Source organism: Balaenoptera borealis (assembly GCF_965194805.1).
Source record: "Balaenoptera borealis genome assembly, chromosome: X".
In the NCBI taxonomy this organism is placed as follows: Eukaryota; Metazoa; Chordata; class Mammalia; order Artiodactyla; family Balaenopteridae; genus Balaenoptera; species Balaenoptera borealis.
In genome coordinates, this window is record NC_138881.1 from 45,514,636 (window position 1) to 45,658,814 (window position 144,179).

At 38.5% G+C, this 144,179-nt stretch overlaps 1 protein-coding gene across 5 annotated transcripts; it reads right to left on the reverse strand.

Annotated features, from left to right (window-relative positions):
* Window positions 1-32,257: 32,257 nt before the first annotated feature.
* On the reverse strand, window positions 32,258-103,205 carry MAGED1 (MAGE family member D1). 5 transcript variants are annotated; one of them, XM_082376018.1, is made up of 15 exons: window positions 103,109-103,150; window positions 70,427-70,530; window positions 70,228-70,315; window positions 38,310-38,383; window positions 36,884-37,612; window positions 35,570-36,238; window positions 35,373-35,436; window positions 35,077-35,156; window positions 34,758-34,849; window positions 34,452-34,531; window positions 34,318-34,360; window positions 33,983-34,045; window positions 33,295-33,409; window positions 32,675-33,060; window positions 32,258-32,468 (listed from the first exon to the last, which is right to left on the reverse strand). In XM_082376018.1, exons 4-14 carry the CDS (start codon window positions 38,352-38,354, stop codon window positions 32,683-32,685), a joined length of 2,358 nt encoding a protein of 785 aa, XP_082232144.1. In that variant the 5' UTR covers window positions 38,355-38,383; window positions 70,228-70,315; window positions 70,427-70,530; window positions 103,109-103,150; the 3' UTR covers window positions 32,258-32,468; window positions 32,675-32,682. The 5 variants fall into 5 exon arrangements, with proteins under 5 accessions (XP_082232144.1, XP_082232145.1, XP_082232146.1 ...); XM_082376019.1 differs by lacking the exons at window positions 70,228-70,315; window positions 70,427-70,530 and adding an exon at window positions 91,042-91,116 and having other exon boundaries at window positions 103,109-103,205; XM_082376020.1 differs by lacking the exons at window positions 70,228-70,315; window positions 70,427-70,530 and having other exon boundaries at window positions 103,109-103,187.
* Between the last annotated feature and the right edge of the window lie 40,974 nt (window positions 103,206-144,179).

Consider the following 144,179-nt stretch of genomic DNA (forward strand, 5'->3'; position numbering starts at 1 on the left):
ATGAAGAGTGGCCCCCGCTTGCCACAACTAGAGGAAGCCCTCGCACAGAAACGAAGACCCAACACAGCCATAAATAAATAAATAAAATTTAAAAAAAAATGTGTGTATCAAACAAAGCTTCAAAATATATGAAGGAAAAACTGATATAAATGAAAAGAGCAGTAGACAAATCCAAAAATATAATACTATAAAACTTCAACAGCACACTCTCAGCAATTGATAAAACTATGAGACAGAATATCTGTAAGGATATAGAAGAACTGAATAATATAATCAACAAAAATAATGTAATTGATGTATATACAGAGAACTTTCCACTTAACAGCAGCAGAAAACACATTCTTTTCAAGTACCCGTGGAATTTTCAACAAGATGGCTTATACCTTGGAGACAAACCTCAACAACATTAAAAGAATTGACTTTATACAGAGTATGTTCACCAACCATAAAGGAATAAAATAATAATCAATAAAAGAAAAAGCAACAGAAAATGTATGCATACTTAGAAATCAAACAATATACTTCTACATAATCTGTGGATCAAAGAAGTCTCAAAGGAAAAATTTTGAATACATAGATGTGAAAGAAAATAAAAATGCAACATATCAACATTATGTGGGATACAACTAAAGTGATGATGAGAGGGAAATTTATAGCACTAAATGCTTACATTAGAAAGAGTGAAGGTCTAAAATCAGTGACCTATGTTTCTATCTCCAGAAACTAGGAAAAGAAGAACAAAGTTAACACAAATAAGTGGAAGGAAGGAAATAATAAAGAAGAAAGTAGAAAATAGTAACAGTGAAAAGAGGGAAATTATACAGAAAATCAATGCAACAAGAAGTTGATTCATTGAGAATATCAATAAAATTGACAAAACTTTAGCAAAAGTGACACATATAAAAGGAGAGAAGATATGAATTTCTTATATCAAGAATAAAATAAGGGATAACACTATAGATCCTGCAAGCTTTATAAGGATAACAGGGAATGTGACAACTTAACACTCATAAAATCCACAACTTAGAAGAAATAGATCAATTCCTCAAAACTACAAGATGTCAAAATTAAACCAAGATTAAAGAGATATATAACTATTAAAGAACATTATTTGTAATGTAAAAGCTCCTGAAGAAGAAAACTATAAGCCCAGAGGGCTTCACATAAGAACATAACCAAATATTTAAACAATTAGTATTGATTTTATACAATCTCTCACAGAAAATGGAAGAAACAGTTCCAAACTAATTTTATGAGGCCAGTATTACTCTGGTACTAAATTCAGGCAAAAATAGTACAAAAACAGAAAACTCTACATAAATAACTTTCATGAGAGTAGAGGCAAAAATTCTCCATGAAATAGTAGCAAATCAATTTCAGAGATGTATAAAGAGAATTCTACATTATAACCAAGTAGGATTTATTTCAAGTATTCAAAGTTGGTGCAGCATTCTGAAATCAATCAATAAAATCCACCATATCAAAAGCCTAAAGAAGAGAGAGTGATGTCAGCAAGAAGATTAACTAAGAAGCTCTAAGCATTCAGTCTTCCACAGAAACACTGAGTAAACCAAAATATATGAACCAAAATAACTTTGAGAACTCTAGAAACCAGGTGAGAAGCAGCAGCAACCAAACAAACATCTAAATAAGGAAAAGCCACAATTAAGATGGTAAGAAATTTCATGACATTTTGTTCACTCTTGCCTCACCTCCTCCTTAGCTCAGCACAGCATGAATTGGGAAGAAACTTCCCAATTCCCAGTTCCTCCCTCAGGAGGGAAGGAAAAGAGGTGTAACTTGCTTGCAGCGGTCTCTGTTCAGAGATGTCGAAGAGACTAGTTTTTGTGTCCTGTGACTGAGGGCACTAATATGTATTATGACATGGTTTGGAAAGTAATTTGGGAGACAGAGAGTAGTGATGTATGCAACAGAGCTTAGGGGACCCGCAGAACCACAGGCACCAGGGGGTAGATGTTATGAGCAGAGGAATACAATAGAAAACCAAGGACTCTGAAAAGAAGCAGGGGTGAAACTCTTAAGGAAATCAAGCCATTTAAAAGCAGCTGTATACACTGAGAACTGGAATAAAAGTAAAACATAAGCCCAGTGTAGAAACATATCAAAAAAGACTTATCCCGGACTTCAGACTATACTACAAAGCTACAGTAATCAAGACAGTATGGTACTGGCACAAAAACAGAAATAGAGATCAATGGAACAGGATAGAAAGCCCAGAGATAAGCCCACGCACATACGGTCACCTTATCTTTGATAAAGGAGGCAAGAATATACAATAGAGAAAAGACAGCCTCTTCAATAAGTGGTGCTGGGAAAACTGGACAGCTACATGTAAAAGAATGAAATTAGAATACTCCCTAACACCATACACAAAAATAAACTCAAAATGGATTAAAGACCTAAATGTAAGACCAGACACTATCAAACTCTTGGAGGAAAATATAGGCACAACACTCTATGACATAAATCACAGCAAGATCCTTTTTGACCCACCTCCTAGAGAAATGGAAATAAAAACAAAAATAAACAAACGGGACCTAATGAAACTTAAAAGCTTTTGCACAGCAAAGGAAACCATAAACAAGATGAAAAGACAACCCTCAGAATGGGAGAAAATATTTGCAAATGAAGCAACTGACAAAGGATTAATCTCCAAAATTTACAAGCAACTCATGCAGCTCAATATCAAAAAAACAAAAAACCCAATCCAAAAATGGGCAGAAGACCTAAATAGACATTTCTCCAAAGAAGATATACAGATTGCCCACAGACACATGAAAGAATGCTCAACATCATTAATCATTAGAGAAATGCAAATCAAAACTACAATGTGATATCATCTCACACCGGTCAGAATGGCCATCATCAAAAAATCTACAAACTGTAAATGCTGGAGAGGGTGTGGAGAAAATGGAGCCCTCTTGCACTGTGGGTAAGAATGTAAATTGATACAGCCACTATGGAGAACAGTATGGAGGTTCCTTAAAAAACTAAAAATAGAACTACCATACGACCCAGCAATCCCACTACTGGGCATATATGTTGAGAGAACCATAATTCAATAAGAGTCAAGTACCAAAATGTTCATTGCAGCTCTATTTACAATAGCCAGGACATGGGAGCAACCTAAATGTCCATCACCAGATGAATGGATAAAGAAGATGTGGCACATATATACAATGGAATATTACTCAGCCATAAAAAGAAACGAAATGGAGTTACTTGTAGTGAGGTGGATGGAGTTAGAGTCTGTCATACAGAGTGAAGTAAGTCAGAAAGAGAAAAACAAATACAGTATGCTAACACATATATATGGAATCTAAGGGGAAAAAAAAGGTCATGAAGAACCTAGTGGCAAGACGGGAATAAAGACACAGACCTACTTGAGAATGGACTTGAGGATATGGGGAGGGGGAGAGGTGAGATGTGACAGGTTGAGATAGTGTCATGGACATATATACACTACCAAACGTAAAATAGATAGCTAGTGGGAAGCAGCCGCATAGCACAGGGAGATCAGCTCGGTGCTTTGTGACCACCTAGAGGGGTGGGATAGGAGGGTGGGAGGGAGGGAGATGCAAGAGGGAAGAGGTATGGGAACATATGTATATGTATAGCTGATTCATTTTGTTATAAAGCAGAAACTAACACACCATTGTAAAGCAATTATACTGCAATAAAGATGTTTAAAAAAAATCTACAAACAATAAACGCTGGAGAGGGTGTGGAGAAAAGGGAACCCTCTTGCACTGTTGGTGAGAATGTAAATTGATACAGCCACTATGGAGAACAGTATGGAGGTTCCTTAAGAAACTAAAAATAGAACTACCATATGACCCAGCAATCCCACTACTGGGCATATACCTTGAGAAAACCATAATTCAAAAAGAGTCATGTACCACAATGTTCATTGCAGCACTATTTACAATAGCCAGGACATGAAAGCAACCTAAGTGTCCATCGACAGATGAATGAATAAAGAAGATGTGGCACATATATACAATGGAATATTACTCAGCCATACAAAGAAACGAAACTGAGTTATTTGTAGTGAGGTGGATGGACCTAGAGTCTCTCATACAGAGTGAAGTAAGTCAGAAAGAGAAAAACAAATACCATATGCTAACATATATATACGGAATCTAAAAAAAAAAAAAAAAAGTTCATGAAGAACCTAAGGGCAAGATGGGAATAAAGGCGCAGACCTACTAGAGAATGGACTTGAGGACAGAGGGAGGGGGAAGGGTAAGCTGGGACAAAGTGAGAGAGTGGTAGTGCATATATGGACATATATACACTACCAAATGTAAAATAGATAGCTAGTGGGAAGCAGTCACATAGCACAGGGAGATCAGCTCAGTGCTTTGTGACCAGCTAGAATGGTGGGATAGGGAGGGTGGGAGGGAGGGAGATGCAAGAGGCAAGAAATATGGGGATGTATGTATATGTATAACTGATTCACTTTGTTATAAAGCAGAAAATAACACACCATTGTAAAGCAATTATACTCCAATAAAAATGTTTTTTAAAAAAAGGCTTAAAAGAACATTGAGCCTTTAAGATGGACTGGTCAGTGAAGCTCTTCCCTTCCACAAAACTAGTCCATAAAGGTTTGGAGAGGTGGCAATTTTTTCAAGTGCCAAAATCTCAACAAAATATCACAAAGCATTCAAAGAAACAGAAAAAGATGGCCCATTCAAAGGAACAAAGTCTCTAGAAATCAGCCTAAAGAAATGTAGGCCTCTGACTTACTTGACAAAAAATTTAAAACAACTGTTTAAAAAATACTCAGTGAGGTAAAAGAGAACTCAGACAGATAACTAAACAAAATCAGGAAAATGACACCAACAAAATGAGAATATCTATAAGGAGGTTAAAATTATTAAGAACGAAACAGAAAATTTAGAAAAGAAGAATACAATAACTGAGTTGAAAAATCCACTAGAGGGGTTCAACAGCAGATTTGATCAGGTAGAAAAAAAATCAGTGAAGACAGGTCATTTGAAATTATTGAGTCAGAAGAGCAAAAGAAAAAAGAATGAAGAAAAGCAAATAGAGCCTAAAAAACTTATAAGAAACTATTGAATGGATCAGTATATGCTTTATGTGAATCCCAGCAGGAGAAGAGAGAGAAAAAGGAGCTGAGAGCTTTTTTAAAAAAAATAATTGGTTTAAAACTTTCCAAATCTCAGGAAGGAAAAGGATATCCAAATACAAGAAGCTAAGTGAACTCTAAGTAGGATAAACTCAAAAAGACCCAATTGAGGCATATTATAATTAAACAGTCAAAATTCAAAAACAAAGAGAGAATCTTAAAAACAGCAAGAAAAAACTGACTCATCACATACAATGAAGCCTCTGTAAGATTATCAATGCAAATCTCAGCAGAAGCCTTGCAGACTAGAAGGAAGTGAGTTAATACATTCAAAGTGCTGAAAGGAAAAAACTATCAACCAAGAATACTATATACAGGGCTTCCTGGTGGCGCAGTGGTTGAGAGTCTGCCTGCCAATGCAGGGGACACGGGTTCGAGCCCTGGTCTGGGAGGATCCCACATGCCGCAGAGCAGCTGGGCCCGTGAGCCACAATTACTGAGCCTGCGCGTCTGGAGCCTGTGCTCCACAGCAAGAGAGGCCGCGATAGTGAGAGGCCCGCGCACCGCGATGAAGAGAGGCCCCCGCTTGCCACAACTAGAGAAAGCCCTCGCACAGAAACGAAGACCCAACACAGCCATAAATAAATAAATTAATTAAAACAGTTGTTTAAAAAAAAAAGAATACTGTATACAGCAAATCCGTCCTTCAAAAATGAAGGACTAATTAAGACTTTCTCACATAAACAAAAACTGAGGGATTTCATTACCACTAGAAATGACCTACAAGAAATGCCAAAAGGAGTCCTTTAAAGTAGAAATGAAAGGAGGCTAGACAGTAACCTGAAGCCATACAAAAACATAAAGTGCTCCATCAAGGATATATATATATATATATATATATATATACACACACACACACACAAATACAAAAATGCATATATATGCAAATATAAAAATCTGTAATGCTGTAATTTTGGTTCATAAATCCAGTATTAATTCTTTTATAAGATTTAAAAGATTAAAGTATAAAAAGCAACTATATATCTATGTTATGGGTTCCCAACATGTACAGATGTAAATTTTGACATGAATAACATAAAGTGGGGGTGGAGTTGAAAAGGAGTAGAGTTTTTTATACCACTGAAGTTAAGTTGTTATCAGCTTAGATAGTTATAACTTTAAGATGTTTATATAATCCCTACGGTAATCACAAAGAAAATATCTATAGAATATACACAAAAGGAAATGAAGGTAATGCAAGCATGTCACTACAAAAACAGAAACTAGTCAAGTGGTTGCCAGGGTACAAAGGAAAGGGGGAATGGGAAATGACTGCTGATGGCTTTCTTTTTGGGGTGATGAAAATTTTTTGGAAAAGTTAGTGGTGATGAATACATAACTTTGTGAATATACTAAAAACTACTCAACTGTACACTATAAAATGATGAAATCTATTATATGTGAGTATAACTCAGTGAAATATATCTAAATCTGCAACTATCATATGACTCAGAAATTCCACTCTTGGGCATTTATCCAAGGGAATTGGAAATTTAGGATAATGCAAAAACCTGTACATGCATGTTCATAGAACCTTTATTCATAGTAGCTAAAAATTGGACATGACTCTGATGTCCTTCAATGGGTGAATGGGTAAACAAATGGTGGTACATCCATACCATGCAATACTACTCAGCAATAAAAACGAGCTAACAATTTATAAGCAACGACATGTATGAATCTTAAAAGCATTATGCTGAAAGAAAAAAAAAGCATTATGCTGAATTTTTAAAAAGCAAATCTAAAAATCTTACTTTATGAGCATCTACAGTCACCTCAAAATTAAAAGTTTAATTTAAAAAATTCACTGATACATATTTCTTTTCACGTGTGAAATAAAAGTATAGATTAATATGTGGATAGCTAGAAAGAAAGATAACTTGACAGAAATGAATTTGACAACAATAGGCTTATAGCCTACATAGCCTACATTCTCTTTAGAATCAAATGTATTAAAGTAACATTTTAAGACTATAATAAAATAAATGGAAGTGAAACAAGAAAGAGAAGAAATTTGTTTAAATATTTTTTAACTTGGGAGATATTAGATCCTGAAAGAGCCCTCTAAGTTTTTAAAACAATAGATTTTCAGAAACATTATGGGTTTAGAGTCATTGGATATGAATTTGTATGCTAGCGTTCAAAGTTTCTCAACTTATTGTGCATAAAAATCTTGGACTTGGGCTATAGAACATTGTGCATACTTTGACAGCATTTTGCACCTTCTGGTTTGCCCCTCTGATTATTGTTATTATATATTTAGACCAGTATTGAATAGCTCCCATCTGCTTTATTTGGGGCTATAACTCAGGTGGTATAACATTTTTAATTTATTTTATTTTAAAAATTGTCATACATTGAAATTGATCTCTTCCCTTTGTCCTATGAATTTTAAAACACGCACTCATTTACGTAACCACTGCCACAGTCAGAATAGACAACTGTGCCATCATTTCCAAAACTTCCTTGTGCCATTTCTTCATAGCAGAATTTCTCAATCTTGGCACTATTGATATATTGGGCTGGATACTTCTTTGTTGTGGAGAGTTTTTCTGTGCACTGTAGGATGCTTAGAAGTATCCTTGGCCTATGCCCACGAAGTGCGAGTAGCAGCCACCACCTCCCCCCTGCACCGGGTTGTGACAATCAAAATTGTCTGGAGTCATTGCCAAATAAATGTTCCCTTTCCATCACCACAGAAATCTCTATCATACAGTGTATGAGAGAACCATTTTCTCCACATCCTTGACATTCAGGCAAGTAGTAGTAGTTCATCGCGGTTTTAATTTGCATTTACCTAATGATGTTGTATATCTTTTCACATTCTTATTTGTCTTTGTTGACGTGTCTGTTCAAGTCTCTTGCCCATTTTCAAATGTTCTTGTTTGTTTTAGTATTGAATTTTGAGGGTTTTATCTGGATACAAGCTCTTTGTTAAATATGTGATTTGTATATTTTCTCTCAGTTTGTAGCCTGTGTTTTAACTCTCTTAACAGTGGCTTTTGCAAAGCATAATTTTAAAATTGTAATGAAGTTCAATTTATCAAATGATGCTTTTGCTGTTATATCTAAGAACTCTTTGCCTAATTCAAGCAACAATTTATTCTATGTTCTCTCCTTTTTATAATATTACATTGATATTTAGATTTATAATCTATATTAACTTAAATATTGTATAAGGTGAGTGGTTTAATTCAAGGTTCAATTTTTTTTTTGCACATGGATGTCTAATTGCTCCAACAACATTTTTTGAAAACACTGTCCTCTCTTATTTATTTGTTTTGCACTGTTGTTAAAATCAAATGCCCATATTTGTGTGGATCTGTTTCTCAGCTTATCAAATCTCTATTCTCTTCCATTGGTCTATATGTCTATATATTTGCCAATACCACACTGTCTTTATTACTATACTAAGTGGTTCTTGATGAGAGATAATATTGCTCCTAAGAGACATTTAGCAATAGCTGGAGATATTTTGGTTGTCACAATTGGAGGTGGTGGTGGGGTTGCTAAACGTCAGTTGGCCTAAATGTCAATGGTACTGAGATTGAGAAACACTTCATAGTCATTCTTAAAATCAGATTGTCTTATTCCTCAAACTTTATTCTTTGTTCAAAATTATTTTTGATATTCTAATGCCTTTCCATATTAATTTAGAATCTGCTTGTCTATATCTACAAAATATCCTGCTGAGGTTTTTATAGGAATTGCATTAAACCTATAGACCGACATGAGAAGAAATGCTATCTTTATCATATTGAGTCTTTGTTGGCATATAACTGTTCATAGTATTCTCTTATGATTTTTTGTATCTCTGTAGTATCAGTTGTTATTTCTTCTCTTTCCTTTCTTATTTTGTTTATTTGGGTGCTCTCTTTTCTTCTTGGTGATCCTGGCTAGAAGTTTGTTGATTTTGTTTATCCTTTCAAAAAAATACCTCTTTGCAGGTGGGGTGGTGGTGGTGTGATGAACTGGGAGATTGGGATTGACATATATACACTAATATGTATAAAATGGATAACTAATAAGAACCTGCTGTATAAAAAAATAAATTAAATTAAATTTAAAAAACCCCTTAAATCCATTGTAGTTGAAGAACCCCTCCTGTTCAATATCAACCTTTGGAAATTTGTTGAAATTTTTCTAATAGACAAGTTGTTTGCAATTGTTATGTATATGCATCATGGAAGAATATGTGTTTTGCGTTTGTTGGATGCAAGATTTAGAGACATCTATTAGTACAAAATTTAAAACAAATTTATAAAATGTTTATTAAAAATATCTCTTGGTTTCATCAATCTTTTCTGTTTTTTAAATTTCTATTGTATTTATTTTCTCTCTGAGCTTTATTATTTCCTTCCTTCTGCTGACTTTGGGGTTTGTTTGTTCTTCTTTTTCTAATTCTTTTAGGTGGTAGTTTAGGTTGTTTATTTGAGATTTTTCTTGTTTCTTGAGGAAGGCCTATATCTCTATGAACTTCCCTCCTAGAACTGCTTTTGCTGCATTCCAGAAATTTTGGAAAGTTGTGTTTCAATTTTCATTTGTCTTGAGGTATTTTCTGATTTCTTCTTTCATTTCATCATTGACTGTTGGTTTTTTTAGTAGCATGTATTTTAGTCTCCACATGTTTGTTCTTTTCCCATTTTTCTTTCTGTAATTGATTTCTAGTTTTATACTGTCATGGTCAGAAATAATGCTTGATATAATTTCTATCCTCTTAAATTTGTTGAGGCTTGTTTTGAGACCTAGTATGTGATCTATCTTGGAGAACATTCCATGTGCGTTTGAAAAGATTATGTATTCTGCTTTTTGTTTTTAGATGTAATGTCTTGATATAAATTAAGTCCAAATGGTCTACTGTGTCATTTAAGACCACTGTTGCCTTATGGATTTTCTGTCTGGGCGATCTGTCCACTAGTGTCAGTGGGATGTTCAATTTTCCTACTATTATTGTATTATTGTCAGTTTCTCCCTTTACGTCTGTTAGTATTTGCTTTATATATTTAGGTGCTCCTGTATTGGGTGTGTATATGTTAACAAGTGTAATATTCTCTTCTTGTATTTATCCCTTTATCATTATATAATGCCCTTCTTTGTCTTTCATTATAGCCTTTGTTTTAAAGTCTATTTTGTCTGAGTATTGCTACCTCTGCTTGCTTCATTTGTTTGCATAAAATATGTTTTTCCATCCCCTTTTAGTCTGTGTGTCTTTCACCTTGAAGTGAGTTTCTTGTAGGCAGCATATTGAAGGGTCTAGTTTTCTTATCCAATCAGCCCACTCTATGTCTTTTGATCAGAGTATTTAGTCCACTGACATTTAAAGTAATTATTGATAGTTACGTACTTATTGCCATTTTATTACTTGTTTTCCAGTTGTTTTTGTAGTTCCTCTCTTCATTTCTTCATCTTTTTCTCCTCCCATTGTGGTTTAATGCTTTTCTTTTGTAGTATGATTGAGTTTCTTTCTTTGTGGTTATTGTGTATCTATTGTAAGTTTCTGATTTGTGGTTACCATGGGGTTCACATATGTTGACCCATAATTATAGGTACTTGCTTTAAACTGATAGTATTTAAGTTCAAACACAGTCTAAAAGATCTACACTTTTTACTCCCCTCCACCACATTTTGTGTTTTTGATGTCATATTTTACATCTTCATGCTTATACCTTTACTTTTTGTTATAGTTATATTTGCTTTTGCAATTTTTTTGTCTTTTAATCTATGTTCTGGTTTAAGTGATCTTCTATTCTTACTATATATTTGCCTTTCCTACTGGGATTTTCCCTTTTCTATAGATTCTTACTTCTTTTCCATTTAGAGAAGATCCTGCAATATTTATTTTAGGGTAGATTTAGTATTGCTGAATTCTTTAATTGTTGCTTGTCTGAGAAGTTCTTTCTCTCTCCTTCTATTCTAACTGATCATCTTGCTAAGTAGGGTATCCTAGGTTGTAAGTTTTTCCATTTCAGGACTTTGAATATATCATGCCACTCCCTTCTGCTCTGCAAAGTTTCTGCAGAGAAATCAGCTGATAGCCTTATGGGGATTCCCTTGTATATGACTCTTTGTTCTTCTCTTGCTACCTTCAGAACCTCTCTTTATCTTTAAATTTTGCCATTCTAATTATGATATGACTTGGTGTAGGTTTGTTTGGGTTCACCTTTTTTTGGAACCCTCTGTGCTTCCTGTATCTGGGTATCTGTTTCCTTCTTTAAGTTTGGGAAGTTTTCAGCCATAATTTCTTCAAATACATTTTGATCCCCTTCTCTCTTCTCCTTTGGAACTCTTATGATGCAAACGTTGGCACGTTTTATGTTATCCCATAGATGTCATATGTTGCTTTCATTTTTTAAAATTTGTCTTTCTGTCTGCTGTTCTGATTGGGTGATTCCCATTATTCTATCTTCCAGATCACTTATGCATTCTTCTGTGTCATTTAGTCTGCCATTCATTGCTTCTAGTGTGCTTTTTATCTCAGAAATTTAATTACCTATTTTTGATTGGGTCTTCTTTATAGTTTCTAGTTGTTTGTTAAAATGACCTGTGCTCAGATCAATTCTCTTTTTTAATTCACTTAGCATTTTTATTATCAGTGTTTTCAATATATTGTCTGGTAGACAGATTATCTCTATTTCACTATTTATTTTTTCAAGGATTTTCTCTTGCTCTTTCAATTGAGAGTAGTTCCTCTGACTTTTTATTCTACTTAACTTTCTCTGTCTCTAAGAATTTAGCTGAAAGAGTTATCTATTGTGGTCTTGAAGGGTTGTTCTTAGGTGGACATGTCCCTATGTAGACTGTATATGCCCAATGCCCCTGGTGTGAGGGATGGATTTGATGTGGACACCAGTCATGTCTTTCCTCATCATGTCCTGGCCACCACCACTTTGGTAGGGGGTGTGGCTTTTGATGGAGGAGCTAGAGTCTGTGCAGGGTGTGAGGCAGGATTTCCTCTCTGCCCAGTGGCCATTACCACCCTGTCAGGGGCAGGGTCTGCTCCCAAATTGCTAGAGTGGAAGCCTTGAGGATCAGGCTCAAACTGGCTCTGTTTCCTTTGTGTGTTTTTCCTTCTTCCTGCACTGTGGCCTTTGCCCCAAAGGAGGGGAGTGCTTACTGAGGTCTGATGGTCTGCCTGTATAGGCATCTGTAGCTATGCTCAGACACAGCCTTCTCCCCTGTTGTGGTCATCCTAGCTCTAGTGTTATGTTGCAGCATGGAGTGGCCTTGACTGGAGCACTTGCTTGGCTGGGGCTGGGGAACGGGCATGGTGATTGTGGGAATTCAAGTGGCAGTCAGAAGTCTGGGCTGCTTCTGTAATGCTGTCTGAGCTAGTGTCAACAATGGCCACTGATGCCTCACTTGGACCACACCTTGGTCCCCCAGGTTACCTCTGTTCCTAGACGAGTATTTTCCCAGGTCCTGGCCACCATAGATTCAGTTCCAACCTATGGCATGGAGTGAGTGTTCGCTCAGTTTGGATTGAGGAGTGCAGTGAGGTGGCAGCCACTAGGACACACCTTTCTCCATCCTGTCTGGTGGCAAGCCAGCACCTACACACTCCTCATAAGTGGAGTCTACGCATCTCCAGCTTTTCTACCTATCCCAGTGATTCTACAAGCAGCCAAGAGGGCTTGTCTCCTATGCATAGGTCCCCAGGACTGGGACACCCAGTCTGTGGCTTAACCCACTCACTCTCCAGGGTGAGTGTCCACCTGTGCAATCTCCCTTTTCCTCTTAGCCCCCTCCCAGGGACATAGGTCCTGACCCAATGTTTTTCTTTTCATCCTACCCAATTACGTGTGTATCTTTCTTATAGCCTTGGTTGTATAAGAGTTACTTTTCCAGTTTCCAGTTAGTTTCTCATAAGAATTGTTACACATGTAAATGTATTTTTGATGTGTTCGTGGAGGGAGTTGAGTCCCACATCCTCTTACTCTGCCATCTTAATCCCCCTCTTAGTGTCCAGTTTTTAAGTCTGCCACTCAAATCACCTAGCTCTGAGATCCAATAGGGCTCAGCATTTATGAGTCTCATAGGATCATAGCAAAGAAAAAAGCAGTTGTTAAATGGGCATATGAACACATCCTGCAGCTATCGCCTCCCCAAACTCAGTGCAGATGGAGCAGGAAAAAAATGCCAATCTCCTAGTTTTTCCCTGGAAGAGTTATGACTGCGTCTTTTCCCAGCTGCAGCCTGAGGATCCAGCTTCTTCTCAGCCTGTATCTGAGAGCTGACTGAGATCCTCCCTGAAGCCTGAAAGAGCTGGTGAGCATATCCGCTACCTTCTCTCTCCAGTTCATTCCAACAAAACTAAGTCACTAGCTTTTTCCTGGAAGGAGCTTGTGCACACAGCAAGCATCCCCACTTTTACAGCTTCCACCCAATGGATGAGTCTTCTTAGCTTTGATAGCCAATGGGGCTTGGCACTCACTAGTGCCACAGGACCATATTAATCATATTAAACAAAGAATCAGTTTTTAAGTGGGTGCATAAGCACTTCCTGAAGCTATATCCCCAGGCTCAGCACAGAGGGAACAACAAAAACACCCATTTCCCAAGTTCTCCCTGGAAGAAGTTTGACTGCATGCTCTCCCAGCTGTTGCCTGAAGGTCTGGCTTCTCATCAGCCTGCATGTGAGAGCTGATTGTGATCCTCCCAGGAGCCAGAAAGAGCTGGTGGCCATGTTCCCCACCTTCTCCCACTGGCTCACTCCAACAGTACAATCAAATATCCAGCTTCTTTTTGGAAGGAATTTTCCCATAAATCTAGCACCCTAACTGTTATGGCTGCCACCTGGGGAATGAGCTCCCAAATTACTTATTTCTGGGAGATGATGGGGCTTGGCATTCACGAATCCCCTAGGAATACACACAAAAAGAGGTGGTTCTATAAGAGTGCATAAGCACTCCAATGTCTATTCCCTCTGGCTCAAGACTAAGTGAGTAGGTACAAACACCCAGCTCTTGGTTTCTCCCTGACAGAGGCCAAACTGCATATCTAAGTTTCTGACATTCCCACATGCATCCTAAAAGTTGAACTTCTAATTAATCTGCATCAGGAAGCTGAAGGGGTAGTCAATTAGTAGTCCTTTAGGAGCCTGAACAAGAATGTAGGCATTCCCAAGCATTTGGGACCCTGAAAGGTCTTGGTAATCTTAATCTACTGGGAGCCACTAAGAACAAAGATGGCAGCTTGGACAAACAGAAAGGTTTGAAAAGCAACCAGGAGCTCAGGCTGGGCTGATTGATGAAGTTCATCACCTACATGAGGCCAGTCTGTCAAAATTAGGAGATATCGCTGTGTCACCTAATGTGCAAAACCCAACACAGTCAAGGAAAATAAAGAAGTGGGAGAGTATGTTCCAAACAAAAGAACAAGATAAATCTCCAGAAACCAACCTTAATGAAATAGAAATAAGTGATTTACTTGACAGAGAGTTCAAAATAATGGTCATAAATATACTCACCAGGTCAGGAGAACAATGCATGAACAAAGTGAGAATTTCAACAAAGAGAAAATATTTAAAAGTACCAAACAGAAATCATAGAGTTGAAAACAGTAACTAAACTGAAAATTTCAATTGAAGGATTCAAAATCAGATTAGATCAAGTGGAAGAAAAGATCAGAGAACTAAAAGACAGGCCAGGAGAAATCTTCCAATCAGAGGAGCAAAAAGAAAAAAGAATGAAAATAGTGAAGATAGTTTAAGGGACTTATGAGACACTATCAAGTGGATCAATATATGAATTATAAGTGTCTCAGAAGAGAAGAGAGAGACAGAAAGGGTTATGAAGCTTATTCAATCCTGGGGAAAGAAACAAAAATCCAGATGCAGGAAACCCAAATGATAACAAAAATATAAATCAAACGAGACCCATGCTGAGACATATTGAAATTGTCCAAAGTTAAAGACACAGGTAATCTTAGAAGCAACAAGAGAAAACTGACTTGTTATATACAAGGGAACCCCCTTAAGGACATCAGTGGATTTTTCAGCAGAAATCTTGCAGGTCAAAAGGGAGTACTGAAAGAAACAAAAAGCCAAACAAGAATACTTTACCCGGCAAAGCTGTCTTTGGAATTGAAGAAGAGATACAAATTTTGCCAAACAAAGGATGAAAGAGTTCACCATAACTAAACCAGCCTTATAAGAAAGGTTAAAGGGAGTTTTTCCAGCTGAAATGAAAGGAAGTTAATAAGTGTCATGAAAATATATGAAAGTATAAACTCACTGGTAAAGGTAGATGTATAGTTAAATTCAGAATACTCTAATATTCTAATGGTGGTGTGTAAATTAGTTATAATTGTAGTATAAAACTTATAAGGCAAAAGTATTCAATACAGCTTTAATAACTTCTTAATGAATATACTATATTAAAGATGTAAATGGTGACATCAAATGCAGAAAATGTGGGGAGGGAGAGTAAAATGTAGAACTTTAGGGTGTGTTCAAATTTAAGTTTTTTGTTTTGTTTTGTTTTTCTGTTCTTTTTAACATCTTTATTGGAGTATAATTGTTTTAAAATGGTGTGTTAGTTCCTGCTTTATAACAAAGTGAATCAGCTATACATATACATATATTCCCATATCTCGTGCCTCTTGCATCTCCCTCCCACTCTCCTTATCCCACCCCTCTATGTGATCACAAAGCCCTGAGCTGATCTCCCTGTGCTATCCGGCTGCTTCCCACTAGCTGGCTATTTTATAATTAAAAAGTAGTAGTACATATAAGTAGTACATATAAGTCCATGCCACTCTCTCACTTCGTCCCAGCTTACCCTTCCCCCTCCCTGTGTCCACAGCCCATTCTCTAGGTCTGCATCGTTATTCCTATCCTTCCCCTAGGTTCTTCAGAAACTTTTATTTTTTTTTAAGATTCCATATATATGTGTTAGCATACGGTATTTGATTTTCTCTTTCTGACTTACTTCACTCTGTATGACAGACTCTAGGTCCATCCACATCACTACAAATAACTCAATTTCGTTTCATTGTATGGCTGGGTAATATTCCATTGTATATATGTGCCACATCTTCTTTATCCATTCATCTGATGATGGACACTTAGGTTGCTTCCATGTCCTGGCTATTGTAAATAGAGCTGCAGAGAACATTGTGGTACATGACTCTTTTTGAATTATGCTTTTCTCAGGGTATATGCCCAGTAGTGGGATTGCTGGGTGGTATGGTAGTTCTATTTTTAGTTTTTAAGGAACCTCCATACTGTTCTCCATAGTGGCTGTATCAATTTACATTCCCACCAACAGTGCAAGAGGGTTCCCTTTTCTCCACACCCTCTCCAGCATTTATTGTTTGTAGATATTTTGAGGATGGCCATTCTGACTGGTGTGAGGTCATACCTCACTGTTGTTTTGATTTGCATTTCTCTAATGATTAGGGATGTTGAGCATCCTTTCATGTGTTTGCTGGCAATCTGTATGTCTTCTTTGGAGAAATGTCTATTTAGGTCTTTTGCCCATTTTTGGATTGGGTTGTTTGTTTGTTTGTTTGATTTTTAAACTTCTTTATTGGAGTATAATTGCTTTACAATGGTGTGTTAGTTTCTGCTTTATAACAAAGTGAATCAGTTATACATACACATATGTCCCCATATCTCTTCTCTCTTAAATCTCCCTCCTTCCCACTCTCCCTATCCCACCCCTCCAGGTGGTCACAAGGAACCGAGCTGATCTCCCTGTGCTATCCGGCTGTTTCCCACTAGCTATCTATTTTACGTTTGGTAGTGTATGTATGTCCATGCCACTCTCTCACTTTGTCCCAGCTTACCCTTCCCCCTCCACGTATCCTCAAGTCCATTCTCTAGTAGGTCTGGGTCTTTACTCCCATCTTGCCCCTAGGTTCTTCACGACCATTTTTTTTTCTAGATTCCATATATATGTGTTAGCATACGATATTTTTTTTCTCTTTCTGACTTACTTCACTCTGGATGACAAACTCTAGGTCCATCCACCTCACTACAAATAACTCAATTTCGTTTCTTTGCATGGCTGAGTAATATTCCATTGTACATATGTGCCACATCTTCTTTATCCATTCATCTGTCGATGGACACTTAGGTTGCTTCCATATCCTGGCTACTGTAAATAGAGCTGCAGTGAACATTGTGGTATGCGACTCTTTTTGAATTATGGTTTTCTCAAGGTATATGCCCAGTAGTGGGATTCCTGGGTCATATAGTAGTTCTATTTTTAACTTTTTAAGGAATCTCCATACTGTTCTCCATAGTGGCTGTATCAATTTACATTCCCACCAACAGTGCAAGAGGGTTCCCTTTTCTCCACACCCTCTCCAGCATTTATTGTTTGTAGATTTTTTGATGATGGCCATTCTGACCGGTGTGACATGATATCTCATTGTAGTTTTGATTTTCATTTCTCTAATGATTAATGATGTTGAGCATTCTTTCATGTGTTTGTTGGCAATCTGTATATCTTCTTTGGAGAAATGTCTATTTAGGTCTTCTGCCCATTTTTGGATTGGGTTGTTTGTTTATTTGATATTGAGCTGCATGAGCTGCTTGTATATTTTGGAGATTAATCCTTTGTCAGTTGCTTCATTTGCAAATATTTTCTCCCATTCTGAGGGTTGTCTTTTCATCTTGTTTATGGTTTCCTTTGCTATGCAAAAGTTTTGAAGTTTCATTAGGTCCCATTTGTTTATTTTTGGTTTTATTTCCATTTCTCTAGGAGATGGGTCAAAAAGGATCTTGCTGTGATTTATGTCATAGAGTGTTCTGCCTATGTTTTCCTCTAAGACTTTTATAGTGTCTGGCCTTACATTTATGTTTTTAATCCATTTTGAGTTTATTTTCTGTATGGTGTTAGGGAGTGTTCTAATTTCATTCTTTTCCATGTAGCTGTGCAGTTTTCCTGGCAACAATTATTGAAGAGACTGTCTTTTCTCCATTGTATTTTCTTGCCTCCTTTATCAAACATAAGGTGACCATATGTGCGTGGGTTTATCTCTGGGCTTTCTATCCTGTTCCTTTGATCTCTATTTCTGTTTTTGTGCCAGTACCATACTGTGTTGATTATTGCAGCTTTGCGGCATAGTCTGAAGTCTGGGAGCCTGATTCTTCCAGCTCCGTTTCTCATTCTCAAGATTGCTTTGGCTATTCAGATTCTTTTGTGCTTCCATACAAATTGTGAACTTTTTTGTTCTAGTTCTGTGAAAAATGCCATTGGTAGTTTGATAGGGATTTCATTGCATCCATAGATTGCTTTGGGTAGTATAGTCATTTTCACAATGTTGATTCTTCCAATCCATGAACATGGTAAATCTCTGCATCTGTTTGTTTCATCTTTAATTTCTTTAATCAGTGTATTATACTTTTCTGCATACAGTTCTTTCGTCTCCTTAGGTAGGTTTATTCCTAGGTATTTTATTTTTTTTGTTGCAATGGTAAATGGGAGTGTTTCCTTCATATCTGTTTCAGATTTTTCATCATTAAGGTATAGGAATGCAAGAGATTTCTGTGCATTAATTTTGTATCCTGCAACTTTACCAAACTCATTGATTAGTTCTAGCAGTTTTCTGGTAGCATCTTTAGGATTCTCTACGTATAGTATCATGACATCCACAAACAGTGACAGCTTTACTCCTTCTTTTCTGATTTGGATTACTTTTATTTCTGTTTTTTCTCTGATTGCTGCAGCTAAAACTTCCAAGACTATGTTGAATAATAGTGGTGAGAGTGGGCAATCCTGTCTTGTTCCTGATCTTAGTGGAAATGGTTTCAGTTTTTCACCATTGAGAACAATGTGGGCTCTGGGTTTGTCATATATGGCCTTTATTATGTTGAGGTTAGTTCCCTGTATCCCTGCTTTCTGGAGGTTTTTTTTCGTAAATTGGTGTTGAATATTGTCCAAAGCTTTTTCTGCATCTTTTGAGAAGATCATATGGTTTTTATCCTTCAACTTGTTAATATGGTGTATCACATTGATTGATTTGCGTATATTGAAGATTCCTTGCATTCCTGGGATAAACCCCACGTGATCATGGTGCATAATCCTTTTAATGTGTTATTGGATTGTGTTTGCAAGTATTTTGTTGAGGATTTCTGCATCTATGTTCATCAGTGATATTGGCCTGTAGTTTTCTTTCTTTGTGACATCTTTGTCTGGTTTTGGTATCAGGGTGATGGAAGCCTCGTAAAATGCGTTTGGGAGTGTTCCTCCCTCTGCTATATTTCGGAAGAGATTAAGAAGGATAGGTGTTAGCTCTTTTCTAAATGATTGATAGAATTCAACTGTGAAGCCATCTGGTCCTGGGCTTTTGTTTGTTGGAAGATTTTAAATCACAGTCTCAATTTCAGTGCTTGTGATTGGTCTGTTTATTTTTTCTATTTCTTCCTGGTTCAGTCTCGGAAGGTTGTGGTTTTCTAAGAATTTGTCCATTTCCTCCATGTTGTCCATTTTACTGGCATATAGTTGCTTGTAGTAAACTCTCATGATTCTTTGTATTTCTGCAGTGTCAGTTGTTACATCTCTCTTTTCATTTCTACTTCTATTGATCTGTGTCTCCTCCCTTTTTTTCCTGATGAGGCTGGTTAATGGTTTATCAATTTTGTTTATCTTCTCAAAGAATCACCTTTTAGTGTTACTGATCTTTGTTATTGTTTCCTTCATTTCTTTTTCATTTATTTCTGATCTGATCTTTACTAAAAGAAAACATAGGTAAAAACCTCCTTGAAACTGGTCTTAGCAATGATTTTTTTGGATATGACAACAAAAGCACAAGTAAGAAAAGCAAAAGTAAACAAGTGGCATTGCATGGAACAAAAAAAGCTTCTGCACAGAAAAAGAAGCAATCCATACAATAAAAAGGTACACTACAGACTGGGAGAAAATACTTACAAACCATCTATCTGATAAGAGGTTAATATCCAAACGTATGAAGAATGCATACAACTGAATAGCGAAAAAATAAACAACCCTATTAAAAAATGGGCAAAGGACTTGAACAGACATTTCCCCAAAGACATACAAATGGCCTGCAGGCAGATGAAAAGATGCTCAACTTCACTAATTATCTAGGAAATACAAATCAAAACTACAATGTGCTATCACCTCACACCTGTTTGAATGGCTATTATCAAAAAGACAAGCAACAACAAGTGTTGGAGAGACTGTGAAGAAAAGGGAACTTTTATGCACTCTTGGTGGGAAAGTAAACTGGTACAGCCACTATGGAAAACAGTATGAACATTCCTCAAGAAACTAAAAATAGAATTAACATATGATTCAGCAATCCCACTTCTAGGTATATATCTGAAGAAAATGCAATCAACTATCTCAAAGAGGTCAGCACCCCCATGTTCATTACAGCATTATTCACAATAGCCAATTATATATGATGGAATATTACTCAGTCATAAAAAGAAGGTAATCCTGCCATTTGTGACAATATGGATGGACCTTAAGGGCATTATGCTAAGTGAAATAAGTCAGAGAAAGACAAATACTACATGATTTCACTTATATGTAGAATATAATAAAAACAAACAAACAAAAAACCTGAACTTGTAGTAACAAAGAGTAGAGCGGTGGTTACCAGAGGCTGGGTCATGTGGAGTTATCATTTAATGGTACAGAGTTTCAGTTTTGCAAGATGAAGAATTCTGGAGATGGATGGTGGTGGTTGCACAATATGGATGTACTTAATACCACTGAACTGTACACTTTAAAATGCTTAAGATAGTAAGTTTTATGTTATGTGTATTTTGCCATAATAAAAAAAATTGAACTAAGATATTTAAAACACAAATTGAGTTTTACTATGATGAGTGATTTCATATTGAAATTTGGAAATTTGGTGTATTTTGTGATGGGACTCGATATCTTATTTAAATTTATGTTTTAGCAAGCATCTTCTGACACTGCTCCAGCTGTTGAAAGGTGGCATTGCCTCATTCCTGTTAGGTAGGAGTTGAAGTTCAGGTTCTCCACTTGGCCTCTGTTGATACCCAGAGTGCAAGAGGTACTCCTTATTACCACTGTGCAGGGGCAGGCATTCAGGCTCCTCTTTAGGCTTCTGCTGATATCACCCTGGCTGGTAGAGGCAGAAGTGTTTTGTTACTGCACCCCATGTGGTTTCTACTGACACAGTGGTATGGTGGCCTTGTTAAGGATAAGGGGTAGTGATAGTCATGGCTCTCTACAGACCTTCTCTGTCACCATCCCAGTGGGGATGGAGGAGTGCTTCATTATTTCTGGGTAGGTGTAGAAGTCCAGGCTCCTCACATTGCCTTCACTGACGCTTCCAGAGACGATGGTAGACTCCTTACCCTAGAGGTGGTGAAATTTCTGACTCTCTACTTAGGTATTCTCTGACATCACCACAATCAGAAGGGGGAAGGACTACTCATTACTGCTGCACATGGTCTTGACATCTGAGGTGAGGAGTGGAACTAGTTGCCACCCAGACAGGGCAAAAGTTCTGGATCCCCATTTACCTTTCTCTGACACCATCCTGGCAAGGTCAGAGTCTGGAGTGCCTGTCTACACCCATGCGAGGGTAGACATCTAGGCTCTCCATTTGACCTTCACTGGGGGTGAGGGTGTTGGAGTGCACTGCAGTTTTTTCATGATGTTTTGCAGTTACTGTCTAAAGGTTTTATTTCTGGAAGGAATTTTTTTTAAGTACGTCTACTCCATATTTCTGGAAGCAAGAGTCCCCCAAAGTGACTTTTGAAAAGTGCATTGTATGCCTTAGGACTAACAACAAAAACCAACTTAAATATTGACCTCTAAGTATTGGTTTTATTGTCGTTTTTGTTGTTGATTTGATTTTTCTTTAAGAAGTATGGGTTAAAAATTCTGAAACTAAATTTTGTGTAGACTAGCATTGAACAAATAAATAAATTAGTGGATAATGAGAGCCAGGTTTCTCACTGTTGGAGAAGGAGATTACAATTATTGAAAGGGAGAAGGTTGAAATGAATCCTGTGTTGGACTGGAAGTGGGCTAACAGTATGAACTCATTGTTTTTAAAATGGATGTAAAATATCAATAGATTAAAATGTGGATGCACACACACACACACACACACACACACACACACAATTCTCCTAGATCTGTCTTCTGAGATGGTCTGTAGCAATGATACCTCAATAGCAGTGAGCACACTTAGCACACAGGTCTTGGTTTATAAACACCATTTCCCACTGAAGAAAAAAAAGTAAGAGCTCCATGGTGAAATGTATGATGGCTGAGGCAGGAAACATACAAAATGAGTCTGTATTATCTTGCTGTGCCAAATGTAAGAAATGCTCAATAAATGATGGGGATGCATCAAATGAACTGAAGAGTCAGCTAGAAGGGGTTCCTACTGATCAAATCTGTAAGTATTTGCATATCTAAATAAATAATCTTAGTAAAGGTTTATACTGTATTGAATAGAATAATAATGAGTCAACACTGATATACATACACACACACATACATACATACATACGTATATACATTCTTACATGAGAAGAGAAAGAAATTTCTTTATAGCAGAGAATTCAATAGTAGAAATCCAACTTTTAAAAAGTAGAAAAAGTGATGAAAATAGAAAGTCATCTCTGGACAATAAGCATGGTAATAACTGAATGAGGCAAGAATCATCAATGATACTAAAATTAGTGGGTGAAAAAATTGGCATCATGTGCGTGGATGACTAATACCCCAGAAGAGAGTCTAAGCTGGCCAGGGTGGTCTATGGGGATTTTCTTTAATCTGGTCCCAGCTTACACTTGTTCCTCTGTTTCCCTTTGGACTGGGACCCCCCAATCCAGTCTGTCTATGTCATTCACTTGCACCTCTCCATAACAAACCAAATTACTAAAATCAACTACTTCTGCATGTGAACCTTTTTGTACTTCAGTGGTCTGGCAGAGATAGAGAAAGTTGGGGCCAGACCCCGGATTTAGAGGCCACCCCAGTCCTTCCATGTTCTCATTCTACTACTATCAGTCCCACTTCCACCATGACATCCAACTACCCATGTAGGGAACCTCCTCCAGGAGTCTGCTGGTTACACATTATTTCAAAGATATATGGGTTCTTAGGTGTTGTCCTGGAAATGCCCATATTACTTTTATCCATTGGCTAGACATAGTCAGATGATCCCAACAAAATTGCAAAGGTGCCTGGGAAAAGTAAGCACTAAGTGGTTTTGGTGAGTTTTTTTGTTGGTTGGTTTGTTTTTTGCTTTGTTGCCAAATACTGAATTTTCCTCATATACTTTCTTTTTTTTAATTAATTTTTTTATTGGAGTATAGCTGATTTACAGCTGAGTATAGCTGATTTAGTTTCTGCTGTACAGCGAAGTGACTCAGCCATACATATACATATATCCACTCTCTTCTAGACTCCATTCCCATATAGGTCATTACAGAGCACCGAATAGAGTTCCCTGTGCTATGCAGTAGGTTTTAATTAGTTATCTTTTACATATAGTAGCGTCTATATGTCACTATCCCCCCACCCTTTCCCCCTTGGTAACCATAAGTTTGTTTTCTACATCTGTGACTCAATTTCCATTCTGTAAATAAGTTCATTTGTACCATTTTTTTTTAGATTCCATATATAAAGGATATCATATGATACTTGTCTTTCTCTGTCTGACTTACTCCACTCAGTATGACCATCTCTAGGTCCATCCATGTTGCTGTAAATGGCATTATTTCATTCTTTTTATGGCTGAGTAATATTCCATGGTATATATGTACCACATCTTCTTCATCCATTCCTCCATCAATGGACATTTAAGTTGCTTCCATGTCCTGGGTATTGTAAATAGTGCTGCAATGAACATTGGGGTGCATGTATCCTTCCGAATTATGGTTTTCTTTGGGTATATGCCCAGGAGTGGGATTGCTGAATCATATGGTAGCTCTATTTTTACTTTTTAAGGAATCACCATACTGTTCTCCATAGTGGCTGTACCAATTTACATTCCCACCAACTGTATAGGAGGGTTCCCTTTTCCCCACACCCTCTCCAGCATTTCTTGTTTGTAGATATTTTTAAATGATGGCCATTCTAACCAGTGTGAGGTGATACCTCATTGTAGTTTTGATTTGAATTTCTCTAATAATTAGTGATGCTGAACATCTTTTCATGTGCCTCTTGGCCATCTGTATGTCTTCTTTGGAGAAATGTCTATTTAGACCTTCTGCCCATTTTTTTAAATTGGGTTGTTTGTTTTTTTGATATTGAGCTGCATAAGCTGTTTGTATATTTTGGAGATTAATCCCTTGTCGATTGCTTCATTCTCAAATATTTTCTCCCATTCTGTGGGTTTTCTTTTCATTTTTCTGATGGTTTCCTTTGCTGTGCAAAAGCTTTTAAGTGTCATTAGGTCCCATTTGTTTATTTTTGTTTTTATTTTCATTACTCTCAGAGGTGGATCAAAAAATATCAGGCAGAGAGTGTCCTGCCTATGTTTTCCTCTAAGAGTTTTATAGTATCTGGTCTTACATTTAGGTCTTTAATCCATTTTGAGTTTACTTTTGTGTATAGTGTTAGAGAATGTTCTAATTTCATTCTTTACATGTAGCTGTCCAGTTTTCCCAGCACCTCTTATTGAAGAGACTGTCTTTTCTCCATTGTATATTCTTTCCTCCTTTGTCATAGATTAGGTGACCATAGGTATGTGGGTTTATTTGGGCTTTCTATCCTGTTCTATTGATCTATATTTCTGTTTTTGTGCCAGTACCATACTGTCGTGATTACTGTAGCTTTGTAGTATAGTCTGAGGTCAGGGAGCCTGATTCCTCCAGCTCCATTTTTCTTTCTCAAGATTGCCTTGGCTGCAGAAATAGAGACACAGATGTAGAGAGCAAACGTATGGACACGAAGGGGGAAAAGCGTGGAGGGAGGGGGTGGTGGTGGAATGAACTGGGAGGTTGGGATTGACATATATACACTACTATGTATAAAATAGATAACTAATAAGAGCCTGCTGTATAAAAAATAAAATTAAATTTAAAAAATAAACAAAAAAAATCGATTGCCTTGGCTATTCCGGGTCTTTTGCGTTTCCATACAAATTGTAAAAGTTTTTGTTCTAATTCTGTGAAAAATGCTATTGCTAATTTGATAGGGATTGCATCGAATCTGTAGATTACTTTGGGTTGTATAGTCATTTTGACAATATTGATTCTTTCAATGCAAGAACATGGTATATCTCTCCATCTGTTTGTGACATCTTTGATTTCTTTCATCAGTATCTTATAGTTTTCTGAGTTCAGGTCTTTTGCCTCCTTAGGTAGGTTTATTCCTCGGTATTTTATTCTTTTTGATGAGATGGTAAATGGGATTGTTTCCTTGATTTCTCTTTCTGATCTTTCATTGTTAGCATATAGGAATGCAAGAGATTTCTGTGTATTAATTTTGTATCTTAAAATTTTACCAAATTCATTGATTAGCTCTAGTAGTTTTCTGGTAGCATCTTTAGGATTTTCTACATGTAGTGTCATGTCATCTGCAAACAGGGACAGTTTTACTTCTTCTCCAATTTGGACTCCTTTTATTTCTTTTTCTTCTCTGATTGCCGTGGCTAGGACTTCCAAAACTATGTTGAATAAAAGTGGCAAGAGTGGACATCCTTGTCTTGTTCCTGATCTTAGAGGAAATGCTTTCAGTTTTTCATCATTGAAAATGATGTTTGCTGTGGGTTTGTCATATATGGGCTATCTCATATACTTTCATAGATAAGTAAGCTAAAACACAGAGAAGAGAAAATACTTGCCCCAAGTGACACCACTGGGGGAGGCAGAATTAGAAGCTAGGGCTCTCTGATGGCAAAGTCCAAGTTCTTTCTACAACATCCTGCTGTCTCAGCACTCCTAGAGCTCACAGTATCCCAGCCCTTTTCCACGCACTCACATGTTCTATCATTTAAGACTTTTATTGTAAGCAGTGGTATGCTGGTAAATGGTTAACAACTGGTTCTCAAAACAAAACAAAAATATCCCTGATTGGTAGTCTTTGCCACTTTTCATAGAGTACATAATCCCACCATGGTCAACTTCAAGTTACCAGTTTCACTGAATGTAAAGGCAGGATGAAGTGCACACAGGGGCAAGCTGGCCCCAGCACATCATTGCTCATAAGCAATAGGAAGTCTTTCTTGCCAAAGTAAATAAGTAGGCTTTATTAGAAAGGTATCAGAGACTCACAGAACTGGAGGGAGACTGGAGAAAGGAACTTAAGAACTGGATAGGGAGCACAAAGACAGAAATAGTCTGATAAGAATGCTGCCCTGGGGATAAAAATCCCATAAACCATTTTTTTTTACTCTTGTGTCAATCATTTAAGTTTCAAAGTCCAAGGAAAGGACATGTGATTGAGAAGAGTAGGTTGCATGCCGGTCCTTTGACAATACCAGGACAGGGAGAGGAAGAATCTGGCTTATAACATTTCAGTGGGAGGAGGCACACATGTGAACATGTCATCCCACAAAGACTATGTATCAGTTTTCTATTAATGAAAAACAAATGACCACAATTTGAGTGGAAAACAACATCCATTTATTATCTCATAGTACTTGTAGGTCAGAAGTCCAGGCATGGCTTGCCTGGGTTCTCTGTTCAGGCAAGCCCGAAATCAAGGTGTCAGCAGGGCTACATTCCTTTCTGGAACCTCTGGGGAAGAATCCACTTCCACGTACATTCAGATTATTGGCAGAACTCCTGTCTTTGAGCTGTAGGTCTGAGGTCCTCGTTTCTTTGCTGGCTATCAGCTGAAGGCCTTACTTAGTTCATAGAGGCCACCCATTTTCTTTGCCATATAGCCCCTCAATCTTCAAATCCAGGAATGGATAATTTCCATGTATCAAATCCCTCTCAGTCTTCAAATATCTCTTAACAGGAAGAGTGCAGGCCCCATTAAGACCTCACCTGATTAGGTCTGGCCCACCCAGGATGATCGTCCTGTTTTAAGGTCAACTGATTTGGGACCTTATTACATGTGGAAAATCCCTTCACAGCAGTGTCTAGATTAGTGTTTTATTGAATAACGGTGAGAAGGTGTATGTACACCAGGGGTGGGGATCTTGTGAGTCATCCTAGAATTCTTTCTACCACAAAAATGGGGGAACTCTATTATCTTAAAAGGAAATTGAGTGCCATTAGGAAAATGAATGTATACCAACAAGACAGATATTCTCTACAGTCCATTTGTCCAACATCTACACATACTTTTTGCCATCTTATACTTTGGAAAATGGCAACATGCAACTATTCCTCATACAAGAAGAAATGTATTCACTCATCCCCAAAGGGAGCCAAACCTGAACTGTTATCAGTCATAGTATCCATGTGCAAGTTCAGGGTCTTAAGATGGCATCCATTCTTCCTCTAGTTCAATACAATACTGCATCAATATTCTGTAATAAGATGGATAAATAAAAAATAAAACTACCACCAACTCACCATGTATAAAATAGTAAAAAAAGAGAGTAATGGTAAAAAGAAAGTAATAAAAAGGGGCACACTAAAATATATACATATATGCATATTTTTGCAAAGAATCAAATATGGTAACTACTGCAACCTTCATTTCTAAAACTGGTTACAAGGTCAAAGTTGATATAAACTTTCTTTCTTCACTCTTCCTGTTATGTTTCTTTTCATCCAGTCAGCATGGGTTGACTGGGTTGGATGGGTTATCTAGAAGAATGATTCAAACATTTATTTATGTGCAGTCTGAGAGATTGGTAGCCTTGCCTGTATGGGATTGCTGTAGCTGTCTAATAATTTTAACCATGTTGGGACATGATAAGGCACACTAGAAGATCTCCTGGTCTCCAGATACACTCCTTTCTGCGCCCATTATGTAGCAGCAACCCTACTTCCCCTTGAAGATTGAAATCAGTCATCTTAGCACTTGACAGCACCATTTGTCACTAACTTTATCCGGTAATTGGGGTGACCATCTGCGTCAGCTAATTGGCTTTATACAGAGGAAAAGCAAACTTTTCATCTCTTTATGACTGAAGGTAGCTATACAGCTTGGAGCCAGGTGCACACAGAAGTTAGGCTCCTACCCCCACCTCCCAGAAAATGGGAGTTAGGGGTGCTATCTGTCTGGACATTTGCATTTTAAAGAGATGGAGCCCAGTCTTTGAGAAAGGCATTTCTGGGTTGTATAGCTGACAAGACTTATCTAGTTCTCGAAAGGATTTGTCTACATTTCAAAGAGAGGAAAAATTACAACTTTACGGTTTCTAAAGTAAATGAAAAAAAGAAGGGAGGGGAATCTTTTCCTTTACTTTCTACAAGGAGAATTATACCTCTTATTTTAAATAAAATCCTTACACTCTGAAAAAAAAAAAAGAAAGAAAAGAAATCAGTCATCTTAGCCAATTCGAAAGCCCCAATTTTTGCCTATTTGTCTATCGGCATGAGGATTCCAAAATCGCCAGGTGGTCATCTAAACTTCCAAATCAATGGAGTCATTGTTGAATAATCTAATAGGAACATGCCTTCCTTGGATACTAAAAATTCTAAACCAGTAGAGTCCAAAGTTGCAGGGACCAGAAACATTTTGTGAATAGGTCTTTAGGAGCAACTCTAAATTCCATTCTTCAGTTCTTAGACCTAGGAATTCTGGTTGTTGACTAGATGACATTATATATTGTATACTGGTGGCTAGTTCAAGACACATAGTATATATTGTAGGACAGCACCTCTAACACACAAGGTGTTGTCTCTCAACTTGTGGCATAACTGTCTTCAATAGAGTCATTATTCCACTGTATAAGGACAACTTTTTTTTATGAGTAATGGAGTGCATGATAAAACAATGAATTCCATAGGTATAAGCCAATCACCACACTTTTTTGGTTTTAAAATGTCCCTTGATCAGAAGCAAGTCTGCATAAAATTTCACAACTATGGATAAAACATTCTGTAAGATCACAGATGGTGGTACTGACAGAAGTACTGCAGGCAGTGAAGGCAAATCCATGTCTAGAATACTCACTTATTCCAGAGAAATTATAAAGCCAACTAACTCCTCCATGATATAATGGCTCCAAATTAATTAACTTACCCCCAGGTACCTAGCTGTTCCCCTTGAGATTGGTATGTAACAGGAATTCAGTACAGTGTTGACAAGTTGGGCATTCAGCAGCGGGGGTGGTCACATCAGCCTTTGTAAAGTGAAACCATGTTGCTGAGGTCATGTATAGCCTCTGTTCATGCCACCATGACCACTTTCTACAGGTGCCCATTAAGAAAGCACAGGAGTGGCTGAGAAAAGAGGTTTACTGACCTCCACTGAATGGGTCATATTGCCCACCTGATTACTGAAAGCATATTGATGTGAGTGGTCACATCTAACACTAATAGCCTCATGCTCCTGACCGGTCCCAAGAAGTCCATATACCGCTTCCCTAGATCTGTTTTGTGTCCATTTTCCCAAATGTTCTCATTCAAAATCTCTGCTAATTAGGATGAACCATTATCCCTGGACTTAGATCTGGATGCAATATCCTATATATTCATATGATATATACATACATATTTCCAAAGGGTGCAATGGCAAGGAGTGTGTGTAGATGTTGGATAAGTGAACTTCAGTAAATATTAGTTAAAGTAAAAATAATTTTTTAACTTTTTATTCTGATAAGACTTACAAAAAGTTGCAAGGATAGTAAAAAGAATTCCCGTATACACTTAACCTAGATTCTCCAATGTAAATATTTTACTATATTTGTATTATTCTCCTTGTCTCTCACACTCTATACACACATACATGTGGACACAAATTTTAAAATATTTTGAGAATAAGTTACAAACACATTCTTTTATAGAAAACAGTATAATAATCAAAATCAGACCACTAACATTGATACTAACAGACCACTAACTGACCTTATTCAGATTTTGCCAACTGTCCAAATTGCACCAGAATTTCATGAGCAGTGAAGGGAAAGAATTAAATCTCTTCTGGGGTATGAACAGGGCAGATGGTGTACTGAAGCCTGGATTAGGGTTCAATCCACAGGGATGGAGCTAAGGGGGCTTCCATAGGCATTGGGCCTCCTCTGCCAGCTCCAGGCCCCAATGATACCACCCTCCTCTTTCTTCAGGCTCCCTAGAACTCCCTTGTGACCTTCCACACCTCTGATGTTGCCATAACCGCATAGCTCTGGAAATAAACTTTACCTGGGACTGGTCGCCGCAAGGCAGAGGCCCCAGGACTCTTCCACCACTTTAGCACCTAACACAGCTGGGAGGATGCACGGAGCTCCATTGTTATTATTAGGTTTCTGTCTCACAGACAAGAGCTGAGGAGGGGTGCAGAAATCATCTCTTGCCATCTCTCATTCCCACTGACAACTGGGCAAGGGAGGCTCAGAGAAATCTGAGACTATTAGGGGCAGAGCTGGGGGGATGCCCCGTTCCTGTCTCTTAGGCCTAGTGTCTTCCCCTGACATCACACACGTGGTCTAAATTCCCCTCCCTAAAGGGCAGTCACAGTCTGCACACAGCGTGGAGCTGGGGGTGTGGGTGGTGACGGGTGGGGGAGGGAATGACACCTCAGGGAAGACCTGTGCTTACCCGGGTGACTTATGGATGAACGGGTTGTTCTTTTCTGAGGCTGCAAAGTGGAGTCCATCTACCTGAACGTGGAGGCTGTAAACACACATCGGGAGAAGCCTGAGGTAGGTGAGGGACTCTGTGGCCTAAGCTGGCACGTGGTGAAAGCACCCTCCCCTGCAGAAAGGCAGCCCCAGTCCCACAGAGCTTGGGTGTTTCCACCAACAGGTAGAATAACCAGCACCCAGAAATGCAGGAACCGCAGCCCAGACCCGAGGCACCATAGACACGCACAGCTAGAGCAACCCTGCCTAAAAGGCCTCTGGCTGAGGTTCCCCCAGGCTTGCCTGAGAAGAGGGTCAGGATCCAGGCCTGGCTGAAAGAGGGGAGCCTGACAGTGAGGACAAGAGGCAGGGAGGGGCGGGGGCTCCACACTGCTGGCTGCTTCCTGCTAATACTGGGTTCTCTCCTCTCAGAATGTGGACGTCACCCGGGAACCTGAGGAAGCCCTGGACACTGTCCCTGCCCACTACTGAGCCCTTCCCAGGAGGCTAAATTGCCTTTGCTCCTGCTTTCTTCTACCCCAGGAGCTCCTGCGTCTGCCCTTGCCCATATGCTTAGGTAACACTAAACCTCTGAGGAAGTTATGGCCTCTAAGTTGATCCTCCGCGAGAGAGCTCTGCTTCCAGCAAGACCTCAGCAGCTCAAGCCATCCCCGTTCACAGTCACAGCCAAAAGACTGTCTGGCTCTGCATGGAGCTTTGTCTTACTTTCTCAATTCTTGTTCCCTGAGCAACAAAGGTTCCTCTTTCTCCCTGCAGGAGGGGGAGAAGTGGCCATTGTGAGGCCTCCTTCACTATGCATGAGACCTTGTCTCTGTGATGAGGCCCTGTTCCTGTGGGGGTGGGGATTGTGAAGGCTTTCTAGAGGCAGATTCCTGGGCAGCATTTCCAGAGGTAAGGGGCGCCAGTGGGACTGCCCCTTTATGGGCAATGTGACTAGGGGTATGAGATCTTCCTTCTCACACAGGAAACTCTGGCACCTGGCTCATCATGTTCTCTGCTCCTATTCCTGCCCCCATCCTGGGGTCATTTCACTTTCCACATGGATAATACAACCAACACCCTGGAGTCCCCAGAACATTACCTCCAGGAACAGTTATCTTCCCTCACCTTCAACCACCCACTCTCCGAACTTTATTATTATTACCTGGAGTTCTACCTCCTCTGTCTTCTTAAATGCAACTGTCTGACCACCTACACCCTCTCTCATTATTTCATCTTTTAATGTCACTTCAAAACACCTAGCAGCATATCTATCACATATGAGTCACTTCAGTGATATTTAATACCATACTTTTTTTTAGACCTCATTAACATTCGTGTTCATCAATCCCTCCTTTGTTTCCCTATCCATTAGTCAGAAAGCTGATCCGCCCTTCAGGCTAGAACTGAGGCCCCATCTCTCCCATATAAACATGTTGATCTCTCCCTAAACACAAAAAAAACAGGGAGCACATCTAATTCACTTTGCAGTTTCAACGTTTATTTCTGATACCAAAACTTGACAGCACACAAGGGGGGAAGAAAGCAATAGACAAGGAACAGCAAATAAATTTATCTTGCATGCCACTTTCAGTCAACAGGATGTGGCTCTCTAGATAGCTGTGTTTAGAAGGATTCTGAGGCTTCAGCCTCACTCAGGGGAAAGACTATTGCAACTGATTAGCAATATCTGTGAATATAAAAAAGAAAAAAAATGTAAAAATCAATGCTATATACCAAATAGTAAGGAACATAAATAAATACTGCTTCCCCATACTTCCCTCAGCTCCCCACCACGTGTTTCCTAGGACTCCCAGCTAGAGCACATAAATACATTCCCATGGATTCTGTATCTCCCAATGACCTTAAGTGCCCAATCCAAAGTGATATACCTACCCAACATCTCACTCAACCCAGAAGAAACCGATGGCACCAAAGTTGGCAGCAAAGTTGGCACTGGCTGTACCACCAGGGCCAATAATGGGGCCGGCGAAGGTCTGAGGAAATCTGGAGCGAGCATTCTGGTGGTATCTGGCCCAGAAGGTAAATGGGATTCTGGACCAGGGATCTCCAAAATCTCCTTCCTCGTCCCAGGTCAGCAGCTCAAACTCAATGTCATCCCAGCTCCAGGGCCCAGATACGGCCTCATCTCCAATCCCCATGCGGGTTCTTGCCTCAGCCCGGGCCTCAGCCTCAGCTGCAGCAGCATCCAGAGCATCCAAGGCCTCATCTGCGGCCTCCATGAACTGTGCAGTCCAGTCACGAGGGTCTCTCTTCTGAACCTGAGATGAGGAGTAGAAAATAAAACCCATAATAGTATTAGTTAATATTTATGAAGCACCTACTATATATTTAGCATCCTACTTTGTGATACTGTTTATGTAGTAACAACAAATACCACCAATAATGTGGTACCTACCATGTGCGGTACCTAAAATCTCATTCCTGCTCTGGACTTTTCCCAGAAAGTCATAGTTCATCCCTTAACCTATCGAGTCTTGCAGTTCCTCTATTACCTCTGCAATGAATCGCAGCACTTTCATCTTGCTAGTCTCATGGTAGGAACGGAGGCCCCAGAGGAACTCATACTCAGGAGGGTTGCTGTTGGGCACTCGTCTGTAGTCTAGGTACCTTAGAAAGAGGAGAAAGGCCTTTGTTTCTACCCAGGCAGAATGATAGTCCATCAATGCATAATAATCTGAGATTCTGACATCCCAGATTTCAGGTAGCAACTCGCCCCAGTCTCATTCCTAAACACAGATTTACCCTCTAATAATCAGGCCTCTGAATTCCTGTGCCAGTGCTTCTACACAAAGCAGTCACCTAGGCCTGGAGGGTGGCTTGTGTAGGGTCATAGAAAGGACAACACTTAATTTCACCCCCTCTGTTATAACTCTAGCTCCAAGTTCTTATAATCTTGTCATTGAACCACAGATAGGCCCATTGCAAAGCCTCAGCTAAGCCCAGCCTTTGGAATATCTACTGTGGGCGTGGTGGACAGGCTCCACTTGCAAGATCACTATACTGCAGGAAAACCCAACCACAAGGAGTATACTCAATAAATACTCCTGCGTACATACGTGTGTGTATATGCATAGGTATAGGTATAGTTAGTATAAGAAATGAGCATGGAAAGGGCTTTCTGAGGCTGACCAGCACACAGAATTCATGAAGACCATACAAAGCTGCTTAGGCATCACTTACTTTTGCTTTACAAACTCGTAAGTAAGAAGTTTCCTCAGATCTCCAAGGAGAGGATGTCTTACCCTGATAGTAACAAAAAAAAAAAAAAAAAGGGATCCATAATCAGAGACTATGACATTGCAAGGAAAGAAAAGAGTTTTCCAGCACAGAGGTCAGAGACAAGAGAAGAGGCAGAGAGGTCAGGACTATTTCCCCATCCACCCAGGTCACATCCTTGGGCTCTGTACCTCCCCAAACCAATTCCCTTAGACCACCAGGCTGATGCAATCCTGGGACCATCCTCTGTTGCCAAAGGATGATATAAACAGGCAAGAGATGAGAGAGCCCAATCATACCCAGGACGCAGTCCCATCTTGCGTAGTGCCTCCCAGAGGACAGCTGCAATGGGAGGCAAGGGGAGACAAGGGACGGAAAATGAGCGTGGAAATCAGGCGGTAGCCAACCCCCAGCTGCTGGCCCAGCCACTCACCTTCACTGGCACGGTTGCCATTCATGAAGATGACACCCAAAATCACTAAGAGGAGACCCAGCTTGGGTGTGTCTTTGGTCCTAAAGAAGTACAAAAAGAATATATTTTCAGCAGTCATTTGCATGAGACACCCCAGGCAGCTTACCCATCTAGCTTCCCCAGTATTCCTCAGCTAGGGGATAATTCTACCCCAGGTCTGCCCATGACCTGCTATGTGACCCTGAATCCTGGACCCTGACCTACTCGAAACTCCAGGAAAAAAGCATCACTGAGAAAGGCAATGTTCCACCTCCTTTCCCAGCTTACGTTCCCAGTATGCCAGCCAGGGACTCAGGGGTACTGATGAGAATATACAGGTGTTCTTCCTTGTCAATTTCCTTCAGCTGAATTCCAAATTTCTACAGGGACAAGAAAACAGACTATGAAATTACAAAATCTAGCATAAGCTACCCACACTCAGTACTACCCACACTCAGCTACTCCTTCGCCTCCCTGTGAGACTTGCCCTAAACTCCCAGTAGGAATCCCATGAATCTTTTAAATCAAGACTTTCCCGTGATATCTATCAAAAACAAAAACCAGAAACCTTTCCCCATCATTCTGTTCCTCAGGGCTGCCTTCTCACCTTCTCCAGGACAAAGCATGCGCGTTCAATGATTTCTGGATACACATCAGTGTATTCACGGATGATATCCCTCAGCATTTCTGTAGGAGAGAGGAGGGAGCACCTGAGCTGAGCAGGGGTCACAGAGCTGCGACCTCTTTGCCAGACCTGCCCAGGGGAGCACAGTCAGTGAAAAAGGAAGACTCAACCATGGAAGGAGGGGATTGAAGAGGAGGGGACATATAAGCAAAGAGATGTCCACAGAGCACAGGGTGAGGGGAAGAGCAGAGCTCCAGGAGAGGGCACTGGATACCTACCTGAGCGCTTGATGGGCACCTTTGTGTAATCTTTAAGCATCAGGTACTTGACCAACTTATTCGCCTGGGAGGGAAAAAGGAAATCATTAAAGTTATAAGATATTTACAGAACACTTGGTTGAATTATAGATGGAAAGACAACAATGAAAAGAGCAAGGGGTGGGGGGGAGAAGTGACTGGGGAGTTACAGTTCTTACTCTTTCCTGAAGAAGGGCCACATCTCGGGGCTGTGAGGCACCCAGGTTCTGTGAGGCACGCGAGTTGGGAGAGGGGCGCAGGTTTGGTGAGGGGCGCAGGTTCTGCCAGTCAGGTGGAACTGGCCAATCGGTGGGGATCCAGTCAGGTGGGAGCGGCCAGTCAGTGGGAAGCGGCCAATCGGGTGGCAGTGGCCAATCGGGGGGTAGTGGCCAGTCGGGAGGGCCTTGCCAATCTGGAGGACCCTGCCAGCCTGGTGGAGTCTGCCATCCAGGTGGAGTCTGCCATCCAGGTGGATTCTGCCAGGCCAAAGGGTTCGGCCAGACAACTGGACCAGGCCAGACAATGGGGTTCGGCCAGATCACAGGGTTCTGCCAGATCACTGGGTTTGGCCAGATCACTGGGTTCTGCCAAGCAACTGGGTTTTGCCAGGCTGGGGGGGTCTGCCTAGCTGGGGGGCTCTGACGTGCTGGTGGGGTCTGCCTGGCTGGCTGGTTTTGCCAGCCTGATGGGTTCTGCCAAGCCAATGGGGTCTGCCAGAGCACATTGGGGGGTGCGCCAGGTGGGCTCTGAGTGGTAACTGGAACTGGTGCAGACCTCCAGGTCCCTGGAGCCAGTGGGGCCCGCCTCTGATCCCCACTGCTGCTCTCTTCCACATTCAAGTTATTAATCTGCATCATCAGAGAAAAGGAAGGTCAGGGTCACCAACTGTTTCTATGTCCTCACCATATCTATTCCAGGAAGGCCCCCTAAAACCCTCACCTGTAGTGACAGCCTGACCCACTAGCCAATGGTCACCCTGAGTCCTGGGCTTGTCTTTCACTGTCTTCCAGGCAGGAGTTTCATCTCTGAACCAGGCCAGGAGCAACCCAAGGGTGGGGCCTGAGGCTTCTCCTCTTCCCATGTCCACCACTGGCTCTGCTTGTACCACCCTGGACAAATCACTCAAGTCACTTCACCTCTCTGGGACTTAGTTTCCTTCTCATAAAACTGAAACTATGATCCCTAGCTGGTATGAGGTACCTTGAAGATTTAGTGAGTGAGATAACCTGTGTGAATGTGCCTAGGCCAAGACCTAACACATGGTGGCTACCTTCAAAATGTAAAGTGAATTACATACAGGCTGTATATATTATGTGTCCATGTCTCATCTCCCCATTAGTCTGTGGACACTCAGAGAACAGGAATTAACACCTACAACCTGGTCAAATACAGACAGTTATGTATATTCAGTTTTGTTTTGTTTAGAACAAATGAACAACCTCAGAGAAGAAAAGAGAGCCCCCAAAGCAAAGTGGGACTAGCAGGGATCTCACCTTGCGGGTCCTCTTGCCCCGAATTATAGTCCTGGACTCCAGATTCTGAGCCTGGGAACCATCTGCTGATGTCTGTGCAGCTGCACCATCAGATTCACAGATACTTGGGCATGGGTCAGCCTCTATGTCAGCCTGGGAAGTGGCTATCTTGGCTTGGTTAACATTCTGGGTCTGGGTATCAGCTACTGGGGCCTTAGTGGTGTCATTCCAAGCCTTGAAGGCTGTCTTGGGATGAGTGTTGACCATCTCACTGGCACTGAGAGACTGAGAGAAATTGTAGGTGGCATTTGGGCCCACCGTAGTAGTGGTATTCTGGGCCTTAAAGGCCATCTCCGACTTGTTGGCAGTTAACTCACTGGTGGTTGCTGCCTGGGAAAAATCATAGGCAGCATTTGGGCCCTTTGGGGGGGCATTCTGGGACTTAAAGGCTGCTGTAGGCGGCGTGTTGGGAGTCTCCTTGGCATTAAGAGCCTGAGAGAAATCATAGGCAGCATTTGGGCCTTTTGTGGTGGCATTCTGGGCCTTAAAAGCTGTCTTAGGCTTAGTGGCAGCTGCTAAAGCCTGCATATCAGCTATCTCATTGGCTGTTGGGGACTGTGAACTCTGAGGACTAGCATTCGGCGCGCTGGCAGCTGCTGTGGCCTGGTTGGTAGGCGGAGCCTCTGAGATCTGGATGGCCTCCATCAGGGTCTGCATAAGCAAGGTGCTGTCTTCCACGGAGGCCTCAGCCTGCAAATACAGGGGAAAAAAAATTAAATCTCTGGGTCTGCGAAGTGGGGTTGGGAGGATACGGGAGAGAACACGCAGGGGAGGTGCAGGCGAGCGGTTGGTGCAAAAAGAGGAAGGCTGAGGAAGAGATCTAGCGGCCTGCGTGGGTTAAGGGATAACAAACCTTTTGGTAGGGGCTGAGTGGGGCAGGGGCTAAACAAGGGGTGGGGCCAAAGTGGAGGGGGGGTGCTGATCTAGGAGTGAGGTTAGAACAGGGCAATGCAGAGTGAGGTAGGAGCTCAGGAGGAGGAGGCAGAGCAAGAGTGCCGCCTTGAGGAGTTGAGGAGAATAAGGGGGTCGCAGGGGGTGGGGAATGCTGGAGAAAGGGAGGGTGGAGGCGGGAGGTTGGGGGAGGGGGCGGCAGAGAGCTCTACAAGCCTCAGGACTATGGAAAAAAAAGGTTCCTTACCCAACCAGCATTCTCTGGGCAGATTGCCCTGACTACTAACAGGGTCTCCCCTTTCTCTGAGCAGGGACTGATGGCTGAAAAGGGACGACCCCCCCCCACCCCGCGCCCTTAAACCATGGGAATTTGAAAAATGACGGAATCTAGGCACCAAGAAGGCAAAATCGGATCCAGGCGTCTGGACAGCCAAAGGGGCCCGGGGGGGGGAACTGTCGGCTAGGGAAATGGTGGGGAGGGGAGTGGAGATCTCACCTGGAAGCCGAGGAGGCCCGCACCACAGTCCATTTTCTGAGACATGGTTCTTGTCCCTCTGGCAAGAGCAGAGCCTGGGGGGTGTGGAGGAGGAGTTGGGCGTTATACTACAGAGGGCAAATGCGAAGGAACAAATTTGAGGAGATGGTGGTGTTTGAGGTTTGATTGTGGGGGCGGATGAGGTGCTGAATGTGAGGGGAACGGGCCAGATCGGAGTGCGAAAAGTGAATGGGTGTCCGGATGGAGGTTCTGAATCCCGAGAAGCTACGACGGGGAGAAGCTTCAAATCGGGGTTCAGATAAGAGTTCTGAATCCAGGCAGATTGCGTTGGGATTCGCATTTGGGAAATTGAATGGAGTTTTCGAATCAGGAGGAATCGTATAACAGTACAGATCGAGGTCGAGAAATCTGTAGAGATTCTGAACGATGGGAGGGGTTCAGAGAGCGAACAGGGATTCTGAATAAGGGAGGATCAGGTGAGGGGTGTGTGAATCGGGGTTCGGGGAGTGGAAGAGGGATCAGAATCCGGGGTAAAGGGATCGGGATGAAAAATGGGGGGCCCGCACCAGGGGGCAAGATGCCCTGTCTGGGGGCTAATTCTCACCTTGCCTCAGGCCCCAACCCCAACCCCCTCGTTGCCTCCCTTCTTCACGACTCAGAGGATCGGGATTGCAGTGTTCTGCTCTCAGCAGCCGCACCCTCTCCTTGTCCAGGAGAAAATGCCAGCGCGGCAGCTAGGACGACCCCGCCTCTTCGCCTAATATACCTCCCACCGCCTCACATGGTTGTACGCATGCGCAAGAACTGACCGACCAAATAAGAGTCCCTCCCGTTTCCCCAACAAAAGCTTCGCCCTGAAGACTATGCTGCGCATGTGCAGCGGGAAGCAGTCCCGCCCCTTTGCCAACACACCACCCCACCACCAACCAGGTGGACAGTTTACAGCGGTCCCTCCCCTTCCTCTATATCCCCTCCCCCAAACAGATGCGCTGTGCCTCTAGATCCCACCCCTTGCCCCACACACCGGCCCCCTACCTTTTCCGCAATGCGTCTCTGTTCTATCCCTCCCTCTCAAGGCCCCTCCTGTCAGGTGGGCATGCAACTCCACCCTCTAGTCTAGCAGCACTTAGGTCACTATTAAGGCGGTCTCTGTGTGGGGTCTCTAATTGCAACAAGTTCTAGGCTCCTGCTAAAAATAAGCTCATCCACTTAGGGGGCCTAGGAAAAGGAATGGCCAGAGAGGATACATTAATGGAGGTAGAAAAAGTCTGTGCCTGCCACGTGACTCTACATGATCTTCCCCCCCACCCAACAGCTTCCAGACTCATAAACATTAGCTTCTTTCCTGCCCTTTTGCAGCTCCAGCTATTTATTTTGTGTGTGGAGGCGGGGAGGAGGGGAGGGAAGGGCACAGCGTGTACTTCACAGCACGATCTACGCTGGAGCTTGTTTTCCTCTCACAGCAGCCCTGGGAGGTGGATGTCAGCATCTCCATTGTACAGATAAAGACGCTGAGCTACAGACATTACATGAACTAGACAAGGACACTGAGCCAGTAAACAGAAAATGCAAAATGTGGGCCTGGGTCTTCCAGACCCTAAAACCCCTGTTGCACCATCGCTGGCCCGGGGACTGAGGCACCCTCCCTTCTCCAGTTTGAGCAACAGATCCACCCCACCTCCCCTGCTCTGTCAACACCTGTCCCAAACAAGCAAGGGTTCTGTTCCCTGAGACCTAAGCTCACGCTCTGCATCCCGGAGGGCACAGGTGGAAGTCCCCCGCGCCCTCCTCCCCGCCTGCTCTACGTGGGTCCATCCCGGTGTGCAAATTGCTCCTTGGGGTCCACTCCCTGCTCCGTCAGGCCTCTTTGCTATGAGTGGCACAAACGCTGTCCCTGAGGGCTTCCTGGTGCCTGCTGGAGCAGCCAGGACAATCAGGCACCTGTATATATGAGCCATGGCAAGCCTTGATTGAGAGTAAACGTTTGCCCTGCTTACTTCCAGGGCTGGGCCTCAATTCGTGGGATGGAGTGCTGGACCAGTGTGTCACTAGCTGCATGAGCCCACTCAGGCCACTGGAATTCTCTGAGCCCGGCTTCTCAATGGGAAGCACAAGTAGCACTTACTGGGGTCCTACCCAACAACAGACATGCTGCACTTCCAGAATGACTGGAGAGGCTCAAAAAGGCAGAAAATGATATACAGATGTGAAATGATGCAAATTGAATGATACGCTCCAAAAATCCAAGGTAGATCTTTGTACACTTCACATTTGTTCTTGCATCAGCTCCTGCCAGGAGCCAACATATGAAAGGAAGCTAATGCTGGGAAGAACTGCAGCGTTTGGTCCCTAAGGGCCAACATCAATTCTGCCTGGCTGGATGACTTTCCTCATCTGTTGCATAGCAACCTCCCCTGTCAGCTGCCTGTTTTTCCTCAGCACTTCCTCTGTAAAGTGTCTGCAGTGGGACGTGATCAGACTCAGGAAAGGTCTGAAACACCATGTTATATGCTTTCTGCTCCCAAATCTGTATCTCCAGTTCTTGACTTGGCTTATGAGTTCTAGATCTATAATCCAACAGCCTACCTCACTTCTGCAATTGTCTCGGTACTTTTACAATTAACAGGTCCCATATATCCTCCTCCTCAGCACATTGTGTTTCTCCTTTAGTCATGCCCTTCTCTCTCTTTTAGAGAGATGGATTTTTGTTTGTTTTATTCATTGCTGTATCCCTAGCACCTAAAATGATGCCTGGCATATTTTATATGCTCAAAAATGAATGAATGAATCCCACCATCCACCCTACTGCTTACGCAAGAAACCTGACAGGCACTCTTTTTTCTTTCCTGTGATGAATTCACTTACTTTTACTCATTACACAAATAATATTCATATTATTATTCACCATTAAAAATTCAAACATTACCCAAATATTTTAGAAATTAAGTAGCCATCACTCCAAATCTCACCACCTTGAGATAACTGCTATTAAGATTTTGATGCTACCTTTTCATACAACACTTTATGCATATATATTCTTACATAAATAGGATTACATTATATATGCCATACTTTAAATTGCATTCTTTTACTTACTGCCTCCCACTTTCTTTCACCTCTATACCCTCATCTGAGACATGCATTTTTAACAGCCATTTTAATATCCTTTCATGTTCAAACATGTTCCATGTGTTTTGTTTTACAAAAATTAATATCATATTATATACACTTTAATGCATCTGATTTATCTTAGTTAATGCTAATCTACCTCTGATTCATTCTTTTACATTGCTGCATAATATTCCATAATAGGGATGGACCACAATGTATTCAACCATTTCCTCACTGATGGTAATTCATTTTAGTTTCAGGTGTTTTGGCGGAGGGAGGGAGCATATACCAACAACATTGCAATAAAATACTTGTACATATATCCTTATATTTTAATGCTCAATATTTATTCCTATGACATCAGATGCCCAGGAGTAAGACTGATATACTCTACGTTTGGTGTCATAAGACTTTTCCAATTTTTTTCCAATCTTATGTGTATTTTATTGGTATCTTCTTGTGGTTTTAATTTGCATTTCTGATAAGTAAGTAGTGGACCACATATTCATATAAGAATGGACCTACTGGATTTCTTTTGGAAAGTACTTATGCAAGTCTTTTACCTATTTTTCTTGTGTTGTCTTTGTCTTAATTATTTTGGGGACTTCTTTGTACAGTCCTACAGATGCTTATTGAAATCCCTTAGAGCTAGACGTATTGCAAATGTTTTTTTCACATTTTAGTAAGTGTGTATACTCTATACTATGTAACAGTTCCAACTGCAAGAGCCACAAAGGCCAGATATATTCACTTTTGCACATTCCCTTAGCAGCTAAGAGAATGTGATCTAGGATTTACCAGTGTGGTGGGGTCCTGAAGACCACCATCGGGTTCATTGATTCACTAGAAGCACTCACAGAACTCAGGATAGGTGTTACATTCATGGCTATGGTTTATTACAATGAAAGGATACCGATTTAAATCCACAAAGCTAAAAGGTGCATAAGTCAAAGTCCAGGAGAGAACAGGGATGAGCTTACAGTTGTCCTCTCTCAGTGGAGTTGTATGGCCAGTGCTTAATTCTCCCAGCAAGATGTGTGATAACCAGGGAAGCTCACCTGAGCCTTGGCACCTGGGATTTTACTGGAGGTCAGTCACGTAGGCATGGAACACCTGGGTGGCTACCTTAGTTTACTCAGTCTTCAGCCTGTGCAGAGGTCAAACTAATGCCGCAAGGCTCAAGGCCCCACTATAAATCATACTCTTAACATAAACCATCTGTTGGCCCAAAGCCCCGGGTGAACAAAGAGACTCTAATCAGGCACGATATGCCAAAGGCTTAGAGGTTATCTCCCAGGGGTTTGTCAAGAGCTGGACCTTTCTTTGGAATGTGCAGACATTTTTCGGAATGCACAGGGTTTGAACACCCCAGACCTGCCGAGTCAAGTCTTCTACTGCACAGTCATAATTCCAACCTAACACTTGATCTGAAAGGAGTGATTCAAAGATTCAATGATGGAATTCAATGCCATATCTGTGATGGTGGGAGCAGGAACCGCAAGAAAATCCAGTTTCTAGGTGCAGCATTGGTAGCAGGGCCAAGGGCAGCATCCAGTATACAGTATTCAGTGGTGACAGTAATAGTATCCAACCATGCCAATACTTATGGCATGATTTTTGAAATACTGCTGGGCCAGCTGCTCTTAGCAAATTATTTTATTAATTCTACCACTTTAACATACTTAAGAATTTTTAAAAAATTTTAATTAATTATGGATACACTGAAAATTGCAAAGATAGTACAGAGAAGTCTTATGTACCCTTTAGCTGCTTCCCTCAGTGAGCACATCTATATAAGTATAATACAATATCAAAACCAGGAAATTGACATTGGTATCACATGTGTATATAGTTCTATGTCACTTTATCACATGTGGAGGTTTCCACAGTAATCACAACAACCAAGATACAGAACTATTCTGTCACCACAAAGATTTCCCTGCACTACCCCTTTATAGTCACACTTACCTCCATTCCCGCCACTATCCCTAACCCTTGGAAGCCATTAATGTGTTCTCCATCTCTGTAATTTTAACATTTCAAGAAGGTTATAAAATTGGAATCTGGAATTTGAATACTGTAGTATGTCACATTTTGAGTGACTTTTTTCACTCAGCATAATGCCTGTGAGATAGATCCAAGTTGTGTGTTTTTCTCCTTTTTATTGCTGAGTACTATTCAGTGGTATAGATGTGCCACAGTTGGTTTAACCATTCACCCACTGAAGTACATCTGTGTGGTTTCCAGTTTGGGCTAGTAGAATAAAGCTGCTATAAACATTTTTGTACAGTTTTTTCTGTGAACATAAGTTCTCATTTCTCTGGGATAAATGCCCAAGAGGGCAATTGCTGGATTGTGTAATAAGAGCATGTTAGGTTTATAAGAAACTTGCCAAACTTTCCCAGAGTGATTGTATCATTTTACATTCCCACCAACAATATGTGAGTGGATCTATTTTCTCCAAATCCTTGGCAGCATGTGTTGTATTTTTTTAGGAATTCTGATAAATGTGAAATAATAACTCATTGTGGTTATAATTTACATTTCCCTAATGGCTAATGATGTTGAACATTTTTAACATGTGCCTATTTGCCATCAATATATCCTCTTTGGCAAAATGTTTCTTCATGTCTTTTGTCCATTTTTCAATTGATTGTTTGTTTTCTTTCTTTTTTTTTAAGTGTTGAACCTTGAGAATTTATATATTTTATGTATGAGTCCTTTGTCAGATATATGGTTCGCAAACTGGTTTCTCCCAGTTTGTAGCTTGTGTTTTCATCCTCTTAACAGAGTCACATGGCAAACTTTTTAGAAGTCCAATTTATTGATTTTTTTTCCTTTCAAAGACTGTGGTTTTTGTGGCATTTCTAAGAACTCTTCAACAAGCCCTAAGGATCTGAAGATTTTATCCTATATTATATTCTAAAAGTCTTATGGTTTTAACTTTTATATGGGAGTCTATCATCCATTTGTATTTAAATTTTGAATGAGATGTGAGGTCTAGGTCGAGTTTTATTTGGGGGGATGGGAGAGGCAGAGCTACAGAAATCCATCCGATCATTCCAGCACAGTTTGTTTAAAAGATAATCCTTCCATTGAGTTATCTTTGCACCTTTGTCAAAAATCAGTTGGCCATACTTGCATGAGGCTATTTCTGAGTTCTCTATTCTGTTCCATTGGTCTATGTGTCTACTCATCCATCAATACTGCAATAGTCTTGATTACTGTAGTTATACAATAGTCTTGAAGTTGGATAGAATTTTATTCTTCTTTTTCAAAATTATTTTATCTATTATTCTAGTTCTTCTGTCTTTCCATACATTTTGGAATAATTTATATCTACAAAGCATCTTACTGTAATTTGATAGCAACTGCATTCAACTTGTATACCAATTTAGGGAGAATTAACATCTTTCCTATGTTGATTGTTCTAATCCATGAATACAGTATGTCTCTCCTTTTATTTTGATCTTCTTTGATTTTTTCATCAGAGTTTTGTGTATTCTGCTGTTGTTGGGTGGAGTGTTCTATACATATCAATTAGATCCTGTTGGTTGATGATGTTGAGTCTATCTGATTATGCTTTTTTCCAAATTTGGGAAGTTTTCAGCCGCTTTTTCAGCCCTTCCTCCTTCTCTCCTTCTGTGACTATGATGACAACTATGTTAGATCTTTTGCAATAGTCCAACAAATACCTGAAGGCTCTACTTATTTTTGTTTTTCAGTCTATTTTTCTCTGTCAGATATAATTTCTATCATTTCGCCTTCAAGTTCACTAATTCATTCTTCTGTCATCTTATTCTGCTGTTGAGTTCATTTATTGATTAAGTTCATTTATTGGATTTTTCAGTTCCTAAATTTCTTTTTAATTCTTCTTTATATCTTCTATTCTTTTGGAGATTTTCTATTTCTTTGCTGAGACTTTCTACTCTTTCATGTGTCCTATGAACAATTGCTCATTGAAACATTTTTATCAAGGCTGTTTAAAAACCCTTGTAGATGATTCTAATATCTGTCATCTTGGTGTTGGTGTGTGTTGACTGTCTTTTCTCATTCCAGTTGTGATTATCATAGTTCTTGATATGACAATTGATTTTCAATTGTATCCAGGATATTTTGCATCTTATAAGGATCTGAATCTTATTTAAATCTTCTGGTTTACCACATGTGGGTGGAAGTCCACATTCCTACTCAGCCTCAACTGATACCTGGGAGAGAGGGGCTTCTTGTTACTGAGGGCTAAGTGAGAGTTCCAGCTCCATATTAAGCTTTTACTGATACCACCCTGATTGGGAGAGACCGGGTGCCTAATTACATAGCCAGGGAACTCACCACCACGTCATTGCTTGGGATCCAAGTTCCCTAGAGAGCATGCCATCTTATCGCCTACTTTCAGGGTCATCTCATGTTTGGTTTATATATAATGCTCAGGGACAAATAGGGAAGAGTACATCTATACCATTTACCTCTTCCTGCTGGAAGCAGAAGTCCCCAATTCTAGTTGGGGACTTTTAAAAAAATTATAACTATTGAGATTTCTAATGTAAAATCATATTATAAGAAAAAAAATTTGATCACTTAATTAACAATATATATTGTTGCAGTCATTTCGATGTCTTATATGACTTGCTGAAATAACAAAAACAATATTGGGCAATAATCTGAAACATCAAAAACAATATTGGGTAATAATCTCAAAAAGTAACATCCCTTTCTTTTTCTTGAAATGATTTTACCATTTCACCATTTAGAATGTTTGTTGCTTTTTTATAAGTAGCTTTCAAACAACATATTTAGTAGTTTATTTCTCTTCCTATTTTACTTAGTTACTCATGTTTCTTTCTGCCTTGTTCCCAAATCTAATCCATCACCTATTCTTGTTGATTCTACCATTTTAAGTACACCTCGATTCCATTCTATTCTCTCACTTTTCATCATCCTGTTGCTAGAAGGACGCATGAAGAGAGGGAGAAATGGAGAGAAAAAAGTTGAAAAGAGAGGGGATGAAGAGAAAGAGAAGGGAGGAAGGAAAGAAGAAAAAAGAAAATGTTAATAAAAGAAAGAATGAGTGACAATAGCAGTTGCAAGTAAATGGAATTATTAAGATAAGGAGAAATAAGAGAATGGAGAAGGAATGGATACTAAGTTGAAATAGACAAAGCAGGAGGAAAGAGAATGAGGAAGTAGAATGCATAAGGGAGAAGAGATGTAGGATGGAAGAGTGTGAAAGGGAGGTGGAAGAAGATAGAGAGATTAAGGGGTAAATGAAAAAGAAAGGAAAATAAACAAGGGTAAGGAAGAAAAAGAGGAAGGAGAGTGTAGAGGAAATAACTAGGGAGAAAAGAGAAGTGTCTGAAGTAAGAGGGGCAGGGTGGAGGAGGAAGAGGAAGGGGGATGGGGGAGAGGGAGAAGGAGGAATGATGTGGAATCACACCTCACTATTAGCAGATTTCACTCTGCAGAGAGAAGAATGCTTAATGTTAGAACTTCTTTTGTTTTCTCCTCAAATACCTAGTTCCCTTTATATTTGGTACCCATCAAAGTGCCAGAGGTCATTTCTCACAGGACATCACTCTTGCCTGGAGGTAAGACCACTGTGGTTTTCAACCAGTAAGAGCCACGTGCTCCACGTTTTGAATAGATAAATTTGTGTGTGATACTCAGCATTTATCACATACTTTCTGCTGCTCGTTATTCATCAGGTATGGATATTATCGGACAAATTTAGGTATGCAGGAAATGTAAGTTTTCTTTTTCGCTGCAACTCAACTTGAATTCTGTCAAGTTCCCGATCTATTGAGTGGTTGAAACTCAACTCCAGTGGTGTGAAGTTCTCCTCACCCCATTCTTTGGGATTGTGTGTAAGTTATGGTATCTTAGTGGCAAAACATCAGGATGGGTGATATATGTTGAGTATCACATATCCATGCCAGCATGACATGATGTCATATCTGGTTTACCATGTTTGTCCAAGCAGGTAGCTGCTGCTGAGTTGAGCCTCATTCTTTACCACAAAGCCCCTTTTGGGGTCTAACTCTCTCTGAGGGTGTCATATCCCGCTCATATACATGGGAAATATTCTGCTAACTCTTATCATATGCTGAGGCTTGTTCATCTCTGTGAGTCTGTCTTTGATTAACATATTCTTCTTATACTCCCATGATATCCTGAGCTGAGAGAAACTATGTGAGGAAGCCCAAAGCTCAGAAAGCATGTAGATACCACACAACCATTTTTATTTTGTAGTCTTGTCCTTGTCCTCTTCATGGCCTTACCCAAGAAGTGAGGCACAAGGCCACATTGCTAGAGGATCTTACAAACCTATCTTGGGTTTCTTCCCATCCCTGGAACACAGGGTCTAGGTTTCTCCATTTTTCAGTAACCCACAATATCTACTGACTTCTTACTTCTTCTTTGCTTTTCTTCCCAAAAGAATGAATATGAGGCTAGAGATAGTCTTGAAAAGAAGTGCTAACAAGAACAAAAAGCTAGACAAACTAAAAGTCAATGACTTTTCTTGGACTTGAAAGAGAAACAAGGTTCCAGAGCAAGCCACCATCCTGAAATATTGAGGGGCAGGCAAATCAAGAGTCACAGACAAGATCTGCTTACCTAAGGCAGAAGCCACTAGAGCCATAAACTTGTAGGAACTCTTAAATGAAAATTTTGACAAACTGCTAGAGGCTGAATATGGACTAGAATGAGAGTGAGAAACTCCTGGGAGTGGTAGTCTTGTTGAGAAAGCACATTTTCATGGGCTTTATTTCCAGGAATCTCACCAGGTTCTCACAGTAAAGATCCGAGAAAGACACCTTGGCAGCCCCAGCAGGAGGAGGGTAAGAGTCTTTGTGATTATCCTTGTGAAATATGCCCAGAGCCTTATCCATAACAACGTCCTACTTTCCAGGAGGAAGGACTACCAGAGCCCTGTCCCAGAGCCATGAAGGTAGGACATTATTTTTCTCACTCCAGCCCCTCTCTAGCTTTCTTGTCTCACCTAAGGTGTGTGTGTGGCAGAGGGGGAGTTGTGTGGGTGGAGGTGTGGGGACTATACAAGAAGTACTTGTAAGGGTCACAGGCCCACTAAAACACTGAAATTTAATTGGAATATTACAAAACACTCCCTTTCCCCCACACCATACCACCATACCAACAGGGCTCCACTATATTATAGTGGATTATAGCTGAATGAGCTGCAAGACAGAGACTTTCTAAGGAAGCCCAAAGTCAAGAGAGGAGACAATATCAAGGACGCTAGAGGAATATGAAGCCTCTGCCACCTGCTGCTAAAGTAAATTTTAAACAAAGCCCAACTCCTAGCAAGATTAACATAAATCTTCACAATAGAGGCCTCTCTCTCTCTCAGTTCCTATTACTTGTCCAGCTTTCAACAAAAAATTACAAGGCACACCAAAAGGCAGGAAGAAAAAGTCTGAAGAGACAAAGCAAGCATCAGACTCAAATATGACAGAGCTATTGGAATTATTAGGGAATTTAACATACTATAATTAATATGTTAAAGGCTCTAATGAAAAAAGCAAACAACATGCAAGAACAGATGGGTAATGTAAGCAGAGAGATGGAAATCCTAAGAAAGAATCAAAAGGAAATGCTAGAAATAAAAAAATCTCATGACAGAAATAAAGACTGCATTTGATGGGCTCATTAGTAGACTGGACACAGCTGAGGAAAGAATTTGTGAACTTGAAGACAGGGCAAGAGATACTTCCCAAACTGATATAAATAGAAAGAAGAATGAAAAAAAACAGAACAGAACATTGAAGAATTGTGAGACAATTTCAAAGGATACAACTATGTCATAACTGGAACACTAGAAGGAGAAAAGAGAGAGAATGGAACAGAAGAATATTGCAAATAATAATGCCTAAGACTTTTCCAAAATTAATGAAGACAACAAATCACAGGTCCAAGAAACTCAGAGAACACCAAGCAGGTAAATACTAAAAAATTTACACTGAGGAACATCATATTCTAACTGCAGAAAACCAAAAACAAAGAAAAAATATTGAAAGAAGACAGAGGAAAAATAATTCTAAGTATACTTATATCAGAACAAGGATAAGAATTACAGAAGAAAAAAAAAAAAAGAATTACAGAAGACTTCATCAGAAACCATGCATGCAAGAAGAGGGTGGAGTGAAATATTTAAAATGTTAAAAGAATAAAATCCAGTGACCTAGATTTCTATGTCTAGCAAAAGTATCCTTTAAAAGTGAAGGAGATATAAAGACTTTCTCAGACAAACAAAGACTGAAGGAATTCATCATCAGTAGATCTGCCCTGCAAGAAGTGTCAAAAGATTTTTCAGGCACAAGGAAAATGATATAGGGCAGAAGTGTAGAACTACATAAAGACAGGAAAAGCATCAGAGAGGGAATAAATGAAGCTTTCCTTCAAAGAGGAAATCAAAACTACAACTATACATATTCTGGGATGCTTTAATCAAAGGAAATTTATGCAATACATTTTTCCATTATTAAACAACTACATGCAATTCACAATAGAAATATTTCAACCATAAACATATAGCAAGGATAAAATAAAAGGATGAATTAAGTTATGGCACACAATTAATAAACAAAAGAAGATGCATTAATATTAGACATAGTACTTTAAGGCAAAACATTCTAGATTAAAAGTTCACTGCATAATGTAAACAGAATAATATACAAATCATAATTTAATAGATGTGCAAGAAGGAATAATAAAACCAAAATCATATCATGCTATTATAACACCCCTTTCTAAGTGAATGATAGACTAGTCATTCAAAATATGATTCTTAAAACTCTTACAAAGATACTGTTCATTGAGGCCCAAACATAAAACATTATGGTGCCTCAAAATGAGCATTATGGAATTCTTAAATCCCTCTTCCATGTTTTCTGGAATGGAGGTAACTTGATTTCATCTCTTTCATTTACATATGTGTAAGAATGTAGAAAGAAATTTTAAAGTACTGTATGCTTAAGAGGTGCTATGTATTGTGGTAAGTGCTGGGGAAATAATGATGAGCAAAAACACACATATTACCTGCTTTCAAGGACTAATGGATCTCAGTCTAATGTAAACAAACTGAGCCCAGTCACACTCACACAATTTTAAGAAACCTTACTGAGTTTTTCATGCCAATTTGTATCACAGGATCAGCCAAACTGACATCTCGAGGTTACATCAAATGATTTTTTTATAAACTTAAATAGGTTACACCTTCCTTCATACTCCACATTTCCCTTCCAGTTAATTCCTCCCTCCCACCACCTAGCAATTAATATTCCATTAATAAGCAGAAGGTTACCAGAAGAGACAAGAGGAAGAAGCCTGCAAGTAGAACTTCCACACAGTTTGAGGATATTTGATATTTTACCAGATGATCTTGCCATAAGGGCTCTTGGTATCTTGTGACACACAGGCCCTCTATCATTTGCATTGGCAAATCCAGAGGTATATCTGAATGTTCTCATATACCTGGGATATGATTTAGCTCCATATGTGTCTTTTAATGTTCAGCATCAATATAAAACTTCTAAACCGCCTAATTTGAGAATCACAAAGCTTTAATGACAACTATAACAGGGAGCTGGGCTTAGACAAGTCATCACATACTTCAGCTTTATGGCATTTCCTGATTTCATTTTATGAAATAAGGATAATCTGAAAAGCACTGGGATACCATACCAACTCCAACACTGTACACACACACACACACACATGCACAATGGTAAATGATATATTCCACCTGAGACTGTTTTTTAGTATATGATGTTACATCACAATTATTTTGACATAACATTTTCCATGACATTAAAAAGCCTTTGCAAACTTCCTTTATAATAACTATGCAATATCCAATGATATGAATTTACCTATGACTAATTAACAAAAGTATTATTTCTATTTATTTTTGTTCATTAAATTATCATTGTGGTGATTTTTTTCCCCACAAACTTCGGTGCATATTTCAAATTATTTTCTCATGGTATATTATTAGAAATGGAATTACTAGGTCAAAGGTGTATGAACTATTTTAAGGTTGCTATTCAGTAATACCAAAACGCTTTCCAGAAAGATTTTGATCAATACTAGTAATGTAGAAGAGGTCACATGTACCTCTGATAGTGTTGAGTGTTTGCTTGAAAAATATTTTCCAGTTTGATAGACAAAATGATATTTAATTGATTTAAATTGTATTTCTTTCATGATTAATGAAGTGGAACACACTTTCAGTGTTTATTAGACATTTGTACTTCTGCTGTGAGAGTTCTTTAAATATTAAGATTATTAACCTTATATCTAGCTCATTTGCTGCAATTTATTTTTTAGTTTGTGGCTTGCCTCTTAATTTTGTTTATGAATTCTTGATCTAGGAAAAAATGTAAACCATTACTTTCTTTTCCATTGTCATTTACTCTATATTTTTAATGCTACAGATGTCCTTCCCAATCCAAAAGCCAAATAAATATTCATTTTTCTGGAAATTAATTTGGAAATGTGTATTTAGGGCCTAAAAATACTTTCTCAGTAACTTACCTTTCAAGACTATGCTCTAAGTGGGAAATGATAAAAATCTGAATTATTTTGATGATTTTCATGACAGAACCATGAAGTATAAAGTAAGAAAACACAATACAAATTCAGCAGGATATTCACTGGGACTTTTACAGTTGCCTCAGAATTTTGGTTAAAGCCACATAGCTAAAAAAAAAAAAAAAATGCCAAGTATCCCCATATTCTAAAGAGAGCCACCAAGGAGTCCTGAACACAATCCAATAGGGCTTAGGCAGGGGTGGCAGACTACTCATGCTACTGATACTTATTCCATTCTTTCTCAGCCCAAATGTACTTAGAGACTAGAAAGAATTAGAGAACAATTTACAGTGTTGTGAGTCCTTGGCTTGGGAAAGAGTGTCTTTCCCTCCCTTGAGGAAGGGAAGGGCATGTGACTCCCTTGCCAAAGCCATGTGAAGAGGGATCCAAAGAACCACATATAGAGATTGGGGGAATCTGCATGAGATAAGAAGAGAGGGGAGTATTTTATCACATTTTGGAGAGTCAACAGTTTCCCTCCAGACTGGAATTTGCTGATTACTAAGGTTTGACTTGCTCCTAAAGCCCTGTCTACATTGAGTGCATTTCTATGGCTTCTCTTCACCATGTATTCAACTACACTTAATAACTTTTTTTTTATATTGAAGTATAGTTGATTTACAATATTATATTAGTTTAAGGTATACAACATAGTGGTTCAATATTTTTATAGATTATATTCATTTAAAGTTCTTATAAAATAATGGCTATATTTCCCTGTGCTGTAGAATATATCCTTGTGGTTTATTTATTTTATACATGGTAGTTCATACCTCTTAATCCCCTACCCCTCCCTCCTTACCTCTCCCCACTGGTAACCACTAGCTTGTTCTCTGTATCTGGGAGTCTGTTTCTGTTTTGTTATATTCATTCGTTTGTTTTATTTTTTAGATTCCACATATAAGTGATAACATACAGTATTTGTCTTTCTCTGTCTGACATTTCAATAAGCATAATACCTTCTAGGTCCATCCATGTTGTTGCAAATGGCAGACTTTCATTTGTTTTTATGGTTAATATTCCATTGTATTTATATACCACATCTTCTTTATGCATTCATCTGTTGATGAACACTTAGGTTGCTTCCTTATCTTGACTATTGTAAATAATGTTGCTATGAACACTGGGGTGCACATATCTTTTTGAATTAGTGTTTTTGGTTTTTTTTGAATATATACCCAGGAGTAGAATTGCTGGATCACATGGTAGTTCTATTTTTAGTTGTTTTTTTTTTTTAAATTTATTTATGGCTGTGTTGGGTCTTCGTTTCTGTGCGAGGGCTTTCTCTAGTTGTGGCAAGTGGGGGCCACTCTTCATTACGGTGCGCGGGCCTCTCACCATCGTGGCCTCTCCTGTTGCGGAGCACAGGCTCCAGACGCGCAGGCTCAGTAATTGTGGCTCACGGGCCCAGCTGCTCCATGGCACGTGGGATCTTCCCAGACCAGGGTTCGAACCCGTGTCCCCTGCATTGGCAGGCAGACTCTCAACCACTGTGCCACCAGGGAAGCCCTATTTTTAGTTTTTTGAGGAGCCTCCATACTGTTTTCCATAGTGGCTGCACCAACTTACATTCCCACCAACAGTGTAGAGGGTTCCTTCTCCTCCACATCCTTGCCAACATTTGTTATTTGTGTTCTTTCTGATGATAGCCATTCTGTCAGGTGTAAGGTGATACCTCACTGTGTTTTTGATTTGCATTTCTCTGATGATTAGCGATGTTGAGTAACTTGAACTCTGGTTGAAAGATCATCCATGATCACTACATACATAGGGTTTATCTCTGCTGATGAATTTTCTGATGTTAACAAGATCTGAAGCCTGGTTAAAGGCTCTTCAATACTCTTTGCACATGTTTTCTCACCATAATGACCTTCTTGGTGACTTATGATCTCTGAAGTTGGACTGAAGCTATGATCATGTGACCCACATCATGGGCTGTCTGTCCTATGTACAGATTCATCCTAATGTAGGACAGTGTCTAAGATTAGAGCACAGTTACTCTAATACTTACTATAGTCTTGGAAGCTCCCTGGCTGGGAGCCAATTCTGTATCTATCCTAAGGCTTAAACATCTATCCTTTGAAGGGAGGTTAATCTGTCTCTTTAACCTGTCTTTACACTCAGAAGTTTCTTAAACTCAGAGTCATGAAGAGCTATCCTTGGAATATGTGGTCACATTCCCCATGATCCAAAAATCTTCCTCAAATCCTTGATTTTGAATAAATTTCTTGTTCTTTTTCAGGCTCTTTCTCCTCATCTGATAACACAAATTTTTAAAGTACAGCTATCACTTATATCTGATACTTGGCAGTAATGAGGAAACCAACCAGCTCAAAGGAGAGGAGAGGAAGAGTAAAGAAGAAGAGAAAAAGGAAATGGAAACGAAAATGGAAAGAAAAGAAAGGAAAGAATTCTTAAACAAGTCTCCACCATATAGCTTCCTAAGAGGCAAGCTGGAGACTCGATTTACCCTCCAACCTGACAAAAATACTAAAAAAAGGGAGGACAAAAAATGTGAAATAACTGTTTTCAAGACACTGGACATCTGGGAATGAAAACCAGTGATCCCTGAGAGATGAGGGAAAATGAGGTGAACCTTTAAAACTTGGGGGAGTTTCCAGTTTGTGGTGCAATGAGGGAGAATGCAGTCAAAGTCCAGAGGATTCACTCAGTTTAGGTGACAGAGATGAGACCAGAAAGACCAAGGTGGCTGGATTTCAGAGAACAGAATACCAAAAAGGAGAGCACTGCACTTAGGGAGAACTCCAGAGACCTTTGAAGGACTGCCATAAAATATTCAGGAGAGTACTGATTAGTGAATGCATATAAAGAAATTATCCAAGGCTGGGAAAAGAACCACCTGAAAGTGTTAGAGGGAACCAGTGTCAGAAGCTCAGACAGGTCTGGGGATCATGCCTGTTCCCACCATCCAGAGCAGAAAAACTCAATTCCCGAGGCATGGGGTATTCAGATGGACTTGCCTCAGTAGACTGGGATCATTTAGCAGAACAATGCTGTGGTCCTGCCTAATAAATCTTAAAAGCAAGGCCTGAAAAAGATTTAACTGCTTCCAAGTAACTGCTTCTCTCATAATAAAGCTCAAGAAGATGTATAATAATACAATAATAGCACCAAAAGGTAAACCTTTACACCAAAATTTTACCAAAAAGTAAAGTTCATAATGCCTGGCATGCAATTAAAAAAAAAAACAAACTCAGGCATACAAAGAAACAGAAAAATGGGACCCATCGTGAGGAGGAAAAAAAAAGTCAATCAATCCAAACTGACCCAGAACTTACACAGATGCTATATTTAGCAGACAAGCACATTAAAAAAGTTATTATAACTATGTTCCATATGTCCAAAAGGCTAGAAAAAAGAATGGTCATGTTAAGTAGAGAAATGAGATATATTTAATAAGGTGCAAATCACAGGCTTAGTGATAAAAAGCAGAATAATTGAAAGAAAAAATACACTGGATGGAATTAACTAGGAAAGATTAGTGAACTTGAAGACATAACAATAGCAAATATTCTAAATTAAATAAAAATAAAAATTTAAAAACAAACAGCACATAAATGCTCTTGTTTATGCTGTTTCCTCTTTTGGGAACACTTTCCCCCCATCCCAACCATCCATCCATCCTTCATCCAGTTAACTCTGAATCTGCCTTCAAGTCTCAGCTCAATCATCACTTCCTCCATCTTTCACCTCCCTGAGTAGATCAAATCCTATTTAAACCTACTCACAAAACCCCATACTTCCCCTCCACAGCAGTGTCAACTTCACAAAAATTTGGTCTGTGATTAATGTCTGTCTTCTTCACAAGACAGTAAGTTCCATGAGGGCAGAGAAAACATGTTTATTTTTGCCTACTATGATATCCCCAGCAACTCAAACTGTGCCAATCATATAGTGTTCCTGTACCCTGAATACTGTGTCTCTCACCTCTGGGATTTTAATCTATTAATTATACCCTCTCTCCCATATCTTCAACCTCTTTCTCTACTGGCTATATCCTACCCAACATCCCTTTTTCTTAGTAAATAAACCTTGATTTTTATTATGGGTGATAATGTTCCCAATTGTAAACATATTTCCCAGACACCCTTGCAGACAGTGGTGGTCATGTGTCACAGTTCTGTCCACTGGATGTAGATGAAAGTTGTTGGGTAGGATTTGGGGGAAAGCTCTGTATAAAGGAGATGAATTCTACTGACAAGGTATTTTGCCCTCTCCTCTTCCTCATCTTCCTACCTGGAACATATAAATGATGGCTAGAGTTGCAGCAGCCATCCTGCAACCGATGGGAGCCACATGCTAAAGATCATGGAACAACAACAAAAAAATATGTGGTACCTGAGACACTGATGAAATCATGAAAGTCCTGGGCTTTATACCATTGGATTTGTTTTAGTAAGATAAAGATATCCCCTAGTCATTTTAAGCAACTTACTTTTCAGATCTCTGTTACTCATATCCAAATGCAATTCCAAATGCCTATCACAAAACATGAAATCTCTCTCTCTCTCTCTGACAAACACACACACAGAATCTTTAATACACTATCTCATTCATACATGATTCCCTTTATGACTTATATGATAATGACTATGATTTATGATCTCCACACACTGTCCCAATTCTCCAAACTATCACACTAACCCACACACTGTCTTTATTACTCCCATTTCTGCACATACATTATCCTATCCTGTACTATCATACACACAAGTGTCCATACAGCACCATGACACCCACTGTCAAACCTCTAATCAACCTCCATTATCACACACACCATCTCCATCACTCAGTCACATCTACCATTACTCAATCCCTACACTATCACACAGTGCCTATCCATACCCACTAACATACATACAGTCCACATCCCCACTATAAAACCTCCATCATCCTCCAAAATCCCCTTCCCACATGCTCATGCCATCTCCATATCATACACACTCACAATCAATAACCACATCACCTCCATTCTCACACATTCTTTTGCCATTCCTCACTGACACTCAGAAACTGCATTTACCCATCACATACTTTATTCAACAACTCCACTCAGACACTCATGATTTCCATGCTCTAAGTTATCATAAGTATTACCATTCCCCATTGTCATGCATGCTCACTGTACCTATCTGCCCCCCACTAATTGATACACTTATTGCCCCCAGCATCACACACTCAAACATACAAACACACTAACCCTATCACTTCCACCATGTAGCTATCTTCTACCATCACACTACATTTTCCCCATTCCACCCACTGTCTACGTCCTCCTATTATTGCTTGAAATGCCCCATCCACATTTTCAAACACACAAGCATCCCAGTGTCTCATTAACATCGTGTCCTTTCTCACTATTTTCTCTCCCTCCCTACTCTTTCACACAACCATACATATGCACAATTCTCATCTTCCACAGTATGACATACACTGCATCCCTATCATTATCACATACTTTCTGATCTTGTCCTGTCACTATCATTCACATTGCCCCTGACTTCATTTTCAGTGATTTCATACCATCCTCCACTATTATTCACACCGTCCCCATTGCCACCATGATCACACATACCTTGCTCACATCACCCCCACTATCCCACTGTCACTCAATACTCTCCCCATCTCTGCATCAAATACACAGCTATCATCCACAATTTTACACATGGTGCCCATCCCCTGAAATCTTTCTCATTTTCTCTCTCTTTTTTTCCTTCCCTTCTCTTCTCTCCTGCCCCCATACCACATACTTTCCCAATATGTGGGTATTACATGAATGCAGATATAGTAGGGAAACTTCTTACTTGAAGCTTCATTTCAGAGCTTTAGTAAGTAGAGGAACAGACCATGCTCAAAAGTTACAATATTTTGTGTTCGCACTTTAGCTAGTTGTAAATGGATTCCTTTTGGTACATTTGCCTTTAAGAAGCATTTCTTCATGTTTTGTTACTGCATTTAGATGGAGTTTTTAAATATTCCATTGATATGACTTTAATATGAAACTATGCAGTTATATGCACTATACTTAAGTCTTCCTTAAATATCCCAACAGTTTTTTTGTGAAGCTAAAAGCAAAATTGTGATATTTTTGGTACTGAAGAGGATAGACAGGTTCAAGCAAATGGCAATACTGAAGATATCACTGAGCTATGTTAGATGGAATGCTTAATCTTTACTTCTCATGTTTCCATGTGGAAGAACTTCAACTAGACTAACACTCCTGCTTTTCTGTCCATGGGAAAAGAAATGAGTTATATGACTAGTATGTTTAGGAGAAATATCTGAGTAGGCTTGGCTTGGGCCCTTGCTCTCCGCTTCCCTTTCAGGAATCTGTGTGCCTATAGTGAACATGCATTCTGACTGGCTCCCTGCCATACAATAAGGCGCCTACTTTGGCCTGGAGTCTTGTGGTTTTGCAGTTGTCTGGGTAAATTTGCCTAATTCTGTGGTCCACACTAATTGGAACTCCACACTAAAACCATCTTCTCCAACCAGCTTTATTAGTAATGAAGATGATGTTTTGATCTCCATCTATCTGATTCCTACTTTTATATTTTAATTGGTTTTGAACCTAGGCAGGGAAGACAAGTGTTATTTATTGATCCCTTACAATTCCCACACGATGTAGACCACTGAAATCATGCAAATTCTCTTTACTGGCTTTATCCGTCTTTTAACACAAGCAAGTTTCTAGGTGGAGTTTGTTTTTGATTAGCACTTAAGATTGCTTAGAACTCTTTCATGGGATAGGGTGGCAAATCTTTATGTGAAATACTAGAAAGGAGTTAGATATTCATCCAGATGTATGGAAGCCTTACTAGAGAAAGACAGATTATACATCGGTGAACCATTTCTTAAGGGGTAAAAAACCCTTTTAATAAAAAACTAGAATTTAGTCTGATAGGATGTTCTTGTTAACAAGTTTTCTGGAAATTTATACTCTAACAGTCATTTTGGCTATTTCTTTTTTTTTCTTTTTGCTAGCTAGCTTTGTGCTAGCTTTTGAGCCCTTGCATACAAACTTAAATACTGTGCTTGTCTGCTTATTAGTGAAATAACACCATTTCAGAGTACAATTTGTGTCCAAGGTAACTAGGCCCAAATATTGGAATTTTCATTTTACCCTAGGACAATCTGTGTTGTACAGAAATGCCAACTGTTCTCTGGAAATAAAGCAGTGTGAGAACTGGACTTCACATGTGACCTCTTTTGCATAAGAACACTTTTCATACTTGCACATAGTTGGGTGTTCTAGTGGTACTGACCCAAATACAACAAGGTCAATACTGCTAATCCATTAGCAGTACTATTTACAATTACCAAGATATGGAAGCAACCTAAGTGTTCATCAACAGATGAATGGATAAAGAAGATGTGACATATACATTCAATGAAACACTGCTCAGCCATAAAAAAACAATGAAATTTTGCCATTTGCAGCAACATGGATGGACTTGGAGGGTATTATGCTAAGTGAAATAAGTTAGACAGAGAAAGATAAACACTCTATGATATCACTTATACGTGGACTGTGAAAGATAAAACAAACTTGTGAATATAGCAAAAAAGAAACAGACTCACAGATATAGAGAACAAATTAGTGGTTACTGGTGGGGAGAGGGAAAGGGGGAGGGGCGAGACAGAGGTAGGCGTTTAAGAGGCAGAAACTACTAGGTATAAAGTGAATAAGCTACAAGGATATACTGTACAACACAGGGAATATAGCCAATATTTTATAATAACTATAAATGGAATATAACCTTTAAAAATTGTGAATTAGCATATTGTACATCTGAAACATATATTGTACAGCAACTCTACCTCAATTTAAAAAAAAACCACAATGAGATATCACCTCACACCTGTCAGAATGGCTATCATCAAAAAGTCTACAAATAACAAATGTTGGCAACCATGTGGAGAAAAGAGAACCCTTGTACACTGTTGGTGGGGATGTAAATTGCCACTATGGAAAACAGTATGGAAGCTCTTCAAAAAACTAAAAATGGAACTACCATATGATCCCTCTGAATTCCAGACAAGATTGATTCATTGACTAATTCATTTATCCATTCACCTATCCATTCATTACTTTATGGTGCTATATGTTAATCTAATCAATACATTTAATAAGGACCTGTTACGTGTCTGGCACTGTTCTAAGGCCCTTGAGATATATCAGTGAACAAAACAGACAAAAATCCCTGCCTTCATGAAGCTTACATTATAAAACATACTTAGGCATACCCTGATCAAATTCCTGAACTCAAAGAATAAAGAAAACATCTTACAAGCTTACAGATAGAAAGAAAAATTATCTACAATAGAAAAATTAAAGCCAGACAGGCAAAGAACTTTACACGAAACTTCATGATCTCAATCACTAATTTTCCCAGAAATGGCTTTACTAAATTCTCAGGGACGCTGAAGTCAGTCTTTGACTCAGAACCTATGTTTTCCTAGGACACATTATCTAACAGGGGCAATACTACCCTTTTCTCATGCAATTAGATGTGTGCTTTTCAATTTTTTTAAAATTAACAATATATTGTTTAGGGACATACATATAAGGTGATAAAACTATAAGAAAACCAAGGGGATTGTTAATACAAAAGTCAGGGAGAAGTGTTATCTCTAGATGGAGGTAGACGGGAGGGGTGATTGGAGAAGGGCACATGGGAGGGGGGGCACTAAGGTATGGCTAATGTTCTATTTCTTGTCCTGGCTGGTGGGTTTACTGGCATTATTTTATTCATATTATTTTAAATGTAAATAATAATTCATTCATTCAACAAATAATAAGTGCCTATCATGTATCAGGCATTATTCCAGGCACTGCGGACACAGAAATAAATTAGATAAAAATCTCCGTCCTTATGGAGCTTGCAATAAAATTTTCCAGAGCTTAAGCACAAGAACATACACACTGAAAGAGTCTACCAAGTGTCCAGTACAATAGATACACAAATATCCACACATCACCATGAAATTTCAGAATATCAGTGATAAAGTAGAAATTCTAAAAGTTTCCAGGAGTTGGGGGGTGGAAATAGTCCAGATTGGAACAGGAAAGAAAGCTCTAGAAAGGGGATTTCCAGAAAATAAATTTTCTGGATAACCTAACTTACTTGAGCATGTTGCAAAAACCCAAACAAAAACAAAAACTAAACAACAGACATACAGATTAGATGGAAAAGATAGTAATATATAAAAAATGCAGGTGAAAAGCAATTATTAAATCTAGAATTGATAAAAATGTGTACAAGAAAAATGTAATCACAATTCACTATTGGTCTCTTTAGTGAACAATGCACACACAATAATGTAAACGTTATCATTAAAAATGTATGCTATAACTATATTAAAAGGATGGAGAAGGGAAGTAGGAGAGGAAAAGTGAAAGTTTAATCTTCATCTACCATAATGGGAAGTCAACAGCTAATACCTGAAATAAGTAACTCAAGAAATAATAATATAGCCGTATTGTTTAGAATTATTGAGATAAAAACCAAAATAAATAGCTAACACATTTCAAAGTTGGTTACTTCAGGCATTTGAGCCTGGTGAGTGTGGGGAGGTGAAGCTAAATACTGCTATTTTTTGTTATGACTATATATTTTTAAGCCATATATAGGCCTTATTATAATATAGAATATATTGTATCTAAACATTATACTTACTATAATAAAAATACAAAATAGAATATACTTTCATTATAAAGGGAGCTAGTTAATTATAAAGGAAAGGGATATGATGAGAACTGGGACTTACTGAAATTAATATGGCCAACAGAATAGATCAAGAGGTGAGGAGCATATAAATGTAGAAAGTGAAGGGCCCCTTCACTTCATTCACTACATGAATGTTTGCCTTTTATTCTTTTGCAACTTATGGAAGTGGGTGTTCCAAATTGTTCTTAAATTGTAGCAATAGTCAAAGGGGAGTTTTACACTTGAGAAGTGACCACCAGAGGACCTGGTAGCCCCAGTCTCACAGGTAGAGTAGAATTGGAAATTATGGGTCCAAGATAGTCAGAGACAGGGGAGACTGAAGACAGGAGAGGGGAAATTTATTCTGGGAAAGAAACTCAAACTGCCACAAGAGGGCACAAGAAGAATGTAGTATTTCCCCTGGTTCCCCTCCTACCTTTCCTGCTGCTCATTCTTAGCTTTTTTGCCCCATCCCCACTCCCAAATGCCTGTATTTCTGAGATTCTGCCCCGCCCCCACCTTTTCTCACTCCACACACTCTCCTGGGGCAAGCTCATTCATACCTTAATTAAAACCACCACTTCTATGCTTGATGACCTCCAAATCTATCTGTAACCCTACTTGCTTCACAGCAGAATAAATTCCTGACTGCTTACTGGATACTTCCTCTTGGGCATTCCAAAGGTGCTTCAGACTTTGACCGTTCAAAATTGAACTCATCATTTTTTCCCCTCAAACCTGTTCCTTATTCTGAGTTCTCCAGCTCATGGAATGGCTTTTACATTTCAACCACCCAAGGCAGAAAGAAAACTGAAGATCATCCTAGATTCCTTCCTCTCATCGGCCTCCCTATATCCTCCAGTCAGCCACTGAGTTCTTAATTTTTCACATACATGTATTCTAATTTCATTCCCACTGCCTTAACTCAGGCTTCAACATCTCTCCTCTTTTGTAATAGCCTCTGAACTGGTCTCCCTGTACCCAGTTCTGTCTTCTCCAGTCTATCCATCAAAATCTCATCCACTAGACAACTGATGAGGACATACTGTATAGCACAGGGAACTCTACTTAATGCACTGTGGTGACCTAAATGGGAAGGAAATCCAAAAAAGAGGGGATATATGTATGTGTGTGGCTGATTCATTTTGCTGTACAGTAGAAATGGACACAGCATTGTAAAGCAACTATACTCCAATAAAAATTAATTAAAAAAAACTCATCCACTGGATATTTCTAAAATGCAAAACTGATCCTGTTAATCCCTTGACTAAAATCCCAATATCTCCCCACTGTTCTTAGTATAGCATTCAAGGATCTCAATGATCTGGCCACTATCTTCGTCTCATTAAATACCTTCTCACTTTCTATGTTTCAAGTATACTAACCATCTTGAATATACCATAAATATACTGAAAACATTGAGTTATTTCATATAATGTGTCTTTGCTCATACCACCACCGCTTGGAATGACTCTCTTCTATTTCTCAGCCCCAACAGTTAAAACTGACAACATCTACACACCTTTCAGGACTTAAGCATTAATTTCTTTCTGGAATGCTCTCCCACCCAACAGAATTAACTATGTCCTCCTCTGTGTCTCTAATGTATTCTATATAGACTTTTATCAAGCATCTGTGATATTTCGCTGTGTAGATTTGTTTATGTGTCTCTTCTACTAATATCAGCTTCTCTAGGACCAGGAACATATCTTTTTCATCTCTCTATTCAAAATATATATCACAGTGCCTGGTATAAAGAAGATGCTTAACAAATGTTTCTGAATAAATAAAAGAATCATCATAAGGATGTAATATATGAGGCCAGCCTGATGCCAATCTCCTATCTATGGCAGACATCAGTAATCTACCATAGAATTGTCCCCTTGCACCTCAGAATCATTGTCAAGCCAGCATATTATGAAAACCGATTTCAATCAATTGGAATTGGCACAAGATATAAAATTTATTTCTTATCCTGGAATGTAGGCTGTCACAATGGAGTGCCTCAGTAATTACTGGAGTTGATCTAAGAGAATTAACATGGGAGAATTAACATAACTAATGGCAGAATATCTCCTAAACACTCTTTGCAACAGTATGTTGTAGCAAAAACTGGTATCAGGAGGTAAATTCTGTCTGTATACATCCAGCACTACCCATTGAAGAGACATCTTGTCATCCGAAGAGACAAAACCCCATATATTGGTATTCTGATTTATACTTCAATTTCACCTCAATTGATTCAGAAAATATTCCTCTCTAAGGATCAGAAATCTGATAACAAGCAAAGTGCTGCACCTGAGCTACCAGGCATATCACACTTGGAGAAACAATGGATCAACTTATCTTCATTCCTTCTGCATCCAGAACCCCTGGGAAAGTACAGAAGAGAAAAACTCCTTTCTCAAATGGAACAACAATCTATTGGAGCACTGTTTCCAAATCTTAAGACCATAACACATATACAAAATGATAACATAGGTACAGACATGGGGCTATACTGGACAAGACTGTTCATTGCCAGAAGTAACTGGCCTGGAAGCTCCAGGCAAATTGGGCTGCCTGTATAGTGTATTAGTTTCCTATTGTCACTACAAATTACCACAAACTTAGTGGCTTAAAGCAACATAAGTTTATTCTTTTACAGTTCTAGAAGTCGAAAGTCTAAAATGGGTTCACAAGGTTGCATTCCTTCTGGAAGCTCTAGGGGAGAATCCATTTCCTTGCTTTTTCTAGCTTCTAGAGAGTCTACAGTTTTTGGCTCATGGTCCCTTTCTTCATCATCAAAGCCATCAGCTTAGCATCTTCTTTCCTCTCTGACCCCTGCTTCTGCCCACATATCTTCTCTCTATAACTCTGACCCTCTTGCCTATCTCTTATAAAGAGCCTTGTGATTATACTGGGCCCACCCTAATCATCTAGGACAATCTCCATATCTCAAAATCCTTAACCTTTTACCATTTCAAGTAACATATCAGGTTCATATTCAGGTTCTGGGAATTAAGACAGACATCTTTGGAGGCCCACTATTTAGCCTACCATTTGCAGATTGTGCAAGCTTTGCATCACATGATTCTGCAGGGTATCATTCACACTGTGCACATCATAGATATTTGCATTTATTATGACAATTTTCTGGCAGGTATTAATAAAATGTTTTGAGGAAGAGATACCATATTCCAATTCACACAAAGGTACCATATGACTTAGCAGAAGCTCATGGTCTAAAGTGATTAATATCTCAACACAGCTGTAAAACACTGGGGTCTGGGAGCTCTGTATTATAGAGGGTTGAGGCCCTGGCAGAACTAAAAAAATTATAGCAAACATTCATTAAGTGTATACTATGTGCCAGGCACTACACTAGACACTTTATAACCCTTAAAATCCCTTGAATCTTTACAACTTGTTGTGGTATTAATATTCTGACCTAAAAAATGAGCAACATGAGACTCAGAGAGATTTATTAAATATAACCAAGGTCACACAGCTAGAAGGTGGTTAAACTGGTAAATAAACCCAGGTATAGCTGATTCTAGAACATAAATACTTTTCTGCTGTACCATGCTGCCTCTTTTTTTTTTATTCTTTTGGCCGTGCCACGCGGCATGTGGGATCTTATTTCCCCAACCAGGGATTGAACCCATGCCCCCTGCAGCGGAAGCGCAGAGTCTTAACCACTGGACCACCAGGGAAATCCCCATGCTGCCTTCTTAAAGTGAGAGGATATAAAAATCAACGTATTAGAGTTCTTATACCTTGGGTTTCTGGAAGTCACACTGATCTGTCAATGCTAAGGCACTGAATATTCCTATGGCAATTTCAAGCAGTAGTTCCTCTGAATACTGGATGACAGACAAGCAACCTATGTCTATACCCATACCGGGAGGAAAATCATTCCATATACCCTAGTTTCTCCACTTCTTATTGGCTAGATTTTCTCGGTTTATTTTGGCTTTTCTGGTTATAATTCCTAAAATGATCTGGAACCTTTCCTGAAGCTTCCAGCACACACATCTGTCTGGCCTCCATTCTTACTCAGTCTTTTTTAGAACTGGACAATTCTCCCGTATTTCGTGATGATGAAACTGACCTAGCCAATTTCAGAGCCTACACCATGAGAAGTGGTTATGGTGAACATTTGAGAAGAGAATCCAGTTATTAATGAAATCTTTCAAGTTTGGAGGTGATCCCTATTCAAAGCGATAAACTCTTTATAACCTTTACTCCATTTTCTGGAGCTCAATGTGGAGTTTCTGGGAGTATTTACCAGATTCCAAAACTGACTGAAGGCTACCAAAACTCACTGCACTGAAGAGTGAATTGTGATTTCTGGAATGAATCACTTAATGATGAATAAAGGCTAACAAATCTCTGAAGATTTACACATTGCCAGTATAAACCCAGAATAATTAAACTGTCTAGGATTCAAACCCTGGCTCTTCCAGTGATAGCTGTGTGACCTTGGGAAAATTCTTCCATCTCTTTTTCTTGGTTTCTTCACATGTAAAACAAGGATGAGAGTTCCTATATTATACGATTGTTCCAAGAATTAAATGATTAAACAAACTATGTAAAGTTCTTATAGTAGTAGTATACATGGTAGGTGTATAATTATATGCAATAAATGGAAAGTATTTTAATTAACTTTTATTATGAATCTTTTTTTCATTTTTACCAAGATCTGATTTTTCTCACAAAGACCTTTCCACAGCATTACATTAATCAGATACCTGTACTGTCTAATGCTGAGCAAGATTACACTTCAAATTGAAGGCCTTTCTACATTCACTGCACTATGAACTCACTGATACCAAATAAGGCTAAATCCTAAGGAAAGCATACTCATATTTTTTACATACATTGAGGGTCTTGCCTTTATGAATCACTTAATGATAGATAAGACTTAGCCTCTAATTGAAGGCTTATTCATTCTAGTAGTTTCTCTCCACTATGAATTTGCAGATGATAAACAAGGATCTCCTTCCATCTCCACTATGAATTTTCTGATATTCTATAAGGACTCATATCAACAAAACCCCTTTCCCACATTCATTACATGTATAAGCTTTCTTTGCACCATGAATTCTTTTTTGGCTTAATAAGATCTGAGCTAGATCTGAAAAGCCTTCCACACAGGCATTGCAACCAGAGGTTTTTCTTCCCTTGGAACTCTCTCATATTTCAAAAGAAAATGTCTGAGCTTGTCCTGAAGTCTCTCCCAGTTAATACCCTCATAGGGTTTCTCTTCACTATGCATTTTCATATGGTGGAAAAACCTTGATTATTCACTGCAATTTCTTTCACATTGGGAAAGTTTCCCCACCCTATGAAACTTCTGGTGTTGAAAGAGAACCGAGTTCTGCCTGAAGGCCTTCCCACATTTTTACAGCCATATTAATAAGTTCTCAGGTGTGAATCCTCAGATGTCAAATTAAGATTGGCCTCATGACTAAAAATTCCTTTATATTCATTACCTTCACAGGATTTCTCTCTACTAGAGTACTCTGAGGCATCAACCTTGAACACTAACAAAAGACTTTTAGACACTAATCATACATGTAGGGCTTCTGTGCATCAAAAATTTCCCAGTGTCTCACACATTCTAAAAACTTTGCAGAGTCATAGTCGTATGAACCATATCTCTATGCTCTTTCTCCTAGGGGCTTTCCTCATATAACAGACATCTAGCTCAGCCTTTTCTCAGCCAATGCACTCTCAGCCTTTCTCTTCAGTAGGATTATTTTTATAAGTGGCAGTATTGTGCCCGCAACAGACTTGCCTGGAGAAAGGAATATGTTAGATTCTTCCCTGCCAAGCCTTCTTGCAGCCTATGTCATCACATGCCAAGTCTTCTCCACAGAAAAGACTCTGACCAATTGTTCTTGGATTCTGGATCCATAATATTCTTCGGAATTTGGCTTTTTCTGAGATTTCCCTCATTGAAATAGATCCTACTCTTAGTCATAATCTTATCATCTAAAATGATAGATCCTCAAACATAAATGGGCAAAAAACATAAGTAAACCAGTCACAAAAAAGGAAATATAAAAAATAAATACATGAAATATTTTACCTTATCAGTCATCAATAACTGTAAATTGAAACAACCATGTGAGATTAACTGTTCCTCTCATTCTCACCAAGCAGTTTATATGAGTGCATGTTTGACTGTTGTCCTTGCTGGTATGAATGTAAACTGGTAAAAACTTCTAGAAAACAACTTTCCAGTGTGTAATTATGAGCCAGAGAATAGTCGTACCTTTTGAGCCAGTAATTACTCTTTAAACAATCTACCGAACAAAATGGTCAGATATGCAAATAAAGATTCATGTACAAAACGATTCATTGAAGCATTTATATTAGTGAAAAAATGGAAACACACAAAATATCCAAAAACATGGAAATGGTTAAATAAATTGCAGTGTACTCTTATGATGGGATATTACGCAGGCAACAAAAATGTTGCCTAAAATTGTTACTGACAAGGGAGATTCTCATGTGAGATAATTTTTAAAGAAAGCAGGTTTTAGAGGAGAAAGCATGGGTTGAATTGTGTCCCTTTAAAATTCACATGTTGAAGTCCTAACCTCCAGTAACTCAGAATGTGACTGTATCTGGATATAGGACCTTTGAAGAGGTAATTTAGTTAAGATGAGATCATTAGGGTAGGCCTTTATCCAATATGACTGGTGTCCTTATAAGAAGAAGTTAGAACATAGAGACACAAAGAGGGAAGACCATGTGAAGACACAGGGAGGAAAAGATAGCCATCTACGAGCCAAGGAGAGAGGACTGAGAAGAAACCAACCCAGTCAACACCTTGATCTTAGACTTCTAGGCCTCAGAATTCTGAGGAAATAAATTTCTGCCATTTAAGATACCCAGCCTGTGGTACTTTGTTATGGCAGTCCTAGCAAACTAATACAGCGGGATACAAAATTGTATATACTCAAAAGAAATATATCAATTAGTTAATACGATTTATATCTGGGTAATGAAATGGACAATTTTTATTTCCTTCCTTATAAAGTTTTGTTGTTCTCCAAAATCCTCACGATGAGCATGTGTCTACCTTTATAATACAAAGTATGTAAAAAAAAAGATAAAGATATCCATAAGCAAACAAAGAATAGACAGAAAATACACATATAACTTTTACCTGATGAAATGAAGCTGCCAAAATGAGGTAGAAAGAAAATTAGTCAGAAAACTAAGGTCTAGGGACTTCATGGCTTTGTCTCATTTTTAGGTGGCCTCCCAACTCAGGGAGAGAGGGACTTGGAGAAGCAAAGTGATGTGAGGATGACTAGTTTGTTTGGAGGCTAATGGCAGAGACAACGAAAGAGATTCAACTGAGTGGAAATGGGAAGATGACCTGAACAAAGGAGGTGTTGAATGTGTAGAACTAAGAGAGAAAAGCAAGGATTTGGAAGAAGGGAGACAGCAAGAGATTCATTTTCAGGGCACTGAAGAAGGGGAAGCAATAGAGAAGGGAGAAGTAACTGGGCATGCTAACAAAAAGGTAACCAAAAAGAAAATAGGAAAAGAAAGATTCTCTTTTGCCTGATTTTATGGCACCCACCAGATGGAGAGTTTGAGAGGGGTATAGGGGTTTAGAATATGTCACCACAAAATATGCCACGTTGGCATATTGATTATTTTGAATTAAAGGTACTTGAGAACCAGCTGGTGCAAGAACAATACTCTGACACTCCTTTGTCCCCCTGAAAGCAGGAGAAAACTTTCTCAAGAGAAAGATATCCTCCCTGTACCAGAAGGGTAGAAGGCATCCTTATCACCAGAGATAGGGAATTTAGGGCCCGAGAAGGCTGTACAAACAAACCTTGTTAATTCTTTACTATTTACTATTTCTAGGCCAAACTCCTTTGCCTTGTCGATTCTTCACAAATACATTGTTTTTTTAATCTACAAGGTATAACAGCTCTCTGCTCTGATCACTTGAGTCTCACATTTTTGTGGGACTCCTGTACATACAAAATTAAATTTGTTTTTCTCCTGTTAATCTGTCTTATGTCAGTTTAATTATTAGACCAGTCAAGGGACCTATAAAGGAAGAAGGGAAAATTTTCCCGCCCCTATAGTTGCAACAATAAAGACAACAACTACTACAACTGTTTAGTAAGCATATACCAAGCACAAACACTCACTGAAATACTATATTTCACATGGAAACCTTGAGAGATAGGTATTATTATTACAAATGTATAGATGAAGAAACTGATGGTCAGAGAGGGAAACTGAGTTACTCAGTATTTTAGAATTAGTAAGTAGGGGAACTGACAGCCAATTCAAGTATGCCTGGCTCTTAAGCTCCTGTGTTTTCCACCATGCAAAGGGGCCTTGTGGGCATTCACCAACCAAAATTCCAAAACTATCCTAACACTATCTAATAAAGCTGTAAGTTCACAAGTCCCTCCCTACCTCAGTTTCCTTCCTTTGCTCACCTAAGAGGATTTCTTTCTGGGTTCTTTTGTCCTTAGCTCTTTCCAAATTCAGCTGGGAATTTATTTTGGTCTTTTGATGTGGAAAATCCTGCAGTTGAAAAGGAAATAAAAGTTTGTGGTTAGAGCTGGGGTACTGCATGTCCCTAAATTCAGTTCTGAAGGGTAGGGGCGGGGTGGGTGATGGAAGGGGGTTTCTTACTTATTAGATGTTTTAGAACCAGGCAAAGGTCTTGTGAAAGAGGCATAGAAATGCTTGTGTTCCCAAGAGCCACGGAGAGGGAGCTGACCTTGAGGGATGAAAACCTGATAAGAAAAACACAAGTCATTTACTCTCCATGGATTTGTTCCATAATCCAGGAACAAAAAACACTGGAATCCAAAGGTTACAGTGCACTGAATTGGTTAAGCACATAGGCTTCAGGGTTGAATAGAGCAAGGCTAAAATCCCAATGTTACTTCTTACTTGCTATTGGACCTTGGGCAAATATCCTTACTTTTCTGAGCACTGGATGTGTGCAAAGGGAGTGTTGCCTGCCATTCCAGTAAACAACAAATGTTGCCAGCCATCAAGTCAGCAGCCACTGCAGCCGCCCCCCACCCCTCCCGCATGGTGCGCCCTGAAGGGAATTCACGATGGAGAAAAACAGGAAGCATTCTGTGCTGGGGATACTGGCCCTAGACAGTTATAAGATGCGTATCTAAGGAATAATTTGAGCCCAGACTCTTGCATCTTCCCATACACAGAAAAGTACTAAAACCGTTAACTTGAGATGTCTATTTTTGTGATTAGCAGTAATATTTTGATGTTCGACTACATTTTTTTCCAGCAAAGAACTCCTATATACCCTGTCTCCTCCCTTAGTAAGGTCCCCGAATCAAACTTAACTCCCTACTTTTAGGTTGTACATATTTCCTCAGCCAACAGATCTTTCCTCTATAAAATAAAGAAAATAAAAACCCAAAAGGTAATGAGACGTTCTGAGCCTAAACCTAATCTCAAAAGAAAATGAAAGAGTTCTAGGAAAATTTGCTAGTTCTGCCCCCCAGCTTGTTTGGACAAACCCTCATGATAAAACAACTAAAAAAAATCTTGGTGAAAAAGAAGTAACAACTACTTGAAAACAACAAAAAGACAGGGCAATAAAAATATGGAAATATCAGAGCAACACCATGGGAAAAGGGGAACCTAGAGAAGTAAATATAAGCAGAGAGGCAATCCCCCCAAAATTTAACTTTCTATATTTCAGTTGCGTTGAAAGGCAAAGGAAACAGATAAAGCCCAGAACTACACAGAGTAGGAAAACTATCAGGAGACCCTCCCTACAATAAGCTGGGACCCCAAAGACTACCATCTCGGGGTAGGATGAATGGGAAGCAGGTCATTTTGTAGCTCAGGTTGAACTATAGGACTTGCCCTGGGATCCTTGAACCTTGAATTAGACAAAGAAGCAAATCAACAGGATCAGCTGATAACAGAAAAGACTTCAAACACTGGGATTAGCAAACACAAACCATAAAATCAGTATTTTACCATGGATAAAGAAATAAGTAACAAACTTAAAGATATTTCCAAGCAACAGGAAACTCTAACAAGTGGTATATCATAATTAAACCTAATCAACTTAAAAAAAAATACAATACCCCAAATGAAAAACTCAAGGGATAGCTTTAATCAGGAGATTAGGAAAATAATTTGTGAAAATTTAAAACAAGTCAGAGGAAATTAATAAGAGACAAAAGATGGAAAGTACAGAAGAGTGTAAGAGACTCAAACTGCTCTCACTCACTGAAGCAGGTGTCAGGATTTTGTAAAAGTGATCACACTGAATCTTAACAACTGCTTTACGAGGCACAAAATATATAATTTAACTGATAATACAGAAAATCCTTTTCAGACCTTTCTCCATTTCTACAAGCAAAATTGGGCTCCAGACCTGCTTTTTCTTTAAAAATAGCTAGTGAAATTCCAGAGCCTAACTTTACAAATGCAAATATTCACAATCAACAAAAGGAAACTCAAAAAGAGATGTGGGCTCTGTACTCTCTCCCTACAGCCTTGGAGGGGTGGAAACCATTTTGCTTCACAATTATTTCAAATAATCTAAATTTGAAAGATGTTAAATTGAGAATTTTAATGAGAATGTCAATCTTGTTCTCTTTTACAATATGGAGACTTATGAATATTCATAACTGCTACCAACTAATTCTATTCTCTGTTAATACATATCTTTCCTTAGAAGTATTATTTAAAGAAAAGCATTTTATAAGACTCCTGCAACTTTAGAAATTGATGCTTATTTCTATGAAAATAACCCACAAAAGAAATGTGTAATTCTAATTAAGTATCTTATTTGGTAATTCATTAACCTGGTGTGGTAGACTGAATAATGGCTTTCCCAAGATGTCCACATCCTGATCCTGTGAGTATGTCACCTTACACGGCAAATGGGACTTTGCATGTGTGATTAAGGATCTTGAGATGGAGAGGTTATTCTAAATTATACTGGTGGGCTCAATGTAATTACAAGAGTCTATAAGAAGGAAGCAGGAGGATGAGAGTCAGAGAAGGAGATATGATCATGAAAGTAGAAGGTCAGAGTCAGAGAGTTGAAGACGATATACTGGTAGATCTGAAGATAGGGAAAAGGACCATTAACCAAGGGAACGCCGGCAGCCTTTAAGAAGCCGGAAAAAGCAAGGAAACCGATTTCCCCCTAGAGCCTCTGGAGGGAGCTCGGCCCTGCCAACACCTTGATTTTAGGACTGCTGACCTCCAGAACTACAAGATAATAAATCTGTGTTTATTATCTATGTTTGCCACAATTTATTACAGCAGTAATAGGAAACTAATACATCTGGTAAAGCTGAAATTGCCATCTCTATATTTAAAAACAGATTAATACTTCTAAGACCATTCTGACAAATTAGGAAAAGATCATTGGCACTTTCCTCTCTACCCATAGGCATGGATAAACAAATATAAATCCATGATTCTGCTGGATTTACTATATAACAAATACTTTGAGAGGATATATTTCTTTTAAATGAACAGTGTCATGATTTCTATTTCATCAGTGAGAAAAATGAAACCCCTAAGGTCAGTACACTATAAGCTAGGATTTAAACCCCTGTCTACTGGCTACAAAGTCCAGTATTATTTCACTACATCTTGCTGTCTCTCAAGCTGCTTGGGGTGTGATGAAGACAGGGTAGAACACCTAAATGTATTCCTCAGACAACCCAGAGCTGCACAAAAGACTCCATGTTTGTGAGATACTCTACCTTTTTTGCTTTAACTCGATGCTCTCACAGTAAGCAACATGCTGTTTTCTTAGTTTGACTTCCCAAGTACCCCAAATGACATACCCTAGAGAGAGGACCTGAGTGTTCTCGCTACAAGAAAATATTAGTGTGAGACGTGTGTGCTTTTCTCTCTGAACCTATCTTAGTCTCAGTAAGTTAATTTCTATTTGTTCATCACCAAGTTTCATTTTAGCATTTCACAAATGCTAAAGACCAAATCCTGGACAGTAGTCAATTAACTGAAATACTACCACCCTGTAGACTCTTTCATTAAGTACTGTTAAAATTTCCAAATAAAGGTAATTTCCTTTCTTTGATGACTTCTAAAGTATTTACGTGTCAAACACAGCTCATTAGAGCATGAGGCCTCAGAGATGCTCAAGTGAAATTGTTTCAGAAAAGAATTCTACTTTACTTTATACACAATGATATCAACTTACAGAGGTATAAGGACTGAAAGGGAAAAATAATTACAGTTATTCACAAATTACATTAACAAACCAAAACCACTTTGTGATAATTCACTGAGCTGTACAGGTATAATTCATGTACTTTTAAGTATGATTTACATAAATGTTATATAAAAACTCAATAAAATCTACAAACAAACAATTGGATCTAGAGAAAGAGGTTAGTAAGGTGAATGGATCTAAAAACTATACACCAGAAATAAGCATTCCCATATACCACTCACAATGAATTACAAAATGTAATTTAAAAATATTAGTGAGAGCAACAAAAACTATCAGTACACAGAAATATACCTAACAAAATATGCATGAGACCCTTGCAGAGAAAATTATAATAAGCTTTTTTCAAAGACGTTAAAAATACCTAGATAGGGCTTCCCTGGTGGCGCAGTGGTTGAGAATCTGCCTGCCGATGCAGGGGACACGGGTTCGAGCCCTGGTCAGGGAAGATCCCACATGCCGCAGAGTGGCTGGGCCCATGAGCCACAGCTACTGAGCCTGCACGTCTGGAGCCTGTGCTCCGCAACAAGAGAGGCCACGATAGTGAGAGGCCCGTGCACCGCGATGAAGAGTGGCCCCCTCTTGCCGCAACTGGAGAAAGCCCTCGCACAGAAACGAAGACCCAACACAGCCAAAAATAAATAAGTAAATAAATTTTAAAAAAACCTAGATAAAAGGAGAGATAAACCACGTTCATTGTTGTAAAGATGCCATTTCTGTATCTATAATATATAACTAAAATGCAGTTCTAATCAAAATTTCAGTTTCTTAGAGACCATATTAAGCTTATCTCAAAATTCATATGGAAAAGTAAAAGGCAAAGAATATACTTTTTTTTTTCAAAGAATATACTTTTGAGGAAGAGTTAAGGAAGGGGTCTCTCCCTACCAAATATTAAGATGCATTACAAAACTATAGTAATTAACAGTGCAATACTAGTATAGAAATAGACAAATAGAACAGTGGAAGAGAACAGAAAGCCTAGAAACAGATATATACATACATTACAACTTGGTATATTATAGAGACAGCATTATAAATCTGTGGAGAAAGAACAGACAACTCAGTAAATAGTCCTTGAACCACCAATTAATCATTCAGAAAAAAAAAATTAAGATCTCAACATCATACAGTACATAAAAATAAATTCCAAGTGAATCATAAACCTGATTGTGAAAAGAAAATTATAAAAATTTTACAGGAAGATACTGTAAAACACCTTTATGAAATCAAGGTGAGAAAGAATTCCCTAAACAAGATGCAAAAAACATGTCATAAAGAGAAACTGATAATTTCATGGGGAAATGGAAGTAGCTGCTCTTCCATGAAGGCTAAGGTGATCAATATTATAGCATAAACTGAACCATTTATGAAACTATTTCTATTTGCCCCCTTTCCCTAGCTCTTCTAGACCAGAGTGGCCTCTCAACTGCTCATTTCTTCAGGTACTTCCCAAGCTCAAGGCTAGATGACAGACCCAGGCAGCTACCATACATGGTCTAAATGACCACCTGCTCTCTGGTCCCCACACTCAGAGGATTCTCAGCCACTGCCAGATTAACTGCTACTTCTATGGAAAATTAAGTTCTTACCATGGTGCCTTCCAGGAGGCCTTCTCTGAGCCCCGGGGTTAGAGATACCCTCCTCCATATTTCTAATGAAAGCACCACACCCTGGTCTCTCTGTCATAACACTCCCTGTTGTAATGTCTGTGTCTATCTCACCCACCAGACTCAGTAGAAAATATATCTAATTCAACAACATGTCCTCATTATGCAGCAAAGAATCTATATCACTACATTTTTTACTTATTTTCTTGATTGATTAATTAATTAATGGTCTAGCTAACTTTTCTAAGGCTTGAAATCAATCTATCTTCCCCACGGGTATCCTAGCACTTCTGACATTCTCAGACTATGTATGTTTTCCTCTCTCACCTTCTATAACTTCCCTCTTTCTTCACTCATACTTCGTGTCTACCAGGGCCCTGGGAAAATATTTTTCTGATAACCAAGAAAACAGAGGGAATGAAAAGTAGCAAGCCACGCTCATTGCCTCTTGAAGCTGTCAGTTCACTATTCTCCTTCCCACCTAGAATCTTTCCTTTGTGACCTCCAGGATCCCCCTCCTTGAAAAATAAGCTTACCACACCCTTCAGTGATGTATAGAACACCTCATTCACCTTCTAGCCATAAATGAAATAGTTCTCTCCTGAGCCTGCTGGTTCTCCCACATCCCTGGCCTCAAAATTCCCAACTGGTAAACGACACACACTGGTATGTGAAACCTCTGCATAACATGCTACTCAAGCAGTATCTGTCAGATGGACATCCTCAGGTGGCTTGCCCTGTGATACAGGGCAGAGCCCAACATGTTGTAAAAGATAACAGGGTCCTATACTAACTGTATTGTAGGACTACACTGTAGTGTTCAACTGGTAGTAAAGAAGGATGATGTTTTCTAGAATAACTCTGCCTTGTGAGTATGTATGGAAATGCAGCCAAGAGCATTAAACAGATTGACACAAATAGAAGCCAAAGGATGAAAGGACATCAAGTGGAGAACCACAATAAATATGCCACTGTTTTCAATATCTTGAAAATTCAAATTCTCAACATGCATAGAGAAAGCAAAAATAATAACAGTAGTAAAAAGTAAAGAAACAGTGAACTAAAATACGAAATAAGCATCTCTTAATTTTAAATATGCTCTAATATTAGTGAAATAAATCAGGTCCAAGAAGTACATTAAATACTAATTTTAATTAAGGTTTGGAATTATTTATTATTCCATTACTAGTTTTAAAATTAAAAAACAATACATATGTATAATATTTCACACCTTCATATAAAACATTTTGTCAATTTTCTGAAAGTTGATAAACTCATATGCAATTTTTGATCACTACAAGTGTATTTCTACAAGATTCAGGAAATTAAAGGTGTGCCATAAACAAACAAACATAAGATGAGACTCTAGGAAGCAATCCAAATGCCTACCCAGCCATCTTCACTTCTAACTGGCCACAGAAATAAACCAGCCAAGGTTCTCAATCTTTGAGATTTTGGGAAAGAAACAAACAAGCCAGGGCCCTCCCTAAGGAAAAGACTCCCTAAGGGACAGACTCTGGAAAAGAAAGGAACAAGCCAGCTCCCTCCTTGGAGATGGCTAAAGATGGTTGTTCAAGGATCCTCCGAAGACATAGGGTCATCTAAGCCACTACCCCAGTCTTCATATTCTGCTATCCATAGATGCTAATTATCTCTGATCATTTCCTGGTTCTGGTTCTTGACCCTTGAGTTTGAGGAAGAGTTAACTGAGTCAGAGCCCATCCACAGAACCCCTGGCTAATTGCTAAGATCAATTGTTTGGACCATCCAAGAAAGAGGAGCATTGTAGGATGCTAACCCAGCCGTCTTCATTCTCAAATGGCCTCAAAGGCTGAGCAACCACACTCAATTCTAGGGCCCAATTCTTGGGCCTAGAAATTCTGGAAAAGATAGGACCAAACCAAGGTTCTCCTACTGAAGCAGCTAAGGGCAACTGTTCCAAGAGAAATGTGAAATAGTAACCAAGACCCCCATATCCACAGCAAATTACAAGTCCTGGCTACCCCTGATCATCTCTGAGCCATAGTTTTCTGGCCTCAAGACTGGGGGAGAAAAGAACCAAGGTATGTATCCTCATATACTTTAAGTGGGAGTTAAAATTGATGCAATCCTTTTGAAAATCAATTTCCCATTATCTAGTAAAGCTGAAAATATGCATAAACTAATACCAGATAATCCCTCTCCCAGATATATATCTTAGAGAAACTCAAGCACATGTGGAACAGGAGACATATATAAGAACAGCAGTACTGTTTACAATACCCAAAAACTGAAAGCAATCCAAATGTCCATAAACAGTAGAATGTATAGACAGATGTGTGTGTGCACATGTGTCTGTATACACAGGCAAAGAAATGATTACCATAAAAGGCAAGTCAGGATAAATGGTTACCTCTGGGAGAGAAACAGGGATAAGACGAGGCTTCTGGATAACTTGCAATGCTCTATATTTGGTCCTGGAAGGTTCTTTTATGGGTGTTTACTTTATAATTATTCATTTTAGTGCACATTTACATTTTATGCAACTTTTGGTATTTTTGTTATATTGCACAATTCGAAAAACATTAAAAAAAAAAAAGAAAAGAAAGAATTCGGGCCTCCCTATGGAACTCCCTTAAAGCATCCCCTAAGAGCACGTGTTCTCAACCTTTCTGAGATAAGGAATGACATAAAAAGCATCCACCCCTCTCTAAAAGCTATGGGGACTGGTTATCCACATTCATTTACAATAGGATTCTTGGAAAGGGAAGCCTGGGCAGGCCAGGGTCTTACCAGCAGTGCCATTTCCCTTAAAGTTGCTAAGGGCAGTTGTTCAAGTCCCTCCAGGTACAGGAATCAGTGAATAGAATGCTATCTTAGCTCCCCTTACATTCAAGATTTTACCACCAGTCCTTTCTTGGCCCTGGTTATTGGCAAAAATAAAAAATAAAATAAGGTTTGTGAAGTAACAACAAAGTTGAAACAAAGCCAGGACTATCCAAGGGATCTGCTGCAAAGCTGGTTAAGAGCAACTACTTATGCTGGCCATTTCTGCTTCCATTCCCTAACTCTTCCTCCCTTCTGTAAAAATCCTCACTCCTTTGTCATGCCATGTGCCTCTTAGCTACACTCACCCCTTCTTCCACAAAAGAGCATCTTTCTCACCTTCCTCTCTACTCTTACACCCTAAACCTTTCCTACTATCTTTGATGATCTCATGGCTAACTTGTCCATCACCCCAGCTTCACAGTTCCTTGACCTCCTCTACTCCAACTCACCCACCCACGGAACCTTCTCATCATCCAGAACTACTTTCCCTCTGAAATCTTAAGCTCCTATATCTTACTCTGACCATGATTTCTTGTCTGCCATTCCACCTCTATCTAACATCCACTCTGAGCTTTGAAATCTCCACACAGCTTCACTGACACCCACCCACATATTCACACAGCTTCTCCTCTGGTTCTACAGAATCCTCCTGAGAACACACTTTTTCCTGATGATACTAAATCCCATGGTCTATAACCTGAAGTTATCTCATCGGTAACCTCAATAATCTACTTAGCCCCTCAAACCTCCCACCACCCAAAATCATCATCACACATTCACAAGTCTAAAATCAAACCCAATGTTTGCCTTCCTTGCTCCCACTTTTTGGCAGCCGAACACACCTGGAAAAAAGGACAAGACTAAAAACATTTTATTTCCAGCTCAGAGAGGTGTTCATTACTGCCCATCAATCTTCGCTCATTCCCCAAAGAAGGGTGCAACCTTCTTCCTCTGGCTCCTGGTCATCCCCTCTCACACTCCAGAATGCCCTTACTGCCTTATTCAGAGAGACTATATTGGGGCAAGAAAGAAACTCCCTTAATCTCTTGCCTTTCCAAAACCTCACAAACAAGCCTTTCTGACCCTCTTTAACTCTGATATCAGAAGTGATGCCCTTTCTCTTGTTCATGGCCAGTCCTTCCACGTATTCTCTATACCACATCTTTTCCACATTTGCTTCTCCAGTTACCCCCTTTCTCTCCTGTATTTTCAATAACCTCTGTTTTTATTAGCTCCTCCTCTGCAGAACATATAAACATGCTCAAATCTCTCATCCTAAAAAAATATATATACCATTTGTTATCTATTCTACTTTTCACAGACAAGAGTCTTGACACAGTAGTCTACATTCACTTCATCAACACTTCCGCCAATTACACTACTGGCCTGCTGTATTTTAGCCTTCATCAATGCACTGATCCATACACGCTCACTGCCCTGGTTTCCCCTAAATCCTTAACCTAACAGAACCCTCTCAAATCCACATGTTATATATCCATGTAGATACATTTCACATTTTATATTTTTAAAAGTTTAAGATAGTAGTTTTAAAAAAGAAGTGCAATACATGTTCATTAGTGTACAACAGTGCCTGGCACAGAGAAACACATAAAAGCAGATAAGCATCTTCAATCATCATTCCACCCTCCCAGAGATAACTGTTAAAGCTACATTCTAACCTCTGGGAGAAGCTGAAAAAAAATCACCTCACTCCCCCTCATACCCTTAAATCCCAGGAAGGAGAGGAGGAAGAGGAATTCTCAGATTACTCAAGGATACACAACTGGGCCTCGGTGCCAACTGGTGGAGCTTTGAAGAGGAAGAGCACAATAGGCAAAAGTTTTGGTGTGGCCTGTTAAAGAAAAAATTATTCTGACACTTGTTAAAATGGTAAGAAAGACTTTATTGAGGACTATTGTGATAGGTGTCAAGACTATTCCTATAGGGGAGAGAGATTGGACTCAACTCTGAGTACAGTAAAGACAGCTGGGGATATATAGCCAAGGAGCTATAGAAAATTACTAAAAGGAAACGTCAAGACCAAGGTGATGGTTGCTAAACTGACTTGGGATTCTCGCTGAAGGCAGACCAGAGTGTTGAAATATCAAGCAAGGGTTGGGGGATTCTGGCTAAATCGAATTAGCAGGATCCTTTCTAAAACTGAGCTAAGCAGGCCAAAGACAATGCCCAAGGATGAGGTTTAGTTGAAAAGAGGGCTCAAAGGAACATGACTAAAGTTTGGTCAAGGAGACAGTCTTTGCTAGCCCTTTCCCACTCTTCAGCTTTCCTTGGGGGATGTTTCTCCACTGAAATATTCTCTGTTTTAGACCTGTGGCAATGAGACGGCCCCTGCATATACATGAGCAAACAGAATTACAGACACACAACACTACATCCATGTATATGCACAGATCTATTTTGTATATATTATATATTATTCTATACATGTGTGTGGTATGTGGGAAAGTTATGTGTATGTATATATGTATATACATTATATATTATGTGTTTTATACATAACCGGTTGTATACAACCGTATATATAATATATATAACCTATTGTGTGTGTATATATAACCTATGGTATGTATATTATAACCTATTGTAACACACACACACACACACACACAATTCTCCCACATATCACACACACATCTAAAGTGCACTGTAACATGACATTATCTCTCTCCTGACAGTTACACCTCTCTCCTCCTTACCATTCTCATACTGCCCCACTCCCATCCACCACCCAATGCATCATCAGTACATCACAGGGGTGATTATATATCTCATCTGCTTAAGACAACTGCATTACTTCTCCCTCATACCCTTCAGAATGAAATCCCAGTTCTCTGACCTGACCTCTGGGGCTCTCAATGTCCTGGCCCCCATCCATGTCTCCAGTTTTGTCTTTCCTCCCCTACATAAAATTTATGTTCCACTTATAACTAACTACATACATACCTCTCCTTGAATACATCAAGATCCCAGTGCCTCTTCCAGCTTCCTCTGACTGGAACATCCTTCATGGCTCCTCCACCTTCATACTTCTTCTACTCATCCAATATCAGCCATTATCTCCCCTTTCCAAAGCATTTTCAGATGCCCGCTCTGTGCTCCCACAGACTGTCAATCCCACTTGCCTATGTCCACCATAGTACTGATCATAGTCTTTAGACATTTCCTGTTTATTTACTCATATCCCCACAATAATGAATCTTCATCAAGGAGTGGAAACCAGTCAGGTTTACCTTCACATCTCCTGCACTGAACATAAGACCATATACCTGGTTGTAAGTGTTCCATACATTTTTGCTGAATGAATGAGTACATAAACAAATAAAAGTCATGCTCAGCAAATTTTCAATGGAATGCTGATGGAGTCATTCAAATGTGTTCAAAATAGTGAGGAAAATGGCATAAAAAAAGGTCAGGCAGCAGGACTGAAAAAAAAAACAAATCCCCTGAGAATTCACGTCTTGTTTTCTAAGTACCAATCCCTACTGAAAGAATACACAATTCCTTGCAAAATGACTGATTCCAGGGCTGGAGCAGGGAGTATACATGATGAGTTGAAAATATATCAGAGAGCAGTGAAGTCAAGATCTAATGAAATCATGTGAAAATGACACAGGAACCAAACAAAAAGGACTCGTAATTTCTAAAAAGGCACAATTTCTACAACCAAGATTACTCTACCCAGCAAGGATCTCATTCAGATTCGACGGATAAATTAAAAACTTTACAGACAAACAAAAGCTAACAGAATTCAGCACCACCAAACCAGCTTTACAACAAATGCTAAAGGAACTTCCCTAAGAGTGAAACACAAGAGAAGAAAAAAGACCTATAAAAACAAACCCAAAACAATTAAGAAAATGGTAATAAGGATATACATATTGATAATTACCTTAAGTGCAAATGGATAAAATGCTCCAATCAAAAGACACAGACGGGCTGAATGGATACAAAAACAAGACCCGTATGTATGCTGTCTACAAGAGACCCACTTCAGACCTAGGGACACATACAGAGTGAAACTAAGGGGAGGGAAAAAGCTATTCCATGCAAATGGAAATCAAAAGAAAGCTGGAGTAGCAATACTCATATCAGACAAAATAGAGTTTAAAATGAAGACTGTTACAAGAGACAAGGAAGGACACTACATAATGATCACAGGATCAATCGAAAAAGAATATATAAAAATTGTAAATATTTATGCACCCAACATAGGAGGACCTCAATACATAAGGCAAATGCTAACAACCATAAAAGGGGAAATCGACAGTAACACAATAATAGCGGGAGACTTTAACACCCCACTTACACCAATGGACAGATCATCCAGACAGAAAATTAATAAGGAAACACAAGCCTTAACTGACACATTAGACCACATAGACTTAATTGATATTAATAGGACATTCCATCTGAAAGCAGCAGAATACACTTTCTTCTCAACTGCACACAGAACATTCTCCAGGATAGATCACATCTTGAGCCACAAATCAAGCCTTGGTAAATTTAAGAAAATTGAAATCGTATCAAGCATCTTTTCTGACCATAACGCTATGAGATTAGAAATCAATTACAGGGAAAAAAAACTGTAAAAAAAAAAAACCAAACACATGGAGGCTAAACAATATGCTACTAAATAACCAGGAGATCACTGAAAAAATCAAAGAGGAAATCAAAAAATACCTAGAAACAAATGACAATGAAAACATGACGACCCAAAACCTATGGGATGCAGCAAAAGCAGTTCTAACATGGAACTTTATAGCAATCCACGCCTACCTCAGGAAACAAGAAAAATCTCAAATAAACAACCTACAGACCTCCCTGATGGCACAGTGGTTAAGAATCTGCCTGCCAATGCAGGGGACACAGGTTTGATCCCTGGTCCAGGAAGATCCCACATGCCGTGGAGCAACAAAGCCCGTGTGCCACAACTACTGAGCCTGTGTGTTAGAGCCCGTGAGCAACAAAGACTGAGCCAGTGTACCACAACTACTGAAGCCCATGGGCCTAGAGCCGGTGCTCTGCAATAAAGAGAACCTACTGCAATGAGAAACCCGCGCACTGCAACGAAGAGTATTCCCCGCTCACCGCAACTAGAGAAAGCCCGCACACAGCAATGAATGCCCAAAACAGTCAAAAAAAAAAATCTTCCAAAAAACAAAACTCCACGACCAGACAGCTTCACAGGAGAATTCTATCAAACATTTAGAGATGAGCTAACACGTATCCTTCTCAAACTCTGCTAAAAACTGCAGAAGGAGGAATACTCCCAAACTCATTCTATGAGGCACCATCACCCTGATACCAAAACCAAAGATATCACAAAAAAAGAAAATTACAAGCCAATATCACTGATGAACATAGATGCAAAAATCCTCAACAAAATACTAGCAAACAAAATCCAACAACACATTAAAAGGATCATACACCATGATCAAGAGGGATTTATCCAGGGATGCAAGGATTCTTCAGCATACGGCAATCAATGTGATAAAACCATATTAACAAACTGAAGAATAAAAACCATGTGATCATCTCATTAGATGCAGAAAAAGCTTCTGACAAAATTCAACACCCATTTATGATAAAAACTCTCTAGAAAGTGGGCATAGAGGGACCCTACGTCAACATAACACAGGCCATATATGACAAAAGCAGAGCAAACATTATGCTGAATGGTGAAAAACTGAAAGCGTTTCCTCTAAGTTCAGGAGCAAGACAAGGATGTCTCTCCACTCTCACCACTAATATTCAACATAGTCTTGGAAAGGCTAGCCACACATTCAAAGAAGAAAAAGAAATAAAAGGAATCCAAATTGGAAAAGAAGAAGTAAAACTATCACTGTTAGCAGATGACATGAAACTATCCATAAAAAATCCTAAAGATGCCACCAGAAAACTACTAGAGCTAATCAATGAATTTGGTAAAGTCACAGGATACAAAATTAATGCACAGAAATCTCTTGCACTCCTATACACTAACATCAAAAGATCAGAAGGAAAAATTAAGGAAAAAATCCCACTTGCAACTGAAACAAAAAGAAAAAAATACCTAGGAATAAACCTACCTAAGGAGGCAAAAGACCTGTATGCAGAAAACTATAAGATACTGATGAAAGAAATCAAAGATGACACAAAGAGATGGAGAGATATACCATGTTCTTGGATGGGAAGAATCAATATTGAGAAAATGATGATCAAGTGGGGTTTATCCGAGGAATGCAAGGATTCTTCAATATACGCAAATCAATCAATGTGATACACCATATTAACAAATTGAAGGAGAAAAACCATATGATCATCTCAATAGATGCAGAAAAAGCTTTTGACAAAATTCAACACCCATTTATAATAAAAACCTTCCAGAAACTAGGTATAGAGGGAACTAATCTCAACATAAATAAGATCATATGTGACAAACCCACAGCCAACATCGTTCTCAATGTTGGAAAACTGAAACCATTTCCTCTAAGATAAGGAACAAGACGAGGTGGTCCACTCTCACCACTATTATTCAACATAGTTTTGGAAGTTGTAGCCACAGCAATCAGAGAAGAAAAAGAAATAAAAGGAATCCAAATCGAAAAAGAAGAAGTAAAGCTGTCACTGTTTGCAGATGACATGATACTATACATAGAGAATCCTAAAGATGCTACCAGAAAACTGCTAGAGCTAATCAATGAATTTGGTAAAGTAGCAGGATACAAAATTAATGCACAGAATTCTCTTGCATTCCTATACACTAATGATGAAAAATCTGAAAGAGAAATTAAGGAAACACTCCCATTTACCACTTCAACAAAAAGAATAAAATATCTAGGAATAAACCTACCTAAGGAGACAAAAGACCTGTATGCAGAAAACTATAAGACACTGATGAAAGAAATTAAAAATGATACAAACAGATGGAGAGATATACCATGTTCTTGGATTGGAAGAATCAACATTGTGAAAATGACTATACTACCTAAAGCAATCTATGGATGCAGTGCAATCCCTATCAAACTACCAATGGCATTTTTCACAGAAGTAGAACATAAAATTTCACAGTTTGTATGGAAATACAAAATACCCTGAATAGCCAAAGCAATCTTGAGAAATAAAAACAGAGCTGGAGGAATGAGGCTCCCTGACTTCAGACTATACTACAAAGCTACGGTAATCAACAGTATGGTACTGGCACAAAAATAGAAATATAGATCAATGGAAAAGGATAGAAAGCCCAGAGATAAACCCAGGCACATATGGTCACCTTATTTTGATAAAAGAGGCAAGAATATGCAATGGATAAAAGACAGCCTCTTCAATAAGTGGTGCTGAGGAAACTGGACAGCTACATGTAAAAGAATGAAATTAGAACACTCCCTAACACCATACACAAAAATAAACTCAAAATGGCTTAAAGACCTAAATGTAAGGCCAGACACTGTAAAACTCTTAGAGGAAAACATAGGCAGAACACTATATGACATAAATCACAGCAAGATTCTTTTGGACCCACCTCCTAGACAAATGGAAATAAAAACAAAAATAAACAAATGGGACCTAGTGAAACTTAAAAGCTTTTGCATAGCAAAGGAAACCATAAACAAGACAAAAAACAAAAACCCTCAGAATGGGAGAAAATATTTGCAAACGCAGCAAGTGACAAAGGATTAATCTCCAAAATATACAAGCAGCTCATGCAGCTCAATATCAAAAAAACAAACAACCCAATCCAAAAATGGAAAAAGACCTAAACAGACATTTCTCCAAAGAAGATATACAGATTGCCAACACATGAAAGGATGCTCAACATCAATAATCATTAGAGAAATGTAAATCAAAACTACAAAGAGGTATCACCTCACACCACTCAGAATGGCCATTATAAAAAAATCTACAGACAATAAATGCTGGAGAGGGTGTGGAGAAAAGGGAACCCTCTTGCACTGTTGGTGGGAATGTAAATTGATACAGCCACTATGGAGAACAGTATGGAGGTTCCTTAAAAAACTAAAAATAGAACTACCATACGACCCAGCAATCCCACTACTGGGCATATATGTTGAGAGAACCATAATTCAAAAAGAGACATGTACCACAATGTTCATTGCAGCTCTATTTACAATAGCCAGGACAGGGAAGCAACCTATGTGTTCATCAACAGATTAATGCATAAAGAATATGTGGCACATATATACAATGGAATATTACTCAGCCATAAAAAGGAACGAAATTGAGTTATTTGTAGTGAGGTGGATGGACCTAGAGACTGTCTAACAGAGTGAAGTAAGTCAGAAAAAGAAAAACAAATACCATATGGTAACACATATATATGGAATCTCAAAAAAAAAAATGGTCCTCAAATACCTAGGGGCAGGACAGGAAAAACAACGCAGACGTAGAGAATGGATTGAGGACACAGGGAGGGTGAAGGGTAAGCTGGGAGGAAGTGAGAGAGTGGCATGGACTTATATATGCTACGAAATGTAAAATAGATAGCTAGTGGGAAGCAGCACAGGGAGATCGGCTCGGTGTTTTGTGACCACCTAGAGTGGTGGGATATGGCGGGTGGGAGGGAGAAGCAAGAGGGAGGAGAGATGGGGATATATGTATATGTATAGCTGATTCACTTTGTTATTAAGCAGAAACTAACACACCATTGTAAACAATTAATACTCCAATAAAGGTGTTAAAAAAATAACTGAGAAAATGACTACCCTACTCATAGTAATCTACAGATTCAATGCAATCCCTATGAAATTAGTAATGGCATTTTTCAAAGAACTAGAACAGAAAATTTTACACCTTGTATGGAAACACAAAAGAAGCCGAATAGCCAGAGCAATTTTGCGAAAGAAAAATAGAGCCAGAGGAATCAGGATCGCTGACTTCAGACTATACTACAAAGCTACAGTAATCAAGGCAGTATGGTATTGGCACAAAAAAGCAAATATAGACGAATGGAACAGGATAGAAAGCCCAGAGATAAACCCACACGCCTATGGTCACCTAATCTATGACAAAGGACGTAGGAATACACAATGGAGAAAAGACAGCCTCTTCAACAAGTGGTGCTGGGAAAACTGGACAGCTACATGTAAAACAATGAAATTAGAAAACTCCCTAACATCTTACACAAAAATAAACTCAAAATGGATTAAAGACCTGAATGTAAGGCCAGACACTGTAAAACTCTTAGCAGAAAACATAGGCAAACACTGCTTGATGTAAAATGCAACAAGATCTTTTTTGACCCACCACCTAGAGTAATGAAAATAAAAATAAAAATAAACAAATGGGACCTAATTAAGCTTAAAAGCTTTTGCACAGCAAGAGAAACCATAAATAGGACAAATGGACAACCCTCAGAATGGGAGAAAATATTTGCAAACAAAGCAACTTACAAAGGATTAATCTCCAAAATATACAAACAGCTCATGCAGCTAAATACCAAAAAAAAACAACCAAATCAAAAAATGGGCAGAAGACATAAATAGACATTTCTCCAAAGAAGGCATACAGATGGTCAACAAACACATGACAAGGTGCTCAACATCATTAAGTATTAGAGAAATGCAAATCAAAACTACACTGAGGTATCATCTCACACCAGTCAGAATGGCCATCATCAAAAAATATCTACAAACAATAAATGCTGGAGAGGGTGTGGAGAAAAGGGAACCTTGCACTGTTGGTGGGAATGTAAATTGACACGGCCACTATGGAGAACAGTCTGGAGGTTCCTTAAAAAACTAAAAAATAGAACTAACATATGACCCAGCAATCCCACTACTGGGCATATACCCAGAGAAAAGCCATAACTCAAAAAATACATGCACCCCAATGTTCATTGCAGCACTATTTACAATAGCCAGGACATGGAAGCAACCTAAACGTCCATCAACAGAGGAATGGATAAAGAAGATGTGGTATGTATATACAATGGAATATTACTGAGCCATAAAAAGGAGTAAATTGGGTCACTTGTAGAGATATGGATGGACCTAGAGATTGTCATACAGAGTGAAGTAAGTCTGAAGGAGAAAAACAAATATTGTATATTTATGGGGAATCGAGAAAGATGGTATAGATGATTTTATTTGCAAAGGAGAAATAGAGACACAGATGTAGAGGACAGATGTATTGACACCAAGGGGGGTGTGAGATGAACTGGGAGATTGGGATTGACATATATACACTGTTGACACTATGTATAAAATAGGTAACTAATAAGAATCTACTGTATAGCTCAGGGAACTCTACTCAATGCTCTGTGGTAACCTAAATGGGAAAGAAATCCAAAAGAGAGGGGATATATGTATACGTATAGCTGATTCACTTTGCTGTACAGTAGAAGCTAACACAACATTGTAAAGCAACTATACTCCAATAAAAATTAATTTAAGAAAATAAATAAATAGGACTTCCCTGGTGGCGCAGTTGTTAAGAATCCGCCTGACAATGCAGGAGACACGGGTTCGATCCCTGGTCCAGGAAGATCCCACATGCTGCAGAGCAACTGAGGTCGTGTGCCATGACTACTGAGCCTGCTCTCTAGAGCCCGTGAGCCACAACTGCTGAGCCCACATGCCACAACTACTGATACCCGCGTGCCTAGAGCCCATGCTCCGCAACAAGAGAAGCCAGTGCAATGAGAAGCCTATGCGCCAAAACAAAGAGTAGCCCCTGACTCGCTGCAACTAGAGAAAGCCTAAGTGCAGCAACGAAGACCCAACACAGCCAAATAAATAAAATAAATAAAAATATAATTAAAAAAATAAAAATAAAAAAATTTTTAAATAAATAAATTAAATTAAATTAAATGGCACAATTTGAGCATCAAAAAAAATCATAATGCTACAAATAATCAGTACCGGAGAGGGTGTGGAGAAAAGGGAACCCTCCTATACAGTTGGTGGGAATGTAAATTGGTGCAGCCACTATGGAAAATAGTACAGAGGTTCCTTAAAAAACTAAAAATAGAACTAACCTATGATCCAGTAATCCCACTCCTGGGCATGTATCTGGAAAAGACGAAAACTCTAATTCAAAAAAATATATGCATACCAATGCTTATATCAGCACTATTTACAATAGCCAAGACATGGAAGCAACCCAAGTGCCCATCAACAGACCACTGGCTTAAGAGATGTGGTATTTATATACAATGGAATACTGCTCAGACTTAACAAATGAAATATTGCCACCGGAACATGGATGGACCTAAAGAATATCATACTAAGTGAAGTAAGTCAGGCAGAGAAAGACAAATATCATATGATATCACTTATAGGTGGAATCTAAAAAATAATACAAATGAATCTATTTACAAAACAAAAACAGGGCTTCCCTGGTGGCACAGTGGTTAAGAATCCACCTGCCAATGCAGGGGACATGGGTTCGAGCCCTGGTCTGGGAAGATCCCACATGCTGTGGAGCAACTAAGCCCGTGCGCCACAACTACTGAGCCTGTGCTCTAGAGCCCGCAAGCCACAACTACTGAAGCCCGCATGCCTAGAGCCCATGCTCCCCAACAAGAGAAGCCACTGCAATGAGAAACCCGCGCACCGCAACGAAGAGTAGCCCCCACTCGCCCAACTAAAGCCCACACTCAGCAACAAAGATCCAATGCAGCCAAAAATAAAAATAAAAATAAATAAATTAAAAAAAACAGAAACAGACTCACAGACATAGAAAACAAACTTAAAATTACCACAGGGGAAAGGGGTGGGGGGAGGAGGGATAAATTAGGAGTATGGGATTAATAGATACACACTACTATATATAAAATAGATAAGTAACAAGGATTTACTGTATAGCACAGGGAACTATATTCAATATCTTGTAATAACCTATAATGGAAAATAATCTGAATAAAAATGTAACTGAATCACTTTGCTGTACATGAAACTAACACAATATTGTAAACCAACTACAGTAAAAAAACATTTTTTAATCACAATGGATACACATTAAATACATACAAATCCATGAATTCCTAATGATATTAAACAATGAAGGTCTCTAGCAAACCAATTCTCTGAAAATTAATAAATGATAAAAAAGTATTTATCCTTTTGTTTCTTAACGTTAACTCATTTTTTAACTGAAGTATAGTTAATTTACAATATTGTGTTAGTTTCAAGTGTATGGCAAAGCGATTCATTTACACACACATATGTGTAAGTGTATATATATATATATATATATTATATACATAATTTTTCAGATTCTTTTCCATTATAGTTTTTTTTTCATTATAGGTTTTTATAAGATATTGAGTATGGTTCCCTGTGCTATACAGTAGGTCCTTGTTGTTTACTTATTTTATATATAGTAGTATGCATACATTAATCCCAAACTCCTAATTTATCTCTCCCTCCCCCCAACCCTGCTATCCCCTTTGGTAACCATAAGTTAGTTTTCTATGTCTGTGAGTCTATTTCTGTTTGTAAATCTTGACTTTCTTTTCATGAAACATATTTCAGGATGAAAAAGATACCTGGTAAGGAAAAGGTCTCCTTTATAAAATAATCCCAGCTAACAAATGCAGAATGAGTGCTAGAATTAGACCACTACTTTCCAACCACTACTGAAATAATGAATTAGACAATTATCTTCAATGGCTGCTAAAATCAACAGGAGAGAGGGTGGTAGGAAATGCTACAGTGGAGGTATCAGGCTGAGATCACCTGCAAACACAAATCAATCTCAGCATCAGTTAAAAAGATAAAATGACACATGATGAAATGCAAAAGTGTGTAACACTGCCTGAAATGATTCTTTCCCTTAAAAAATAATTAAACTGAATCTACTCAAGCCTCTAGCTCTAAATGCCAGTGAACAGGAAACATGGGGAGGGGGAAACACAATAAAAACCACCTCAAAGAAGCAATCATCTAAATCCATTTGTCAATCAGACAAATGATTTCGTTTCTCCAATAAATCAATGGTCTTTAAAATTGGGGGGGGGGGAGGGGTGTATAGAGGATTTACAGGAAAGGAGACTCAAGAGAAAAACATCCAGTAGCAATAAATGGCCTTTGGATATATATTTAACAGAGCTACTGTAAATAGACATTTTTAAGACAATCATGGAAATTTGAATATGGACTGAGCATTAGATAATATAAAGAATTATTGTTAATCTTATTAGGTAAATATAATGGCCTACTGGTTCCTTATATAACGCACCTATGAGTTAGGGATACAGAATGAGTTATTTATCTGTGCAATGACAGGATGTCTGGGATTGCTTTAATATGTCCCAGTGAAAAAAGTGGGTGAGGAGAAAAGATCAAACAAAATTGGCAAAATAGTATTAATTGTTGAAGCTTAGGAATAGAGTCAGGCACGGTTTTTCTGTGTGTGTGTGTGTTTTACTATTTTCTACTTTAAACCTATTTGAAAATTTCAACAATAAAAAAAAACACAAGCCAATGTGAAAGAGTTCCAACTGGCTCCTTCCAAACTTGACAGTTTGAGTAATAGAGAAATAATGACTGCAATGAATTGAAAAGTACTAAATATATAACAAGTTTAATAAAATATAGAAAATGATGACAATAAAATCTTAAGAAATATAAAAACACGTTAGGACACTGCATCGTCACCCCTGACCTCTCCCACACTCTCCGTCTGCCAGCAATGGAGGGTGTGGGCCCCACGCTCCAGTGCCATCCATTTTCAGGGCTAGTTGATTCGGCAGCCATGTGGCTGACAAGGTCTTGGTGCTCTGGCCTGGTGTCAGGCCTAAGCCTCTGAGGTGGGAGAGCTGAGTTCAGGACATTAGACCACCAAAATCCTCCTGGCTCCATGTAATATCAATCAGCAAGAGCTCTCCCAGAGATCTCTGTCTCAAAGCTAAGACCCAGCTCCATCCAACGGCCAGCAAACTCCAGTGCTGGATGCCCCATGCCAAACAACTAGCAAGACAGGAACACAACCCCAACCATTAGCAGAGAGGCTGCCTAAAATCATACTAAGTTCACAGACACCCCAAAACACACCACCGGACGCAACACTGCAGAAAGACAAGATCCAGCCGCCCCCACAAGAACAAAGGCACTAGTCCCAGCCACCAGGAAGCCTACACAAGCCACTGAATCAACCTCACCCACTGTGGGCAGACACCAAAAACAACGGGAACTATGAACCTGCAGCATGCAAAAAGAAGACCCCAAACACAGCAAGTTAAGTAAAATGAGAAGACAAAGAAACACACAGCACATGAAGGAGCAAGGTAAAAACCCACCAGACCAAACAAATGAAGAGGAAATAGGCATTCTACCTGAAAAAGAATTCAAGAAATGATAGTAAAAATAATCCAAAATCTTAGAAAAAGAATGGAGAAAATACAAGAAACGTTTAACAAGGACCTAGGAGAACTGAAGAGTAAACAAACAATGATGAACAACACAATAAATGAAATTAAAAATTCTCTAGAAGGAATCAATAGCAGAATAACTGAGGCAGAAGAAAGGATAAGTGACCTGGAAGATAAAATAGTGGAAATAACAACAGCAGAGCAGAATAAAGAAAAAAGAATGAAAAGAATTGAGGACAGTCTCACAGACCTCTGGGACAACATTAAATACACCAACATTTGAATTATAGGGGTCCCAGAAGAAGAAGAGAAAACGAAAAGGACTGAGAAAATATTTGAAGAGATTATAGTTGAAAACTTCCCTAATATGGGAAAGGAAATAGGCAATCAAGTCCAGGAAGTGCAAAGAGTCCCATAGAGGATAAATTCAGGAGAAACACGCCAAAACACATATTAATCAAACTATCAAAAATTAAATACAAAGAAAAAATATTCAAAGCAGCAAGGGAAAAGCAACAAATAACATACAAGGGAACCCCCATAAAGTTAACAGCTGATCTTAGAGTAGAAACTCTAAGCCAGAAGGGACTAGCAGGACATATTTAAAGTGATGAAAGGGAAAAAACTACAACCAAGATTACTCTACCCAGCAAGGATCTCATTCAGATTTGACGGTTAAATTAAAACCTTTACAGACAGGCAAAGGTTAAGAGACTTCAGCACCACCAAACCAGCTTTACAACAAATGCTAAAGGAACTTCTCTAGGAAGGAAACACAAGAGAAGAAAAAGACATACAAAAACAAACACAAAACAATGAAGAAAATGGTAATAGGAACATACATATCAATAATTACCTTAAATTTAAATGGATTAAATGCTCCTGTCAAAAGACATAGACTGGCTGAATTGATACAAAAACAAGACCCGCATATATGTTGTCTACAAGCGACCCACTTCAGACCTAGGGACACATAAAGACTGAAACTAAGGGGAGGGAAAAAGATATTCCATGCAAATGGAAATCAAAAAAAAAGCTGGAGGAGCAATTCTTATATCAGACAAAATAGACTTTAAAATAAAGACAACTACAAGAGACAAACAAGGACACTACATAATGATCAAGGGATCAATCCAAAATGAGATAACACTTGTAAGTTTTTATGCACCCAACATAGGAGCACCTCAATACATAAGGCAAATGCTAACAACCATAAAAAGGGAAATCGACAGTAACACAATAATAGTAGGGGATTTAACACCCCACTTTCACCAATGGACAGATCATCCAAAATGAAAATAAATAAGGAAACACAAGCTTTAAATAACACATGAAACAAGATGGATTTAATTGATATTTATAGGACATTCCACCCCAAAACAACAGAATACACATTCTTCTCAATTGCTCACGGAACATTCTCCAGGATAGATCATATCTTGGGTCACTAATCAAGCCTTGGTAAATTTAAGAAAATTGAAATCGTATCAAGTATCTTTTCTGACCACAACGCTATGAGACTAGATGCCAATTACAGGAAAAAATGTGAAAAATTACAAACACATGGAGGCTAAACAATACACTACTATATAACCAGGAGATCACTGAAGATTCAAAGAGGAAATAAAAAAATACCTAGAAACAAATGACAATGAAAACACAACGACCCAAAACCTATGGGATGCAGCAAAAGCAGTTCTAAGAGGGAAGTTTATACCAATACAATCCTACCTCAAGAAACTACAAACATCTCAAATAAACAACCTAACCTTACACCTAAAGCAATTAGAGAAAGAAGAAAAAAAAAAACCCAAAAGTTAGCAGAAAGAAAGAAATCATAAAGACCAGATCAGACATAAATGAAAAAGAAATGAAGGAAATGACAGCAAAGATCAATAAAACTAAAATCTGGTTCTTAAAGAAGATAAAATTGATAAACGATTAGCCAGACTCATCAAGAAAAAAAGGGAGAAGACTCAAATCAACAGAATTAGAAATGAAAAAGGAAAAGTAACAACTGACACTGCCGAAATACAAAGGATCATGAGAGATAACTACAAGCAACTAAATGCCAATAAAATGGACAACCTGGAAGAAATGGACAAATTCTTAGAAAAGCACAACGTTCTGAGACTGAATCAGGAAGAAATAGAAAATATAAACAGACCAATCACAAGCACTGAAATTGAGATTGTGATTAAAAATCTTCCAACAAACAAAAAACCAGGACCAGATGGCTTCACAGGCGAATTCTATCAAACATTTAAAGAAGAGCTAACACCTATAATTCCTCCAAAATATAGCAGAGGGAGGAACACTCCTAAACCAAACAAAGATGTCACAAAAAATGAAAACTACAGGCCAATATCACTGATAAACATAGATACAAAAATCCTCAACAAAATACTAGCAAACAGAATCCAACAGCACCTTAAAAGAATCGTACACCATAATCAAGTGGGGTTTATCCCAGGAATGCAAGGATTCTTCAATATATACAAATAAATCAATGCAATATACCATATTAACAAATTGAAGGATAAAAACCATATGATCATCTGAATAGATGAAGAAAAAGCTTTTGACAAAATTCAACACCCATTTACTATAAAAAGCCCCCAGAAGGTAGGCATAGAGGGAACTTACCTCAACATAATAAAGGCCATATAATACAAACCCACAGCCAACATCATTCTCAATGGTGAAAAACTGAAACCATTTCCTGTAAGATCAGGAACAACACAAGGTTGTCCACTCTCACCACTATTATTCAACATAGTTTTGGAAGTTTTAGCCACAGCAATCAGAGAAGAAAAAGAAATAAAAGGAATCCAAATCAGAAAAGAAGAAGTAAACCTGTCACTGTTTGCAGATGACATGATACTATACATAGAGAATCCTAAAGATGCTACCAGAAAACTACTACAGCTAATCAATGAATTTGGTAAAGTAGCAGGATACAAAACTAATGCACAGAAATCTCTTGCATTCCTATACAGTAATGATGAAAAATCTGAAAGATAAATTAAAGAAACACTCCCATTTATCACTGCAACAAAAAGAATAAAACACCTAAGAATAAACCTACCTAAGGAGACAAAAGACCTGTATGCAGAAAACTATAAGACACTGGTGAAAGAAATTAAAGACGCTACAAACAGATGGAGAGATATACCATGTTTTTGGATTGGAAGAATCAACATTGTGAAACCAACTATACTACCCAAAGCAATCTATAGAATCAGTGCAATCCCTATCAAACTAACAATGGCATTTTTCACAGAACTAGAACAAAAAATTTCACGATTAGTATGGAAACACAAAAGATCCCGAATAGCCAAAGCAATCTGGAGAATGAAAAACAGAGCTGGAGAAGTCGGGCTCCCTGACTTCAGACTATACTACAAAGCTACAGTAATCAAGACAATATGGTACTGGCATAAAAACAGAAATATAGATCAATGGAACAGGATAGAAAGCCCAGAGATAACCCCACGCACATATGGTCACCTTATTTTTGATAAAGGAGGCAAGAATATACCATGGAGAAAAGACAGCCTCTTCAATAAGTGGTGCTGGGAAAACTGGACAGCTACATGTGAAAGAATGAAATTAGAATACTCCCTAACACCATATACAAAAATAAACTCAAAATGGATTAAAGACCTAAATGTAAGGACAGACACTATCAAACTCTTAGAGGAAAACACAGGCAGAACACTCTATGACATAAATCACAGCAAGATCCTTTCTGAGGCACCTCCTAGAGAAATGGAAATAAAAACAAAAATAAACAAATGGGACCTAATGGAACTTAAAAGCTTTTGCACAGCAAAGGAAACCATAAACAAGATGAAAAGACAACCCTCAGAATGGGAGAAAATATTTGCAAATGAAGCAACTGACAAAGGATTAATCTCCAAAACATACAAGCAGCTCATGCAGCTCAATATCAAAAAAACAAACAAGCCAATCCAAAAATGGGCGGAAGACCTAAATAGACATTTCTCCAAAGAAGATATACAGATTGCCAACAAACACATGAAAGGATGCTCAACATCATTAATCATTAGAGAAATGCAAATCAAAACCACAATAAGGTATCACCTCACACCATTCAGACTGGCCATCATCAAAAAATCTACAAACAATAAATGCTGGAGAGGCTATGGAGAAAAGGGAACCCTCTTGCACTGTTGGTAGGAATGTAAATTGATACAGCCACTATGGAGAACAGTATGGAGGTTCCTTAAAAAATAAAAATAGAACTACCATATGACCCAGTAATCCCACTACTGGGCATATACCCTGAGAAAACCATAATTCAAAAAGAGTCATGTACCACAATGTTCATTGCAGCACTATTTACAATAGCCAGGACATGGAAGCAACCTAAGTGTCCTCTGACATGTGAATGGATAAAGAAGATGTGGCACATATATACAATGGTATATTACTCAGCCATAAAAAGAAACGAAATTGAGTTATTTGTAGTGAGGTGGATGGACATAGAGTCTGTCATACAGAGTGAAGTAAGTCAGAAAGAAAAAACAAATACCGTATGCTAACACATGTATATGGAATCTAAAAAAAAATGGTTCTCATGAAACTAGGGGCAGGACAGGAATAAAGACGCATAAGTACAGAATGGACTTGATGACACGGGGAGGGGAAAGGGTAAGCTGGGACGAAGTGAGAGAGCAGCACTGATATATATACACTGCCAAATGTAAAATAGATAGATAGTGGGAAGCAGCTGCACAGCACAGGGAGATCAGCTCGCTGTTTTGTGACCACCTAGAGGGGTGGGATAGGGAAGGTGGGAGGGAGATGCAAACGGGAACGGATATGGTGATATATGTATACATATAGCTGATTCACTTTGCTATACAGCAGAAACTAACACAACATTGTAAAGCAATTATACTCCGATAAAGATGTTAAAAAAAAAAAACACGTTACGTTGGCTGATGGTTTTAAATACCAAGTATAAAATAGTTGTGTGGAAAAAAATTAATTTGAAAATGGAGTAGGTAGGTATTAGATGATATTAGGGAATTATTGTTAATTTTTCTTAGTGAGATAATGGCAATTAAATTATTTACAAAATGTTCCTAATATTAGGAGATGAACACTGAGATATTTATGGGGAAAGTGCCATATGTGCTCTTCAAACTGATCTATTAAAGTTGTATCTCAATCATAATGCCAAGAAGGATTTTTGTGAAAATTGACAAGCTGATTCTACAATCTATATTGGAATTCAAAAGGCGAAGAATAACCAAAGCATTATTCAAGAAAAAGAGCTAAACTGTAGGACTTACTGACCATATATAAGATACATTATAAAGTTACATTAATTATGACAGTGGTACTCACACAAGAATAGAGAAACCAAAATGAACAGAATCCAGAAACAAACCCTCACATATAACCTAACCATTTGATTTATGAAAAAGGTGATGACACTATAGGAGGGAAAGGATGATCTTTTCAATACGTGGTATTGGATTGACTGTATGTCCGTTTCAACAACAACAACAAAACAATGGGCCTTTACCCATATCCATAACTCATACTGGCAACATACAATAAAATGAATATCAAATGAATTGGAAATATAAATGAGATTAAACAATAACACCACATAGAAAAATATCTTCATGACCTTGGGAAAGGCAAAGATTTCTTAACCAGGACAAACAAGCACTACTCATGAAGGGGAAAAATTATAAATTGAACAATATGAAAATTGAGATACAGGCATATCTTGTTTTAGTGTGCCTTACAGATATTGCATTTTTTACAAATTAAAGGTTTGTGGCAACCCTGTGTTGTCAGATGGCGGTTAACTTTTTTTAGTAATAACGTATCTTTTAATTAAGGTATGTACACTGTTTTTTAGACAACGCTATTGCACACTTACTATACTACAGCATAGTGCAAAATTAACTTTTATATGTACTTGAGAACCAAAAATTTCATATGACTTGCTTTATTGTGATATTCACTTTATTGCAATGGTCTAGAACCAAACCAAGGTGTGCCTGTATTCAGTTCATCAAAAGACAGCATTAAGAGACTGAAAATGCAAGCAACTGAGATTTGCAATAGAGCTAACAAAGTATTCACATCCTTAATATAGAAAGATCTCCTACAAATCAATAAGAAAAGGATAGTCCAAGAGAAAAAGTGGTCAAAAGACTTGAACAGGCACCTCAAAAAAAAGATACCCAGGCCAACAAACATGAAAAGACACACATTTATCACCAGAGATATGCAAATTAAAACCACAATGAGGTACCATTAATAACCACTAGAATGGCTACTTATTTTTTTCCTTAGAAAGACAACACAATGACAAGTGTTGGCAATATTCTAGAGCAAATGGAACCTTAAAATTTTCTATTAGGAGTTTTTTAGTACAACCAATTTGGAAAACCAATTGGCAGTATCTACTAAAGCCAATCTTATCCATAACCTGTGATTCATCAATTCTACTCTTAGGTGTATGCTCAACAGAAAGCTGTACATATTATCACCAAAAGACATGTTCTAGAATGTTTACAGTACTATTTGCAGGCCAAAGATGTAAAAAACCAAAATGCCCATCAATTGCGGTATATTCACACAATGGAATACACAGCAATAAGAATGAAGGAATTACTACTATACCCAATAACTTGGATCAATCTCAAAAACAAAATCTTAAGCCAAAGAAGTCAAACACCAAAAAATACATACTATACTATTATATTTTTATAGAGTCCAAAAACAGGCAAAATTATTATACAGTGATAGAAGCCAAGATGTGATTAATTTGGAGTTTAGTTTGTGACTGGTAGGGAATACATTCAAGGGATTTCAAATACTGATCATTTTCTATTTTTTTTAAATGAAGTATAGTTGACTTACAATATTATATTAGTTTCAGGTGTACAGCATAGTGACTCAATATTTTTATAGATTATACTCCATTAAAAATTATTACAAGATTATGGCTATCATGCCCTGTGCTATACAACATATCCTCCTTGCTTATCTATTTTATACATAGTAGTTTGTATCTGTTAATCCCATACCTGTAATTTGCCCCTCTCCCTTCTGGTAACCACTAGTTTGTTTTCTATATCTCTGAGTCTGTTTCTGTTTGGCTATATACATTCATTTGTATTATTTTTTAGATTCCACATATAAGTGATACCATAACGTATTCGTCTTTATGTCTCACTTATTTCACTAAGCATAATATTCTCTAGGTCCATACACAGTGCTGCAAATGGCAGAATTTCATTCATTTCTATGGCTGAGTAATATTTCCATTGTATATATACAGCACATCTTTATCCATTCATCTGTTGATGGATACTTGAGTTGCTTCCATATCCTGGCTATTGTAATTAGTGGTGCTATGGACACTGGGGTGCATGCATCTTTTCGAACTAGTGTTTTCATTTTTTCTAGATATATACCCAGGAGTGGAATTGATAGATCATATGGTAGGTTACACAGGGGTGAAAATGCTTTGAGCTGTACACTTATATGTGCACCTTTCTGCATGTATTTAAGTTTACTTAAAAATAATGCCTGCAAATCTCAAATGGTTCAGCCAAAATAGATCAAAAAATAGATGAAACATTATACTTCAATTTTAAAAAATTGGATGGATGAATAGTGAGCAAGTCAGTGAATAATGAGCTAATATGGCAAAAGTTAACAACTGTTGAATCTAGGTTCAGAGTATAAAAGTATTCATTGTACTCTTCTTTCAACTTATGCTTGTTTAAATATTTTATTAAAAAATATTCAAGTAAAAAGAGTAATCACACCTCTCAGTTCTTAATATTTATAACTAGGAAGTAAATCAAGCACCTGATATAATCTGACTTGTGAAAGGAAACTTACAAAATGAAATTTTTATACCCAGACTATTTCTAATAAAATAAAATATTCTGTGTATTTTCTATTTCTCATTAATGAAAAGAGACAGAGGAAGAGAGGACCAGGCCAGGACTGAGTGTCTGACAGACTTTAACTCCATTAACTCCACTACCAAGTTACTATCCACCTGAGTCCTGGTTTTATTAGTTAGCAAGTTACTAACTTGGTTTTATTAGTTAGCAAGTTACTATCCACCTGAGTCTTGGTTTTGTCATCAGGAAAATGACAATGATGATACTGACTTTAGAGAGTGGTTTTGAACATTAATTAGGGAGCCACTAAATTCATTTCAATTTACCATACCAAACATTCATGGGCAACATATTATGAACACGCAGTGATAAGAGCAGTGAGAGAGGAAAGCAAGTATGCTGTAGGACAGCACACAATGCACCACAAATAAACAGATTGAGGAAGAGGTGAGGATAGAGACAGAGATACGTCTTCCTAGAGGGGCTGGTAACTGACAATTCACTTAAATGGTAGGAAGAAGCTAGCCAAGCAGAAGAGAATATGGGGAATTTACGTGGACAGATTAGATCATCTGAGTATGCAGAGTGGTGCATTAATGCTATGCAGTAAAGTGACCACAAGCAGAGGGGAGGAGAGGGAATGTTGGAAGCAGAGTGACCAACAAATGCAGAGACACTGTCACAGATATACCCTATTTTTCCACTAATAACTGTATAGTTTGTGCTCTCTCTTCCTTTAGGTTTCTGCTCAAATGTCACGATACCAGGGAGGCCTTCCTGACCATCCTATCTAACATAGTACAGCCTCCCCATCACAACCTATTATATATTTATTATATATTCACTTATTGTCTCTCGAGTAGTTTAAAGGACTTTGTTCTTGTTTTTATTTTCCATTGTTGTATCCTCAGTGCTTAAAACACTGTCTGGCATATAACAGCTATTCAATAAAAAAACTCTTGAATGAATGGATGGATGGATGCACACCCAGTGGGTTAAAGCTAGTGTGATATTTAAATGCTGTGTAATTATGATTTGAATAGAGAATAAATAGACATCAGCAATACCCTTTGAAAAAGTTCCTAAGTGTTTTGGTGTCATGAAACCTCAGTCTCCTTGTTAAAGAACTGAAAATTATACCTGGCCTAGAAAAAAGAATCATCTCTTATTTTGGCAAGCCTAACACATTAGCTACAGGAGGAAGAGGGAATAAGTTGCTTGTTCAAGGAGATGTCTGGTTAAATTCCTCTTTAGAGCCTGAAAAATCCCTGACACTCATTATAAATTTAATGATCATTTCCTCTCCCTTGGGTAAAGAATTGAAATAATAAATTGTGATAATTAATGAATATTCTCGCAAGACAAATTACACATGATAAATGGAGCAGAAAAATATATTTCACATTGCAACAAATGAAAAAATAAGACAAAGTTCATACTGCACCAAATAGATAATACATGCGAAGCTCCTAGAAAAAAATCTTTGTCTGAAAATTCTGCCAACTTGCTCTTCAATGTTGCTACTGGACACCAGAAAAAGATTTACATAATAAACCGAACTCATATGAGACGATAAATTTGTGATTGGATGTCATATCTGTCAACCATTTCTGCTCTGTGAGAAATTCTAAAGGGGATGGGAAAGCTTCCACCCTCTAAAGCTGACACCAAATTATAGGCAAAATCCACTATGTTTGCCACTCTAAAAATTTGGGGATTCAATTGTATACCAAAATTTTTTTTAAATATCATGAGTGGAGGGCTGAAACCAGTGCAATACCTGATATGTGATTTCGTTTTGGGTAAAAAATAAATAAATAAAAGGACATAATTTGAACAAGTTCCTGTCTCTGAGAGCTCTAAAATTTCTGCTCCTTTTCTTATTTCTAAAAAGAACAAAAAACAGCCTTGCCCTTGAAATTGAAGTCACGTCTGATTTTAGAAAGTATATAATTCACCGGCCTCTGCAGGAGTGGCACCGAAGAGATCAGAAGTCTTCAGGGCGAGTAAAATACTGGGGTCGAAAGTAAAAAGAAGGAAGAATGTAGGTTCAAAGTGGGGGAAGGAGGTAGCAAAAGTTCTGAGGCTAAGAGGGGGGCGGGGTGGAAGGTGGGAGTAAGAGGTAGGAAAGAAATCGGTGGTAGAGGGAATGACCCAAGCTCAGAAAGATTGGTTAGAGGATTCGGGATAAAGAGGAGAAGTGAAGAATAATCAGGGATAAAAGGACCACGAGAGTCAGAAGGGGGAGGGGATGACGGCCAGCCATCTCTCGAGGCGTAAGAGAGAGGAGAGAGTGAGCGATCGGAACCACAAGCGTCAGAAACATCCTTCAATGTACCCTGGGGATAAATTCTTTCCACCTCGTGTTGAAGCAAGGAGGAAACCGTCCCTGAGGTGTCTGCGGACTCACTTGTGAAAATTACCAGTCCCTTTCTTTACACTCACCTTGATGAAGAACGCCGCGACGCGACGATGGCGTGACCGGAAGTGCTATTTTCTTTTGTTTGGAGGAAGCTTTAGCCCGGGCAGCCGCACCCTCCCCCCGCCTTCACTCCAGACAACTTCCTGTTCCTCTCTAGCAAGCTCTTGAAATACTGTATCTCAATGGTTCTCTCACCAGATGGGAACCCGGATAGTGACGTCAAATGTCTGGAAGAGGGAATCAGTAACTTTCTACAAATCCTAGCCCTAGTCATCCCAGGAACTGCAGCATCTCCGCCAAACTCTACGTATCCAATTTGTCACCTCGCCTTCCTGATTCAGACTTTCAAATACCTCCCTTATCCTTAGTCCCTTAACTCTCGGATGTCTACAGTTACGTATTTACGATACTGATTTACTGCTTCCTGGCATTAAAAAAATAATAATAAATTCATGTTTATTAGTGGCATACTTCGATTTCAAGATTTTTTAAAATTCTTAATCTGAATCATTTTTGTCTTGGAATGGTATCCAGAGAGTTACGTGCCATACTCAAATTTCCAAATAAATAAAAGTGAACTCATTTAGAAAGCGTTCTTGTATACTTGTATATTCCCCCCGAAAATGAAGACAATGATAATTTGATAAAAAGTTTCAATAATAAGAATAATCCTTACTCTGGTTAAAAGTTCAATATTGAGTTAACTATTGTCATTACCACCAGAAAGCTCTTCTGGGCCCAAAATCTGTACCCCAGGCCTCCTCTTTTGTGGTTATTTTCAATAAATCCACAAGTGTACCAAACACTATTCTATACCCAGAGGCATCACACTAGAAGCCCACAGCCTAGGGGCTAAAGGCGGCATTTAAACACATAAGAGTATAGCATAAAATAGGTGATTATAAATGTTTGTGGAATGAGTAAATGACCAAAATGTGGTCAAGGCAATGACGGGGGCTGGCACAAGGTCCTTACTTTTGCTAGTATTTGTATAGTTCATTTCAACATTTGACTCATATTTTGTCATTCAGCCAACAGATTTTGAACAACAACTCAGTGTAAGGTTCTGTTCCTGATATTGTCCATATAAAGAAGAATAAGACATAGTCCTGGATTTCAAGACCCTCCAACCAGTGGGGGAAATGAACACATAAACAACTAGCAGCACTATAATGTGACAATAATAATCAGTAAAGAGAAGACAGTGTTGCAACTATGGCTATCCAATTGACTGGTGAATACTAAAAACCTAAAATAGACCTTATCTCCTAGAGGGTGCTCAATAAAGGCTGGTTTAATGTTGAATAAATGATTGAATGGATGAATGAAAAGGAAGAATGACAGTGGATTTGAAGTGTGGTGTGAAAGAAGCAGTGATGAGAGATGAAGCCTGGATGTAAGAAGAGACCAGACAAAGAAGGACCTTGCATGCCATGTTATGGAGTTTGGGCTTATTATGAGGAAAACAGAAAGCCAAAAATGAGTTTTAAGCAAGAAAGCATCTAGTCAAGATGGTTTCCTGGGGACTCTAGTCTGCCATCTTCTCCATCTGCTGGCTTTCCAAATAAAGTCTCTATCTCTTGCCTCAACAACAACAACAACAACAAAAAGCATCTAGTAATGTTTCAAACCAAAATATAGAAAATGGGTTGTACCAGTGCAACCTGGAGGCAGAGAGGTTGGTTTAGAGGCTATTGTGGTAATCAATGACCAAATACAGAAAATGAGGGGTTTATGCTATTAAGAATTAATTGTATTTGGAACTGAGCTGGAAAAAAATAGTCAGTGGATTATCAGAAATCCGGAGGCAGTGAAACCTGAGCATTTTCCTTGATGCCCTCCACAACCAAAATTTTGATTATTTCATGCAACAAATATTTATTGAGCAGTTTAATATGCACCAGGCCCTGAGGATAGAACCATGACCAAAATGGACAAAAATTTCTGCCCTCACAGAACTTACATTCTTGTTTCACGGATAATAAAATATTTAAGAAAACACATGCTAAATGGTGACAAGCGCTACATAGAAATAAACCAGGTAAATGGGAGAGCAATGTACTATGGGGATTACACTATGTGGGGGACGGGAAGAGGGTTGCCATTACAGAAGAGCTCACTGAACATTTATAAACTTTATCCACTTCTCTCAGTAACCAGGATCACTATCTTAGTTCAGACCTTCTATATTACTCCCCAAATGCCAACCAACTATGGTATACAAAAGCCTTGGTTGTCTAACTCTGTCTCTTTCTCTCATCCCATCTCTCATCATTCAGCCTCTCCCACCCTAAATCCAAGTCTTACACAACTGTTTATAATTTGGAAAGTGCACCAAGATCTCAAATCTCTGTGCGTTCACACTCTGCTAACTCATATTCATCTTTCAAAGGTCAGCTCACATTTTATCTCTCATGAAACCTTGCTGATGTTTCGTTTCACTCCTTAACCAAAACCAGACAACTGCTTCCCTTCTCTGCCATGTTTAGTATTCTTAGCACTTTCTTTCATTCACTCAACAAACGTTTGTTGGTCAACTTCTGTGTAATTGTCACTGTTCAAGGCAGTAGAGATACATGCATAAATAAAAAGTGAAAAAAATCCCTGCACTTTTGTAACTTACATTTTATTTAGGAAGACAAGCAATAAACAAAATAACATAAATATGGACCTTATAAAGCAGTAGTTCTCAACTCTGGGTGCCCATTAGAATCACTAGGAGAGCTTTCATTTTTCTTCTTTTTTTAAATACCAATGCCTGATCCCCATCCCAGCCAAAATTAATCTAAAGCTTAGGAGTGAGGTCAGGCATTTACATACATTTTTAAACCTCCTTTAAAGCTTCTTTCTGATGCACAGAGAAGATTGAAAACTACTGCACTACAGGCTATGGAAAATGATACCAGAAGGACAGTCTGAAAAGCTAAGGAATTAAGAGCAAATAAAATGATAAACATGTATGTCAATCTAAAACAACATGGTGTGTATAAAAACATAATAATCATACTGATTGCTGGGGTTGAAAAAAATGGTGATTCAAAGATTCTGAACAAAAATATCATACAACTCAGGAGGAGGTGGACATCAGAATTCATTTGTTTGGGAGAGAGGTTAATATATTTTTAAAGTTCAGACGTTGTTAAGTTAAATAATTATAAGAAATATTCAAAAGTTACCACTAAAATAACAGAATCACAGTGAGAGTAAAAAGTAAGGAAAAATGCATACATTTAAACCTGTAGAGGGATTAAATGGAATAGGATAAAAAATTTCAATAGATTTTTAAAAAGGAAACACATGCCTATATGAACAGAAAGACATGGATTGATGGATAGGGTAGGTGATGAGAGGCAGAGGAGGACTGCATAGCCCAAGGAAATTTATTAATAATTATCTTGGTTGAGAGATGGTTCAGATCCCATAACCCCCAAAAGTCCCTATGATATCCTGTTTTAGTCACACAGTCTTCCCTACCCCTAATGTTCTCTTTCAATCTAGTTTCTTCTTTTCTAAAATGTCACATAAATGGAAGCATAGAATATGTAACCTTTTGAGCCAGGCTTCTTTTACCTAGGATAACACCTTTGAGATTCATCCAAGTTGATGCATATATCAACCATTCATTAGTCTTTATTTATGAAGTGTATTTCATCATATGGATGTGTTGCAAATTGTTTATCAATTCACCAGTTGAAAAACATTTGGGTGGTTTCCACTTTTGAAGATGATGAATTAAGCAGCTATAGCATTCATATGCAGTCTTCTGTGTGAGCATCAATTTTAATTTCTCAAAAGAAATGCCTAGAAATAGGACTGCTCATAAATGGTTATGATGTGTAGATGTTTAACTTTATAAGAGACTGCAAAATGTTTTCCAAAGTGACTATACCATTTTGTGTTCCCACCATCAATGTGTGAGAATTATAGCTTCTCTACATCCTTGCCAGCACTTGGTATTCTTTACACTATTTTTATGTTAGCCTTCTAATAGATATGTAGTAGAATCTCTTTGTGATTTTAGTATGCACACAATTTGTTAAAAGGACAATTATTTCTCCATTGAATCTGTACCTTTGTTAAAAAAATCAATTCACTATATTTGTATTGGTCTATTTCTGAACGCTCTATTCCTTTCCACTGATCTATGTGTTATCCCTTCACCAATACCATGCTATCCCGATAACTGTAGTTTTAAAGGAAATCTTAATCTCAAGTAGTGTGATTCCTCCAAATATATTCTTCTTTTTCAAAGTTGGCTTGGTGATTCTAATTCCTTTGACTTTCCCTATAAATTAAGGAATCAGGTTTCCTATAACTACCAAAAACCCTGTTGTGATTTGATTGAAATTGTGTTAAACCTATAGATTAACTAGAGATAATTGTCATCTTATAAAGAGGACTCTACAAATCCATGAGCACTAGATCTGTCTCCATTTCTTTAGATCTTCGTAGTTTCCTTTAATCAGTGTCCTACAGTTTTCAATATGCAGATCCTGTTTGTTTTGTTGTTGTTGTTGTTAAATTCACACCTAATTGCTTCCCTTTTTGAGCTATCATAAATTGTGTTGTTTCTTCAATTTTGTTTAAATATTGGAGTTAGTATAATTTTTTAAAATTTCATTACTAGTATTTAGATATATGATTGATTTTGTGTGTTGACTGATATCCTGAGTTTTTGTTAAACTCACTTGATACTTCTAGGGTTTTTTTTTTTAAACATCTTTATTGGGTATAATTGCTTTACAATGGTGTGTTAGTTTCTGCTTTATAACAAAGTGAATCAGTTACACATATACATATGTCCCCATATCTCTTCCCTCTTGCGTCTCCCTTCCACTAGATAGCTTGGGAATTTTTTTCTAGACAATTATGTCTGCAAATAGGGAACTTTTTTTCCCCCCTTTTCAATTAGTATAAATTTTATTTATTTTTCATGCTTAATTGCACTGTTTAGGACTTCCAATACAATGTTGAATAGAAGAGGTAAGAATAGTTTCTTTGTCTTGTTCCAGAAATTAGGGGGAAAGCATTCAGCTTTTCACTATTAGGTATAAAACCTGGAGTGACAACAACAATATTAGAAAAAAATAGACTTTAAAACAAAAATGTTTATTATAAATAAAGAAAAAATTTATAAGGATAAAAGAGTATATCCATCTGTAAGATATTAAATTTGTAAATATATATGCACCCCAAAACAGAGCTTCAAATGAAAGAAGCAGAAAGTTGCAGAATTGAAGAGAGTTATGGAGAATTCAACAATAATAGTTGGAAACTTTCACACTCTACTTTCAGGAATGTATAGAACAATAAAGCAGAAGATCAACAAGGAGCTAGAAGACCTGAACAATATTATAAAGAAACTAGACTTAATAGACATCTATAGAATGCTCCACCTAAAAAAGGCAGACTACATATTCTTGTCCAGTACACGTGGAACATTCTCCAGGTTAGACAATATGCTAGGCCATAAAACAACAAATTGAAAATCAACAAAACAAAAAAGTCAATTCTCTGAAAAGAGCAACAAAATTCATAACTCTTTATCTAGAATGGCTAAGAGAAAAAAGGCAGAAGACTCAAATTACTAAAATGAGGAATGACAGAGTGAGTGTTACTACTGACATTAAAGAAACAAGAAAGAATATAAGAGAATGCTATGAGCAACTGTTCCCAATAAATTAGAATACTTTGATTCTTTCTAGGAATTTGTCCATTTCATCTAACTACTGAAACTAACTCAAGAAGTGGAGAATCAAAATACACCTATAACAACTATAGAGATTGAATTTGTAATTTATAAAACTTCCTACAAGAAAAGTCCAGGTCCAGACACACTGATAAATTCTACCAAACTTTTAAATGATTAATTAGAATCAATACCAATTCTTTACAAATTGTTACAGAAAATATAAGAAAAGAAATATTTCCCAAATTCTACAAGGCCAGTATTTTCCTATTAACAAGAGCAGACAAAGCCATGACAAGAAAAGAAAACAACAGACCTCTATGCAAAGGTCCGCAAAAAAATACTACCAAACCAAACCTACCAGCATATACAAGGGGTAATGTTATGACTAAGTAGAATATATCCTATAAATGCAAAGTTGGTATGAAATCTGAAAATCTATTGAAGTAAGTCACCAAATCAATAGAATAAAGGACAAAACCCACAAATCATCTCAACAGACACAGAAAGAGCATTTGACAAAATCCAATACCCCTTCATGATTAAAAAAAAAAGCCAAATTAGAAATAGAGCGGAACTTCCTCAACCTTATAAAGGTCTTCTATGAAAAATGCACAGCTATTATCATATTTAATAATTAAAGATTGAATGCTTTCTCCGTAAGATAAACAATAAGGCAAGGATATACACTTTCACCACTTCTATTCAACATTGTACTAGAGCATTGTACTAGAGGTTCTAGAGAGGGCAGTTATGCAACAAGATTAAAAAAAAAAGAAATCTTGATTGAAAAGTACAAAGTAAAATAATCTCTATTTGCAGAAGACGTGATCTCATTTATAGAAAATCCTAAGAATCTCCAAAAGAAAACTTATTAGAACTAATAAATGACTTTAGCAACCTTGTAAAGTACAAGATCAATATACAAAACTCAGTTATATTTTTATACATTAGCATTGAACAATTCAAAAATGAAATCAAGGAAATAATTCCACTAACCATAGAATCAGAAAACATAATTAGGAATAAATTTTTTTAACATCTTTATTGGAGTATAATTGCTTTACAATGATGTGGTAGTTTCTGCTCTATAACAAAGTGAATCAGTTATACATATATATATGTTCCCATGTCTCTTCCCTCTTGCATCTCCCTCCCTCCCACCCTCCATATCCCACCCCTCTAGGTGGTCAAAAGAACCGAGCTGATCTCCCTGTGCTATGCGGCTGCTTCCCACTAGCTATCTATTTTACCTTTGGTGGTGTATATATGTCCATGCCACTCTCTGACTATGTCACAGCTTACCCTTCCCCCTCCCCATATTCTCAAGTACATTCTCTAGTAGATCTGTGTCTTATTCCCATCTTACCACTAGGTTCTTCATGACCTTTTTTTTTTCCCCTTAGATTCCATATATATGTCTTAGCATACTGTATTTGTTTTTCTCTTCCTGACTTACGTCACTCTATATGACACACTCTAGGTCCATCCACCTCACTACAAATAACTCTATTTCGTTTCCTTTGATGGCTGAGTAATATTCCATTGTATATATGCGCCACATCTTCTTTATCCATTCCTCCGTTGTGGACACTTAGGTTGCTTCCATGTCCTGGCTATTGTAAATAGAGCTGCAATGAATATTTTGGTACATGACTCTTTTTGAATTATGGTTCTCTCAACGTATATGTCCAGTAGTGGGATTGCTGGGTCGTATAGTAGTTCTAGTTTTAGTTTTTTAAGGAACCTCCATACTGTTCTCCATAGTGGCTGTATCAATTTACATTCCCACCAATAGTGCAACAGGGTTCCATTTTCTCCCAACCCTCTCCTGCATTTATTGTTTCTAGATTTTTTGATGATGGCCATTCTGACCGGTGTGAGATGATATCTCATTGTAGCTTTGATTTGCATTTCTCTAATGATTAATGATGTTGAGCATTCTTTCATGTGTCTGTTGGCAATCTGTATATATTCTTTGGAGAAATGCCTATTTAGGTCTTCTGCCCATTTTTGGATTGGGTTGTTTGTTTTTTTGTTATTGAGCTTCATGAGCTGCTTGTAAATCTTGGAGATTAATTCTGTGTCAGTTGCTCCATTTGCAAATATTTTCTCCCATTCTGAGGGTTGTCTTTTGGTCTTGTTTATGGTTTCCTTTGCTGTGCAAAAGCTTTTAACTTTCATTAGGTCCCATTTGTTTACTTTTGTTTTTATTTACATTTCCCAAGGAGGTGGGTCAAAAAGGATCTTCCTGTGATTTATGTCATAGAGTGTTCTGCCTATGTTTTCCTCTAAGAGTTTGATAGTGTCTGGCCTTACATTTAGGTCTTTAATCCATTTTGAGTTTATTTTTGTGTATGGTGTTAGGGAGTGTTCTAATTTCATCCTTTTACATGTACCTGTCCAGTTTTCCCAGCACCACTTATTGAAGAGGCTGTCTTTTCTCCACTGTATATGCTTGCCTCCTTTATCAAAGATAAGGTGACCATATGTGCGTGGGTTTATCTCTGGGCTTTCTATCCTGTTCCATTGATCTATGTTTCTGTTTTTGTGCCAGTACCAAACTGTCTTGATTACTGTAGCTTTGTAATATAATCTGAAGTCAGGGAGCCTGATTCCTCCAGCTCCATTTTTCGTTCTCAAGATTGCTTTGGCTATTCGGGGTCTTTTGTGTTTCCATAAAACTTGTGGAATTTTTTGTTCTAGTTCTGTGAAAAATGCCAGTGGTAGTTTGATAGGGATTGTATTGAATCTGTAGATTGCTTTGGGTAGTAGAGTCATTTTCACAATGTTGATTCTTCCAATCCAAGAACTTGGTATATCTCTCCATCTATCTGTATCATCTTTATTTCTTTCATCAGTGTCTTATAATTTTCTGCATACAGGTCTTTTGTCTCCTTAGGTAGGTTTATTCCTAGATATTTTATTCTTTTCATTGCAATGGTAAATGGGAGTGTTTTCTTAATTTCTCTTTCAGATTTTTCATCATTAGTGTGTAGGAATGCAAGAGATTTCTGTGCATTAATTTTGTATCCTGCTACTTTACCAAATTCTTTGATTAGCTCTAGTAGTTTTCTGGTAGCATCTTTAGGATTCTCTATGTATAGTATCATGTCATCTGCAAACAGTGACAGCTTTACTTCTTCTTTTCCGATTAGGATTCTTTTATTTCTTTGTCTTCTCTGATTGCTGTGGCTAACACTTCCAAAACTATGTTGAACAATAGTGGTGAGAGTGGGCAACCTTGTCTTGTTCCTGATCTTAGTGGAAATGGTTTCAGTTTTTCAACATTGAGGACGATATTGGCTGTGGGTTTGTCGTATATGGCCTTTATTATGTTGAGGAAAGTTCCCTCTATGCCTGCTTTCTGCAGGGCTTTTATCATAAATGGGTGTTGAATTTTGTCAAAAGCTTTCTCTGCATCTATTGAGATGATCATATGGTTTTTCTCCTTCACTTTGTTAATATGGTGTATCACGTTGATTGATTTGACTATACTGAAGAATCCTTGCATTCCTGGAATAAACCCCACTTGATCATGGTGTATGATCCTTTTAATGTGCTGTTGGATTCTGTTTGCTCGTATTTTGTTGAGGATTTTTGCATCTATTTTCATCAGTGATATTGGCCTGTAGTTTTCTTTTGTTGTGACATCTTTGTCTGGTTTTGGTATCAGGGTGATGGTGACCTCGTAGAATGAGTTGGGGAGTGTTCCTCCCTCTGCAATATTTCGGAAGAGTTTGAGAAGGATAGGTGTTAGCTCTTCTCTAAATGTTTGATAGAATTTGCCTGTAAAGCCATCTGACCCTGGGCTTTTGTTTGTTGGAAGGTTTTTTATCACAGTTTCAATTTCAGTGCTTGTGATTGGTCTGTTCATATTTTCTATTTCTTCCTGGTTCAGTCTCGGTAGGTTGTGCATTTCTAAGAATTTGTCCATTTCTTCCAGGTTGTCCATATTATTGGCATAGAGTTGCTTGTAGTAATCTCTCATGATCGTTTGTATTTCTGCAGTGTCAGTGGTTACTTCTCCTTTTTCATTTCTAATTCTATTGATTTGAGTCTTATCCCTTTTTCTCTTGATGAGTCTGGCTAATGGTTTATCAATTTTGTTTATCTTCTAAAAGAATCAACTTTTAGTTTTATTGATCTTTGCTATCGTTTTCTTCCTTTGTTTTTCATTGATTTCTGATCTGATCTTTATGATTTCTTTCCTTCTGCTAACTTTGGGCTTTTTTTCTTCTTCTTTCTCTAATTGCTTCAGGTGCAAGGTTAGGTTGTTTATTTGAGATGTTTCCTGTTTCTTAAGGTAGGATTGTATTGCTATAAACTTCTCTCTTAGAACTGCTTTTCCTGCATCCCATTGGTTTTGGGTCATCGTGTCTCCATTGTCATTTGTTTCTAGGTATTTTTTTATTTCCCCTTTGATTTCGTCAGTGATCACTTCGTTATTAAGTAGTGTATTGTGTAGCCACCATGTGTTTGTATATTTTACAGATCGTTTCCTGTAGTTGATATCTAGTCACATAGCGTTGTGGTCGGAAAAGACACTTGATACGATTTCAATTTTCTTAAATTTACCAAGGCTTGATTTGTGACCCAAGATATGATCTATCCTGGAGATGTTCCATGAGCACTTGAGAAAAATGTGTATTCTGTTGTTTTGGGGTGGAATGTCCTATAAATATCAATTAGGTCCATCTTGTTTAATCTATCATTTAAAGCTTGTGTTTCCTTATTTATTTTCATTTTGGATCATCTGTCCATTGGTGAAAGTAGGGTGTTAAGGTCCCCCAGTATGATACTTTTACTGTCGATTTCCCCTTTTATTGCTGTTAGTATTTGCCTTATGTATTGAGGTGCTCCTATGTTGGGTGCATAAATATTTACAATTGTTATACCTTCTTCTTGTATCGATCCCTTGATCATTATATAGTGTCCTTCTTTGTCTCTTGTAATAGTCTTTATTTTAAAGTCTATTTTGTCTGATATGAGAATTGCTACTCCAGCTTTCTTTTGATTTCCATTTGCATGGAATATCATTTTCCATCCCCTCACTTTCAGTTTGCAAGTGTCCCTAGGTCTGAAGTGGGTCTCTTGTAGACAGCATATATACGGGTCTTGTTTTTGTATCCATTCAGCCAGTCTGTGTCTTTTCTGGGAGCATTTAATGCATTTACATTTAAGGTAATTATTGATATGTATGTTCCTATTCCCATTTCCTTAAATGTTTTGGGTTTGTTATTGTAGGTGTTTTCCTTCTCTTGTGTTTCTTGCCTAGAGAAGTTCCTTTAGCATTTGTTGTAAAGCTGGTTTGGTGGTGCTGAAGTCTCTCAGCTTTTGCTTGTCTGTAAAGGTTTTAATTTCTCCAACAAATCTGAATGAGGTCCTGGCTGGGTAGAGTAATCTTGGTTGTAGGTTTTTCTCCTTCATCACTTTAAATATGCCCTGCCACTCCCTTCTGGCTTGGAAAGTTTCTGCTGAAACTTCAGCTGTTAACCTTATGGGGATTCCCTTGTGTGTTATTTCTTGTTTTTCCCTTGCTGCTTTTAATATGTTTTCTTTGTATTTAATTTTTGATAGTTTGATTAATATGTGTCTTGGCATTTTCTTCTTTGATTTTTCCTGTATGAGACTCTCTGTGCTTCCAGGACTTGATTAACTATTTCCTTTCCCATATTAGGGAAGTTTTCAACTATAATCTCTTCAAATATTTTCTCAGTCCCTTTCTTTTTCTCTTCTTCTTCTGGGACCCCTATAATTCGAATGTTGCTGCGTTTAATGTTGTCCCAGAGGTCTCTGAGACTGTCCTCAGTTCTTTTCATTCTATTTTCTTTATTCTGCTCTGCAGTAGTTATTTCCACTTTTTTATCTTCCAGGTCACTTACTCGTTCTTCTGACTCAGTTATTTTGCTATTGATCCCTTCTAGAGTATTTTTAATTTCATTTATTGTGCTTTTCATCGTTGCTTGGTTCCTCTTTAGTTCTTCTACGTCCTTGTTAAATGTTTCTTGCATTTTGTCTATTTTATTTCCAAGATTTTGGATCATCTTTATTATCATTATTCTGATTTCTTTTTCAGGTAGACTGCCTATTTCCTCTTCATTTGTTAGGTCTCGTGTGTTTTGACCCTGCTCCTTCAACTGCTGTGTGTTTTTGTCTTCTCATTTTGCTTATCTTACAGTGTTTGGGGTCTCCTTTTCACAGGCTGCAGGTTCGTAGTTCCCGTTGTTTTTGGTATCTGTCCCCAGTGGCTAAGGTTGGTTCTGTGGGTTGTGTAGGCTTCCTGGTGGAGGGAGCTAGTGCCTGTGTTCTGGTGGATGAGGCTGGATCTTGTCTTTCTGGTGGGCACGTCCACGTCTGGTGGTGTGTTTTGGGGTGACTGTGGCCTTATCATGATTTTAGGCAGCCTTTCTGCTAATGGATGGGGCTGTGTTCCTGTTTTGCTAGTTGTTTGGCATAGGGTGTCTAGCACTGTAGCTTGCTGGTCGTTGAGGGCAGCTGGGTCTTGATGTTGACATGGAGATCTCTGAGAGATTTTCACCATTTGGTATTATGTGGAGCTGGGAGGTCTCTTGTGGACCAGTGTCCTGAAGTTGGCTCTCCCACCTCAGAGGCACAGCCCTGATGCCTGGCTTGAGCACCAAGAGCCTTTCATCCACACGGCTCAGAATAAAAGGGAGAAAAAATAAAAAGAAAGAAAGAAAGAGGATAAAATAAAATAAAATAAAATAAAGCTATTATAATAAAAAATAAGAAAAAAATTAACAAATAATTTTTTAAGAAAAAAAAATTTTAATTTTAAAAATAAATTTATTAATTTTTATAATAAAAAATTAAAAATTAAGAAAAAAATTTTATAAGAAAAAATTTTTTAATTTTTTAAAATAAAAAATTAGAAAAATTATTAAGTAAAAATTTATTAAGAGAAAAAAAATTTTTTTAATTTTTTAAAATAAAAAAATTATTAAGAAAAGAAAAATTTTTAATTTTTTTAAAATAAAAATAAGGAAAAAAATTATTAAGAAAAAATTTATTAAGAAAAAAAAATTTTTAAGTTAAAAAAAAAAAAAAAACTGACGGACCGAGCCCTGGGACAAATGGTGAAAGCAAAGCTATACAGACAAAATCTCACCTAGAAGCATACGTATATACACTCACAAAAAGAGGAAAAGGGGAAAAATTAATATATCCTGCTCCCAACGTCCACTTCTTGAATATGGGACGATTCTTTCTCTATCCAGGTATTCAACAGATGCAGGTACATCAATTTGTTTGTGGAGCTTTAATCCGCTGCTTCTGAGGCTGCTGGGAGAAATTTCCCTTTCTCTTCTTTGTTCATACAGCTCCCGGGGTTCAGCTTTGGATTTGGTCCCGCCTCTGCGTGTAGGTCGCCTGAGGGCGTCTGTTCTTCACTCACACAGGACGGGGTTAAAGGAGAAGCTGATTCGGGGGCTCTGGCTCACTCAGGCGGGTGGGGAGGGAAGGGTACGAATGTGGGGCGAGTCTGCAGCGGCAGAGGCCAGCATGACTTTGCAGCAGCCTGAGGCGTGCCGCGCATTCTTCCCGGGAAGTTGTCCCTGGATCACGGGACGCTGGCAGTGGCGGGCTGCACTGGCTCCCGGGAGGGGCAGTGTGGAAAGCGACCTGTGCTCGCACACAGGCTTCTTGGTGGCGGCAGCAACAGCCTTAGCGTCTCATGCCCATCTCTGTGGTCCGCGCTGATAGTCGCGGCTCGCGCCCATCTCTGGAGCTCGTTTAGGCGGCGCTCTGAATCCCCTCTCCTTGTGCACCACAAAACAAACAGGCAAGAAAACGTCTCTTGCATCTTGGGCAGCTGCAGACTTTTTCCCGGACTCCCTCCCGGCTAGCTGTGGTGCGCTAACCCCTTCAGGCTGTGTTCACGCAGCCAACCCCAGTCCTCTCCCTGCGATCTGACTGAAGCCCGAGCCTCAGCTCCCAGCCCCCGCCCGCCCCAGCGGGTGAGCAGACAAGCATCTCGGGCTGGTGAGTGCTGCTCAGTACCGCTCCTCCGTGCTGGAATCTCTCCACTTTGCCCTCCGCACCCCTGTTGCTGCGCTCTCCTCCGTGGCTCCGAAGCTTCCCCCCTCCGCCACCCGCACTCTCTGCCCACGAAGGAGCTTCCTAGTGTGTGGAAACCTTTCCGCCTTCACAGCTCCCTCCCACTGGTGCAGGTCCCGTCCCTATTCTCTTGTCTCTGTTATTTCTTTTTTCTTTTGCCCTACCCAAGTATGTGGGGAGTTTCTTGCCTTTTGGGAGGTCTGACGTCTTCTGCCAGAGTTCAGTGGGTGTTCTGTAGGAGCAGTTCCACATGTAGACGTATTTCTAATGTATCTGTGGGAAGGAAGATGAACTCTGCGTCTTACTCTTCCGCCACCTTGCCCAGAACCCCTGTTGAAACATTTGTAGTCACAGTTTCAATTTCAGTGCTTGTGATTGGTCTGTTCATATTTTCTATTTCTTCCTGGTTCAGTCTCAGCAGGTTATGCATTTCTAAGAATTTGTCCATTTCTTCCAGGTTGTCCATATTATTGGCATAGAGTTGCTTGTAGTAATCTCTCATGATCGTTTGTATTTCTGCAGTGTCAGTGGTTACTTTTCCTTTTTCATTTCTAATTCTATTGATTTGAGTCTTCTCCCTTTTTCTCCTGATGAGTCTGGCTAATGGTTTATCAATTTTGTTTATCTTCTCAAAGAACCAGCTTTTAGTTTTATTGATCTTTGCTATCATTTCCTTCATTTGTTTTTCATTTATTTCTGATCTGATCTTTGTGATTTCTTTCCTTCTGCTAACTTTGGGGTTTTTTTTCTTCTTGTTTCTCTAATTGCTTTAGGTGCAAGGTTAGATTGTTTATTTGAGATGTTTCCTGTTTCTTAAGGTAGGATTGTATTGCTATAAACTTCCCTCTTAGAACTGCTTTTGCTGCATCCCATAGGCTTTGGGTCATTGTGTTTTCATTGTCATTTGTTTCTAGGTATTTTTTGATTTCCTCTTTGATATTTTCAGTGATCACTTCGTCATTAAGTAGTGTATTGTGTAGCCTCCATGTGTTTGTATATTTTACAGATCTTTTCCTCTAATTGATATCTAGTGTCATAGCATTGTGGTTGGAAAAGATACTTGATACGATTTCAATTTTCTTAAATTTACCAAGGCTTGATTTGTGACCCAGGATATGATCTATCCTGGAGAATGTTCCATGAGCACTTGAGAAGAAAGTGTATTCTGCTGTTTTTGGATGGAATGTCCTATAAATATCAATTAAGTCCATCTCATTTAATGTATCATTTAAATCTTGTGTTTCCTTATTTATTTTCATTTTGGATCATCTGTCCATTGGTGAAAGTGGGGTGTTAAAGTCCCCTACTATGATACTGTTACTGTTGATTTCCCCTTTTATGGCTGTTATTATTTGCCTTATGTATTGAGGTGCTCCTATGTTGGGTGCATAAATATTTACAGTTGTTATATCTTCTTTTTGGATCAATCCCTTGCTCATTATGTAGTGTCCTTCTTTGTCTCTTTTAATAGTCTTTATTTTAAAGTCTATTTTGTCTGATATGAGAATTGCTACTCCAGCTTTCTTTTGATTTCCATTTGCATGGAATATCTTTTTCCATCCCCTCACTTTCAGTCTGTATGTGTCCATAGGTCTGAAGTGGGTCTCTTATAGACAGCATATATATGGGTCTTGTTTTTGTATCCCTTCAGCCAGTCTGTGTCTTTTGGTGGGAGCATTTAATCCATTTACATTTAAGGTAATTTTCAATATGTATGTTCCTATTCCCATTTTCTTAAATGTTTTGGGTTTGTTATTGTAGGTGTTTTCCTTCTCTTGTGTTTCTTGCCTAGAGAAGTTCCTTTAGCATTTGTTGTAAAGCTGGTTTGGTGGTGCTGAAGTCTCTCAGCTTTTGCTTGTCTGTAAAGGTTTTAATTTCTCCAACAAATCTGAATGAGGTCCTGGCTGGGTAGAGTAATCTTGGTTGTAGGTTTTTCTCCTTCATCACTTTAAATATGCCCTGCCACTCCCTTCTGGCTTGGAAAGTTTCTGCTGAAACTTCAGCTGTTAACCTTATGGGGATTCCCTTGTGTGTTATTTCTTGTTTTTCCCTTGCTGCTTTTAATATGTTTTCTTTGTATTTAATTTTTGATAGTTTGATTAATATGTGTCTTGGCATTTTCTTCTTTGATTTTTCCTGTATGAGACTCTCTGTGCTTCCAGGACTTGATTAACTATTTCCTTTCCCATATTAGGGAAGTTTTCAACTATAATCTCTTCAAATATTTTCTCAGTCCCTTTCTTTTTCTCTTCTTCTTCTGGGACCCCTATAATTCGAATGTTGCTGCGTTTAATGTTGTCCCAGAGGTCTCTGAGACTGTCCTCAGTTCTTTTCATTCTATTTTCTTTATTCTGCTCTGCAGTAGTTATTTCCACTTTTTTATCTTCCAGGTCACTTACCCGTTCTTCTGCCTCAGTTATTCTGCTATTGATCCCTTCTAGAGTATTTTTAATTTCATTTATTGTGCTTTTCATCATTGCTTGGTTCCTCTTTAGTTCTTCTACGTCCTTGTTAAATGTTTCTTGCATTTTGTCTATTCTATTTCCAAGATTTTGGATCATCTTTACTATCATTATTCTGAATTCTTTTTCAGGTAGACTGCCTAGTTCCTCTTCTTTTGTTAGTTCTGGTGTGTTTTTACCTTGCTCCTTCATCTGCTGTGTGTTTTTCTGTCTTCTCATTTTGCTTATCTTACTGTGTTTGGGGTCTCCTTTTCACAGGCTGCAGGTTCGTAGTTCCCGTTGTTTTTGGTATCTGTCCCCAGTGGCTAAGGTTGGTTCAGTGGGTTGTGTAGGCTTCCTGGTGGAGGGGACTAGTGCCTGTGTTCTGGTGGATGAGGCTGGATCTTGTCTTTCTGGTGGGCAGGTCCACGTTTGATGGTGTGTTTGTGGTCTTATTATGATTTTGGGCAGCCTCTCTGCTAATGGATGGGGCTGTGTTCCTGTCTTGCTAGTTGTTTGGCATAGGGTGTCCGACACTGTAGCTTGCTGGTCGTTGAGTGAAGCTGGGTCTTGGTGTTGAGATGGAGATCTCTGGGAGATTTTCGCCATTTGGTATTACGTGGAGCTGGGAGTTCTCTTGTGGATCAGTGTCCTGAAGTTGGCTCTCCCACCTCAGAGGCACAGCCCTGATGCCTGGCTTGAGCACCAAGAGCATTTCATCCACACGGTTCAGAATAAAAGGGAGAAAAAATAGAAAGAAAGAATGAAAGAGGATAAAATAAAATAAAATAAAGATAAAATAAAATAAAGTTAATAAAATAAAATATAATTATTAGGAAAAAAATTTATGTAAAAAACAAACAAACAAGCAAAAAAAAAAAAAAAAACGGACGGACAGAACCCTAGGACAAATGGTGAAAGCGAAGCTATACAGACAAAGTCTCACACAGAAGCATACACATACACACTCACAAAAAGAGGAAAAGGGGAATTAATTATATATCTTGCTCCTAAAGTCCACCTCCTCAATTTGGGATGATTCGTTGTTTATTCAGGTATTTCACAGATGCAGGTACATCAAGTTGATTGTGGAGCTTTTATCCGCTGCTCCTGAGGCTTCTGGGAGAAATTTCCCTTTCTCTTCTTTGTTCGCACAGCTCCCGGGGTTCAGCTTTTGATTTGGACCCGCCTCTGAGTGTAGGTCGCCTGAGGGCGTCTGTTCTTCGCTCACACAGGATGGGGTTAAAGGAGCAGCTGATTCCGGGGCTCTGGCTCCCTCAGGCGGGGGGGAGGGAGGGGTACAGATGCGGGACGACCCTGCAGCGGCAGAGGCTGGCAGGACATTGCACCAGCCTGAGGCGTGCCGTGTGTTCTCCCGGGGATGTTGTTCCTGGATCACAGGATCCTGGCAGTGGCTGGCTGCACAGGGTCCCGGGAGGGGAGGTGTGAATAGTGACCTGTGCTTGCACACAGGCTTCTTGGTGGCTGTAGCAGCAGCCTTAGTGTCCCATGCCTGTCTCTGGGGTCCGCGCTGATAGCCACGGCTCGCGCCCGTCTCTTGAGCTCCTTTAAGAGGCACTCTTAATCCCCTCTCCTCGAGCACCAGGAAACAGAGCAGCAAGAAAACGTCTCTTGCCTGTTCGGCAGCTCCAGACCTTTTACCGTACTCCCTACTGGCTAGCCGTGGTGCACTAACCCCTTCAGGCTGTGTTCACGCAGCCAACCCCAGTGCTCTCCCTGCGATCCAACCGAAGCCTGAGCCTCAGCTCCCAGCCCCTGCTCACCCCGGCGGGTGAGCAGACAAGCCTCTCGGGCTGGTGAGTGCTGGTTGGCACCGAACCTCTGTGCGGGAATCTCTCCGCTTTGCCCTCTGCACCTCTGTTGCTGCGCTCTCCTCCATGGCTCCAAAGCTTCCCCCTCTGCCACCCGCCATCTCCACCCTCGAAGGGGCTTCCTAGTGTGTGGAAACCTTTCCTCCTTCACAGCTCCCTCCCACTGGTGCAGGTCCCGTCCCTATTCTTTTGTCTCTGTTAATTCGTTTTTCTTTTGTCCTACCCAGATACATGGGGAGTTTCTTGCCTTTTGGGAGGTCTGATGTCTTCTGCCAGCGTTCAGTGGGTGTTCTATAGGAGCAGTTCCACGTGTAGTTGTATTTCTGATGTATCTGTGGGGAAGAAGGTGATCTCTGCGTCTTACTCTTCCGCCATCTTCTCCCCTCCATAATTAGGAATAAATTTAATAAAAGAAGTTTAAAAATTATACTCTTAGGCTACAAAACATTATTAAAAGTAATTCAAGAAGACCTAAATAAATGGAAAGAAATCCCAAGTTCATGAATCAGAAAACTTAGTACCATTCAGATGGCAATACTCTCCAAGTTGATCTACAGATTCAGTGGAATCCCTTATCAAATCCTACATAGATTTTTTTTTGTAGTAATTGACAAGGTAGTCCTAAAATTCATATGGAAATTCATGGGACTCACAATGGCTAAAACAGTCTTTAAAATAAGGTCAAAACTGAAGGACACAGAATCCCTTATCTTAAAATTTTCTACAAACCTAGAGCAATCAAGACATTGTGGTATTGGCATAAAAATAGACATATAGATAAATGGAATGAAGTGGAGAGTCCAGAAATTAACTCTTGCAATTGGTCTATTGATTTTCATCAACCATAGACCAAGAGTGTCAAGACAATTCATAGTGACAGAATAGTATTTTCAGTGGTCCTCAGCAGCTGAATAGCCACATACAAAAGAATGAATCTGGACCCCTACCTCATACTATACAAAAAAATTAACAGAAGAAGGAGCAGGAGAAGGAGAGGAAGAAGAAGAAGAAGAAGAAGAAGAAGAAGAAGAAGAAGAAGAAGAAGAAGAAGAAGAAGAAGAAGAAGAAGAAGAAGAAGAAGAAGAAGAAGGTGGAGGAGGAGGAGGAGGAAGAGGGCAGGTGTGAGAGGATTCTGAGGTAATTCTTATGATAAGCAAGGTAAGAAAACCTGGAGGGCAAAAGAAACCTCCCTGAGTTCTCTCAAAGTCATTTAGGTGGAATTTGGTAATGACTGAAGTTTCTGAAGATTAGGTGGGAGCAGAATCAAAGAAATATTCCTTTATTAGTTATTTAATTTTTTTGACTGTTGAGGTCTGGGAAACATGAAAAATTGGTAATTGGCAGATGAAAAAATATCATAAACTCAGGAAAGAATACCACTGATTTAAAAATAAAGTTTTTGACTTGCTATCTAGACAGGAAAGATGAAAAAGAGGAGGTAAGCCACTACTTTTTCCACAGCATCATGCTACTTTTCTTGATTGGAGTCATGGTTGTAATTCTATTAGCAACTCTCACTTCTGCTAGCATCTATTGATAGGCTACTATGTGAATGATAAATAACTGGTAACAGTGAGATTGGGTGGGTTTTGATGTCAAACTGGGAAAATATAAATACTCAGGCTCAGTATCATTTGACAAAAAGTGTTGGCAAGGATGTGAAGAAAAGGGAACCCTTGTTCACTGTTGATGGGAATGTAAATTGGTGCAGCCACATCAAAAACAGTATGGAGAATCTTCAAAAAACTGAAAATAGAACTACCTTATGATCCAGCAATTCCACTCCTGGGAATTTATCCAAAGAAAACTAAAATACTAATTAGAAAAGATATAAGCATCCCCATGTTCATTGCAGCATTATTTACAATAGCCAAGATATGCAAGAAAACTAAGTGTCTATCAATGGAAGAATAGATAAAGAAGATGGGTATATATATATGTGTGTGTATATATATATATATATATGAAATGGACTACTAGTCAGCCATAAAAAAGAAGTAAATCTTGCCATTTGTGACAACATGGATGGAAACCTTGGGGGTACTATGCTAAGTAAAATAAGTCACAGACAAATATCAGATGATCTCATTTATATGTGGAATTAAAAACAAAACAAAACAAAGAAACAAAAAACCAAGCTCATAGATACAGAAAACAGATTGGTGGTTGCCAGAGGCAGGGGGTAGGGGGTGGGCAAAATCAGTGAAGGGGGTCAAAAGGTACAAACTTTCAGTTATAAAATAAGTCATGGGAATGTAATGTACAGATGGTCACTATAGTTAGTTGATAATACTGGATTGTATATTTGAAAGTTGCTAAGAGAGTAAATCTTAAAAGTCCTTATCATAAGAAAAAAAATTTTTTGCAACTATGTGTGGTGACAAATGTTAACTAGGCTTATTGTGGTGATCATTTTGCAATACATACAAATATCAAATCATTATGTGGTACACCTGAAACTAATATAATGTTATAGTCAATTATACCTCAATTTTATTTTTTTTCAAAGTTTAGATTTCCATCTGTTTTCCACTACATTGGCTGATCAAAAAATATACTGCATTTTCTTATTTTTATTACTTTCATTTCCCACCTAGAACTGTCATATCTTTGAATGTAAATGATTTATCTGTACTTTTTATTTATACTGATCCACGTGTTCTTTAAGAAAATCTTTATAGTATTTAATATTGTCAGTTAACACTTTAATACTCATGTCTTGTTTGACATTTGACATTTGAAGGTTTTGTATACCCTACATAATCACTAAGTATCAAATAGACACTGTGGCAGATATTTTTGCCCTGACCATATCCTGTCGACACTCACATCTTTACAATGAAGGTTGCCCTTATTGAAAATCTCAACTTTCTGTCTGAGGGACCTTTTGATTTTGTTTTTTGCTACAGGAGTACACTTATTTTCAATCAGAACAAGCCAAAAGTGTTAGAGAGATATTTCCCTTAGAAGTAACGCTCAACTAATGGTGATGGGAGTGAGTGGCTAAATACAGTAGTTTCCTCTACCTTAATTGATATAACTCTAAGATGCATTCACTATCTCCCAGAGTTGCCCAGCTGGATTAACTCCAATTGTGCACCTATTTTGGCTTCTTCCTCTTCCTTATCATTCTTTCCCACTACCTTATTTACTTATTTTTTTAATTTTTATTTTTTTATTGAAGTAGAGTTGATTTACAATGTTTCAAGTGTATAGCAAAGTGATTCAATTATATATATATATCTATTTCTTTTTCAAATTCTTTTGCATTGTAGGTTATTACAAGATATTGAATATAGTTTCCTGTGCTATACAGTAGGTCTTATCTATTTTATATATAGTAGTCTGTATCTGTTAATCCCAAATTCCAAATTTATCTCTCCCCCCTTCCCCTTTGATAACCATAAATTTGCCTTCTAAGTCTGTGAGTCTATTTCTGTTTTGTAAATAACCTCGTTTGTATCATTCCACATATAAGTGATATCATATGATATTTGTATTTCTCTGTCTGACTTACTTCACTTAGTATGATAATCTCTAGGTCCATCCATGTTACTGCAAATGGCTTTATTTCATTCTTTTTTATGGCTGAGTAATATTCTGTTGTATATATTTACCACATCTCCTTTATCCATTCATCTGTCAATGGACACTTAGGTCACTTCCATGTCTTAGCTATTGTAAATAGTGCTGCTATGAATATTGGGGTGCATGTATCTTTTTGAATTACAGTTTCCTCCAGATATATGCCCAGGAGTGGGATTGTTGGATCATATGGCAACTCTATTTTTAGTTTTTTAAGGAACCTCCATACTATTCTCCATAGTGGCTGCACCAATGTACATTCCCACCAACAGTGTAGGAAGGTTCCCTTTTCTCCACACCCTCTCCATCATGTATTGTTCGTAGATTTTTTGATGATGGCCATTCTAACTGGTGTGAGGTGATATCTCATTGTGGTTTTGATTTGCATTTCTCTAATAATTAGTGATGTTGAGCATCCTTTCATGTGTTTGTTGGCCATCTGTATGCCTTCTTTGGAAAAATGTCTATTTAGGTCTTCTGCCCAGTTTTGGATTGGGTTGTTTGTTTGTTTGTTTGTTTGTTTGATATTGAGCTGTATGAGCTGTTTGTATACTTTGGAAATTAATCTCTTGTCGGTTGCATTGTTTGCAAATATTTTCTCTGATTCTGTGGGTTGTCTTTTTGTTTTGTTTATGGTTTCCTTTGCTGTGCAGAAGCTTTTAAGTTTAATTAGGTCCCATTTGTTTATTTTTGTTTTTGTTTCCATTACTCTAGGATACGGATCCAAAAATATACTGCTGCAATTTATGTCAAAAAGTGTTCTGCCTATGTTTTCCTCTAGGAGTATCTGGTCTTAGATTTAGGTCTTTAATCAATTTTGAGTTTATTTTTGTATGTGGTGTTAGGAAATGTTCTAATTTCATTCTTTTACATGTGGCTGTCCAGTTTTTATACCTCAATTTTTAAAAAGTAAAAAAAAAATCCACTCTGTTCTGTAATAGCCATCTGTTAAAAAAAATATCTGAAGTGAGACTACTTTTAGAAGACAGAAGACAGGGATTGATAGCTGAAGTGTGGCAGCAATAAAATTACATGGATTTATCGTGACTGTAGCATAAGAACAAGGTAGCTGGCTTGCAATAAAACAAAGTAGTGGAGGAGGATGAGGGAACCTTCTAGGAGTGCTTAACAATTTTAATAACTTGATCTGGACAATGATTGCACAGGGATATAGATAATTGAGCTCTACACACATGAGTAGTGCATATTATTTCATGTAAAATACCTCAATTTAAAAGACAATAAGAAAAAAGAACAGGTATTTCTGCTTATGGATAATATGGAGTAAAAAAACAAGAGTTACCCTCAAAGCTGGGACAACCAAAAGATGTTTCAAATAATATGAAACATCAGTTTTCAAGACACTGGAGATCCAGAGATCCAGCAATCCAGAGATCCAGGAAACAAATGAAGTAAACTCAAAGATTGCCCCAGTTTATTGCTTTGAGAGATTTTCTGGGCTACAGTGCAGGGAGGGAGAATTGAGGAGAAGACTGATGGACTCCTTGCATTGAGAACATGGGGCTGAGTGTCCAGAGAGATCTAGGTGGCTAGAACTTTCAGGAGAGAGTACTAAAGAAAAGAAACTGCACAGAGGTCAAACTTCAGATATCTACTGAGATTCCCCTTTAGCATTCAGTTGATGACTGATCAGAACATGCATGTGAGGAAAGTACCCAAGGCCAGATATAGAATCACCCAAAAGGATTAGAACTAACAGTATATGCTGGGAAGGCAGAGCCAGAAATAATGCCTGTTCCCACCAGCCACACTAAAACACCTCAAAATTCATGGAGCATGAGGTAGAGTACACAGAAGGGTAGCTTCAGTAGTGGGGAATCATTAGGCCTAGAATGAGCACTACTCCAGTACTGTAATAAAACAAAAGCATGACCCAATAATATCAAACCATTTCCAGGTACCTTAATTATTTCCCAGAACTATGTCAAGAATATTTATAGGAATACAGACATATTTAACACTGAACAAGGTAAAATCTATAATATCTAGCTAATATTCAATTAAAAATTACAAAGAATGCAAAAAGCGTAAAAATATAAACAAAAATTATTGAGGAGAAAATTCAATTAGAACTGATTCAAAGCTGAGATGTTAGAATTAGCAGACATAGACATTTAAATAGACATTATAACTGTATTCCAAATGTTCAAAAAGTTAAGTAGAGATGTGGAATATATGAAAAAGACCCAAATAGACATTTTTGAGATGAAAAATAAAATTTTTATGATGAAAAATATGATGGATAGAATTAATGGCTGATTAGACGTTGCATAAGAAAAGATTAATGTACTTGATGGCATAAACTATCTGAAATGAAACAGGGAGAAAAATGAATAATAAAAAATGAACAGAGTATCAGTGGGCTCTGGACCAGTAACTAATGAAAGGATAATTGGAGTCTGAAAGAGAGGAGAAGGGAAGGAGACAGAAAATAAATTGAAGAAATAATGGCTGAAAATGTATACATTTGATAAAAACTATAAACTCACAGAACCAAGAAGATAAATGAATTCCAAGCACAAGAAAAATGAAGAAAACTACACCTATTACATTATGATCAAAGTGTTTAAAACCAGTGAAAAAGATAAAATCTTAAAAGCACCCAGAGATAAAAGGCTTGTTATGTACAGAGGAAGAAAGAAAATGATGACATCAGATTTCTCCTGGGAAACGATGCAAGTAAGAAGACAGTGGAGAAAAATCTTTAAAATACTGAAAGGAAATAAAATGGTAAGGTAAAATTCTGTATCTGGCAAGAATATCTTTCAAAAATAAAGGCAAAAAAAAGACATTTTTCAGACATATAAAAGCTGAAATAATTTATTACTGGCAGACTTGTACTATAAGAAATATTAAAAGTGCTTCATGAAAAAGGAAAATGATACCAGATGGAAATATGTATCTACAGAAAGGAATAAAGAGGGCCAGAAATAGTGTGATATTGTTATTAATAATAAGAAATATATATTTGGTCTTCGTCTGCTGTTCCTGGTACATAACTCCTAAAATTCTTGCAGTTTCCTGCATAAGAGCCATAGGGGCATCTTTTGTTATAATATTTGGTCTTTTGTCCTCAGTTCCTGAAATAGTTTTAGGGCATAAAGGTGAAATGGGTGTCTTGTTATTTATTCATAACAAACCCCTTTTAACCACGTCTGAGATTATGTTAATGAGGTGATATTTGGAAAGCCACTAAGGATGGGGGCTGGTTGCCAGGGGAAAACAACCTTGATTAGAGGGTTGGAACTTTCAGCCTTACCCCCTCCCCCCAAAACACACACACACACACACAACTTCCAGCAAAAGGAGAGGGGCTGAAGATTGAATTCAATCACCAACAGCCAAATATTTAATTCATCATGCCTATGTAATAAAGCCTCCATGAAAACCCAAATGGACGTGTTCAGAGAGCTTCCAGGTTGCTGAACATCCTGAGATGCAAGAAGAGTGGGGTGAGCCCAGAGAGAGCATGGAAACTCTGCCGCTTCCCACGTACCTTGCCCTATGCAAATCTTTCACCTGACTATTCCTTTTATAATAAACCAGTAATTTAGTGAATAAATGTTTTCCTGTGTTCTGTGAGCTGCTCTAGCAAATTAATTGAATCTGAGGAGGGGGTCATGGAAACCTCTGATTTATAGTCAACAGGTCAGAAGCACAGGTAACAACTTGGACTTGCGATTGACATCTGAAGTGAGGGGGGCGGTTTTGTGGGACTGAATCCTTAACCTTTGGCATCTGACACTATCTTCAGGTAGATAGTGTCAGAATTAAGTTGTAGGGCACCCAGCTGATGCAGAATTGTGTGGTGTGGGGAAACCCCCTGCCACCCTGACATATCTGGTGTCAGAAGTGAAGTAGTGTTAGAGTATTGAGAATGGAGGAGACACACAGTAATGTGTTTTTCCTCTGGAAATGGTACCAAAAAGGATAACTATAAGAAAATATTTTTCTTATTATTTAAAACTTTTTAAAAGAAAATTGATTGTTTAAACAAAAAATAATAATAATGTATTGTAAGTTTTATAACATATGTAGAAGTAAAATGTATACAGCAATAGAATAAAGACCAGGAGGGGAGAATGGGCAGGCTATTTTAAGGATCTTATATTATACCTAAAGTGGTATAATATTACTTTAAGTTAGGCTAGATATATGCCATAAATGCAAGACTGACCACTAAAATAACAAAACAAAAAGTTATAGTATAAGCTGACAAAGGGGATAAAATGGAATCAGAAAAATACTTGACTAATGGAAAAGAAGGCAGAGAAAAAGGAAGAAAGAAACAGAGAACAGATGGGACAAATAGAAAACAAATAGAAAAATACTAAACTCAAACTAAACCATATCAATAATGACAAAATATAACTGGTCTGAACACCCCAATTTAAAGTTATAGATTGGCAGATTGGATAAAAGTACAAGTCACAGCTGTGTGCTGCCTATAAGAAATATATGTTAGTTTCAAAGGCAAAAATATAATAAAAGATTTGATAAAGATATACAATGTTAACTCTAGTGGAGAGAAACCTGGAGATGCTAAATTTATGAGACAAAGTACATTTTAGAGTAAAGGATATTATCACAGAAAAGGAAGGATATTTAATAATGATAAATTAGTCAATTAAATAAGAGGACATAACAATCATAAATGGTTATATACCTAATAACATCGCGTCAAAATATATGGAGCAAAACCTGATAGAACTGTGTTAGGAAAAAAAAAAACCCCAGTCCTCTTCCTGTGTTTCTCCTTTACTCTCACACTACTATCACACTCTGACACCAGATGTTTGGGTGGGTTTCCCACACCAAGCAATTATGTGACGCCAGCTGGGTGTCCTACAATTTAACTCAATTCAATTCAAATCTGACACTACCTGGAGATAGCATCAGATCCCACAAGACTGCTCTCCTCCCAACTGAAAGTCCAGGTTGTCACCTGTGCTTCTGACCAATGGGTTCTTATAACCTCATCTTCAGGTTTGATTAATTTGCTAGAGCAGCTCACAGAACTTAGGGAGACACTTATATTTACCAGTTTATTAAAGGATATGATAAAGGATACAGATGAACAGCCAGATACATAGATGAACAGCCAGATACATAGATGAAGGCCTGGGAGGGTCCTGAGCACAGGAGCTTCTGTTTCCATGAAGTTGGGATGCATCACCATCCCAGTACATGGAGGCTCTCCGAATACCATACTACTGGGATATTATGAAGGCTTCCTCATGCAGGCATAATGAATTATTAGCTCCACTTCCATCCCCCTTTCCCTCTCTTGAGGATGAGAGGGTGAAGCTGAGAATTCCAAGCTTCTAACCATGACTTCTTTCTGGTGACCACCTCCTGTCCAGAAGCCCACCCAGAGTCACCTCATTAGCACAAAAGATGCTCCTAGTGCTATTATCACTTAGAAATTTCCAAGGGTTTCAGGAGCCCTGTGTCAGGAACTAGGGTCAAAGACCAAATATTATAACAAGAGATGTTTCTAGTACTCTTATCCCTTAGGAACTTACAAGGGTTTTAGGAGCTCTGTGCCAGAAATTGGGGTTTGAGACCAATATACATTTTCTATTATCTCACAGCTACAAAGAGAAATATTCAAATCTACAATTATAGTCAGGGATTTCAATATTCCTGTCTCAATAACTAATAGAAAATGTAAGTGGAAAATCAGCAAGGATACGAAGCCAACTTGAACAATACAATCAACCAGCTAGACCTGACTGACATTTACAGAACACTGTACCCAACAACAGTAGAATACACATTCTTCTCAAGTACACATGGAACATTTGCTGTTATAGATCATATTCTGTGGAATAAAAACAAGTCCTAATACATTTTAAAGGAATTAAGTCATACAAAGTGTATTATCAGATGCTAAAGTTATTAAATAAGAAATCAATAACAGAAAGACTCTGGAAAATCCCTAAATATTTGGAAACTAAATAATAAACTTCTAAATAACTCATGGACTATAGGGTAAGTCAAGAAAGAAATTAAAAAGTATTTTTAAAACTGAATAAAATGAAAACACAGTATATCAAATTTTGTGGGATACTGCTAAAGAAGTACTTAGAACAGATATTGAATCATTATGTTTTACACCTGAAACTAATGTAATGTTACATGTCAATTATATAAAAATATAGAAGTACTTAGGAGGAAATTTATAGCACTGAATGTCTACATTAGAAAATAAGAAAGGTTTCAAATTAATGACCTCCTTAGGAAACTAGAAAAAGAAGAGAAAATTAATCCCAAAGTAAGCAGAAGAAAGGGAATAGTGAAGATCAAAGTGGAAACTGATGAAAGAGAAAAGATAAAAACAACACAGAATAATTAATGAAACAAAAAACTGGTTCTATGAGATCAATAAAATGGGTAAATCTCTAATCTGAATAAAAAAAAGAAAGAAAAAAAAGGAAACACAGCTGACTATTTCCATCTAACTGGGGTATCAGCTATTCAGTTTTGACTGATTGGTACCACTAGTGAACTTGCATTCTCAATAAATTTTGCAAACATCATGTTACCAGCACTTCTAATTTTCAGGAGAAGTTGGAAGCTACTATTTTTATGTAAAATCTGATTTTTAAATGTTGGCAATCAATTCAAAACTTTTCAGCACTATGAGGGCCTAACACAACCCGTCTGTAGGCCTCCAGGCACTATGTAATCGTGGAATAAACATTGTAAACAGAAGTTGAGAACTGAGATACTTCATTTCTTATTTAAAAAAGTACTGGAAATCAATTCTGGCTGTAAAACTGAATTTTTGTGTAATTAAATAATTTAATACAATTGTACCTTGTTTTAGCCAGTCCCAACCCAGTAGTTCTCAATCTTGGCAGCACAAATTACCTGGGGAGCTTTTTAAAATACTGATGACTAAGTCATACTTCCAGAGATTCTGATTTGATTGGTCTCGGGGGTACAGCTAGGGCAACTGAATTTTTAATAAAACTACTTAGGTGTTTCTAACTTACAGACAAGGATGAGAGCCTTTGAAATAGACTGAGGTAAGGATGAGTGCTTAATAGGGCAAATTACCTATTGAAGACTCAGGAAAAGGAAGATACAATTTGCTCAAGGGAAACTCAGCTTTCAGCACTTCTCTTTAGTCCCCAATCTAATCTCTTTTGTGGTGGTCTTTTCAACTTGCTTTCAAATACGTTGCCTACATTCACTTGCTTGATGATCACCAAACATTCCCTTATTCATTCAACCATTCATTCAATGTTTTGTACTCTGTATTAGGTGTTGAGATGCCAAGAAAATAAGATATAATTCCTTGGCTTTGAGATGCCACAATCTAGTAGAGGGAGGGAGTAGACATGTAAACAAATCTTCTTCCTTATTATAGTCTATTATGTTCTAGGTCATTCCTCTTCAGCATGTATAGAAGTCCCCACTTATCTGCAGGGGATACATTCCAAGAGTAGACCCCCAGTGGATGACTGAAACTGCAGAGAGTACTGAAATATATATATATATAATGTTTTTCCTACATATACATGCCCATGATAAAATTTAATTTCTAAATTAGGCACAATAAGAGATTAACAATAACTAATAATAAAATAGAACAATTATAACAATATACTGTAATAAAAGTTAAGTGAATATGGTCTTTCTCTCTCTCAAAATATCTTATTGCACAAATTTAATGCTTCTTCCATCTTAACTAAGTACTTATCACACACTGCGGCCCTAACTTTTGCAGTTTGAGGTGCGACAGCAAAACTAGCATGAATTTCTTTTTCCTTCTTCAAAATTTCACAGATAGAAGATTTGTTCTTACTGTAGATCTTAGTAACCTCAGCATATATTTTTCTTTCCTTAAGTAGAGAACTTTCACCTTTTCACTTAAAAGAAACACTGTACAGCTTCTCTTTGGTGTATCCAAAGTGTCAGCATCACTACTCTTGTGCTTTGGGGCCATTATTAAGTAATATAAGGTTACTTGAACACAAACATTGCGATACTGCAACAGTCTGATAACCTAGAAGGCTACTAAGAGACGAACAGGCAGGACATGTTGGACAAAGGGATGCCTGCGACAGAGCGGGACAGCCAGAGATTTCATTATGCTACTCAGAATGGCGTGCACTTTAAAACTTATGAATTTTTTATTTCTGGAATTTTCCATTTTAGTATTTTTGGACTGCAGTTGACTGTGGGTAACTGAAACCACAGAAAGCAAAACGTCGGATAAGGTGGGACTACTGTCGTCAGTTCTTGTTTTTCACTGCAATTTCTGCTGTCTTCATGGGCAACTTCAACATTTATTTGGATTATCCATCCAAATTTAGCCTCAAAGCTCCTTGATGCCCACAACTCCAACGGCCATTAACTCTATCCACTTCAAGCTCCAAACTCTATGACCTTTACTATGGATCCAATTTAATGTAATGTGTCTCTCAAAATTCACCAATGATGACTTTCTTCAAAATTTGATACCTTTCTATCTCTTGCTTCTACTATTTGGCACTCTTAACCTATGTCCCTTTCTTCTTGATGTCCTCCCAGGAGCACTCTATTTCAGGGACAACTCCAGTTGATTAATAATGATGACTTGAGGCAGCATGTCAAGAAACTTTTAAGGCCATATCTGAGATCAAGAAGTAGTGTCTGCCCATGGATATAGGAAGGGGGGTGGAAGCATACTTGCCCTCCTAGCTTTAATGCTGTATATCCAGACCTCAGTGTTAACAAAATCACACATGTAAAAATTGGGTACAAAATTCTGACATCAGCTACCATGTTCCAAACCTTTGAACTCTCACAGCATTTTGGCAATCCTACCCTTATGGTATTTATCTTACCACAGCTCTTATAGTAGCTGTTTTTGTATCCAATTTATCCTTCTTACTTTTTGACAAGCTCCTTGAAGACTAGAATAATGGCCTACTCACTATTGTTTTCCTCGCACTGCTTGAGATGATACAAAAATGACAATAGAAACTACATTTATTGGGTGCCAGGCACTGGATAAAACATCTTAACTAAGAAAATCATCTAATTTAACTGTTACAACCACCTTGTGAAATAGGCACCATCCCTACCCCAGTTTTACAGATGAGGAAACTGAGTGTCAAAGAGGTTAAGTTACTTGCCTAGGTCAATTAACTAGTCAATAGTAAAGCTTGGACTAGATCCTAGGCCCAACATCAACTCTTATGTTCCTTACTCTGTACTCAAAATTTGCAGAACCATAATAATGGTTCAAAGAACACAAAAAATTAGCATTAGTATAGTTTAATTTATTAAGCAGGATGGTGGGTGCATGGGCCTACATCGTACAATTCTATATACCATCTTAAATGTCTTTAACATGTTATGATATTTTAAAGTTAGTGATCATAAGAACTTTAGATAATTGAGTTCTATCTTTCTCTAAACTGATGAAGTCATTTTATCATGCCATTAATGTATATTAACTTCACTTTAAAAATTTATCATGTATTATTCAGATACCAAAATGCTCTTGTATAATGTATCATGGACTACCATGTATGTTGTATTTGCAATCATGTCTACAAATTTGTGTCTGAAGTAATTTAGCAATGCCTAGATCAATAAAAATGACAAGAGTACAATATGAAAAGCATAGGCTAGAATCCAAGAAACTTGAAATCTAATAGACTATATTGGACACAGGCTGTAGAAAAGCTAGTAAACAAAGAGGGAATAGGGTGTCAGTATGGAGTCCAGCAAGTGGTACATTAAGAAGAAAATTTAAACATTTAATTCCTTTGGTAGGAGCGATGAGTATGTTAGGTTCATTGACATAACCCATAAGAATCATAACCCATAAGAGCTATGACTCATTTGTGCACCAAGGAAACCTTCTCATTAGGACTTTTTTCCATTGTAGATAGGAAGAGAACATACTGATGCAAAGATATAAATTATTGATCCACTTGCAAACTAAAATTCTCATTAAAAAATCACCTGTCGGTTTATGGGACAAGATAAAGTAGACACACTTCTCCTTATTCTTCCCACTAAGAACAGCTAAAAACCCTACACTTGATAGGTGAAAAGAAGAAATCAGACCAGCTAGGAACCTCAGGACATGAAGTACAACACAGCAGTGAGTTCCTAGATTTTTTTTTCTTTTGCCTCATATATCCAAGACTGGGTGCGACAGAATCTAGCTACCCAGAAATGCCAATGGGTGCATTTTCAAGAAAAGCCTTATTTCTGTAGCCAAAGAACTGGGAAAAGATAACAAGCATCAGCATAACAAGATAGGAAAATTAAGGCAATTATTGCCTTACTCCAGCCAAACATCATGGAAAATAATGTGGCCTTACCTCACCCCTTGGTCAATAAAGGCTGAGTGGAGAGCTTAAACTTCCATTCTCACCTGGCTGTAACAAGGTACGTCTTTTCCTGAATCAGAGTGGTTTCAGACAATGCCCAGTGGGGAGCTGGGACGTTTATCCTCACCCAGTGATAAGGAAGCATTCCCCTATGGTTTCAGTAGAGGCCATACAGGGAACAGTAATGAGGTGCCCCACAACATACAGATAGGGTAGTCTCAGTGTTGGCCTAGTAGGGAGCCTGAACTCCTGTCCACCTTTTAACGGTAACAAGGAGCCCCTCCCTTCCTGGGTATCAAGGGAAGCTGAGTGAGGAACCTAGACTTCCACATACACCTGGCAATGATAAGGCAGCACTTCCCCTTCTCCCACTAGTATGGTGTCAGAGGGCGTCTGTTGAAACGAAGGATTTAAATAAGATCCAGAGTCTCATAACATGATACAAAAAATGTCCAAAATACAACACAAATCACTCATCATATCAAGAACCAGGAAAATCTCAACTTGAATGAGAAAAGACAATCTACACGTGCCAACACTGAGATGACACAGATATTGGTATTATCTGACAAGTATTTAAAGCAGCCATCATATAAATGTTTCAATGTGCATTACAAACACACTTTAAACAAAAAAAGTAGAAAACCTCAGCAAAGAAATATAAAGTATCAGCAAAGAAATAGAAGACATAAAGAAGGCTCAAATAGAAATTTTAAAACTAAAAATACAAAAACCAAAATAAAATCACTGGATGGACTTGGAGCCAGAATAGAGAAGACAGAGAACTGAATAAGTGAACTTGAATATAGAACAATAAAATTACCTAATATGAACAGAGAGAGAGACTGAAAAAAAAAAGAACAGAGCCTCAGGTACTTGGACTATTACAAAATACCTAACATTCCTGTCATCAGAGACTCACAGGAGAGAGAAAAAGAGTGGAACTGTGAGTGTATTTGAAGAAATATTGGAAGAAAATTTCCCAAATTTGGGGGAAAAATTCTTGAAAGCAGCAAGAGAGAAGTGATGCATTATACATAAGGAAGAAACAATTTAGATTGGCAATAGATTTCTCATCATAAACGTTGATGCTAGAAGGAAGTGGTAAAACATTTTTCAAGTGCTGCAAGAAAAGAACTGTTAACATAGAAATCTATATCCAGAGAAAATATCTGTCAGAAAAAAGGAGATCAAGACATTCTCAGATGAAGGAAAACTAAGAGAATTTGTTCCCAACAGAATGGCTAGAAACAATTTTTCTAAATAGAAAGGAAATGATGAAAGGAGTCTTGGAACATTGAGAAGGAAGAAAGCACAACAAAAAGAGAAAAATTAGGGGTAAATATAGTCGACTTTCTTTCTCTTTAGTTTTCTAAACTATGTTTAGGAATTGAAGGATAAATTATAGCATTGTTTTAAGTGGTTCACAAAGTATGTAGAAAAATATTTAAGATGATTATATTATAATAGGGGAGAGCAAAGGGACTTAAAAACTGGAAAGTTTTCTACACTTTACTTAAACTAAAAAATGAAGACATGGGTGGACTGTGATAAGTAATGGGCCTACAATGTATAATGGAGTAATATGTATAGTGTATAATGTAATATTTAGAACAATAACTAAAAATATATACAGAGAGATACACTCAGAAACACTGTAGATAAATAAAAATGGAATTCTAAAAATGGTATAAGTGAGCAGCCATGGACTCATTTTTTCCTGTTCCTCCCTTCTAACTATAAACTCTGGAAATAATGCAAGAAGGAACTAAATGAGAACTCTGAAAGGTGGAAAGAGGAAGGCAAGCTAGTTAGGGCCCCAGAACTGTAGGAACAACATGGTGGCAGAGTGTCTTTTGACAACCCCACCACCACAACCACCACAACACACACACACATGCACACACACACACACAGACACACACACACACACACACACACACACACACACACACACACACAACCCAGGCCTGGCATTTCCCAAACTCCAACCTATCAGCAGCAGAAAACCCAGGTAGGCTTATTTCTCTCCTGAGGTGAATAGAAATACCACCACCAACACCCAATGGAGCCTGGTGGCAATGGCCAGGAGGATTTATCAGGAGACCTGCTGATAATAAGCAGCCAGGGAAAATGCATTTCTTCCCTGCTGGCCTACCCTCCCCTACAGGAGATAAGAGGTAACAAGGTGGCAGGATCCAGAGTGCTCCTACCACAACAAGCAGCTCCACCCAGGAACCCTCTTCATCCACAGGGCCTGAGACCCCCTTGATAAGAATTTTAAAGCAGCCATCACAAAAATGCTTCCACAAGTAATTTGAAATTCTCTTAAATGAAAAATTAGGAACTCTCAGTAAGAAATAATATAATACTGAAACAAGAAAATTCAGCTCAATAGTACAGTGGAGAAGAAAGGACAGAATCAGTGAATCAAAGACATATCAAGAGAATTTATTCAATCTGAACATAGAAGTAGACCAAATACAAACCAGAGCCTCAAGAACCTGTGACAAAATAACAAATGCTGCTGTTTACAAGAAACTCACTTCAAACTCAATGACATAAGTAAAGTGAAAACATAGAAAAAATATATAATGCAAGTATTAACAAAAAGTTCTTTGAGAAAAAATCAATAACATTGGTAAACATTTTGCTAGAATAGTAAAAATTAAATGAGAGGACTCACAAATCACCAAAACCATGAATAAAATAGGGGATATCATTAAAGATTCTACATAATTAAAAACATAATAAGGAAGAGTACAAATAATTTTACATTCATAAATTTGACAACTTAGAAGACAAAGACATATTCCTCAAAAATCACAACCTGCCAAAACTCAACCAAGACAGTATACATAATCTGATAATCTGATTAGTCCTGTAACCATGAAAGATATTGAATTTGTGATTAAAAAGCTCTAGAAAAAGAAATCTCCATGCCAAGATGGTTTCACTGGACAAGCCTACCTAATATTTAAAGAATGATTAACACTATTTTACACAATCTCTTCCAGAAAATAAAAGAGGCAAGAATACTTCCTGTATCATTTTATGATTTAAGAATTACCTTAAATAAATGTATCTATTAAAGACAAACCACCACCATCCAACCACCTAAGCCCAAACTGAAAGGATATAGCGGTAAATGGCATAAGCTTTGGAGTCAAATAGAATTGAATTCAAATTCAGTTTTGCTATTTATCACGTGTATGAACAGAAACAAGCTGATTTTTCAGGTTGAATACGAAAGCTAGAAGAGACTGATGTCCCAGCTCAATGGGCAGGCAGGAAGAGTTCCTTCTTACTCCATTTGTTCTATCCAGGTCTTCAACTGATTGGAAGAGGCACACCAACATTAGAGAGGGCAATCTGCTTTACTCAGTCCACTAATTCAATGTTAATCATCTCATCCAGAAACACTTTCACAGACACATCCAGGAATAATGTTTGACCAAATGTCAGGGAACCCCTGGACACACAAAATTAACCACCATAGGGAGTAACCCCTGTGAAACGAAAGGGAAGAACAAAGATTGAGCAGAGAGAGCCTTTGAACCATGATGCAGAGCTGGAGAAATCTCTCTCAGAACAGTGAAGAGCTCTAGGGCAAATATTGTCTGTTAGAGGAGCCCATGTTTGGTGGAAATGGTTAAGCCCTTGTATAGCCACTTTGCTCAGACGGGGGCTGGGAGTCACCCAGTAAGAATCTTGACTTTGGCTACCACTATCTTGTTCAGTTACTGGGTGGGGGCCGCCAGAGAAGATTAGGAGTTCAGTTGGAAATCAAAGCCAGGCTCAGACAGCTAACAGTTGTCAGTTAAACACATTCTTCTCAATTGGATGGCAAGTATCATTTTGAAGATGAATATGACAGGTGCATCTCAGATATATGTGCCACAGCATCATGATCTAAGACACCATCATTTCTTACCTGGATAATTTCAGTAGCCACTTAGCTGATTTTCTTGTTATCACTCTTGTCCCTCACCTCTCACTCCTGTGTCAGTACTCCTCACAATAGGCTGAGAAATCCTGGTAAAATGTAAGCTAAATCACCTACTCAGCTCGACAACCTCCTATTGCTCTCCATTTTCTTTGGAAAAAAAAGGTTAATACAATGACCATCAAAATACATGATCAATGACTGCATTTCCTATTTATTCCACAGTACTCTGAGCACATATCACCTTCTCAGACAGACCTTCCTGTCTGCCACATCAAATGGAGGGAGCACCCCTCCATTCTCTATGACCACATCACATTTTATTTAGTGCCAAATCTTATCAAATTAACCTCATCTTGAGGGCACAAATTATATTGATTTTGTACTCTGCTGCATCGCTAGCTTTTAGAACAGTGTGTTATATCTCCCAGGCTCTCAATAAATATGTTTGGAGGGACTTGTATAATTCTTATATTGTTTCCTTCCCTGAAAAAAATGTAATCTCCACTAGGGCCACGATTTTATCTGTTTCACCTTTGGATCTGCAGATCATAGAATAGTAACCAGGAAAGGGTAGGCAAAAAAAAATTATTTGTAGAATAAGTAAATGATGTCTATTGGGTCCCCACAATGTACCAGACCTACTGGCAGATATTGCACAATAGTAATAAGCAAGGAAGATGTGGTACCTATATTTAGATATAAAAAAATTAAAAGTAACAAATATATATCAATGCTATAAGTTATGACACACGTGTATAAAGGAAAAATACATGGTGCTATCAGAATATAAAACCAAATTTTGCTCAGAAAGTCAGGAAAACTTTCTACAGAAAGCAAAATTTATGCCAACAAATTCAGGATTGGGAGGGGTTAGCAAGGGAAAGGAGGTGAGGAGAACAGTATTCTAGGCAGACAGAAGAGTATCTGCAAAGTCCCCATGGCAGAAAAGAAATTGGCATGTTTGATAAGCTGAAAGAACTACTAACATTGTATATGTTAATGGCTTCTAGCCAAAGAACACTAGGAATACACAGGGCGATAAATTTAAGTTGTATTTATTACTCATTGCAGTGAAGAAATGAATGTCGTGTGGAACCGTGAATATGTGCCAGGAAGATCATGTTAGACAGGACCTATTATGGGAGTTGAGTTTGGGTTGGGTGATTTGGTTGTTTATGCCCAACAGGAGAACAGCAGGGCTTAGCCGTGAGTAGCAGGACATGTTGTCAGCAACACTGAGGCCTCCTTGTAACCATCAGGCAAGTGCCACACATCAACCACTGCTTCCTTCCTTCATATGACTACAGAGCAGAGAGATGTGGGGGAAAGTGGCACAAGAACCTGGAGAGGTAGGCAGGGCCCGGAAGACCATGTTGGCTAAGTTGGCCTTTATCTTAAAGCCAAAGGAAACAGAGGCATGATGTACTTAAGTCTGTGTGTCAGGGACACTGGAGGGTCTGAGATTTTATCCTACTTGCAAGTTCACAAGTTAATTTGCCACAGGTTGACAGCTCCTGGCAGAAGACAGAAGACTCCTGGGTGACAGACAAAGGACCTTACACTCGCAGCAAAAGCAGTAGCCAGAGCAACAGGTCTGCACCAGTGCTACATGTGCCCAAAGTCCCCTGGAGGCGATGAAGGTAGACTTACCTGGATGCCTGCACGTGCAGAAGGCTGTGATACAGGAGGGGGCCCTGAGCTTGGGAGACTTACTGCAGAAGCAATCCTGCTCTTTGGGGGAGGTGTTACCTTATCCCTCAGGATTGCTCAGTACAAATAAAACCCTGAGAAATCTCCCTGGTTAAGAGTGGTTAGGGCTTTAAATGCTTGGCATACCCAGCAAACCCACAAAGGAACACTCAGGGCCCATGGTGGACTTCCTCTTCCAACACTGTGTTGTTGAAAAGGGCAACATTTGGAGAACCTGCTCATCACATGGAGAAAACTAACACTGAGTCGCGGCCTTACGCCACATATGATCATTCCCATCAGGCCACAAACCTGCTATAATTTCTCCTGTGTTGACCCCCACACTCCCCTGCAGCTACTGCCCCACCTGGTCACCCTATTAATGGGGCAGGGGAATGTAACACACCCCGGGATAACTCCAGTGAGAGAGTATGTACAGAGACAGTGGTACTTTGCTGAGTGAAAAGAAGCACCCAACCCCATGAGGAAGGAAGGACAGGTGGAGGCAAGGAGGATGATGTTCTGGGCTGGGGACACAGAAGATGTCTGAACTCATGGGCACTGGTGCTCCATGGAAGCATGAAAATGGCACTCCAAGAGGTGGTGTTTGTATGTAGAAAGGATGTGGGCCTGGTGTAAAGTGGAGAGAGGCACCAACCCTTCCCAGCAACTTCCAGGCCTACCTCTTAGAGAAAGCCTCACCCTGCATTTTCTATGGGAGACAGAGTTCCTTGATATCCTTGGTTGCCATGGGGACTCAGGTACTTGATCCAGCTTCTGTGAACCACATGTGTCTCATCAGGACCAATTTTTCCCCAAATGGATTCATGATAGTCAGATGCTTCATTCTGAACTTGCTGATATTATCTGCAGATGGGTGAACAGCTGACAGCTTTAGAGACAGGTGACAGCTTTGGGGATGCAATGGGACACATAACTCCACCTAAAACTGTAGGAGGAACACTCCTGTTTAATCTACAGTGGTCGATGGTTCTACCTGTTGTGATGTTTGTATGTGTTCATTATACCACCGTACAGTATTTTAATAAAGTACTTAATGATGAGAATTCTGATATACCTATTCATTTTTCCTAACATAATACAAATTATAGTCTCATTAGTAATTTAATAGTTATATTGAACATGTAATGATTTGTGGCATGGCATCAGGTAATATGCTAAGCACTTTACACATAAAATCTCACTGAAGTTTCAAAAAAGTGTGAGGTTTTGTGTATTTTCTAAAGCCTCCGTTTTGCTGATGAAGAGATTGAAGGCCCAGAGAAGTTAACTAATGGCACACATGGTGGGGGCCTGGGTGTGGGTACAGGAAGGGGTAGGGTGGAGAGTGCCAGGTCCAGGGGTAGGGGGCCCAAGATACTTGTGAGGACCTTCGTGGCATTAAACAGCAAAAACAAAACACAATGGCAGGTCAACAGAGAGACTGTGGGAGAAAGGGAGAGGGAATAAAATTTTTTTTTAATATTTATTTATTTGGCTGCGTTGGGTCTTAGTTGAGGCACACGGGATCTTCATTGTGGCATGCGGGATCTTTTGCTGTGGTGCATGGGCTCAGTAGTTGTGGCACGCAGGCTCAGTAGTTGCGGTACACGGGCTCTAGAGCACGTGGGTTTAGTTGCCCTGTGGCATGTGGAATCTTGTTCCCTGACCAGGGATTGAACCTGCGTTCCCTACATTGGAAGGCGGATTCTTAACAACTGGACAGCCAGGGAAGTCCCTTCACTGCTTTTTTGAATGAGAAGCCACACATTTTCATTTTGCATTAGGCCTCTCCTTATATAGTTGGACCTGCGTGGTAGAAAAGGTCACAAATTCAGTTAGCACAGCTCCAAAGCCCATGTTATTGCTTTTTCTTTTCTTCTTGCCTTTAACGAAAAGGAAAAGAAAAAAATTGAAGAGGTGATACACATGCACAGTATAAAATTCAAAACTTTCAAAACATACAGTCAAAAGTATGCCTCTTGGTTCTTCCCTGGTGGCGCAGTGGTCAAGAATCCGCCTGCCAGTGCAGGAGACATGAGTTCGAACCCTGGTCCAGGAAGATCCCACATGCCTCAGAGCAACTAAGCCCGTGTGCCACAACTACTGAGCCTGTGCTCTAGAGCCTGCGAGCCACAACTATTGAAGCCCGCATGCCCCATCTACTGAAGATTGCGCGCCAGAGCGCGTTCTCTGCAACAAGAGAAGCCACCGCAATGAGAAGCCCGCACACCGCAACAAAGAGTAGCCCACACTCGCTGCAACTAGAGAAAGCCTGCATGCAGCAACGAAGACCCAACGCAGCCAAAAATAAATTAAAAAAAAAGTATGCCTCTCACCGCAGTTGTAGGATCATACAGTTCTCCTCCCCAAAGGCAACAACACTTTTCCACCACGTTCTTATATATCCTTTCTTTTATATTGCGCATATACAAGCATATATATGTATTTCAACCTCTCTTCTTTATATGCAAGTGGTTAAATAACAGAGTCTGGGCCTGAATTTTTCCATTTCTAATGTATCTTGGAGGTCTTCCTGCGTGATCACAATGAGGCAAAAGTTAGAGAGTGCTTGTCATGCCATTGTTTTAAGTGCTTTAAACCTGTTGATTTAACCCTCATCATACCCAATGAAGTAAATATTATCCTTGTTTATTGATGAAGAAACTAAAGCACACAGAATGTGAATAACTTGTCAAAGGTAACATGGCTAAAAGTGGGGAGAATCAGGATTGGACCCAGGCAGTGTAGTTCCAGAATGTACACTTAACCACTAAGCTAAATAACATTCTGTTTTCTTAAATAGCTGCGTGGTATCCTTTTATATAGATGTACTCACTTTTATTTATTTACCAGTCTGCTACTGATGGACACTTATGGTTTTTCCAATCTTATGTTATCACAGACAAAGCTGCATTGAATAAGCTTACATGTGTCATCATGCCACACATGTGCAAGTACATCCAGTGGATAAAATCATAGAAGTAGGATTTCTGGATCAAAAGGTAAGTGCACACATGGTTTTGACAGATATTGCTAAATTGCCCTCTCCAGGTGTTGTATCAGTTCACACCCTCACTAACAATGCAGGAGCATTTCTGTTTCCCCACATCCTCACCAAAACAGTGTGTTTCAAACAGTAGATTGGGCAACATGATAAATAATGAGTGCTATCTTATTGTAGTTAAAATACACATTTGCCTTATTATGAACAAGGCTGGGGATTTTAAAAACGTATTTAGAGGCGTTTTGTATTTTCCCTCCTGTGAACATATTTGTCATACCAGTAGCAGAGATTGAGCAGCTCTTCTCCAAACCTGTTCCTTTACCTCCTCGAGTTCCCCAGCCCTCCAGAACGTAACTGTGGCCTATGGACTGAGTCCTGGCCAAGGGAAAGTGAACCTAAGTGATGTACAGCATTGACCAGCCTGACACCTAAAGGCCTCCTGTGACATCCTCCTATTCT

Coding starts and splice junctions, on each gene's coding strand:
- MAGED1 (XM_082376019.1), bottom strand. CDS start 38,354: ATGTCTCAGAAAATGGACTGTGGTGCGGGCCTCCTCGGCTTCCAG. Junction 35,437..35,569: donor TGGCCCTTCTTCAGGAAAGA/GTAAGAACTGTA, acceptor TTTCCCTCCCAG/GCGAATAAGTTGGTCAAGTA. Junction 35,157..35,372: donor GGTGCCCATCAAGCGCTCAG/GTAGGTATCCAG, acceptor TCTCTCCTACAG/AAATGCTGAGGGATATCATC.